The sequence below is a fragment of the Sphaeramia orbicularis genome, chromosome 7 (genome assembly GCF_902148855.1).
Source record: "Sphaeramia orbicularis chromosome 7, fSphaOr1.1, whole genome shotgun sequence".
Taxonomy (NCBI): domain Eukaryota; kingdom Metazoa; phylum Chordata; class Actinopteri; order Kurtiformes; family Apogonidae; genus Sphaeramia; species Sphaeramia orbicularis.
In genome coordinates this window covers 14,736,502-14,880,680 of record NC_043963.1, presented here as the reverse complement: position 1 = coordinate 14,880,680, position 144,179 = coordinate 14,736,502, and the positions used below count along the sequence as shown (strand labels likewise).

General features: G+C 37.4%; 1 long non-coding RNA gene across 1 annotated transcript; it reads left to right on the top strand.

Annotated features, from left to right (window-relative positions):
• Positions 1-32,732: 32,732 nt before the first annotated feature.
• LOC115422232 (uncharacterized) lies at positions 32,733-141,839 on the top strand. The gene is made up of 5 exons (XR_003935811.1): positions 32,733-32,925; positions 34,527-34,583; positions 84,059-84,144; positions 138,198-138,245; positions 141,830-141,839. It is a non-coding gene; the product is annotated as an uncharacterized LOC115422232 (long non-coding RNA).
• The last annotated feature ends 2,340 nt before the right edge of the window (positions 141,840-144,179 follow it).

Below are 144,179 nucleotides of genomic sequence, written 5' to 3'. Positions count from 1 at the left end.
TGTGTTGCTTTCATGGAACTGGTGTGGGAATTGAGAAATAAAGTAAACAGGAGGGCTCAGATTCCATTTCTTATTTAAATGCTCACATTGTCTGAGCCAAAACCATGATTTCCCTCCTCACTCTGCAGCACACAAAGCCCCCCTTCCCAGGTGCCTGCTACAGATGGCGATAAAAGGTATTTGCTTTTTGAAGGTGTTGTCTTGGGTTTTTGTGTAAATCCATTATTTAGGATATCCTTGGTTGGATGTTTATTGTTATGAATTTGGAGAAAACTTCCTGGTTCCTGATGGTGTCAAAAGCATGAAGAAAACACCCCTGGATATTTCAATTGTACAACTGTGCAAATCCAAAAGTTTTAATGAAAAGTGAGACAAGAATACGAGCTGTTTATTTGCAGAGCAGCTCCGGTTCCCATGCTTGCATCACCGAGGCCTCGTCCAAACCTAATCCTGCAGCCGCTGATTTAACCGATTGGACTTTTAAGCAAAGAGTGGGAATATCTGTTGAAATCATTTGCTGTAGGATTTAAAATAAACATACACATGTGTGGGCCTCAATGGCACAGTGCTGAGAAACAGATGTAACAAGGATCAAGTTGTCCTTGTGGCTCAGCTGGCAAAAGCACTCACCATGCATTCAGGATCTGGACCGGGACATTTGTCACATCATCTGTCTTCCATATTTCCTCTCACTCTGCACTGTAATCTGACAATAAAACACAAATGCACCCCAAATGCCTTTAAAAACAGTTTTAAAAGATTTGGATTCATGCTTTTTTTTATTGAGTTAACAGGGGCCCCACACAGAGAGAATGATCAAAGGAGTGAGGTTAGAGGGACTTATGTTTAATCCAAACCAAAATCTTAGTTTTAATGGTCATTCATCACATCAGAAGCAAAAAATGAGTCTTATTTTTTTGGGTCGCACCACACAAGGGTGCTTTATCCTCACATGAAACACATTTAAACTAAGATTTACATGAAATAAAATGTTGCAACTGACCCGAAACCAACAGTTATTCCAGCATTATCCTCCAATTTCTGCAGAAGTCACAGTTTTTATTTGTAAAAGGCTAAATATTCTGTCGCAACATTATATACAGTCGCAGAAAAAATGATCAGACCATCAAAAGTCATCAAAAACAACGGTTATGCAATCAAGTACTAACTCCTGTGTGTATCATGGGACTAAAACAGACAGAAAAGAAAACATGGAATGCCTAAAAGCACTGTTTTTGTCAGTACAATGCCATAGATATTGACGTAAGAACTGAAGGGATTTGGTTATTATCAAGAAAACCATGGAAAATGGATGGATATCAGCTCTGAAATTAAACTCTTATGAGCTATTTTTGTTGTTATCATTAGATTTGTCCAAATGAATGTACCTTTAGTTGTACCAGGCATTAAAATGAACAAGAAATTGAAGAAAACGAGTGATGGTCCACTAATTTTTTTCCATGACTGTATCATTGAGTCTCTTTGGAATAAATGCATGCATCAGTGCAGCTTTACACCTTTGTTTTTCAGAGATAACACCAGCAAGAAGTTGCTCAGGAAACGCAATTAAATTTTGATGAAATAAAACATTGCAATGGATCTCAAATACAGAACTTATAATGATAGCATTATCCTCCAATTTCTGCAGAACTCACAGCTTTTATTTGTCGCAACATTATATGCAACATGTATATATCTTCTTGGAATAAGTGCATGCATCAGTGCAGCTTTACAGCTTTCTTTTTCAGAGGTGACACCAGCAAGAAGTTGCACAGGAAACACAATTTAATTTAGATGAAATAAAACATTGCAACTGACCTAAAACCAACACTTATTTCAGTATTATCCTCCAATTTCTGCAGAACTCACAGCTTTTATTTGTCGAAACATTATATATCATTGAGTCTTTTTGGAATAAGTGCATGCATCAGGGAAGCTTTACATGTTTTTTCAGACATAAGACCAGGAAGAAGTTGCTCAGGAAACACTTAATTTAGCTGAAATTAAACATTGCAACTCACCTAAAACCAACACTTTTTCCAGCATTATCCCCAAATTTCTGCAGAACTCACAGCTTTTATTTGTCGCAACAGTATACTGTATATCATTGAGTCTTTGTGGAATAAGTGCATGCATCAGTGAAGCTTTACATGTTTTCTCAGAGGTAACACCAGGAAGAAGTTGCTCAGGAAACAATTAAATTTTGCTGAAATAAAATATCGCAACAGATTTCAAATACAACACGTATAATAATGGCATTATCCTTCAATTTCTGCAGAACTCACAGCTTTTATTTATCGCAACATGATATATCATTGAGTCTCTTTGGAAAAAGTACATGCGTCACTGCAGCTTCACACCTTCCTTTTTCAGAAGTAACACTAGCAAGAAGTTGCTCAGGAAACACAATTACATTTAGATGAAATAAAACATTGCAATTGACCTAAAACCAACACTTATTTCAGCATTATCCTCCAACTTCTGCAGAAGTCACAGCTTTTATTTGTCGCAACATTATGTCATTGAGTCTCTTTGGAATAAGTGCATGCATCAGTGCAGCTTTACATTTTTCTTTTTCAGAGTTAACACCAGAAAGAAGTTCCTCAGGAAACAATTCAATTTAGCTGAAATAAAACATTGCAACTGACTTCAAAAACAGGACGTATAATAATAGCATTATCCTCCAATTTCTGCAGAACTCACAGCTTTTATTTTTCGCACCATTACGTATCATTGAGTCTCTGTGGAAAAAGTGCATGCATCAGTGCAGCTTCACACCTTTCTTTTTTCAGAAGTAACACCAGAAAGAAGTTGCTCAGGAAACACAATTACATTTAGATGAAATAAAACATTGCAATTGACCTAAAACCAACACTTATTTCAGCATTATCCTCCAATTTCTGCAGAAGTCACAGCTTTTATTTGTAAAAAGCTCAATCATTGAATCTGTGGAATAAGTGCATGCATCAGTGCAGCTTCACACCTTCTTTTTTCAGAAGTAACACCAGAAAGAAGTTGCACAGGAAACACAATTAAGTTTAGATGAAATAAAACATTGCAACTGACTTCAGATACAGCACTTTTAATAGTAGCATTATCCTCTAATTTCTGCAGAACTCACAGCTTTTATTTGTCGCAACATTATCATTGAGTCTCTTTGGAATAAGTGCATGCATCAGTGCAGCGTCACACCTTCTTTTTTCAGAAGTAACACCAGCAAGAAGTTGCACAGGAAACACAATTTAGGTGAAATAAAACATTGTAACGGACCTAAAACCAACATTTATTCCAGCATTATCCTCCAATTTTCGTAACTGTGACTCTCTCCCCACATTCAAATCCAGACTCAAAACTCACCTGTTCAGAATTGCCTACCCCCCATAAGCTCTAATCTCCATTCTACTACTTCATTTCTATATATAGTAATTATTTGTTTAATCTGTTTATTTCTTTGTATTTTATGGATTGTTTGTTTTATCTTGTTGTACAGTGTCCTTGGGTGTCTTGAAAGGCGCTTATAAATAAAATGTATTATTATTATTATTATTATTAATTTCTGCAGAAGTCACATCTTTTATTTGTAAAAAGCTCAATCACTGAGTCTTTTTGGAATAAGTTCATGCATCAGTGCAGCTTTACACCTTTCTTTAACACCAGCAAGAAGTTGCTCAGGAAACAATTAAATTTAGTTGAAATAAAACATGTCAACTGACTTCAGATACACCATTTAAAAAAATAGCATTATCCTCCAATTTCTGCAGAACTCACAGCTTTTATTTGTCGCAACATTATCATTGAGTCTCTCTGGAATAAGAGCATGCATCAGTGCAGCTTCACACCTTCTTTCTTCAGAGATAACACCAGCAAGAAGTTGTTCAGGTGTTTGATGAACCATGCTGGAGCTCTGGTACTGAAACGCACCAGTGGGAGGCGCTTTAGCCGTGTTGTATTCCACAGACCGGTGTGTAGGATGCAGGAGCTTTCTCTTCCAACTGGGAAAAGTTTTGGGACAAATGTTTCGTTTTTACACACTTTGCATGCGTAAAAACTCCTAAATGCGCGCGTTTTTATTTCATTTAACAGTCAATACCTGGCATTTCATAGAGGAAAAACGACAAGGTGAGGTTTTTACAGGAGCGATTTTGAGATTCAAAGCTTAATGTGGCACAGAAGGATAATCGGCAATTTTCCATACATGTGATTTGCAGCCAAAGTCGTTTACTTTGTGACTTATATTCGTCTTGCAAGGATGAAAACGCACGCATGAAATAGACCAAACTTGTATTTATTCTTGGATTTATTGCGTTGTATTTATTTATTTATTTATTTATTTATTTATTTATTTATTTATTTATTCGTGCATGTTTTTGAGGCGATGTTTGATGTTAAATGTATGCAAACAGAGCTGCAGTGACATGCAAAAGTTTGTTTCCTGCGTTTGACCAAATGCGCACAGACATGATTTAAGAACCAAACGCCCAAATATTGTTTATCCAATTAATAAAGTCTCCGCAGCTGGTGACGGATGGGCTGAGGGTCAAAGTGCTGTTTCTCAAATTTCTGTTCATTTGCACAAAGACAGTCAGACGCCTCGACCTGCTGAGAGTCAATATCGTTAATAATAAAGCACAGAACAACGCCTTGAAGTTGGATGGATGTCCGGATAAACTTGCAAATCTGATGAAAGAGAGAAAAAAAAAGAGGAAACATGCAGAAATCTAAATGGCTGCAAAGAAAATAAGTATATTAGCACCAAAAGGAGCCTCTCTCTGGACTGTTGTCATTTAACTGTTAAGCTTTATCACTGGGGACTTGCTGCAAATAGCAGGGAGGAGAGAAAATAGCTTAATGCAAACGATCTGCACTCTTCTTGTTGGGTATTAAACACTTTATAGAAAATTAAACCTTTCAGAGGTAGCAGTAAAGGACCCTGGTGCATCTGTCTTTCCCCTGCTATAATAAGACACTGGTATCCCAACAATGCTGGGATAATGCATTTAAATACAAGTCCTATTATTTTTTATTGTTATTTTGCATTTTCTCATTCCCTGCTTCGCATCTTTGGCTACCAGATGTGTCTCCACATTGAAGAATTATTTCTCCTCCCCAGAGTCAAATAAATGCAATCAATATGAGTATTGCTCTCAGGCCCTGAAATATTACATTAATGTTCCATGTGGTGACATTTTAGCTGGAATTTTCAAATACATCATGAAGGCTCAAATTAATATTTATCAGCAAGAGGCTTTTATGCTTTGCAAAACAGTATTAGCGTGAACTCCAATAATCTTGTCCTCTAAGCAGGGAAATGTGTCTGTATATAGGTTTGAGCAGACAGGTTTAGGATTTGATAAGCTTAGCAGATGTCTCATTTCTGTCTCATTTTTGTTATACACGCAAAAATAAAAACAGGAATTATGCTCGTCTTTCTGCATGTTTAACAGCAACACTTTTAAAGGCTAATGAATAAATATTTACATCTCACGTATATATTGCTTTTCTTTTTAGTCCCTGGAGAGAATTGCCTCTTTTGATTTAAAGAAGGATGGAGGCGGTGGTGGTGATGGTGGTGGGGGTCTGCATTGATGTTATTATTTATTCAGGTATGTTAAACAATTTGTCCTTCCTATCTTTGCTGATCAGAGCAGAAAAGCGTAAGAAATTCAGAAAAGATCGATTTCTCAATATGTACTTGAACTCACCAGATAAAGGCACAGAGCCACCAAACAGGGCAGTGTGTTAATGCACACACATGCCTAATATTATGATGCGTCTTTTTTGTACTTACACATGCACAAACCCCTGGCAAAGCTTTAGGAGACTCATCCTGTCAATGTAGAAAATTGTTATGCATCTGCGTCCATAGGGAACAGCATTCTATCATTTATAGATCTGTTTTAAATTATTCTTGTCATTGAGCCCCAAATTTATGCTATCATTGATCCAGCAAGGAAAATATGAAACGAATTGGGGTTGCTATTTGGTGACCTGCAGGTCAAGGAGATTTTAACATTGGTATTATTGAGCGTGGCATCTGTCGTTTTTCACCTGGGCGGCTGCCCTCTTCACTTTCACCGCTCCTCAGCGCCAAAATGAAAACAAACAGCTTTTTTCTTTGGTGTGAAAGCTGGAAATGTGAGCCACGCAGGGTGACGGTAGCGTCTGCAAAACTTCAAATGCGCTCATTTATTTATAAACTCATTCATTAGTGAGCTTTAAGGACTATTAATACGTTTTAATGGATTGCATCTGCAGACTGAATTAATATGTTAAAGCCCTCATTGACTTAACATTTACACGTTCATGGAGTCACACATTTTGTTTTTGGCAGGTTGTTTGTTTTCTTAACACATAATGTTCACATGTTATAAATCACTGTGGGAATGTACATGACTTATTAAGCGCAAATGAGCTGATTTTTTTTTAGTTTTCGGTTTTATTGTAAATGTTTAATTAATGGAAAAGCCATCAGACATGTAGTTGAATGCATTCAGACCTGCCTGTGTGTGTTTAGCACCGCGCAGTATATCCACTGTACACCAGCTATTCATTATTTATACAACAGATTGTCACTGAAGTTTCCAAAGAGGAGTTTACATGACACAGTCCATGTGAACAGCGGATCCCGTTCTATCCTCCTATTTTCATTGTGATAGCCAGACTGTGGCAGAGCATCACCGCTCTGCCTCGAGCTCTGAGCAGAATGAGCCAGGTGTTGTGGTAACAGACTTCCCCTGTGGCCCACTGATGAAGAACATCTGGAGTGCCTCTGTTCCGCTACTTCTTTCCTGTCCCCAATATGACCAGGCGATGTAGCTAACAGTGCGATGCATGTCGACACATGGCTCCAAGGTCCCTAGATAGGGTATGAGATGCTCCAATATTCCTACCTGACAGGGCTGCCCCATTGACACTGTGTGCACTCTTTCCATATGTGTGGCTGGTGCTGGAGTACAAGGGTGCTGAGCCCAGTCAGCGAGTTTACAACTTTACAGGAAGCTCTAAAGGCCTGAGGGTTCAGAAACAGCACGGATCAGCTGTAAATCTTATCGCATTTTTCATCAGCCTTCACATTGAATTTCTTTTAAATAAAGATAAAAAGCAAGAAAAAGAAACAAAAATAGACAAATTGTCACTATAAAACATCAACAATCCAAAAGACTATAGACTTTTAATGTATACTCTTACCATACATCTTGTTTTGAAGTGATGGTAACATTAGAATAACTCAATGAAATATGTCATTCAATTTAAAACTACCCCAGTGTTTGTCAACCGTTTAGGTAAAATACAACTCTATAAGTCTGGTGTCTACACTACTCATATTTTGCACTTGTAATTAAATTGCAACAAAGTCTGTAGCTTCCCTTGCCGTACTTTTAAACAATACCTGTTTTGACAAGCACATTTACAACATGATTAATGGCTGGGAATAAAAGTCTGAAGTTCACAAAGTAGTGCAGTAGTAGAACTTGGCTTTTATTGTGCCTCGGTGTAGACAGAGCACAGGATTCTTAAATCATCAGGTAGGTTTGTGCCTTTTAAGATGTTGATGCAAATTCAGCTGTACACCTGGACTATATAAAGGAAATTTCCCACATATATAAACCCTAAAACCTTTTGACTTAGATCAAAAACAAGGCTCAAGGGTCAGAGAAATAATCATTCTGAAGTACAGATTGCCTGAGCTATTTATTCCCACTGAGAATCTAATACAAACATGACCACAGGGTATATATTTATAAAAGTGAGAGCTATTAATCCCTGACTTTTAGATATGCACATATATGTAAAAGTCATATTGCGTTCTTATTTACATGTTCAATTCATCCACGGCTGCTTTTGTCCTTCTCCCCTCTGACAGCAGAGGACATAAAGAGTTAAACGCTGGAACCTTGCCCTGCTGGCCAATTGAATGGCATGCACAGTGATCCAAAACACCCTCTGCAGAAATAAAACAATATATAGAAATGCGCAATACTGGGATTTAATTTTCTCACCACCATCCATTTATATAATACATGAAATGAACCTCAAATTAATTTGCACCAAGGCTCTAAAGTAACAATGTAATCTCAGTGTTATAGCACAGTTGCAAATGGATTTCTGTCTCTTGTAATTTTATAAGAAGCACTCTAGGGGTCACCTTAAAAGATGTCGCTATTTTTTAAAAGCCAAAACTACCCCGTGGCTTGTCAGCAAAGAATTCTCTCCAATGCAATCTGTTTTGTGTCATCGATTTGTCTGGTATTGCGCCTTGTCACATGGTTCGCCTGTTAGGTTTGCTGGTATTGGCAGAGATGACTAATATTATACCCACATGTCTATAATAAAGTGCGGAGTATCTGCTTACTTGTGCGCAATCTGGTCTTTACAACTTCCTGACCAGTGCAGAATGACTTGAACCCTGCTAAATGTTAAAGGAACAACATTATATTACACGGCACAGCGAGAGCACTAGAGAGAGGGGATCAGCAGAATATGATGATCCCTCTATTAGAGCCCCCCTGCTGCAGAACCTGAAACAGATTTCTGCCAATTAGACCAGATTGTCATAACCCTGCGTCGTGTTAATATTTTCCTTATATGCATTATTAGACAAACATTTCAATAGACAAACGAGGATGGAAAATATGCAAAATGTTAAATAACACACAGTATGTACGTGTTGATGAAAGATAAAATATTATAATGGCTCTAAAGTCCTAAAAGTCATGTATCTTTCAACTTTCCGTCACCTGTCAAACAGCACCTGTCACACTATCAGTCACTCCACGGCTCTCCCCCACAGCCATAATGTATTCCCTTTTACACATAAAAAAACCACTAAGCATTTCCAGCACTTTTCATACGTCACATGAGCCCACCCAGATATCTCCTGGGCCATAACTCAGGACCTAAATTTAGGCAATATATTAAGACGCCTCCCTTTGGATCCGATCATGACTTTTGCCTTTTTTTGGGAGCAAAGCGTAACGTTCAACACGGGCACGTTTTTTGGAAGCCGTCCTTGTGTCGTGTTTGGTTTTTACATTTTTACAAAGACTCGGTGAAGGTCACTCAAGAATACACAATGTGACGTGATTTAAAGTGTGTTTTCATGACGGTAACACACCCACGCTAAAAAAAACTACATAACATTTACATTAGACGATTCAAATTTATTGATGTATTTTAAGTTTTGCAATTATAGACGTTAATAATGTCATAATACTGGTGCTATAAATGACACTGGTAGATTGGCTTCTGCCAGGAGATGACTTTGTGGGATTGTTCAGCTCTTGTCCTTCGACCTGAACGTCCTGCGAATGCCCCGATCAGATGGCTTGTTAATTTCCCTGTTTCGTCGTTATAAAGATTTTCCAGTTGCCGCTGTGTTCATAAACAGGCATTTCAACCTCTTCACCCCACTTCATTCTTTGTATGTCAGCGTTTTCTCTGAAGGAGGAATTTAGAGCTCAGAAAGTTTATAAATAAGCCTTCTATCAAGTTCCACAACAGGTGTGACCCCTGTGTCCTAAAACTGAACACTTTCAGTCGCCACTATTCTGTGAGGAGGGGAGGACGGACTTCTAAATGTTTTATCATTACCTTACCTTGGTATGTGATGTGTTATTTTTAAAACAAATATGCTGGCCTTCTTTTCAACATCCCTAAAGTATGACAAAGTGTTTAACAGGACAAGTTTGACTACACAATAGCAGCTGTAGTGAGGACAGACATGTCAAGTTCTCTCCCTGCCAGGGGAGTTTGAGGTATTCAATGAGGCTTTCAAGGATAAACGCCATATCAGGTGATATACTGTACCCAACAGCACTCAGCATGACAAGCTAAAAAGAACGCGGCTCGTCCCTATGGTGTTTCAACCAATGCAGTAGGAGGGGGATTGTGCCGCTCGTCAGACAAGCTGTGAAGGACCCACTTCTTTTCAACACCTAGTCTCAGAGTTAAGGAAGCACCTTTTTTCTTTTGAAACAGCTCCAGCCATGGTTTAGGGAGCCAAAAGGCCAAAAGAAAAATTATAATAAAATAAAGTAGAATTTAAAGGCCTTTTGGGAAATTTAAAGGTAAAATATAACAATTGCAGTGAAATAGTCCAGGGCATGTTTGCATGAAGCAGCCGGGGATGCACTGTACTTTGCCAAAAATGGTCATTTTGCAAAATGATAAAACAATTATTGCTGCTGAACAATTTGTAACCTGGGAATAAATAGAACTGTAGTTGTAAGTGGAGCACAGGTGTGCCTCTGTGCATCTGATAATGACACCTGGAGTAACAGGAAAATGTTCCCTCTATAGGACAAAATGTGTGGATATTTGCATCTATTATTAGATGAAGCTGAACTGCTCCATGCCATACCACTGCCTGCTTTGGTTTTCCACAGAATATGAGTAGAATTTGTGAAGGAAGATTATGAGATGAAATGAAACTTTGTAATCCAGAAGGATTAATCAATGGTGATAAAAAACGGTAAAAAAGTGTGAGACAAACAGAGTGACAGTCTCGGAGTTGAGTGCTTCAACACAGTCTGAACCAAAATGCTTCTTCACAAGTAACGTGTAAAATTCAGTAGTTATGAAGAAATCGACCTGAAACTCCAGACACAGAGCTCACCTGTTCATTCTCACCCTGTTTCTGAGACTAAATTGTTGAGTGTGAGGTGTTTTTGCTTATGCTGGTGGTTGCCTGCTGACGGAGGGTTTTATTTACCCCGACATCACTGGTAAGAACAGTCGAGAAATTAGAGACGGGATGGGTAATGGTGGGTAAAATGTGCTCCTCCATGTTACTCCCATGTCCTTAAATGTCCCTCCCTGTCCCCTGTCAACTGAGACCAGTCTTAGAATTAGTAGCAGGTGAGCCAAGAATGAAAGCTGGCTGGATTACTTTACATTATTTCAATCAATAATTCAAATGTCCCCATCGCTTTCATGATGACTTGACAAGACATGCCAAATAATGGTCCCTCCCCAACACGCACATGCACACACGCTCACCTAAACGCTCATAAAAACTCAGCTGAGCATGAAAAACTGAGGCTCGCTACAATGGTAAAACACTCATTTCAAGTCTATTGATTGCTGAAAGGAAAAAGATGTTGACCCGTTGGAGGGTTGATACTAGCGTTAGCTGTATGTAATGTCTCCATCACCATAGTCACTGATAAGCAGCTGAAGCAGCTCTGTGAAGAGGAGGAATGGAGTGAGTATAGCCAAACAAGAGGAAAAGGGAACCCTTTGTCCCAGACTGCGACTGTAAAGAGTGTCAAAAGCTAATAAATATTTTAGAATTAGGTGTGTGTCGGGGGCAGGCGCACTCTATCAGGCGTCTGCTCTGTTTACTCTCCCAGGGAAACAGGTGCAGCCACATGAAGGAGAATTTCATTTCAAAAATAGCATTTAGCATTTTACTCCTCCTGGAGGCCTTCTCTGAGAGAAATTCTCATGTAATCATACACCATGGTTACTGAAAACTTCTGAAGTTGATCCACAGAGACATATGGTGTCTTAGGGAGGGGAGGAGCTGCAGGGGCTAGGGGGACGTAAATAGGATTTAACTGTTTGGTTTGTGATTATTTGCAAAGGGCAAATTCCTGTTACGACTGTATGAAATTACCTGTTTTGCTGGTTCATAATCCAAGTGTTGAAAGTAATAGTTTGTGGGGGAAAAAAATTGTGCCTGCATTTAAAGCTATAATACGCTACGCTTCCTTATTAAAACATGCAAGATTTGTTAATAATTTAGTTGACTTGTGTACTTGTGGTATATCAAATATTTCCTTTAGTCTCATATATTCAATATTTTACTCCGTGTTTGTGGTTTTTTTAGTTTGTTAATTTACAGTATCTCACAAGGGAAAATATTTAACTGAATTTTTAATCTTTATTGAAAAATTACCAACTACACAGTCCCTTTAGGCACCAGAGTTATACATATATATATATATATAAAATTTCATTCAATTATGTTTCTTGTCATGAAATTCCGACTTAGATGTGTAAAGGGTGAATATCAAAAACAGTTAGACCTATTCTGACTTGTGCCCTTAGATTATATGAAATGTTTCCAAAAATGCTAGAATCTGTCATAACCAGGAGAATATAGGTTAATATAAGTTATGTTTTCCACCTGTTCCCCATTACCTAGTGAGTGTATATATTGTCCTTGTCTCCTTTTGTCCTGTGCCAGTTTGTCTTGTTTCGTGCTAGAAGAACCAGCATCTCATCACTTTGTCTTGTAGTGATGGGCAAAGTGAAGCTTTCTGAAGCAATGAACCTTTTCATCACAACTGTATTGACAAAGGTTCACAACTCAAAGCTGGTTTCAATCATGTGACCCATGACATCCGAAGCTTAATTTGACACATACACTATGTGACTGGTTCAAACACTGATTCAATGGTAGCGGTTCAAGCTTGACTGCTGATAAATCTGTATGGGTGATTTGGTGAGAACATGAAAAAAACAAACAAATAAGTAAATGACTAAATCAATGCATTATTAGACCACATCACTAAAATCAAGGAAGTATATGTATAGTATATGTATAGTATCAACCCTGCAGTCAATGTTCTGCGCTGTTTAAACAACCAGGCATTCCTCATAATTGGGCATGGGACACAAAGTCAGGGTTGATGACCCTGTAGCTGGCCACCTCTGATGAGGGGGTCTAGTGTTGAAAGGCCGAAACACCCTATGACTCAAAGGTACACCACTGATGATGTGTCCTGAAATTTACATTATTTCCATGTCTGAGCTCCTATCCCTCTCAACAAACATCATGTGCGTACCATTTATTAGCACAATGAACAGTTTAACGTCGTGTCCCATGTTTCATGATTCTGAGTATCTGGACTTGTCCACTGACCACTGTGAAAGGACAGCTAACCACATAGGAAAGTCTGTGTGACAGCTTGGAGAGACAGCTGGCTGGAGGTAATAGACCCCGCTAAGGCTGTCATGGGCTAGCCACCTATGGCGGCAGTCTCCGATGCTGCTTCAATTTGTTGGAGACACCTGCCTAGTGCTACAGAAAGTCGACAAAGGAACCTACCCCTAAAGCCTGCGAGAACATGGGTGCAAGATGGCTCGACGGCTGTCAATATGGCTACTGGATACGAACAGGCATGAACGGCTAGTTATCCCACATGACACCCCACCTATTCAACCTCCTGAATTCAACCTGGAGACTGGCCCTCCAAAATGGAAGGAAGTAGAGGATATGATACACCACGCAAGATCAGCATCGGTCCCCGGGTCGAATGGAGTACCGTATAAGCTCTACAAGAATGCACCAGATATGCTACCTTTGGAGGCTCATGAGGATAGTGTGGCAGAAGGAAATAATACTTAAGGCATGGCGACGGGCTAGAGGGGTGCTAATTCCCATGGAGAAGAATGTGACAGACATCAGTCAAATTTGGCCAATTTGCCTTCTCAGTGTTGAGGGGAAAATCTTTTTCAGCGTAATAGCACAAAGGCCGTCTACCTACTTGGAGAAGAACAAGTACGTCAATACATCCATACAGAAGGCTGGGATTCCTGGGTTCTCTGGTTGCTTGGAGCACACCAGTATGATCTGGCACCAGATCCAAGCAGTGAAGACAGACAAAAGAGACCTCCATGTCATCTTCCTTGACCTGGGCAATGCTTTTGGCACAGTTCCCCATGACCTCCTCTGGGAATCCTTCAACTTCTTCCAAGTTCTATCAGCCATCACTACTCTGGTAAAAGCCTACTTTGAAGACCTGCAACTGCGCTTCACAACAGCCGGCTTCACAACATCATGGCAGCGCTTGGAAGTAGACATATTAGCAGGCTGTACAATCTCACCCCTGGCCTTCACAATGGCCATGGAGTTCATCATCATGGCCTCAAGATGGGTGGTTGGGGGTGACTGAACTAAGAACGGGATCCATCTTCCACCTATCTGAGCATACATGGATGACATGACCACTCTGACCACTACTGCAGCATGCACCAGGTGGCTACTTGGAAAGCTGCAGGAGAATGTCAGGTGGGCTGGATGAAAATAAAGCTGAACAAGTCACGAGGTATCTTAATAGTCAAGGGAGAGCTTAAAAACGTGAGATCCTGCATTGGTGATGACCCAATACCAATGGTGTCTGAGCAATGTGTCAAAAGTCCGGGCAGATGGTACAACGCAAGCCGCAGGGACAAAGATCAAGTGCAGCAACTAAGGCAGGACATCACCAACAGTCTGGAAAACATCAACAAGTCCCTACTGCCAGGGAAGCTCAAGCTCTGGTGCCTGCAGTTTGGACTTCCCCCCCGCGTTATGTGGCCACTCACTATCTATGAGGTCCCAATAACAACTGTGGAGAAGATTGAGCCATCACTTCATACATGAAGAAATGGCTAGGAGTCCCACGCTAGTAGTCTGACCAACATCAGCCTCTATGGCAGGGGTATTCACCTCCAGTCCTCGAAGGCCGGTATCCTGCATGTTTTAGATATTTTCTTCTTCCAGCACACCTGGAGGTCGTTTCATCATTATCATGCATCATTAATTCAGGCTGATCATTAATTGAACCAGGTGTGCTAGAAGAGGGAAATATCTGAAACACGCAGGATGGAGGCCGTCGAGGACCAGATTTGAATACCCCTGCTCTATGGCAAAAGGGTCCTTGAATTACCGATCATGAGCCTCATCAAACAGTACAAGTGCTCCAAAGTAAGACTCCAGTTGACTTTGAAGGACTTCAGAGACTAGACCATCAGCAATGTTGCACCACCCCTGTTAGCTGGATGGAAATGGACACCATCCAACGCAGTGCAGCATGCTACATTAGTCCTGAGACACAACGACATCGTGGGACATGTCCAGCTGGGAAGAGGAGGCTTTGGCCTTGCAGCTAGTAAACAAACTTAGTGCAAGGCCTCAATTTCAGAGAAGAGGAAATGGTCCTAATGGTCCTACGGTGCTCCTACCCCCACCCCCCGGTTGCGAGGGGGTGCTACCTATGCTATGTATATAAGATCCCTTAGACCCACTCCAACCCTCTCCCAAGGAAGACAAGGAGGAAAATGATAAGTTAAGGGCGGCGTTACCTACGGAGCACTATAACTTTCCCCTCCACCCGGTCACAATTTTTGTTTTTTTGTTTTTTTTTTTTGGGGTGGGGGGGCAGGAGGCTCACAATAACGTAAAGGGGCATTTGTTCAAAAACGGTTGAGAATCACTGAGTTAAACATTAAAATACTAACAATTTACATACACGCATGTTCACATCCATTTCACATCCGTTTACTTCATTGCGTTTTAGTGATGTGGATTAATCATGCATTGATTTAGTCATTTACTTATTTGTTTGTTTTGTTCATGTTCTTATCAAATCACCCATACAGATTTATCGACAGTGAAGCATGAACCCCTACCATTGAATCAGCATTCGAACCATTCTTGTGGTGTAGGTGTCAAATGAAGCTTCGGACATCATGGGTCATGTGATCAGCAAAAAACGAATCAAGCTCTGATACAAGTTCCACTGAAAATTGGTTGTTTTTTTTGACCCATGCTTTGAAGCTTTGGTGTCACAGGTAACGTCACTGTTGTCTAGTCAGGTCTTGTAAATCTCTTGGTCCATGTGCTTGTTTGAATGTTCTTTTGTTACTTTTGCCAAGTGGTTTGCAGTTTTTACCTCCGCCAAGGAGGTTATGTTTTTGCCAGGGTTTGTTTGTTTGTTTGTCTGTTTGTTTGTTTGTTTGTTTGTCTGTCCGTTAGTGTGCAACATAACTCAAAAAGTTATGGACAGATTTGGATGAAATTTTCAGGGTTTGTTGGAAATGGGATAAGGAAGAAATGATTACATTTTGGTGGTGATCGGGGGTGGGGGGGCCCACGGGGGGGGGGGGGCCACTGATCAGCCTTGGCGGAGGTCGGCGCTCTCCAAGTGCTTCTAGTTTCCTCATTGAGTGAGTTTGAGTTTTTGGAACATATTCCTGTTTCCCAGTTTTTTCCTCCTCTGTGAGCAATTTTGTGTTATCTTGTGATTTCATATATTTTGACCTGTTGCCTTGATTGAGTGATTTTGTGTTTTTGTAGTTTTCTGTTTTTTGACCTTTTTGCTGCAATTGAGTAATTTTGAGGTTTTTTTTTTTTAGATCTTCTGTTTTTTGACCTCTTGCCTCAACTGAGTGACAAATACTTTTGTATTTGAAAATAAAGACTGTTAAAGGGGTCATATTTTGCTCAACCCACTTTTATTAGTCCTTGTTACATTTATTTGTGTATTTGGGGACCCCAACAGTTCATAAAGTTTGAATTTGAACCCTCCAGGTGCTGCAAAGCTCTAGAGTAGATTTCTACTACCTGTTTCAATTCCTTCTTAATTTGTTACGTTTTATCACTAGTATGTCACGACATTTGCACATGTAAGGTCAAGACTTCCGACGAATATTTCACAGAGTATGACATAATTGTTTATCAGCAGCAGCAGTTGTAGTAAAAACTGAAAATATGTCCAAACTTCGAGCCAATTACCTAAAATGTTCAGTTGTTGGTTGTATTATGGAACTCAAGTGGATGAATGGGACAGAAAGCACGGTCAACAACCTGGAGGGGGTGGGGTCATTTGCATTTAAAGGGCCAGCGCTCAAAACAACCTTTTTTGTGTCAATACTTAAAAATAGTGTTGAAGATGGACCTGTGGAGTTGAATTAATTAAGAATTCAGACCCAAGCATAGCATTTACAGTTTATGTAGACCACAGGGAAATGTTTTAAAATGCATAATTCCATTTTAAAAAGCAAAATATCACTTCTTTAATTTTTAAGATATTGTCTGGCAGTCGTGCATTTGGGTTTCATTCCTCGTTCAGTCGTGACATAAATCCAGAGAAATGCATAATTCAATCTGTACATTTCATATTGCAGCCACTTCATTAGAAAAAGACAACACAACATGAATATATGCCCCTGAGTATAATGTGAATAAAACTGAAATACATTACATTTTACATCATCTGTATGGTTTCTACATGATCGTCGTCTTCTATTATAGTTTAGATTGAGAGACACCTATCAGCAGAAATTACATATTGTGCATTTAAGTCATCGCTCATTTTCCATCTGTTACACAGCCAGAAATATTGATATCAAATCAAATATGTGCCGTCGTCTTTATCCTGTGGCTTTGTAAAGGCAGCCTGTTTATTTTATCGTTAAACGACCGCGCTGTCTCCTGTCCTGAACATCCAGGTCGAGCACACTCTCCCCCCATGAGCCTTTGCATCTTATTTTTTAGTTTTTCCATTCCCGTCATCAAATGCTGCCTGGAACATAATGAGAGATGTGGCAATTAATTTTCTTTTAATCAAGGTCGAAATGAAGTAAATTGGTGCAGCTTGGCGAGCCCTCATTTTCTATTTTTGCAGTGATGCAAAACAAATACGATAAAATTATGGTCCTCCTCACCTTCTGTAATTAGAAAGCATGAATGATCAGAGGGAGATGATATGTACAATACAGTACCTCCGACTATGCCTCTCCCCCAGAGATCAGATTTCAGCTCTTTTGAAACAGATGACCATGTTTTCCTCCCCTAGCCTCCCCTATTTGTCTGTTCTTTTTTCTCTCTGCTGGAGTTACAGACAGAGGGAGCAGCTCAACATGACATTGACTGCAATGTTGTTGTAATGCCTCTCAAATCTTATTAAAGACCACAGCTGTGAAAGACCTTGCTGACTCTACACATTTCCATTAACTACGTTGTTTCAGTATCCCTCCAAGCTGATTAGGAATTTATTAAAATTAGATTTTACCTGGGCATCTTATCATCGCCATATGGTGCAGTGACCAGCTCTGATGAAGATGCCATTTGTTTTCAGTTTTTTTTTTTTTTTTAACATACAGCTTTTCAATTCACTATGAACACAATGCCTCAGTGTTATCGTCTCTGTGTTTATACGTCAATTTTGGGCTAAATTTCAGATTATGCGTTTGGGTGTGAAAAATCCCCCTCCTCACGTATAGTTTGTGCTGAGAAAAGTTTAGATTAGTGTGATACAGTGGTCGCAGAGAACCCACACCTTAATTTCCTGTTGGAAGTGATTGAGGAAGTAGCCACCTACCTCGTATTGTCCACTGACTAAACGTGTAAATAATCCAGATGGGGAAAACATATTGCCATGTGATAAAGACATAAATATAACCAGATTTCATAGTGACTTTCGAAGAACTATTGTCTGTTATGTCTTGGTTTAGTAAAGACATAATGCTGCATTATTCTCATTAAAGAAAATACTCTATGTAATAATATAACCAGTACATAAGCAGGTACAGTCACTGAGAAACATACGTGATTAAATTAGATTTCTGATCTAAATGTGGATGATTATAAAGGGTTATATCTGAGTATACTCTCCTCAGGAATAGTTTAAACCCAAATGAAGGTGGTTGGTTATGTATATATAATAATATTACTGTTTAATTCAGAACAGGCTCTTTACATCACAACATCAGGCCATATTTTTATGTTTCCCATATGACAATTTAATCTACAACGCACTTGTCCAGCACCACCATACCCTCCAGATTCATAAAGCCTAAGTTTATTTCTCTTTTATTTTATTTCATCTTAGTTACTTATATTTTCACTTGACCACATCTATGTAAATCCTGTCAATATAATTGTGTTTGTCATACTTCACCAATAAATTGCGAGAAAATAAATAAAATAAAATACAATACAGTAAAATACAATAAAATATATATATATATATAAAGAAAGAAAGAAAGAAAGAAAGAAAGAAAGAAAGAAAGAAAGAAAAGGGCTCTAATATTACTGCACTGGTCACAAATTACAATAAATCTATCAATAAGTAATCAAAATGCAAACAAAGGTATATTACTTTTTACATTTTTAACAGAGTAACTAATAGTAGTATGAACTAGTCTATGATATATCACATTTCAAAACTTTCCACCACTATTGTTAAGTGGCATTTTCTTTGGACTAGTACCTGGCAATACATGTATGTTTTATTATAGCACCATATGATGTAAAAAGTAAGTGTAAAATATACATAGTGGTGGAAAAATGCAATGTTTATTTCTGAGGAGTAGAGGAGTGTGTAAAGCAGCAAAAAAATGAAAAGTCAAACAGTTATTTCCCATTAGAATTGAATTTTTCATATAGTGCCACCAGACCATAACAACATTTGCAATGTTTTACGCAGAAAATTATTTAATATTGTACATATATAATATTATTCTTACTAACGGATAGGACTGTATAACACAAAGATGAATACATTTTTCAGTTTTTCTGTTTCCATTTGCAGGATACAAATTGTTCACTTTCTATTGCTGTTTCATGCTGATTTCTTAATGTTGTATCATTTTGTATGTGTCACTATATGTACATGATATTAACTTATACATTCTATATACATTCTAACTCCTTACAACAGAATGAGCCACACACCTATAAAAATACCTGAAAAAAATGTATCTATATACTGTGAAACTGTGAAATAGACAAATTTTTTGGGTCATATTACCCAGGGTTACTGTGGGGTCATGAGAAATTCATGCTTATCCCTGAAGTTTGACAGAAAGACTGATTCAGTGGCACAGGCATTTCAGCTCTTGCCCTCTGCTGCTCATGTGTTGTGTACATCTGTCACACCAAATGTGCCTCTGTGCGGCCTCTAACACTAGGTGTACACAACGTTGAAATGCACTGGAAAAATATATACAAAGGCTTGATCGAGCGTTAGCTCTAAGTCAGCACAGTGAGGTGGGTATGGCGACAGCTGTCCAATCCCCCCCCTCCTCCCCTCACCGTCTACCATCACTTTTCAAAAATGCTGCCTGTTTACCATACATAGGCAGCTGCCACCACCGTTAACTTCCATAAGACAGCCACCTGCTAAAGGACATTTGTACATGTCTTTATTTAATTAAGGTGAATGCCAGCTCATTGGCCCCCTCATGCAATGCGACTGAAAATAAGTCGACCTTCATCAGACTCCTGCCAGTGGACTGCTCGGAGGTCACATATTTCTCTAACAGATCAAAATGTCAGTTTTGTTGTCAAAATGGGGCATATTCACAAGGTTTTTATGACAACTTCAACTTTGTAAACTACTTTTAGATGCTGTACATTTATTCGTTTAAATATCTCTTTATTTTTATTTTATAATATACGTTTTTCAATCCTTGCTGAACTGCCAGTGCAAGTAAATTTCATTTTGTGTGACCTCACTTGTGTAATAAAGTCTAAGTCTAAACAGAAGCATGCAGTCCAGATATGCTTTAAAATCCACATTGAACTTGTGTTTGTCGTGTCTGAGAAATAAAAGAGTACACACCCATCATCAACTTTTCAGGTCTGCAAATATACAGTATCACTTGTGTGAAACTTGAGCTTGTTTTGATGAACATAAAACAGGTATCAGGGCTGGAACAGTTGACAAGCACGTTGACTTCTTAGGTATTTTTCTGTCTCTATTTCTACAAGTTGGTATTAGATTATTTTCAGATCATTGTATTTCTGAATGCACTGTTCCAATCTTGTGAAAATCTGCCAAAACATTAGCTTTCAAAAGGCAACAAGGTGAGTGTCATAGGATATGCCATTATATAACTATGTGCCAGCGAGAGCATCACATGACAATACATGTTGGACTACTCAGAATTCTCTTGTGGGATTTATTTACTGTATATATAGTCTTAGATTTCATGTTTTTTTGCAGGACATGTGGGCGACTTTAAAGCAGGCCTAGATGTGTTTATGTGTAATCCATGTGAGATGAGACGTTTTGGGGAAATTTCTCATGCGTGTCCAGTATTGAGGTCCATTCAGGACATGAGAGCAGCTGGAAAAAATACCTTTCATCGACACTAAAGATGAACATTTCAGATTTAATGCCTTGACACTGACATATAAAATGAAGACATTGTAGCTTTAGGAGCAAACGTATACTGTTGCTATTTTTTGACCAACAGCTGTTTGAAGCAATGACTGCATGCAGCATCTTAAAAGCCCTGTCCTCATCTTGGGGTTGTGTGTTTTTTTTTAAACTCCAATATTCACAACGCAAAACCAGCAACGCCTCTAGACTGTGTCGTCGGTTACATCATGTTCCATAGGGTATTTCTAGGACTTTATTAGGAAAGAGATGGGGAATGACATAAATATACTCCACTGTACGCTGCTTTTATGCTCTGTCAGGATGAAAAAACTGTAGTTTATTTAAACTGCGTGTCTTTTTTCACCTTGGACTGCGGTGTGATTAGTTTTTAATGTTTTATAATTAGTAGTACCAATGGCAAAGGAGTCAGCAGGGCAGAGGTGGGGTGGGTATGCCCTTGAGAGCAGGCTTTATGAATCAACGGCTGGCGATAAATGGACTGGATCATTACTGAATCAAGTGATCTGCAGAATAATCTATTGATTTTCTGGTCTTTCTTACTTCTTTATTATTCTGTATCACAGTATTGCAACATCAGGAGGAACCCACTGATGGATGGGATGCTCGGTCCTCTGCAGTGACCGTGGGGCGTTTGATTAAGAATGTATATATAACACATTCCAGGGTGGTTGGCATAAAATATATGCAAAAATGTCTGGATTTATGACGCAAAATGTACTTTTGTCAACCACTCACTGACATTCTTTGCCACTGAACAGTATATATTCACGCTTTTATATCAACATGTTATGTTTAGTTGATGGAAAAACTGGTGGGAGACGTTTCATTTAGAATGCACACAATGTAATAACATACAGCCACCGATAAGAGGATGGGTCTGAATTTTGAGCAAGCCTTACAATATTTATTATAGAGATTTTTAAGCCAAATGTATTCAAATGTAATAGTGGCAGGTGTTAAAGGTTGTCTATTTTGAGAGGAAAGTAAGAGTTATCTGAAAAACCTTTAAACCCCTTTAAAAAAGCATGAGATAAAATGTAAAATTGTGTTTTATACCATTTCATTCCTGGTGTATGAGAAAAGAGAGGAAAATTAAGATAAGATCAGATAAGATCAGATAAGATCAGATAAGATCAGATAAGATAAGATAAGATAAGATAAGGCTATAATAAAAAAAAGACAGGATAAAATAAGATGCATAAGAACAGGACAAAAGGTAAGACTGGACAAGACAAAATAAGATAAGACTAGACTAGACTAGAAAAGACTAGATAAATTAAAATTAGATAATCCTGGACTGGATAAGAATAGATAAGACTAGATAAGACTGGATAAGACAAGATAAAATACTAGATAAGATAATATAAAGTAAGACGACATAACACTAGATAAGATAAGATAAGATAAGATAAGATAAGATAACATAACATAACATAACATAACATAACATAACATAACATAACATAACATAACATAACATAACATAAGATTGTGCTATAATAAAAAAGAGAGGATTAAAATAAGATGCATAAGAAAAGGTAAGACTGGACAAGACAAAATAAACAAGACAAGACTTGACTAGAAAAGACTAAATAAGTTAAAATTAGATAATGCTAGACTGAATAAGAATACATAAGACTGGATAAGACCAGAAAAGACTAGATAATATAATATAAAATAAGACTACATAACACTAGATAAGATAAGAAAAGATAAGACAGGATAAGGCTATAATAAAAAAGACAGGATAAGATAAGATGCATAAGAAAAGGTAAGACTGGAAAAGACAAAATAAGATAAGGCAAGACTAGAGTAATGTACAAGTAATATATACTACATAATAAGTTAAAATTAGATAATGCTAGACTGGATAAGAATACGTAAGACTAGATAAGACTGGATAAGATCGGAAAACACTAGATAAGATAAGATAAGATAAGATAAGATAAGATAAGATAAGATAAGATAAGATAAGATAAGATAAGATTGCAATTTGTTTTTTGTTTTTGGTAAGTAATTCAGAAAACATTCTTAATCACAATAACAACCTGGCAAAAAGAAAAGCCTCTAAACACTGGTACATTGCAGAACAAGAATCAAACTAAGATAAATGCACCAAGGAGTTTTTTTAAAAAAAGTGAAAGTATTCTATCTGCACTCTTCTCTTTTACTTTATTTTAATTGATTGTTATTTAAGTTTTATTGATTATATTTTAATTGTAATTGTGTGTTTTAACTTGTCTCTTTTCCATCTTTTTAAAGTACTGTAAATTACCCTGTGTATGAATTGTGCTATATAAATAAATCTTCCTTGCCTTGCCTTAAAAAAACAACATGAAACTATATCTTAATTATATTTTGCCAAATTGATCAACAAATATCCAGACATAGACATAAGAGTCCCAGTTCTTAGATTTTAACCCAAGAAAGGTAGAGATTAAATCATTATCTACCTTGTTAGTTGACTTTGCTATCGATCCCTGCAATTCTTTATTATGTACAACAGGACACATCACAAAACTGCTAATTGGCAATAATCTGTTTGTCAATAGTTCACAAGACTGCAGAATTTAGATAAGGAAGGTTCAAGTTTAAAATACATTATCACAGCCCCACAATTCCTTTGGGCTTTACTCCTGCAATACCTTCAAGGAGTCTCATGCCTAGAATATTTTACAGTAAATTATTGATGTATGGTAGGTGAGAGGAAAGGTGAGAGAAGGAAAACAAAGGGAGGAAGTGATATTAAGGTTCTACCAATAGGACGGTAAACTTTAAATGTGGAGACTGGTTGATTGGCACTGAAAGTTAAAGCTCGCAAAAGTTTGATCCTTGTAAGGTGACTTTGTTCAGTGATAAAATTGCATGACAGTATAAAAACTGCAGCTAGAACAATAAACCTTGATCTTACATTATACCAAAGACAATATGAATATGTGCGGTTAAGCTTTTTTTAAAGGCTGGATGTGTGATATTTAGTGACATCTGTGGGTGAATTTGCAGATGACAGCTGAGTGAATACCATCCCATCTATGGTGGCCTTAAAAAGCGCATGAGTTTCCCATTAAAGTCAGTGAGTTTTGTTTTGTTTTGTTTTGTTTTTTTTTTAATTCTGTGAATATTAATCATAATGGACATTCTAACATAGGTAATGGTAATGCACAATAATACTGCTGTAAAAAAAAAAAAGAAGAAAAAAGAAAAAAAAGAAGAGGGACTGTGCAGTGCAGTGCAACACGATGGTTAGCATATCTGTAAATATAAGTTGCTTATGCTATGGAAACAAAATACATTGAGTTTTATTTTGATATTATTATACACTAATGAAAACACAATTATAAGTGTTACATTTTAATGATGTGATTAGATTTTTCTAAATTCCTCTAAATATGATACATTAGACCCTTGGCTGCGCTGTGGAATAGTACTTAGCACTTATGCCACATGGGTAGAACATTTGGGGTCCAATTCTCAGTTGGACCGAATCCTCCAGTTTCCCCTAAAGTTAAAAACAGGTACATAGGTTAATTCTCCCGTTGGTGTCACTGAACACCGTTCTGGTGAAGATCTGGTCCCTGAACACCTTCAATGGCAGCTCACTGCTCTTAATGTGTCCTATGTGCTAATGCTAATTGCTAATGCTAATATTAGGTATTGTGTGTGTATTAGGATAGGTAAACTGAGACAGTTAAGTGAGTTAACCTTTAAGAAGTATGTCCAGACTCTGGCTTCAAATGGCTCCTGTAACTGTAGGATTTTTACACAAGTAGCTGGGATAGGCTCCAAGCGACCCCCATAACCCTAGTGAGGATAAAGCGGGTTCGGAAAATGAATGAATGAATGAATGAAGATTGCCAGTGATCCAGAATAGGTGTGGTTACATTTTGGGAAAAGTAGGTCAAAGTTAAAAAATTTTTATGAATTTTTACAATCTTATTTTTCCTCCCGTTTACGTATAGGGGGCGACATTTCAAATATCTATAAAAACACCAATTTTGTTTCCATTTACTTAAAAAATGGCACATATGTAGAGGCAATTGATAGGCTGACATCAGCACATACATAGACATGATGACATCAGCTGGATCGATACCAAAATAAGCTACAATATGTGCAAGGGGCGGAGTTTGTTTTGCCTGGCACCACTTGTTTAAGGTGTTGTGCAGTACACTTTTATTCTTTATATACAGTATGTGCTTTTAACAATAGCTTTGCAAAGCACAAACAAATTTCCAATGAAAGTTGTTGAACTATATTAAAACAAGTGAGAGGGTAAAGCAGCTTGGTTCAAAAATTTAGGTCAAGCTAGTTCAAGCTAAAAAAAAAAAAAAAAGCTCAAATGTACATTGATATATATTGATAACAAAATGCACCTAATGCAAAAATAAGCCAGATGCCAGCAAGCTAAAAAAAAAAAAAAAAGCTCAAATGTACATTGATATATATTGATAACAAAATGCACCTAATGCAAAAATAAGCCAGATGCCAGCAAAAAAAAAAAAAAAAAGCCATAACACTGAGTTTATTGGAAAATATTTAAGTCTTGTGTCAAGATGGGAAAATATGTCTGGGGCTGAAGAAAGGGAAGAGTAACAGAAAAGTAAGTTCCACCCCTTGTGTTGTAACCATATATGATTTTATTCAAGAAAAAGTGTATATGGAAGTCAATAACAAGAGATAGGTACTATTGTCATCACCCTTAAATTTTATGATAATTTACATATATAAAGTTAATTTAAAATATACATTTACAAATTAAGGCTTGGGTCATTTGTTTCCAGTGGGAATCATTTCAATGTAACACAAAGCAAGTGATTAGCCAGTTGGAGATTCTTCATTCATATAAAACCAAGTTATCATCAGAAAACAGCAAAGGTAAGACTAAATACATGGTCATAGCTTCTAATTAAACCTTTATTTTTGCTCTTCTTTGCCTTGTTCAGTAAGTCTTAGTGGTAGAGACATGATTCTTGTACTGTTGGATCTGTTTAGTGTTAGCGTAGCGCTGTTGTGTTAGCTTAGCGCTGCAAAGTTTGCCTCATTGGTCTGTTTTATTAAATTATTCATGACATATGCTGGTCTCAGACTGTTAGCTGGTTGTAGATATTTGCCCATTTAAGTACTTCTTGTCTGGAGTGTATTCTATTGTCTGACAGTTGGTTTTTAGAGCTTTTAGTTGATGTTCAGAGAAGTTTTCAGCATCTCTAAGCAGACTGTGGACAAAGTTAGGAGGAGGACAGTTGTAGAGTGACTTTAGCGTGTCTAGTGTTTCTAAATATTTTCACAGTCTGATACTTCAAAAGTTTTTTTACAAACTTTTTGGACTTGCAGTATTACCTTTTAAATTGACAAACATCGTATTATATATAATTGATTGAAATGAGACTGGGTGTTGACTATTCTATATATTTTTTCTATAGTAAACTCCAATTGGGAACAGCACATGAGGAAGGACTTTGGCTTTATAGAGAACTGAGAAAATATATAAATGGTGGTCAATGAAAAGAGAAAATGATTTTTTGATCCTGGTTAAACCACCATTTACACATATGATCATTGATTATTTAAAGGCGTGATATTTAGCTTTTTTAAAGGGAATTATGCATTTTAGAAAATGTTGTAATGTAAATGGTATATATGGGTGATATTCTAGAACTCACTTCTTTATTATAATTAAGTGATGTGACCAAAATTTTATATCCTGATATGGATCACTTCATATTTAGATAATACATATCATGATGTAGCACCTTACAGTAACTTAAAGGAGTGATATTTAGCTTTTTTTAAATGCAATTATGCATTTTAAAACATTTCCCTGTGGTCTACATAGACTGTAAATGCTGTGCTTGGGTCTGAATTCTTCATTAATTCAACTCCACAGGTCCATCTTCAATCCTATTTCTGACTAATGATGCCAGAAAGGTTGTTTTGAGCGCTGGTGCTTTAAATGCACATGAGCCACTTTACACCCCACCCCCTCCAGGTTGTTGACTGTGCTTTCTGTCCCGTTCAGCCATTTGTGTTCGTTAATACAACCAACAACTGAACATTTTAGGTAATCGGCTCGAAGTTTGGACATATTTTCAGTTTTTACTACAACCGCTGCTGCTGACAAACAAGTATAGCGTACTCTGAGAAATGTTCGTCGGAAGTCTTGACCTTATATGTGCAAATGTCGTGATGTAACTAGTTATAAAACGTAACAAATTAAGCAGGAATTAAAACAGGTTCTAGAAATCCACTCGATTTTTGCCAGAATTAATATAAAGATAGCTTTGCAGCACCTGGAGCATTCAAATTCAAACTTTTTGAACTATTAGGGTCCAAATACCCAAATAAATGAACCAAAGACCAATAAAAGTGGGTTTAGGTAAATATGACCCCTTAAAAATAGACAGTCACAGTTTGGGATAAAGATAGTAAGAAAGATGTAGTTTAGTGTGCAGAACAGCTCGGTGGACTGCATCTCTCAGTAAGTCAGGACAGGACAGTCTATTTATTTATTTATTTATTATGTTTTATTATGTTTTTATCTAAGTATTTTGTCTTTTTATTATGTTTTATTGCATTTATTTTAATGTACAGCACTTTGAAAATGTTTGTGTTTGTTTAAATTTGTGCTTTATAAATAAAAATGGATTGGATTGGATCTCTCCACCAAAATGGCTGTTATGTTACCTTGGTACAATTTTAGTTCACCAAGAGTGAGGTGGAAAAGCATTAGAAGAAGTGAAAATCACACTATGTCTGGTCATTTTAAAATTGCAGAAACAATGACTGTGAACAGATCATTGAGAAAGTTACAGCAATGCGTGAAACTTCAACAGTTTTACACCAAAACTTTATTGACTCAAACTGTCCTTTAAATTGACAATAACTTTATGGGAAAATAATGACATAATTCGAACAGTATAAAAAAAATCATACATATACATATTTTTCTGAAAGGAAATACCATGAACATGAAAACTGTTGAACTATCAGGCTGTGAAAATACGTAAATAAAGAGGTGCAACTGTTGCATCACTGCAAAATTTATATGTCTATTACCTGTTCAGAGTCAGTACAAATGTCTCTGCAGCTTCAACAGGCCAGACATGTGATTTTCACCTAGTTTTTTACTTTTTCACTTCCCTCTCGAATAATGAGGTGAAATATACTGAAGTAACGGCCATTTGGTGTTGGTGTCATGTATCTCGTGTGATGAGAGTTGCAGTTCATTGAACCATTTCACACAAAACTAGAAGTTACTTTACCACAAACTGCCATTTTCTTCACTTTTTACAGTTACATTATAACCTGGCAAACATCATATGTGTAAACAAATCAAATAGGATCAAAAATGTATCTATCTTTTTTTTTCTAAATTTCCCATGGGGTACAGTGGAGGGGGCGTGGCCTAGTCTCTATTACAGTTGAAATCAATGTCATTGTTTTTCTTGAGAGGCCATTGTGCTTGAATATCTGTTTCACTGTTCATGTGTGTATTTTGTGCGTGTTGATTTTATTTGGCCAGGTCTCCTTTGCAAAAGAGATTTGGGATGTGAATGGCACTTTCTGGTTAAATAAAGGTAACTAATAATAATAACTAGAAGCACTCGGAGAGCGCAGACCTCCGCCAAGGCTGATCAGTGGCCCCCCCCCGTGGGCCCCCCCACGCCAAGGAGGTTATGTTTTTGCCAGGGTTTGTTTGTCTGTCTGTCTGTCTGTCTGTTTGTCTGTCCGTTAGTGTGCAACATAACTCAAAAAGTTATGGACAGATTTTGATGAAATTTTCTGGTCTGCGCCCCCCCCCCCCCCCCCCCCCCCCCCCGTAGGCCCCCCCACCCCTGATCACCACCAAAATTTAATCATTTCTTCCTTATCCCATTTCCAACAAACCCTGAAAATTTCATCAAAATCTGTCCATAACTTTTTGAGTCATGTTGCACACTAACGGACAGACAGACAAACTAGAAGCACTCAGAGAGCGCAGACCTCCGCCAAGGCTGATCAGTGGCCCCCCCCGTGGGCCCCCCCACGCCAAGGAGGTTATGTTTTTGCCAGGGTTTGTTTGTCTGTCTGTCTGTTTGTCTGTCCGTTAGTGTGCAACATAACTCAAAAAGTTATGGACAGATTTTGATGAAATTTTCTGGTCTGCGCCCTCCCCGTGGGCCTCCCCACCCCCGATCACCACCAAAATTTAATCATTTCTTCCTTATCCCATTTCCAACAAACCCTGAAAATTTCATCAAAATCTGTCTATAACTTTTTGAGTTATGTTGCACACTAACGGACAGACAAACAGACAGACAAACAAACAAACCCTGGCAAAAACATAACCTCCTTGGCGGAGGTAATAATAATCTGGTATCTAGGACAAGTCATAACAGAAGACGGTCAGTCTGAACAAGAAATTAAGCGGAGGGTCGGACTGAAAAAATCCCTATAAACAATAAATCCTTAGAATACAATAAAAAATACACCTGCTGCAGTGCTTCATATGGCCAAGTTTGATATATCCTTCTGAAACCTGGACTCTTACTTCCAGCTTTGAGGAAAAAGATAAATGTTTTCAAGATGTGGTTCCACAGAAGAATAGGTAGAAAAGCATGAAATGAGAAAAAGATAAACATGTCAGGACTGAAAGAGGTGGGAGCTGATTCACTGTTCATTTAAAAACATACAAAAATAAAAACTGACGTACTATGAACATATTGGGTAGCACAACCCACTATAGAAAACCATCCTGGAAGGAAAGATTGAAGGAAAAAGAGGTTGTGGGAGGAAAAAAAAATCTGAATTGGAAACATTGAGGAGCTGTCACAGATGAAGGTCAACCGATGTAGCAAGATGGCAATGGATCGACAGAAATGGAAGAACATGGCATCCAACCTCTGGAAGGAGATGGATACTACTACTACTACTACTACTACTACTACTATGACTAAAAAACAAAACAGTAATAATAATAATAATAATAATGATAATTTTATACTCACATAGTTTTTTATATGCATATTTATTCTATTTTGTATATATTATGCTTTATGTAAAATCTGGGATGACAAAGTCTGTCTAAGGCTTCGTTCAGACTGCAGGCAAATGTGGCCCAAATCTGAATTTTTTTTTTTACCTTCGCACTTTACACTCAATTCTTTTTTACACTCGCATTTAATGTGTACTATGAATGAGCACACAAAAAAATCGGATTTCACCAAAAAATTTGGAATTGTGCATTAAGACCTGCTGTCTGAAAGTAGTCTAAGGCTACATTCAGACTGCAGGCAAAGGTGGCTCTAATCCGATTTTCTTGCCCTTATGTGACCTGTATCCGATCTGTTAAAGACAGTTTGAACAGCGCAAATCTGATTTTTTCAAATCCGATTTCATATGTGGTCCTAGATCCAATACGTATCTGTTATTTTGCAATGTGACTTTAGTCTTAATGGCCAGGTCACATTTATCCAACCTTTACATCATTGAAATGCGACAAACGTCACAATTCTGCGTCCCAGGAGGAGGAGCTGTGGGAAAATCATATTTACTTTCGCAAACACAGTGCGTGCCTGCATGGTCACGTAATTATGTCAGTACCTCTTTTATGCATGTGGGTCACTTCAGGGTCGCATTCAGTTCATACTCAAATCTGATAGAAGTTGCATTTAATGTGTAATATGAACAAGCACAAAAAAAAAAAAAAAATCGGATTTTACCAAAAAATCTGAATTGTGCATTAAGACCTGCTGTCTGAATGTAATCTAAGGCTACGTTCAGACTGCAGGAAAATGTGGCCCAGATCCAATTTTTTTGCCCAATTGTGACCTGTATCTGATCTATTAAAGACAGTTTGAGCGGCATAAAACCAATTTTTTCAAATCCAACCCAGGCCACTTTCATAGGTGGTCCTAAATCCGATATGTAGCTGATATTTTGCAATGCCACTTCAGTCTGAACGGCCAGGTTGCATTTTTCCGACCTTTACGTAATAGAAATGTGACAAACATCACAATTCTGCGTCGAGACACTCCAAGATGAGATGCCTCCATATTTACTTCTGTAAACAGAGTGCGTGCCTGCATTGTTATATTATTACATCAGGACCTCTTTTGCACATGTGGGTCACTTCAGGGTCACATTCAGTTCATACTCAAAACTGATAGAAGTCGCATGTAATGTGGAATATTAACGAGCACAAAAAAAAATCAAATTTCACAAAAAAATCCAAATTGTGCATTAAGACCTGCTGTCTGAATGTAGCTGAAGTCTAATAATAACAACAATGAGAAGATAAAAATATTGACCAATTTCTATTTTTTATATATTTATATATATTTATTTATTCTTTATATTCTTTTATGGCTCTAAATATGTTGATTATCAGTTTAAGAAGTTAACAACAACAACAAAATGACAAAAAACTAGAACCAATTAACCCTTTCATGCATAGTGGTCACTCCAGTGGACAGTTATTCTCCAGCTGTTTTCTTGTATATTCATGGGTTTTGTTGTTTTAGTTCCATATCAACCAACACAGTGGACACTTATGCATCATCTCATACACTGTAATTCATGCCATTACTGTAACTTTGCTGTTCTTGATCAACCGGATCTGCAGTAACGTGTTAATTCAATTGGTAATTGTTATTAGACTGTAATTAACAATTTTCTTTATCAAAAAGTTTTTTTTGCATCTTATTTGCATGAAGTTAGTAATAACTAGTATTAGAGTATGTTAAAATGTGAGAAAACATCAGATTAGCTGCATGAAAAATGTTTTTATTTCATAGTTTTCACACAGTATATCACTTTCTGATAATGAGTTTTAAATATATGTTTTTTTTTGCTTCAAATATTAAATGCATGGTGTCCAGCTGAGTGGACATTTTTGTAACTCCATGGAAAATAGGTTCATTAAAAAAATTTCAATCGCATTGTTTTTTTCATGCCTAACCCTTTCATGCACGAATTACGAGAACCTTAATCAAAATTTTTTCCTGAGTGTTTTTATTCCTCTTTAGGCATGAAAAAAGACAATGTGATTGAAAATTTTCTTCTGAAAAAAAAAACAACAAAAAAACAAAAACAAAAAACATACAAAAAATAATCATTTAAAAAAAAAAAAAAAAAAAAATTCTTATGAACCTATTTTTCATGAAGTTGCAAAAATGTCCACTCAGCTGGACACCACACGTTTAATTTTGGGTGCACAGAAATGTGTATTTACTGATAAATTATGTGAAAACTATGGAGAGGGCTTGTGATTCTGGGGGTTTATGCTCAGGAGAGATCTACATAATGTTACCAATTCATGTCAGAAAAGATATGTAGTGTCTTAAAACTTTCATAAAGATATGTGAAAAAAACAAAACAAAACAAACACTGAAAAGAACAACAAAACCCATGAATATACAAGAGAACAGCTGTAGAAGAGCTGTCCACTGGAGGGACCACTGTGCATGAAAGGGCTAAACGGGAATAAAAATTCTCAGGAAAAACAAACTCAACTAAGGTTCTCATAATTCATGCATGAAAGGGTTAATGTGAACGTTAACTGTAGTTGACTGCTTTGCACTACTGTCAGTTTTCAGTCAACAGGCCACTAGCTGATATCTAAAACACATTTTCTCATCTTAAACTGCATTCAGGAAATGTAAGAAAAGGGTGTTTTTCCGTCACAGCCCTTGCTTAGTCATTTAGAGTGAGAAGTTGTGGTGTGCAAATGAATTAGTACGAATTCTTAGAAAACTGTTTATTATCAAAGCATTAAACTTTTTTAGCGGAAATCCAGTCCAGGTTTTCCGAGCACCACCTGCTAACCGATAAATTCAATTAAGGACTCCTCTTCCCACTTGGAGCCGGTCTCCAGGGCAGATCTTCCGGGCGACTCGCCTTGTAAGAAATTAGAAAATGCTACAATAAAAGCTTAAAAACTGAAAAAAATGGGGCAACTTTTAGAATGACAGCCGTCATTTTGCGTCCGGCGTAAACGCGCACACGCCCCTTTGGATGGAAGTGACCGAAAGACGGCGAAGTAGCTCAGGTAAGACTTTTTTTTTCCCCCCCTCTTCTGTTTTCCTCTCAACTACTGTTCACGCACATTTCCATTTCCAAACATTTAAGTCAGTGCGGAAAGCAGCGGCAAAGCGCGCGTCTCTGCAGCGGTGCCGCGGAAAAAGACGTGTTTAACGCAGTTTTACGCACGGAACCGGTGGCACGGACAGGCGCGGCGTGGATGTGGGGGGGACTTGTCGGTAAACACGGGGTGAAAACCGGCCACGATGGAGCGGCAGTAGCTCCGACAGCAGCCGCAACAGCAGCCGCAGCAGCAGCAGCAGGAGGAGCAGGTCTGGAGCGACCCCATACATCCAGCCCCTGGCACCAAAACCCACTGTCCCTGTGAAAACACCGGACAGGAGCCCACGCTTTAGTAAAGTTTCACACTAATCCACTCGCTGGTCAGTTTCAGATCCGTTAAAAAAGCAGTTGTCATGTGCAAACGACCAAAACCGCTTGTCCCTTTCTGTAAAAGTTGACACAGAAAGACGCAACTTTCCCCCTCTCTGTTCGCACTTTTTGCGAACTTACTTCCCAGATTTAACACCAAAACAACCCGCCAGAAGGGATGGGGTGTGTAGAAAAATGAGTTTTAATGTTTGTTTTGCAGAACTGAGTTGTATTTTTCTACAACTGACCGCTGACAATCACACACAAATACAAAAGCCACGCACACTTTTATTCTGACTTCACTTCTTCAAGCACAGAAAGTCCCGATTTTGGTCGAGAAAAACTAACTGAAACTCCCCCTGGTTGTCCCTAAACAGGTAGTAGCTTTCATATAGTATCATTTACAGTAAATAGGGGAACTACTATAAATGCATTCAATATTTAAAGCCTGAAATACGGAAGTTATGCTGTCAAAGATCTGTGAATTACTGAAGAAAAAAACAAACAAAAAACAAACATGCATTGTTATACTATGTTTACAAGCACTGTGGTGTCTCATTGAATTCGAGTCACAATTACAATCTGTTAAATGAATAAGTTTCTTCATATTTTAATGTATTTGTAGGCATTACAAGTGTCATTCAACAGTTCAACAGGACTATTTGCTCATATGACTGTTCTGGTGTCATCTTTTGCCAGGTTATACATGTAAATGTCAAAGGTAAATGTATATATATTTTTTTGCATTTCCTGCTCTCTGTTGCTGTAAGGCAGGTTTTCTGACTTCCACTCACAGCAGAACAAACAGTCTGTGTAAAAAAAAAAAAAGAACCGCATGTAGTGTGCGTGTTTGGTTAGTTTTGATCTGAACAAAACACCACCATGATGTGAGATTTATAAAGGGTCATTATTTGTAGTCTTGTGCATTTATGAGTGTCTGTGGTGTATGCTTGCCACTGTGTTTGTTGTTATTCACAGGGATGAAGACGGAGACAGGAATAGATCACTGGCACTTTAAACCCGGAGTTCTCATATTCTCGCCGGATCTTTCTCCTTTGCTAATTATTGTGTTGTTTTCAGAGCAAATATGTCATATCCATGGCGACCAGGCAGGTTTATTGTCTCTCCCGTGCAATAGCTCACAAAAGTAATTAATTATCCTTTTTTTCTCTCTCCCTCCTGTCTTTGGTTAAACAGATCATTCATGGAAAGCCATCTTCTTTATTAAAAATGCCACTGCTAGTACAACACAAGGTAAACATCAAAGTTTATTTTTTAATTTTGCAGTTTTGATGCCCCTTTTTGCGCTTTGATTTTTTTTTTATGTCTTACAAACTGTTGTAGATAAAATAATTATATAATGTTGAAAGATTCATTACACACACAATGTGTGCTTTTGAGGTATTTTCCATAATACCCTCATAATGCAGCAGCTGTGCAACCTTACTGTTGCAGATGTATTCATGCATGCAAAACAAGCACACACTTGACACTTAAACAGGCAAGCTTAAAAACACATGCTTAGACATGAAATCATCCTGCATTTGGTCTGATTTGAATAACAAGCATCAGTCAGAACAAGGTAAGTCTACTTCAATGCAGTCTATTATTTTATGAGGCTATGAAAAATAATAATCAACAGCAGGTGACACTACAGGGTACATTGATTAACCACAGAGCAATACATTGCTATTGCACATGAACTTTTATGCAGTCTGCCCAAAGAGAGCTGTAAAGTGATCAGTAGAGGCCGTTTCCACTCCTTCATCCTGTGTGCTCCCTCAGTGTAACTCTGGAATGTAACGGCATGTGTCTACTGTCCGGAGGTCCATCTCTAGCTGGACACTGGCCAGTCTTCGCTGTCACACTGCTGGTACAGTTTCTCATCTCTCTTCTGCATTGATGAGACACTGCAATATCCATCTGTCAAACATACTGCGGTTCTTTTCTACCTCTCTTACCCTCTGTGTGCCTTCAGCCGATGAGCTGAGGAGGAAAAGGCACTAATTGTTGTGTTGTTTTAATTTCGTTGGGATTTGTTTGTATTGTTAAGTGCTTATGGATGCCGTCCTGTAGGCCTCTTAGTTGGTCTGTGTCTCTGAAATGGCTCTTAAAATGTTGTTTGTAGTGCTACGTTCCAGGTTCACTTGACAAGTACAGAATCTCATTGGTTAATCAGTGTGCAATGCCTCCAACGTTCTTATTTCCTGCAGCCCTATCAGTCATTGAAATGCCTCATGTCTCATAAGTACCCATCTGCATTTGTCAAGGGGTGTGTAGAATTAAACCCATGTGTATTCCTTTTCTGTTTGACCTTGGCTGTGGACCTCAGGTCTTTGATGTCAAATAAGCATCAGTAATCCCAGGCGGCATTTGACAGGCTTCAGGAGCCATTACTTTTGTTTCCCGGCGCATAAGCTTTATCAATTGCCCCTAGTGTAATGATTTTGTATACAAATTCACACTACCGCAACCATAGTGTTTTTCCTTGTAAGAATATACTGCCTTCAACACGTACGGTTATACCAGCACAAATAGCACACATGTTTTTTTAATCATCATTATTGTTTTTATTTTAGTGCTGAGGAAATGTCCTTTTTGCATGCTTGATCAGCCAGTAGAGAAATCCAATATAATGGAGGTTCAAGGTGAATTGCATCCCGTGCATTTCCCCCCTTCGACTGAAGGAATATTCCAGAGCAAAATAAACAAATCACACAGACAACAGTAATATAGGGTTGATTTTGAAGGCATGAAATAAGTATCGATTAAATCCTGCAGTTCATAGATGAAAATGGCCTTTTTGGTAATTTGTCCTGGGTCCTTTCAATACGGTGGTGAAAGAGAGAGAGCAACAGAGTGGAAGAGAGAGGAAGAGAGAGCAGAAAGGCAAGGCAGAAGAGAGAGGGAGAAAGGGAGAGAGAGGAGTATAAGACATGCGAACAGTGAGAGAGAGAAAGACAGAGAGAAGAGCTTTCATAGAGTTGAGAAAGGGACATGCTGCCCCTTTCCGAGCTCATTATCATTCTTAATAAGTCTTAAGGAAAGTAGGAGCATTGAGTGTAAATGCACGGTAATCCTTACACTGGCCAAGGTTAGTAGGGACGTCAGCACATGCGCACCGTTCCCAGCTGGCCACTTTGGGACAGGGAGGGGACCAGAGGAGCACAGTTAAGGATAGATGTTCAAGGAGAAAGTGAGGACGTTTAGACACTGTGTAAAGGTTAGGCCCTTTCCCCCAGCCTGTAGCTTTTTGGTGGCTGCACCACCTGGCACTCGGCAAGTAAACAGTTCTGTATCAGATTAAAAACAGCAGGCCCGGGTGTCATAATTCAGAGGAAGAACTAAGAAATGGCATATTGACATGTGAGCTGTAAATTACAAAGCTTGATTGAAAATCAAAAAATCTCAGCCACTTTTTTTTTAACTTTATTAACATGTACCCCTAATGGATTCTGTACTTGTAGTCACTGTTGGCTCCCGCTCATGCTAACTCACTGTTCTTTGGGTGTGGTCCAAAAACAAGCATTAAGATGAATTGGATGAACTGGTGACCAATTAACTCATTTAACAAATTGCCAGCCACTTGTAGAGGTTGTTCAGCCATGCTGTTTTAATGGAAATCCAATGCAGTGTGTGTTTTATATTATGTTCTAAGCTCACGATTCGGTGTTGTGTTACTCCGTGCAGTTTTAGGAATATTACGGCATTCCTCCTCATTAATCAAATCAGAGGTGATGCATAACAAATTAATCACAGTCCAGAAAAAAATTCACATTACCTCATTTTTACCATTATGTAACTCATCACGTTTCTGGTTTTGTTTCATGTTTTACTCCGTTCCCTCAAAGCCCTTCAAATGCAGTGTAACAATGTTTGATTAGTATTATAGTATGTGACTGATGGCTGCTCAAAACCTTGGAAATTAGACTATTTTTGTCATGTAAAGATATAGTTTTTCTGCTCTGTGGGACTTTGAAGGTTGTTATGGCCAAAAAATTAAACCTGAATTATGATGATTTACGATTTTTACCCTTGCCGCAGGATATTGTCATCAGATCATCATCGGTCTGTCTGTCTATTGTATGTGCAAAAACTATGGCGTGGATTGAAGGCCGAGGTTTTTCAGGTGCGGGCACATTATGCTATTAAATTATCTCTGGTTGTAAGAATTGAAGACACAAGATGATTGAAGGATAATGATTCTTTAGAAAAACTATACACCACATAGGACTAGACCAGCATATTCATATGAAGCAGAGAGGTTGTATTTAGCATTTTTTTTTAGCAAGAAAAGTCTCCAATTTTGCAAATTATGCATTTTTCATAATTTTCAGAAAGCAAACCCTGTTCAATTGAATTAATTTGATATATTGCCCAGCCCTACTTTGTATATAGGGTGGAAGGATGCATTCTATTGCCCAGACTAAGCATTGGTAATAAACCTGCAAATAATAAATTGTAGCCTGCCTATCCATTTTGCTTAACTTTTTATAATGACAAATGTTTTATAATTGATTAGATTTGTGTAGCACTTTTCTGTTTACTCGAACTCAAAGCACGTACATTGGATCAGATATCCAACCATAAAGTTAAAAATGAAAATTTGGTATGGCAGTGACTTTATTTAATATGCTGTTGTAACGTGAAGAAACATTTTAGCTCAAAATATTACCTATTGCATCATTTTATTCACCACCTGGAATGAAAAACTGATTTTATTGTGTTAAACTTGTAATTTCCTCACATTTTCAGATAATATCTGGTGTCATCCTTTTTTTTCTTTTTGCTTTTTGTTGCCTATTTTTGCGAGAGAAAGTAGAATTAGTGCTTAATTCTACAAGAAGGGGAAAACAGTAAAATACGTAAATGAAATTGGAGCTGATGGTGTAGAGTGAGGGTGCCCTTTTGTCTTGCTCACTGTAATGCTATCTCTGTACTTTTCTGTCATATTAAGATGATTTACCCAGAGACAGGTGTTCTCAGACTTTTGTTCATGAACCTGTGACATTTTGTTCTGTTTTGTACTGTTTTGTAGGGACTTACAGGCTTTTGTTGCACCATGTTGGCCTGTTTGGGTTGCAGTTTTATCAGTTTTCCTCCGTTCTAATGCATATGGAGCTTTACTGATGGTTAACTTGGCAGACAACGTTCCCATTTTACTCCAAAGGAAGATGCTTCTAGGAACATCTCATTGTCACCCTTTTATCTGCCTGCATTTTGGTTGCAGCTCAGTTGACAAGCAGCTCCATTGCTGGCACCCTCCAACCCGACCAATCCTCCAACCCCCTCCAGGGAGCCTTAGGAGGCAAAGAGCCATCACCATGGTGATGTGAACACAGATCACACACACCCCGGTCCATTGTGACTGGCGTGCGTTGAGGTGAGAGGGAACAAAATGTCACAGCAACAGGTTTTTTTGTGTTTTGTTTTTGACTCAATTCTCATTGGGAATGTGCTCAGATCCATGCGCTCAGCAACTCCCGGAGAGACTGTGGGAGCTGGCGAAGCAAGTCGATTTGAGAGATGAATGAAGAGACATGATAATAGGTTGTAAATCCCCACAAACCAGGTTTTGTACAGTTTTTTTTTTTTTTTTTTTTTTTTTTATGTGACCATATTTGGCATCGACACAAAGACACAAAAGGATGAGTGAACTGTTAAGTGGAAGTGTGATTTGATTAAATCTGTTGACAGAGTGCACAGATAAACAAGAACAGCACAGTTTTGACACTTCAAATCACAAAAATTTAATTTAATCAGTCTCACAGAGTTGAAGAGGGACCGATTTAGTACACTTACACCTAAAACGCTTCATAGCCTTTTTCCGATACCGCAGATCGACTTGCTTTTTCCGAGCTGACTCATGATGATGTGATTTCTCTGTTGCAGTCTCACAGCGGGAGTCCGTTAGATAAGATGACAAGAACGGAAACCCCCCTTCAATTGAACCATGTTGTCACAGCTGACGTTAGGCTCAAAAACCTGTTGTCATATTGCGATAATAATAAATATCAACCAGGTCTGTTTTTTGGCTTTAATTTGTGGAAACCTTTAAAAAAAAAAAAGAGTTTGATTAGTTGATCTGATGAAAGAAAAAATGAATCACTGCTTATAAACATCAGCACCTCCTTTGTGGACTGTCACATCTTAACCTCATGTGGTGACATAATGTAAAAATTCTATCAGAAAAGAAACCCAGGACAAGAAAATGGCCAGATGAATTATTAAAAAGTAAACTTATAATGTGTAATATATATTTATATATTTTTTAAAACTATCTATATTAATTGGTTGTATCCGTCAGTCTAGAAGAATTTTAATCTATGTAACGGCTCATTTCATTTGGTCTCTCGTCAATTCTAAAATGTATTTAACATTACTTGTGGCTTTTTGATGAGAGTATATTGACATGGCATAGACATTCATCGCAAGATGCAACATGAATAAAGCTTAAATACACTGCCTTGTCTGTAAACGGGATTTCTGTCTGAGTCACATCAGACAGACATCTGTTGGCAGTGGTGTTGGAAACAACAACTCCCATGAGCCCACGCTACTTGACGACGTCATGTACTACATCTTGTTTTATTGTTTTGACTGTGAGACAGCTAACGGCAGGAATTACATATTGTGTGTGTTTTAAAAGATATACATTGTTGGTCAATACAGACCAAATGTTGTGATTTTAATCATCGTAATGTGGGAGTTAATAGGTTGTCTGGTTGGCTACGTTTTGTTGTTGTGTTTTGTGTTTCATGGTGACAGTAATAGCAGACATTAGGAGACCCTTAACTCCACTGTTCTTCTGCCTTACTGACCTTTGATTTAATGCCCTTCAGACTCCTCGTTTTTATTCCGCCTTTTGACCTGGCTTGAATCAGGCATTGCGCTATTGGTTGGAGGCCTCTTGAAGAGACGGTGGCGTATAGATCATATGGCATCATGGAGATGGACCAGGTTTTGCCCCCAACCCTGAATAAGATGTGGGCTGTGTTTAGTGACAGGTTCAGGGTCCCATAGGTGGGGAGGAGGGGTCATTTAGTGCTAGAGGGCACATGGTTGGCTTCAAACACACAACCTTAACGTCTGGCATAATGTCTGGGCATCCTGCCCTTTGCTCTGAATAGAAGACAACTCCATGGCTCTTATGTACCAGTGTGACTGTTCCCACTGTCCATATACATACAGTATTTGGTTTAGTTTCAATGATGTCTTGCATAAACTCCACACTCCCAAGAACCACAAGTCTCATTAATATTTGTTGATATGTATAGCAGTCAGGTGTTTTCATGCCAAGTCTTTAAGAGTAAAAGTGCTGTCTGCCATCTCCATTCCCTGAACAGATGCAAAGGTGCAGGTCCTGAGAGATCCTTTTATGTTTGGAGACCTCTCCTTGCTCCTTTTTACTGCGACCTCCGCCACAACACAGCTCCGTCTCAATCAGCTCTCCGCTGTAATCCCACTTCACAATTCCTCTTGGCTAGGGGAGTAAATAAATTTTTTAGCGTTTATTAGAATACAGCTTGCCAGAAGGGACTCCTCTCTCCTCTCCTATAGCTGCTCCAGTAATTAGCAAATTGATTAGGAGAACTTTAACACACCACCTTGGCTCTTATCTCCCCATTCTAGGACAATATTGTTGTGCCATGGGACAGCGTAAATATTTTAAGGGAAACCCTCAGTGAATCTCATTAAATGGCTATGGGGCAGAGCAGCTGTCTCCTGCTGAAGGTCCCAGCCAATTTTCTAAACTATGATTAAAGAAAAGTTTTGGATTATTTAAACATGCTGTGTCCTGTGGGTTTTTTGCTCAGTGCCACTGAAGACCTCAGATCCCCCCCCACCCCTCCGTGCCAGGACCGCTCCTCTCCCTTTGGATCTATTAGTTTGAAATCGTTTGGGTGATGACTCTTTGAAAGTGTTGGTCATTCTGGGATGCTATGCTCAAAATGCAACAAAGACCTCCCTTTTATGCGCGAATGCTAATTAAAATTTGTACCCCCCATCCCCAAGCTGCAGTGGGAAAGACTTGGTAGCAATTTGGCAGATAATCAAATTGCATTTTAAATGGAGCCGTTTAAAGATGACTGGGGTCTGCTCACAGGAAGACAGTGGCACAAATTAAGCTCCAGAAGCTGCGATGTGCACAAAGAAACAATACAAACAAAATGCACATCATGATGAGGGTATGCATTTATGTAAATGGACAACATGCAATGATTGATTCATGTTTTCCTTTAATTAGTTAAAAGGAAGACAGGTACATAGTTGTTTTCTTTCTCCGTGGATGCGTGCAGAAATACTGTTTTTATTCTAATTATGATTTCCTTCTTGTTAAGTGGCATTTTTTTCTCCTAATGTGTCCTTACAATCTGACCAATTGAGGCAAAAAGCAAATAAGACATGATTTGTTAACGGTCGCTGTACCTTGGAAACATTCAGTACTTAATTTTAGATTTTCAGCATGACAGAAAAGGCAAACTGGGTGGAAAATGTTGTCAACAGCTATGTTTGTCTACAAAAATCTGTGCTTAGAAGCTGTCCCCCCACATTTGGTATACATCATTAAGTTCTTCGTGGCCAATCAAATTGTCTATTCACACGGCATTCCAGTACATATTAGTGACAACTCGTTAGCAGAAAACAGAAAACTGACAGAAAAAATTTAGAAAACAGGCCTGAATTGTTTATCTGTCAGAAAGTGTAATTCTCATCAAACGGTGGAATTGGATTAAAGTTTCAGCTCCCAAAGCCTCTTATCCTCTGTCTGAAAAAGTTAAAGCGCCACATGATCTCTTTAGTTTTCAGCACCCCGTCTTACTCAGGCTACTTTTCTTGTAAAGTATAGCATTCATCACAAGACCAATACAGCCATCAGAACCGCTTCATATCCATAAAACCCCATTATGGACAGCACAACAAGTGATGCTTGACTTGTAAGTTTAAAGGCTTCTTAATTGGCTGTGATTTGCTGGCTGTACAGCGCTGACTGTGGAAGTGGCATAATGATCCTGCTTGGATGATACATGACTTTTCTGGGAACTTATTGCACCTTAATGCTTGGATGTGTCTGTTGGAGTTCTCTGTGAAACTATTGCCTTCATCTCGGCATCATAACGGGCTGACACAACAATGTTTGTGACCTGTGAACTGCAGGTTGTGTTTGAGTAGTTGTAATGTTGACCTTGTCCACTTTCCCTGCACCTACCCGCATCCAGAAAAGTCCCTCGAGACCTTTTACAGTGCAAAGTAGCCTCCCTGTTTTCACTTTGAATTTGTGATTGAAGGCAACTAGATACACTGAAAGAAATATAGGAGCCCAGAATGATGCAGTAAATAAATCATCACATTTTTGCCGTTTTTCTACAGGTTTTATCGGCTCAATTTGCCCTGATGTGGCATATTTTTTGCATTATCATCATACAAGAGGCAAGGTGCTCTTTATTCTTTTTTTCACCTTTGCTGAGGCTCCAGGTGAGCTAAAGTGATCCTAGATGTGAAGCATAATCATGCAGATCATATATTGGCTAATACTAGTGCTGCCACTAAGGACTCATTTTCTAATGGTTAATCTTTCGACTAATTTTTCGATTATTCGACTAATCTAAATGACCCCCCCCCCCCCAATGATGACCTCAGATAAATGCAAAAAAAATTATTATGAGGCATTCCAAAATTAATGAATTTTTAATAAAATCTTGGGGCCAAAAATAGGACCAAAAAATTGGGACTGGAAAACCTACCTAGGTGTTAGTGCATTTGATCTGGAACACATCGCCTGAAATGGTCTTATATAGCACTATAAATAAAGACACTGTGTTAAATTTGACGATCCTAGTGGTTTTTCTAATCCAGACATGTGGGCTTTTTATGAATCTCAGTCTCATTCCAGGTTTCGTGTGTAACCCATCGTGTCCACTCATGCTACATGCAGAACCTGGCCATTTAAACACATATAAATCATGAGTGATTTTGCAGCAGCGGTCATTTTTGTGAAACACTCTGCCTTGCATAATTAGTTCGATTCCCAAAATGTACCTGTGAGAGAATAAAGAGATATTTGAAAAAATAGCGTGTAATTTTCGCGTCCTTTTTACCATGTTACATGTGGATTTTGTAGAAAAATAATAGAAAAATGGAAATATTTCTTTTTAAAATAGACCCAAAGTGCTTCCAAACTTGCTTCATAACATTAGTCTGCACCTGGTTTCAGTTTTTAGCCCCCATGTCCTGTTTTTAGGGACCAGTTTCATAGAAGCACCGATCTGCTCCAGGTCTCAGTCAAACCAAAAATAAAATCCATTGTTCAGTGATGTTATGATGTAATGTGGGATCATGGTTGTTGTCAGAATATTATTATACAGTTTGTACAAAAGTTTTGGCACCCACTTACACATACAATGAAATGTTGTCATGACAAATGTCAAGACTGATTTTTTTTTTTCCTGAGTGAGAATTATTAAACAAAACAAAACAAAAAAACCCAATTCAGTCAGCTACGTAATTAATTTCTTTTCAGTGTTAGAATGTGACAGATATTTCAGAAATCTAGAACATTAGCACAATTATACTGATTAAAAAATGCATTTTAGCTGACAATGCAAAAATGTTAATGCTGTGACACAGTAAAAGTGTTTTTTGTAATATTTATTACAACATATTATTATATATAATATTTGTCAGTATTGGTTTTTTTTGCCCAACCCCATACCTGACATACCTGGATTCAATGTATCCCAATAGTGTAGTCCATGTATCATAATGGATGTATCATAATTTTGACTGTCAAAACAGAAAATGGCTAAATATTTTGTAATTGTACTTAATTTCACTCCTGTACATTTGGATGTTGGAATAATTTCTTTTTATCATTATAAATGTTAATGTTTGTCATGTGTTGACCAAAAATATGGCTCTAAACTCGATCTGACATCTATTTTGGTAATTACTGATTCATACTGCTTTTCGACATTTTAATCATATAACTCTGACTGAAATCACCTTTACAGACAAAGTAATGTTTTCAACTTCTGATGGCATTATATGACATTTATGTTAGACTTTAATTCAAATAAAGCGGTTAATGAAAGTAAAGGAGATGCAGAGGTGACCAAATTGTAGGGCTGTTACACTGAAATAATTCTGGTTTTCTCATATGTACCCTGCAATGAACTGGTGACATGTCCAGGGTGAACCCCAATCAGGTTCAGAAAACGAATGAATGAATGTACATTTATATAGTATTGTTTGTTTGTTTATTTGCTTATTTATTTATTTCGAATATTGCATTAAAATTAAACAACAAAAGAATTGTATAAATAGAAAGTCAAACATTTTAAAAGGAGTGGGATGAAGTTTAATTTATAATCTCCCACCCCTTACCCCATCCTTCACCTATCCTAATTTCCCATGTCAGATTCCCTAGGTAGTAGTATAGATTCAGTACATACCACAGAAGTTGTCAATTTTAGATATTTTAACGCAGAAATGTTGAATATAATTGCTTTAAAGTAATTTTTAAAAAGTACAAGGTATATGAAGTCATCATAATATGATTAAATTAAATAAAACCTAAGAGAATAGTCATTTCTGTGCATGCATTGATTGGAACAGACCTGTTTCTTTTCCTTTTAGTAAAAGCAGCTGAAGTAGAAGACATCCTAATTGGAGCAACACAACTGCAATTTTATGATGCTGATTGACAAATATTGTTGCAAAGTTAATGGCACAAGAGGGATTTGATTGATCAAGTGGATGACTGATCATAAAACTACAGTCAATATTTGGCTGTAGCTTTATTTCCTCTCTGAACAACAGTGTGCCAGGATGTCTGAGATGTATGGTTACACACACACACACACACACACACACACACACACACACACACTGCCGGCAAAATACATATTTACATTTATGTCTGTTCCGAGCACGCTGCTGCTGTCTCTGTTTGCCATATAGTAAAGAACGTCCCCTGATGCTAAAATGAGCAGGCTTACACTATTTATTCAGTTGGAGCAAAGGGTATTGGTTAAAGCTGACCAATTTTAGAGTAGTTGGGATGAAAATCTCTCACTAATTACTGTACTGTGTAGATCCTTTGGTCCAAGTCCCTCTGCTGCAAATGATGGTATTAAAAAGCCTCTTTTATTTATAGAAATAAAATTTTAGCTTCAGAGACAATAGGCTAGTTCTGTTTTACGGTACAGCAGACTTTATCTTTTTAATAAAAATTCCTGACTTGGTGAAAGTTTAATTAATAAGGGACTTAAAGCTAGAGGAATGAACAAGGGAGTTGGGTCTTTAAGGGGGTACTTATTTTTCCATCTGGGCTATCCTCCAAAAAAACTGTCAATTAGTGTGTTAAGCTGAAGAGACAAAAAACGTCATTAGTTCTTGCAAAAAGAATAATGGGTTTTAAAGGTTTTGCTTTAGAGCCGGGCTAAAAGCATAAGAGCGGGTCTAATGTATTTTCACTTATTTCCTGCAATATCAAAGTTTGGAGGGAGGCTGTATTGTTCTAAGGTTTGAGGTGTGTGACAGTGGGTCGTTCTTCTATACAACTGTGCACACGGTCTGAAAAAAGAGCAGTAAAATTAGTTTTTCTTCTTGTGGTGTAATGATTTATGCAGTGCAGATGTTACTTTGTGCTACTGCTCATACCTGAATGTGCTTTTGATGTGTCGAATTAGATTGATTGTGGAGAAAATTGAACCTTGTCAACCTCTGTGGAGCTAATGTTCTTACTGTTAGTGGAGTATTACGAGAGAAATTTGCTTTTTTGGTTGGATTTTTCACCTTGAAAAACAAAAATGCACACTTGTACAGTTGCTATAAAGAGTCTAAGGAGTAAAACTAAATAGAAAAGTATATACAAGACACAAAATGAAATGGTTTCCAATAAAAGTGTATCAAGATGATTGTGTATTTATGTTGCCTTGCTTAGTTACAGGTGAAGTTTTGGTATAGTAATAATTTTGGCACATTTTAACCTTGGTTTTTTGAATGTCTTGTTGACCTTGCTTATTATCTTCCTCTGATTTTAGTATAAAAACACTTTATTTTGGCATTCATCACATTGCTAGTTGTCGGAGTAAAGAAACACACTTTAATATGTTTACTTACTTGGGTTGAAAATTTTGCAATTCTTTTCCTCCCTTTTTTCCTTTGTAATGCCAATAGCTTGTATATAGGTGATATTATAGAATTCACTTCTTTATTATAATTAAATAATGCAACCAAAATTTCATATCCCAATATAGATCACTTCATATTTAGATAGTATATATCATAATGTAGCACATTACAGTAACTTAAAGGAGTGATATTTTGCTTCTTTTAAATGGACTTATGCATTTTAAATCATTTCCTTGTGGTCTGCATAAACTGTAAATGCTCTGCTTGGGTCTGAATTCTTCATTAATTCAACTCCACAGGTCCATCTTCAACCCTATTTCTGAGTAATGACACCAGAAAGGTTGTTTTGAGCGCTGGCCCTTTAAATCCAAATGAGCCACTTCACGCCCCACCCCTTCCAGGTTGTTGACTGTGCTTTCTGTCCCGTTCAGCCACTTGTGTTCGTTAATACAACCAACAACTGAACATTTTAGGTAATTGGCTCGAAGTTTGGACATATTTTCAGTTTTTACTACAACCACTGCTGCTGATAAACAATTATGTTGTACTTGGAGAAAAGTTTGTCGGAAATTTTGACCTAGTATGTGCAAATGTCGGGACGTAATTAGTTATAAAATGTAACAAATTAAGTAGGAATTAAAACAGGTTGTAGAAATCCACTCATTTTTGCTGGAATATATATAAAGATAGCTTTGCACCTGGAGGGTTCAAATTCACACTTTATGAACTATTAGGGTCCAAATACACAAATAAATGTACCAAAGACTAATAAAAGTGGGTTTAGCAAAAATATGACCCCTTTAAATGAATGCACAATACATAAATACCTTATGTATATTGTCAAGATAAAATGACCACATTATTTGTGAACAACATGAAAGATATTTTTAAAATTTTTGTCCATTTTCACAGACTCCAACTTTTGTGGCTAATCTGTACTGTTTGACATCATTCTTGTGTGTCTTCTGGGGCATAATTTGTACAGATTTGTGGTCCATGTTAGACCCTTTAGAGCTAAACCACATCCTAAAGCGTTCTTTTTGACACCAGATACCACATTGTGTGTCAAAATTACTTTTCTCCATGTTTATTTGTGCTGATTTCATATGCATTTCTTGCTGTTTTTGTGCCTTTTTGATGAACTCGCAGCATTGAAGCAAAAAATATTGCCATAAAGGCTATGATTTGCAACATAGTGAAATAAAAGATTAGTTCTCAGAAGCAATAGGTCTTTTGTCTCTTTCCATGTAAGATATACTGTCAGATTACACAACATTAATAGAAATTTCTCCCACACTTCTTAAAGGACTGGGAAAATAATACTTTTGGTCAGTGTAATTGCTTCTAAGTTTTGCACTGAAATTGCTGTTGAACTCTTACTTTATGTTGGTCTGTTATTATTTATAACTAGATATTGTATTTTATTTATTCGTCGTGTATGAATGTTGTTGGATAGTGTTTTGATTTGTTGCAACTATGTCTGTGCTGCTTCCTTTGGCCTGGCCAGTCTTTTAATGTCAGTGAGGATTCATGTAGTTAAATAAGAGATATAACACATAATATAATGTATTGATCTGATACACAGGATAATGTTTTACTCTTGTAGGTAAAAAGCTTAAATAATACGTCTAATTATTTTATCATGATTAAGAAGTGAAAGGTTGTGTCATAAATGTAACTTGTAAAGTCATTGTGGGTTTGTTTTGTGCAAATGTAAGGCGTCTAGAAATGAAATGTTTGCTGTAGAAATTTAATAAAGAAATGTATTAAATTTAATGACAGTGGAAACCCAGTGTTCTCAATAACAAATAATATATAAAATGAAAATTGGATGTTTAAAATCAATCTAGAAGCAATTAATTTTTGATTAATATGTCCAAAAATGGGATATGAAGAGGTCATGTGTAAATATTTACGGAAAAGCACATGTGGTATAATCCATTTCTCTACCTCATATTGTACTGTTCTAACATAAACCCATATTAACCTCAACAGTTTGATACAAAACTTGTCTGGGGCAAAGATACATCAGTTTGGGATACTTTTGGGAGGATTGGGACTAATATGTCTGCTATCTTGATGAAGATCCTCAGTAAATGAGAGTGTAAATGACAGCCTTTGTGCAGTTTTTTTTTTCTTTTGTGCAGACGGTGTGACAGCGGTGCTTGGATGAGGCTTACATAACTGGTCATAGTGCAAGAGGTTTCAGGCGCGGAGCCCAAAAATCACATTGACTTCTGCCACACACAACAGGAGATGGCTTTTGCAACACAGTGTGAGTGCTAGTAAATGATTGGTTACAGGAGATCCTCCAATAAATTAATTGTTTCCACTTCATGGTTAAGTATGTGCTACTCTTCCAAATCGAGTGCTGGTACTTGGTTATTACACTTTAATAGCTCGCTTGCCAAACTAACGATATATTACTCTATGTGCTGGCTCAGATCAGAGAAGATGAATTGGCTATTAATTAGAGTTGCACTGAGAGGGCACAGGGGAGAGACTACTCATAGCCTTGCAATCAGTGTCAACTGGGGCCTTTTTCTGACTGGGACGGCCGGGGCAAGCCCAGGTCACCGACTCGTACCATAAAACCTCGGAATCTGGTGAAAGGAAGCAGCGTCAAACATGGCCACCATTTTCTTGAGTCAAACAAAGGACACAAGAGTTTAACATTGAGCAGCTGCAACTTCATCTGATGATTGTAATCAGGAGCACAGGCAGAATGGCAGAGATGTGTGGGAGGTTGTTTGGCTCCATGAGGTTCCTTAACAAAAGCCTCACGTCCGAAGGACTTTGAATTAGAAAGTTATGGAGGAAATATTTGACGGGCAGAGATGATTTGTGGGGAATATTATTGTTTGGCTCACTTTTCTTGTGCAGCCTCTGAATTAGCCCTTTTATCACAATTAATTAAGCTTGCCTATAGGAGATGTTCCATCTTGAGCTCATCCACGCAGGATAAATAAGTCAAAGCAGCAGGATATATGTCCTTTTATTGGCTGACTTGATCTCGGAAGCATCTGTAGTGGGGGGAAGCTGTCTCTGTGGTGCGACTTTGTCGAAGAGTCTTAACCATCACTCACTTTGAATGCTTCTTTTATGACTCGTTTTGTTAAAAACCTCTTTTTTTAATGCAGGTATCAGGAGTTATGGCCTGTCTATGCAAATTAGGAAATTTTGACAGTTTGTTATTCATGTCATTGCCTTTTTAAACACTTAAAGGCAATAAATCTCATCATGACAGGCTGCTTCGAAATTGCCACTAAATATTATTAAATATTTTAACAAGTTCCTTGTAAATATGCCTTAAATGTTTGAACGATGGGCAGGAAGAAAAATGGCTTTGCATCAACTTATTAGAGGCTATAAAAGTGGCAGTGATTTATCATGGATGTGGAGCAGCTCAGGGCATCTCTTTTTTGTTTTGCTTATTCTGTTAGCTTGCTTTGTCTTGATGTGCACATTTAAGAGAGAAGCATCACGTTAAAAGCCTCCGGTTTCACAAGTCATGAAAATATGAGCAGCAGATATTGTTGTACCTGTGGTCCTTGAAAGACAGAGCGATATATGGCAGCAGCATTTTAAAGTTTTAAAGCTTCTCGTACCATTTACAGTTTTCAGAGTTAAATTTTGTGATATCATTGACTGATATGACTTTAGTGTGTTTATCAAGAGATACATGTGATAAAAGTGTTTGAGATAAATTGTGTGTGGGAAATGAGAGAAATTTCTGTCTTGTGGCAAATTGTGCTTATGTTATCTTTGACCTTGACATACTATGTACCTTTATCCAGTGATGCCATCCGCACAAAGCACAGCTATCAGTCTGGAAGAATATGTTAGTATAACTCTAAACTGGGGTTTGTGTCATTATCTTAAAGTCATGGATGTTTGCATGCACATAATATTCCAGTATTTGCTCTCATTCTGCAAAATATAAAACTGATAATAAGCTATTTACATTACTTAGGATATGAATATTCTTTTAATTTTCCTATTTGCATTCCACAATATATAAAAAATATCACCTTCCTAAAATATTTTTTTCAGATTTTCAGGAAACACAAAAAACTTATCCAGAAACTAAATATTTGATGATTTAAGCAAAAAAGGTCATTTTTGTCTATTTCAGGAAAGTGATGATGTGTTTTCTCAAAGAGTTCTACTAATGCCAGATGGTCCCCTCCCTCTTTTGTTCCTTCAGGTCAGGTTCATATTTTCTCATATCCAAAACCTTGTTGATATCATCTCTCATATTGTTCAAAAGTAGGAGTGTTTTTTTTTACAAGCCAGAAATGTGGATTTTTCTTCTGAGCATCCATTTCTACCAAAGAGGATCTTTATCTTTACTGCAGCTGAGTGTAAACACCTGCTGTAAAATGCACAGATTAGATTCATGCTGTATACATGTCCAAAGAATCTTCATGAAACCAGAATAATTTTTGTAAATCCCATGTCTTAGAGAGAAAACGCCCCATTCTAGAAAAAATAATATTCAGCTGAGTATTCATTTTGCATGATACCCGTAAATTTCAGAATGTTATCATATTCAGAATAACAGTGGAATAATGTAAACGTGCTCTGTATCCTGCTTATATTACTGTAGTGGAGACGCTTTGATATAAATGGTACAAAACTGTGCCTGATAACAGTCTGTCGTCTAAATATAAACATGTAATAATTGAAAATTGTGAAGGAAAAAAAAAAGCAAATCTAGAGATAGGAACTGTCTCATCTTGTTAATTACAAAGCAGAGTTCCAAACAGATGCTGATCTATCTAAAATAGGTTGATGTGACACAGTCTGGTGGTTTTGGTGCACCTTCTGACTGGTTGAGCCTGTGGATAGTCCATCACACCGGGGTCATTTAGAGTTCTAAAGGATTTATGTTTCACAGATTCTTTTATCAGCCACATTTGAGGTTTTACAGTCAGAAGTCAACTTTTTTCTGACCTAGCCTACCATTTTGTGACTTTAAGTGGTTTCTTAATTTATGGCACTTCAGTTATGATTAAGTTCAGCTTAAAGTTGAGTGAGAGAGAGAGACTGAAAATCCTTGGCAAAAATTCACAGGATGAAAAAAAAAGTGTGAAAAATGCTTATTATGCATAGGTAGTTGTTTTATTAGGCTGTCTCAGATGAAAGAGCTCCTAAAAAGCCTTGTATATATTTAATAATATATGCACATGCTCTGTTTCCTGTTGTTATCAATGTGAGTTTTTTGCTCTGTGTTTGTGGTCATTATCATATCTGAATCTGCTGACTCCTGTTCCTTGTAGATATTAAAGCATAAAAAGAAGTCAATCATGGGTCATGTTGTCCAGAAACCACTCACTGCTTTGGTTAGAAGCCACTAAAGTATTCTTACGAATCGCAGTGCTGTCTGTGCACATCACTCCTACTGGTTAGTGTGACGTGACGGCTGCCATGTCAGCAACATGGCACATCTCTGTTCTCCCTCTCCGGAGCCCTCTGCGAGTTTTCCCTGGGGTTGGCAGAATATGAGTGCCCCCTTGTCTGACTGGCTATAACCTTGCCACCAGCTTGAGTGTGCGTGTATGAGTTTTTTTTTTTTTTTTTTTCCAACTCAAAAGACTTGAACAATGATGACTCAAGCCACGCACAGTACACCTCAGGGAAAACACAGTGGAAATAAAAATAACAAGTGGATTTTTGACTGCAGTCAGATGTGAGATGAGGCACCCTGGCACTGGGCTAAAAGCCTGAGCAGAATCTGCCCCCCCACCACCACCCCCGGTTCATTAGATTAGGCTGTCTCGTGTTCAGGAAGTGCTGAAAGGCACTGCAGATCATATCTGCAGAAAATACTGTCCTTACATCCACAGACAGTTGCCAGTCCCAGTCTTTGAAATTCCAAAGTAGTTCTCAATCCAGTTAGGGCCCAATATTGTGGCTGGCTCTCTGTACACCCCCCCCCCCCACCCCCCACCCCCTGTCTTATTAGAGGGGTTAACTATGAGGATGCCTGTGTTGGTATTTCTGCGGTTGCTCATCTGCCTACCGCACATGAATTTCTTTAAATTATTTATTTTCCTGACACCACCATATGGTGCTGTAACTTGTTTGTCTTGGAGCATGCTGGAGAAATGCAAGATCTAAACTGGATTACTTCTCATGTGTATACATGGGAGACTCTCTTCAAACAATGCCTGTTTTTTGTTATTTCTATTGCTGGGTGGGCTTTGTTGATGCAATTCTGCGCAACCCTCTACAAGAGTGCTTCTCTCATCTACTTGTGAGCAACGAGATGATAAACATAATTGGGCCAAAATGTGGAGATGTTTCAAAGAGATGCATTCAGACTGCTGCCTTCGGTCTGCAGCGACTGGGGCAACTGAGCAAGAAGCATGAACGGCCACGGAAAAATGGGGTCCTGATCTTCTTTGAAATGCCACAATTAATTGCTATGCGTTGTCCCCAATGCATGGATGATTAAATGTGCTCCTAAACTGCCCTGATTTGTGGGGGCACCTTGCCGATTTTATTTGCCACTGTTAACATTTTCATTCCTGCATTATGCATGGTGCTGTGGGGCAAGGAAGAGCTGCAAACAAATGGCCTGAGGGATCGGCGTAAACACAACGTGCCATAAGGGGGAGAAGACTAACAGTTCAGAACCGCCTCCTTCAGCCGGTCTTCACTGACAAACTAGACAGCCCTGCTGCCGCTCAGATGAGCCGCACCGCGTAGTTATCAATGGCAGTTGGAGAAACTTTGACTGTAAATGAGTAGATTTTTATTGAGAATGTAAGGACAGGGTTGGGGTTTGATCAAATGAAATATGCTCAGCCGTATCTTTATTAATCAACAATGAATGCATGTCTGATAGAATATTTCTGTTGGACTAATTGAATATGATTCCCTTTCTTTCAGCGTGTACAGGCTGAGGTCACTTTCACTAGTTAATTCTGACAGCCAAAGCAGTGTGGTGCTGGTTCCTTTGTGTTTAGGGATTTTAATTCCTCATTGCAATAATCAGTGACTGATGGAAGCCCTAGTGTTGCATGAAGGCAAGCCAAATGACATGCGCTCCCTTTTGAACATGAAACGCTCTGAGTGGAAATATGAATTTTCACATTAGAGGCATATTAACTCACTGATTAGGATTTACTTGATCTGGGATCTTGGCTGTTGGAAGTGCATCGCTCCACACATGGCCTGCCGGAGTCGTCAGCTGTCATGGCACCGGCCCAGAGCCTTACACTTGGCAGGTCTCCACCCTCTCACCTCTGGCTGACAATGCAAACACAGGCAAACGATGTGTAGCCACTGGACAGCTTTGTATACACTCATGTAATTCTATATGGAATTAGCCTCTTTTTATGATTATGATTCTCCTGTTTCGAAGGGGGGTTTTCTTCATCTTAAATCAAAAACCAGGCGGACTTTCAAGTTGTTGCCAGTGCTGTATGTGCAGTATTTATTTATTTTTTTTAACCCAGTCCTTTGTCATCAAACAATCTGCATAGCATTAACAGTAACTAATGCACAATGCACTGGAAAGAGGGCAGATATTGTGTTTTATGGCCTGACCTTTGAGACATTATTATTTTTATGATGAATAACTGTTTACTCTGAAAGCGGGCATTAAACAAGTTTCCTTAAGGCTTGCAGTCATTGCCCTTGATACAAATGGCAAAACAAAAACATCTCACCCCGTTCACAACCAAAGTGAAGTGTGCTGTCAGCGGAGGCTATGGGAAGTTGGTTTTAGTGGACTGGAGTAGTGTTAAATAGGTGGCAACCAGTTCATTAGGATGCTTTTCAGAGCATGAAAAATGACCTTTTCCCTTGTAATTGTAGTCTGAGTTCATAGATAGTTGACTGGAACCAGAGCATACTATACGTTGACAAGGATCACTGGAAACAATTAGCATTGCATCTCAGCAGTCGGTCGACATGCAGTTCTCAGTCACCACTTTTTCACACCTTCTTGCTTAAATGCCATTGTGATTAGATTACATGTGACAGATAAGTTAGAAAAATAAGAAGTATTCATTATCCGTTTGATCAGATGCATTGAGCTGAAACTAATGCATTTTTTTCAACAGTATGTCAGGAATAGTGTGATAATGTGCACATCTTTTTTTTTTCCTTTTCTGCATGACTTTTACATTTATTTATCAGGCTTAAATGAGTTGCAGAGAGGGGAATAGGAAGGACTAGTCTTTGGGTAAGAGATTTACAGAAATATAAGCTAGTAAACATAATGAAAAGACGATGAAAACTAGAGTTTGTCAGACTCAGACTCAGCTTTATTGTCATTTAAAAAATGGGATATAATGAGAACGAAACACAGGTCAGCAGATACTGGTGTATGCAGCATGTATCGCAGTGGTTCCCAACCTTTTTTGGCTCGTGACCCCATTTTAACATCACAAATTCCTGGCGACCTCAGACATTCAAAACGGAGACTTTTTTTTTTTTGCTAAAATTAATTTGTTTTTGATCATGTAATATTTGCTGTGTTGCAAATAAATGTTAATTTTAGGTAACATTTAGGCTATATAATGTGTATTATTATGGATGGAGGCAGAAAAGCTAGGTGTAGATTACTGCACAAGTGAGCATTTTATTTTCCTTGGTCAGGATGTACAGTCAGTCCAGCTTGGATTTACAAGGCTGACAATTAATACTGAACAAACAAGAACTCAAACTATGAATTATGAAAGAGCTGCAGCATCTGAAACTGACCACAATGAACATTTGAGAGATAAACAGTACCACAGTGCTTCAGTTTCAGCTTCAGTTTGTCATGTCTGTTATGTGTTGGGATTGCCTCTCTCAACTCGCCATATATTTTTCTAGGCTAGCCTATCGCCACATCGCCATTGGTGATGCATTTTCCTGGTTGGCGAAGTTGTTTTCAACCCGTGTAGATACAGTGGCGAAGGTATTTTACCACTTATGGCAGTGTGACATTCACAGCTAAGTGCAGCAGGTACGCTGTGGAGGAGTAATGTCAGCAGTGTGGAGATTTTTCAAAATAAATGACGGTGATAAAAGTAATGCTGACTGCAAGTAACATTAAAGACACAGACAGATACGGACGCAGCGTTCTGTCCGTCCTCTGCGTTCCGTACATTCCATCTGTTTTCCAGGTGCTGGTGGATGCGTACCCAGACAGAGAATACCACCGGGGGTACGGAGCAGTGCAGACCGCCGCCAGCGGAAGTGAAAACGTAACTTATCGCTCATTTCTCTTTTCTCTACCTGCTGAAGCTTCGCATTTAAACCTTACCAGTGAAAACGCTGCAATATTAGTATCACATTAGTGTTGCCTCTGTTGTCTCTAGGTTTGTTATTACTGACTTTCTTCGTCTCAAAAAACTTTACTCCTCTTCGTGGTATTTGTCCAGCATGGTTAATTCAGAGCGGTGCCCCCTGGTGGATTAACTGAGAAACGGTCATTCCACTGGTAAATTTATTTTATATTGAATCTCATAAACATCAGTGGTCAGAATAATTGTATTTATAAGTCTATTATTTATTGTTTTGTTATGTATTAGATTAGAAATAAAACTAGTTTAGATGAAAATGCTGACTTAAGTTAATTTTTTTTATGATTTTTTTGTGTGAAACTGAAGCCAGATTGAACATATTTTTAAGCTCAAAATGCACCAGAATGCAGGAAAAAGACTTAATTTTTCCCAAAATTTCCCATGGGAGCTATGCTTGTCGCCGCGGTCCGCTACACGCCTCGCTGCAGGGACCCAAACTGGCTGTGGCTTTTTGTGGCTACACTCATTTCTACTAATGTAGCCACAGTGGCTGTATCTTTCATTTTCCTAGCGCAAGCACAGTTTTTTATTAGTTATTTTTTTGTTTTATCAATTACTAGAAATTTCAGGCGACCCCATTTGAATTCCAAGCAACCCCATGTGGGGTCCTGACCCCAAGGTTGAAGAACACTGGTGTATAGGATTAAAATAATAATTATATTAAAAAAAAAAAGATAGAAAAGAGCTAAAGTAGAATAGAATAGAAACTACTGGAAAATCCTTTAAAATAGAATGCATAGAATAGAACTGTAGTTAAGATGGCAGTAAATTTCTTGTTTCTTAGCCTGCTAAGGGTCTATTACACCTAAATAAGTATTTTGATCCTGATCAGTGGAATAAGGAACATTTAATTTAATTCATTTCAGTTAATTTTCTGATTTTTAACTATAAATTGCACACTTTACATTTAATACGGTTTGTAAATGAGATGTAGCCTTCAACATATATCCTCAACCAGATTGTCTTGTCATGACATTAACGTGAACCTCAGTGCACAGTATATTTAAGATGCTTGAGGAAAGATTCAAAAATGTCTGTGTCAATATTTATGTACATCTGTATTGCTGTTTTTAGCTTGGATAACAGTTGGGGGGGAAAACCTAGCAGATAAAGAACTGTTCGACTTCTTCTTTTGAATATTTATTGCTGTCATCATCAGAAATTTTACTCAGACTCTGTGGTGTTTAGAGAAAGCAAATGTGGTTGAAGCAAGCAAATATTTAAGGTATCTGCAAATGTGATGCACATCTGTCGAACAGCCCAAGGGTGAAAACCAGCACATAACAAGGCAACAAATGCTGATCCGGGAGTTCTCTGCGGCAAAATAAAATATGGCTCAAGTTTTCATTAAGGTGCTATTGATTAGCTTTTCCTGGCAATGAATTATGGGCCACATTAAATAAAAGGGAAAATATTTTTATGACTTTGCTTAGGCCATGCCAGATTCCCCCTTTGCTTCTTGTATGCTAGCCCTGACAGGCATTTTGTTTTCTGTGAAATTCTTGTGGCTTTTGTGAGAGCAAGGATTAAGATGGGGGCAAAAAAAAAAAAAAGTTTATTTAACTTTGATCCGGATTTTTGGATGCAAGAAAAATGATTAGGAACACAGGTGGTAGGAAGAGTTAGAAAATGATTTCAAGTCAAATTTCAGCATCTTAAACTTTCACAGAGATATTTTTAGATTGCACGTTTTCTTATTATATTGTTTGGAAGTTATAACATTTTTCGGTTTATTCTATGCATTTTGAATTGAGTTTTTAAACTGCATCTATTTAGGTGCAATATTTCACATCCTCATGAGAGTAATAAGTGAAGTAAGAAATAAATAATAAGTAAGAAATAAGTTTTGAGAAATTTCTAGAGGCTTATTCCTTGCTTTATTCTTTACTTGTATCCGTTCTACTCACACAGTTTCTTGTTCTTAGTTGGTTTTAGGATAGATTTGTAGGCGTATTAGGTCAGTATGTACAGTATTTCATTAAAATAATATCTTTTCTAATGAAACCACATACATGAGCAACAAGAAAGTGACATTTTTAAGGATAAAACCCGACAATTTATCTATTTTCCATGCATTTCCATGTTCTATTACCTTAATGACTGAGAATATTTAATGTATTTTGACTAGGTGTGTATTTTGCTGATACATAGGTTTTCGTATTAAAATCTAACTCTGGCGTAGGGATTTTGGTCAAACTCTGCCGACCAGAACAGCTTTAATGACCTGGCACTGATTCTCCAACTTTGTGAACTCTACTGGAAAAGAATGAAAACCATTTAAAAAAAAAAAAAAAAAAAAAAGATATTCTTTATATATGAATTGATAGTGGATTTTTAAAGTAAGTAAATTTGTTTATAGAGCACTTTTCACAGAGTCACAAAGCGCTTTATCAAATCAAATCAAATCAAATTTACAGGAACCCAACAGAATCCTGGGTGATACAGTGATTATTTCTAGCAACAAAAAAGCAGATTACCACTAGTGTGAAAATAAAAAATAATAAAAAACTGGGATGGTTAGAAATGTGCTATTTTTGACTGTATTAGAAACTCCATCAGTGTTGAGCTGTACAAGATGTGTAAATCAGAGTAATAAATAGGCTACCTAAAATGAAGAAATCACTCTCACTTACATCACTATATTTAATTCCCCTTCAATCCAAATTTATTTATAAATCACATTAATCTGCAATGAGTGTTGTGCATAGAATTAATTCTATACATGGAAATAAATCAAACGGTCACATCTTGAACTGAATGTAAAAATCTTGCTGACTCTTGAAGTAGCCTATTATTTTTTCTTAAAGTCAATATTTCCACTTGAGAAGTTTAATATTATCCCTTTCCCACTGTGAGAGCCAAATTCGATTAATACAGATAGTTTGTAAAACATCCCTTTGGCACTGAATAGTGTTGTAGTACTCGAGTCCGAGACCGGTCTTGAGACCATTTTCTGCTTTCTTGGTCTTGTCTTGGACTCGTAATTTTTTTTAATGTTCATGTTAACAAAAAATCCAATTATCCATTATTACAAATACATTTAAATAATAAAAAAAAAACCCCAACAACATATGGAACTATAGTAAAAAGTCCATGAAGAGGTTAGGTAGATAAGACTGTGCCAGACTGCTCCTATAAACTATTCCCAGCCTAGCTTAGTCTGTAGGTCGAACTGTTGATTATTAACAGGGGTGATATTAAATCATGGTTATGAAAAACAGAGTTGTTTTTATGGTCTTGGTCTCGACTCGTTCTTGCTTCCTCAAAGATTTGGTCTTGACTTGGTCTTGACATAGGTGGTCTGGTCTTTATCACTAGCGCTGAATATTAGCCTAATCTCTTATTTTTGATGTAGGTGGTGTAGAATGCTTAATTACTCAATTTTACATTTTTATTTCTATATATTGTAATTATTCTCTTATCTATTTGTTTGCTTCTTTGTATTTATGCATTGTTTGTTTTATCCTGTTGTACAGTGTCCTTGGATGTCTTGAAAGGCGCTTATAAATAAAGTGTATTATTTTTTATTAATTATTTAATTAATGCTTTTCCATTAATTTGTTACCTTTATATATCTTAACAGCCTTTACCTCATGTTGAGCTTACTTTGTGACATTTCTCATGTACACCATCCCACTAATATATTGCATTTGGTGGCCAAATAATAAAGAAAAACAAGAATTACATTGCGAAGTCCTGTCACTTTGATTAAATGCTCTCATGAAGGGAAGGTAGTAGTTAGATGGCAAGTAATGTCACCATATTGACATGTGACCAAAAGAAAAACACTCATAAACCTGAAAACAAAACCCTACATAGTTGACTTTTCTGTTCCAGTCAACAGGTTTTCCATTGACACCCATATGAACAGCTGTATTTATATTTCTGGGTACACAATCATAACATTAGTTTTGACGTTTCACTGGAATGTTTTGACTGTTAGTGTAGAACATTTTTATTACAATAATTACATCTCAACCTGCCTGTCCTGTTTTGTGTTCTTTGACACATTTTGTCTCCGCACAGATAAACTAGGACAAGTTCCAGAGGAAGTGTTTTAGACTAAAACGTCTTTCTTTTCTTTCTGTCATATTTTCTGTTTTTGCTGGAGTTCATAAAAGCAGAAGAAAAATATCCACTCACTGATGTTTTCCACCTTAGTATGGAAGTGCATTTAGTGATGACAAAAGAAATTACTGAATGAACTATAGTGCTCATAAACTATTAAACACATCTTAGCTAAGCTTTACAGACTACGGCCTTTAATTCTATGTTGCACATTTTTACATGCATGTCTGTGAATGAGCATCTAATGCATGGTGCACACTTGGTATTGGAAGACACTGAAGGTGCACAAAAGATGTCTGTGGTATTCAACGGTGCAAAACACATCGGATTACTCAATGTATACTCCTACTGTGGTATTCTTCCATTTGTGGACAGATATGAGTCAAAAATACCACACCTCAACAGAAAAATGTAGTGTTCATTTAGTGAAATGCTCAAACTTGTTGCTCAAGGAAATGTCCGAAAAAAAAAAACAAAACATGAAATATATGTGTACTGAACACATTTCTTTGCTGCATACAGGCAAATAGTCTTTAGGGCCAGGTTGAATGAGTTCTTTGGAGGACTTTCTATTTTCCACTAGTTATATATTCCATTAAGTATGTTTTATTGCATTATTGTGTCAGGTTGTGCCAACATGGTTTATTTTATGTGAAGAAAAGGTGAAAACGTACAATCGTAGTGTTTCCCAGAGTTCTAATTTAACTATGGTCACAAATTTGGGTGTGATGGTACTGTAGGCCTCCTTATGTTTGAATTGACTTAAAATTTATTGAAAAGATTAGATGAGCAACCCTAGTTTGGGGCGACACGGTGGTGCAGTGGTTAGCACTCGTGCCTCACAGCAAGAAGGTCCTGGGTTTGATTCCAACACCAGTCGAGGGGGGGTGGGACCTTTCTGTGTGGAGTTTGCATGTTCTCCCCGTGTCTGCGTGGGTTCTCTCCGGGTACTCCGGCTTCCTCCCACCATCCAAAAACATGCACTAATAGGTTAATTGGTTAATCTAAATTGCCCATAGGTGTGAATGTGAGAGTGATTGTTTGTCTCTATATGTCAGCCCTGCGATGAACTGGCGACTTATCCAGGGTGTACCCCGCCTTCGCCCCTATGTAGCTGGGATAGGCTCCAAGCGACCCCCGTGACCCTAGTGAGGATAAAGCGGGTTCAGAAAATGAATGAATGAATGAACCCTAGTTTGTTATTTGTATAAAATTTGCCAAAAAATGTTAATGTTGTAAATTTATTACATATCGCTATCGAGGTCTTCATAATTATGCACAGAGTGACCATTATTATATTATGGTAATTAACTTTTACTTTTGTCTATGTGTTTTAAAGTACTGCTTCATCTCATGGATGTATATTCTGTCAATATTGAATTTTTGTTCTGCTAGGTGTTTTGCCCTAAAAAATTGATGTTTGGTCTGAGAGTTGACAGGAATCTGATTGGAATTAATGTAAGTATAGACCAGTTTCTGTCATTGTAATAAAGTCAGTCATGCACAAAGCACCTTGGTTTCAATAGATTATACGGTATATTGATTATCTGATGTTAGATTTGTCTGGAAATTAGGTTTACTTTTGTGAAAGACTAACATTAATACTACTGGATTTTTCATTTTCGTTTCATTGTAAAACTAAACATTGATGCTATCCAACGATGATTTTTTAAAGGAGGGATATTTTGGATTTAAAAAAAAAAAAAAAAAGAAGGAATTATGCATTTTAAAACATTTCCCTGTGGTCTACAAAAACTGTAAATTCTATGTTTGGGTCTGAATTCTTCATTAATTCAACTCCACAGGTCCATCTTCAACCCTATTTTTGAGTAATGACACCAGAAAGGTCATTTTGAGTGCTGGCCCTTTGAAAGCAAATGAGCCACTTCACGCCCCACCTCCTTCAGGTTGTTGACTGTGCTTTCTGTCCTGTTCAGCCACTTGTGTTCGTTAATACAACCAACGACTGAACATTTTTGGTAATCGGCTCGAAGTTTGGACATATTTTCAGTTTTGACTACAACCGCTGCTGCTGACAAACAATTATGGTGAAATGTTCGTCGGAAATCTTGACCTTATATGTGGAAAAGTCGTGATGTAACTAGTTCTAGACATAACAAATTAAGCAGGAATTAAAATGGGTTGTGGAAATCCACTTAATTTTTGCCAAAGTGAACATAAATATAGCTTTGCAGCACCTGGAGGGTTCAAATTCAAACTTTATGAACTATTAGGGTCCAAATACACAAATAAATGAACCAAAGACTAATAAAAGTGGGTTTAGCAAAAATATGACCACTTTAACATATAAAGGGTAGACAATATTAACATCTGCGCTCAGGTTCTCTCATTGAGTTGGGTTGTTTTCTCTATTGCAGCTGTGGTTGTCATGGTTTCAGAGGCTGCTCGTTCAGGGTCTGGTTCTGTTGTGTATTTTGTGCATAGGTGTACTCAAATATGTGTCTATATTAAAAAATGTAGTTTGTTTGGTTTCACTTTCATCACTGTGCATTGTCATCAGCATGTTTCAAGTTTGTCCTAAAATTAATTTACATCATTGGCAACATGGTTAAGTACATTCTGTTCACCTCAATGTTTCTTTGGCATTTTAAGACTGAGGTGGAGCAAAATAAGCTATGGACCATAGTCTAATATCATTAATGGGAAACGCTGAATTTACAGTCACAGAAGAAATTATTAGACCATCAAAAGCCATCAAAAACAATGGTTATTCAATCAAGTACTAACTCCTGTGTGTATCATGTGACTAAAACAGTCAGAAAAGAAAACATGGAATGCCCAAAAGCACTGTTTTTGTCACTACAATGCCATTGATATTGATGTAAGAACTGTAGTGATTTTGGTTATTATCAAGAAAACCATTTGAAATGTTTAGATATCAGCTCTGAAATTAAACCCTTATAAACTATTTTTGTTGTTATCATTGTATTTGTCCTTTAGTTGTATCAGGCATTAAAATGAACAAGAAATGGAAGAAAACAAGGGGTGGTCTAATAATTTTTTTGTAGGTAGTTTCTTAAACCCTGTACCGGGAGGATCCACAGTTACATCTGTGTTGCCATGGTAATGCTATGCAACATCTGTAGCAATATACATATTCTATACATTCACGTAAACAGAAGAACAATTTTCAGAAAACTGAACACAATTGAGATAACAAATATGTAAATGGGAGAATATCTACAACAGCTAACAGTCCGAGACTAGCGTATGTCATGAGTAATTTCGTCAAACAACAGACCAATGAGACAAACGTTGCAGTGCTAAGCTAACACTAAGCAGATCCATCCAAGTATTCTTTCTCTACCACTTTCTCTATCACTAAAACTTGAACAAGTCAAAGAAGAGCAAACATAGAAGTCGCATTATGAAGCAATGATTTTGAATTTTGTCTTACTTTCACTTTTTTCTGGTCATAACTTGATTTTATATGAAAGAATCTTGTGCTTTCAGCTAATCTATTGTTTTGTGTTACATTGAAATGGTTGTGAATGGACACAAATGGCCCAGTGTTTAACAGGTTAAACCTCAATAAATGTTTCTATTCCTTTTCCATAAACACATCAAATTACATATAGTGAATACTGACATAAAACACTTCTAGGCTCAACAGAATAAGAGCTGTTGTGCTCCGCTATAACACATCCTTAATGCATTAGTGTTACGAGGTAAAGGACGTCCCTGTAAGAGCTCACTGACTTGAATGATATGTTTTTAAACACATTGCTTTTTATTGTTTTAGGTAATTTACCAGTTAAAGAGCCTTGAATTCTGTCTTTGGTAGCTCATTAAGTGGCCACATAATTGCAATCAAGAAATGACAAGTCTGGTTTAAAACTGTAGCGCATATTAAATGGAAATTGTTTTCGTTGTGACAGTGCTTTATATAAAGAGCACTGTGACTGCTAGCTGCTCTTCAGCGTTCAGACTGCAAGCACTTAGTGTGCCAGGTGTTTTGCCCTAGATTTTTCCACAAGACAAATGGAAAAGTGCCATATCCTTTAAACATCCCATTAATATGTCTTGTAAGACTCGCCAGAACTGAGAACCAAAAGCCCAATTTTATTACAGTTTCTTGTCTTTGTCAGGCATAGCTTCCAGTTTACGTTTTCAGGTAATTATAGCGTTGTGCACACTAGAGTGGCACAAATTAGCACTTTGGGGGAAGAATCAGTTGGCTGTATGCCCATCATTGCCTGTATGGCCAGGACATGATAAACACACAAGCACAAATTCCTGTAAAAGGCCCCCAAAGTGTGCGTCAACATGTTAATGGAAGATGTGTCTTGACTCTGCACGACTTTGACTGAGGACTGAATCAAAACTTCACTTTGCTGTCAGGACAGTCTTGTTAAGAAAATTAAAACAGTTCAAAGCTTTTGCACTTGTTTGATTTGACATAGTAAAACTGGTTAAGATAGTGCTTTAATGATAAATGAATGCTGAAATGTAAAAACATGATGGCAAGTGTTGTAAACTTAACCAAAAAAAAAAAAATATCACAAGCTTAGATCACAGAGAATTTTAAAAAGTATTCTTTTTTTTTTTTTGATCAAGGTCTTTTTTCTTTTCAATTTTCAAATGTACAACAAGAAACATATAACTTGAACATGAAACTGTTGTATCCAGTTCCTATCCAACCCCAAGTACTGGACCTTCGTTAAATTTATATACAGCCAGGCATAAAATACTTATGTACAAAAATATACAAACCCCCTTCAAACACATGTACAGACACATATATATATTTATATATGTACACATATACACACACATGCGTATTTGTAAGTTCACATACACTTAAATAAGTGGAAAGAAGATTACAAATAAATGAATTAAAAAATAAAATAAAAAGGTACACAGATATGTTGGTAGCTACCATACCTTCTACAAAGCTGATAAATGGCTGCCAAGTGGCATAGGATTTTCAAAGGGTATTCTGACCTAAATCTTTTGGGTCATGTAGCGTTTTTATGGCTATACTGTATTGTGTTGATATGAATGGAAAAATACATGATTACAGTAAACCACAAAGTAAGAGGACACCTTCTAAAAGGACGAATCTGGGTTGAATCTTTAGACTTTGCCTTATGTTTGTGCTTAGTATGTGAGGAGTTGTGTGAAATGTTTGATGTGGTCTGATGAGTTTCCTTATGACAAAGACAGGCTATAGATATACGCACTAACATCTGAAACTCGTGGTAAGAACAGCAGGATAGAGAGCAGCGATTCCTCCTTATTACATATGGAATTTCCTCCCAGCTGATTGAAGTATCAGCATATTGCTGCCATATTCCCACCCGTGGGAGCTCAGAGTTTTAATAATATGCAGAATGAAGGGGCAGATGAAAGGTCACAATGAAGTCAGTTACATTTGTTGCATCTATGAGCTGCGGTCATGTTTTTGAGAACAAGAAAAGGAGTTATATGCACTTTTCTGTTAAAATTGCAGAGAAGTGAAGTCATGTCAGTCCGCATTAATGTACATTGTTAATCTGTTGTGTATGTATGTACACAGTGATCAATACTTGCCAAGAAATACTATATGTACTGCCTTTACAGTATGATCATGTGGAGGAAAAATAACAATAAGTAATCCCATGTCATTTAGCTGTTCTATGCAAAGTTAATGTAATCCTCTAATGTTTAGTGTAACACATCAATCATGCAAAAATCTATTGTTGCATTAGCCTTGAAAGAACAATAATAATAAAAATGCTATAATGGTTTTAGCTTCCTTTCCATAAATCATGCTCGCAGGCTTGGGAGGGGGCATCTTAACTTGCCATTTCAGCTCATCTGAGCTGTTGAGGGGATGCTGAATACTGATATGATACTGAACAATAAGCCGAGGTGCAGTTTGGTCACTTTCAGCCTGAAGTGGTGTGAAATACTGCGTGACACATTCGGTCGCTGCAACTAGCCGAAGTTGACCCAACACTTTCTACAATGACATAAAGCAGTTTTCTGTTCGATAGCCACTCAACTAGGAACTGTAAATCAACAGTAAATGCATAAAAACAGAGCCGGGGGGAGGATTTATTGTAACACCACAAATCCTTTTAAACAAATATTAAAATAAGACCCAAATCAGCTGGAACATCATTAAACCGGTCACTGCAGTTTTGAGCCGGGCCCCGGTAGCTGGCAGGCTGTCTGGATTTACATCGGCGTTAACATTTGATTTATAGCAGCTCTGTCAAAACTGGTTATGTTCGAAGTGTAAGTGTTGATGCATGAAGAAATGCAAATACAAATCAACATATGACCGGGGAACATTGTACTTAATAATGGCTGAACATAAGAATGTGTAAGAACTGAGCAAATTCCCCATTCTGTGTATTATCCAACAATCCCACGGCGTAACGTATACATATAGAGAGATTTGTTGAAGAGCCCTGCTTTCAGATTTGATAAGTGGAAGTGCATTTCTACCGTGTGGTTTCAACCTGGGACCTTTACAAGTGCTTGTCGGAGGAGCGCTCAGAGTACTGCCTGAAGAGGCTTTTCGATTTCACAGAGAATACACTCTTCCCAGGAAGTGGGTGGAGAAGATAATACTCCAAAATAGAAGGGGAGGAAAAAAAGAAAACTACAGAATTAATAAACCTTTTTAGTTGGCATAATCATTCATTTTGAACTTAAACTGAACGGAGCAACAAAACAAATCATTTTTGGTGAAAGAATACATGTATTTTAATGCCCTCAAGCAAAACTAATTAAAGACGACACCTCATTTACATAAATAAGCATTATAATTTGCATGCATGCACTGGGGAATAGAGTCAGAAAAGAAAGCAATATTTTGCAGTCTGCTAATTTCATTTTATTCAGGATTTAAGCTTAATAAAGATTCATTTTGGAGGGGAAAGGAAAATAATCAAAGGGGAAATTTGAACTATCTCCAAAGATGCAGCAGCTTCTATTCAAAGAGCTTTTTCCGAGTCACCAGATGACTCCTAATCTGGAGTGGCACTTCCTGGCCCGGCTCCAACACCAACTCCTTGAAAGGTAAAAAAAAAATTTAGAGTCCAATTTATTAGTATGCAGTTCTGGCATCGGGTAGAGAATTAATGGCGGTGACTGATAATGACTGTAATCGTGGCATAAATGGGGTGTTGAAATAGCAAACAACGGGCACAAGGCATGTAATGGGGATTTTATTAATTACCCGATGTCCCTAGCATGAGCAGTCTTCAGGATTTACTGTGGCCATGCCAGCCGGTCGAGGAGGGGTCGGCCAGTCTAATGTGACAATGAAAGGGTCAGTACAGCGGCTGCAGTGTGGGCAAGAGGAAGTCAGGAACCTGGCACGCTGCTGCACTTACTTTAAACATACAGATAGGGATTTACTAGTGCTAAAAACATGAGAAGGTTCATTGTATTTGTCTCGGTTTTTCTATTTGTTAGTCGTTTGTGAATGGTTACAGCAAAACCAGGCTTTCTGGTAATTTTGCACAAGTTTATTCCCAGAGAAACACACAAAATACCTTTAGTTTCAGACTATTTTAACTAACTCATAGTACATGCAGTCGCCTACTTTGCTCCCCTTATGTCTTCGCTGGATGTGAGAAAAAGAAATCAACATATGGTAGTACTGTCGTAGGAAAGACCATTCACACATCAGCTCATCAACAAGAGAGGATTGATTAAAAGTCCCTTTTATTACTCACTGCATCCTTAATGGACGCTAGACTTTCAAAATGGAAGAAACAATTAGAGTTTTACTGCTTTGTGGGCACTACTGATTTATATAAATCACTGCACGGGTGTAAATTTTCCAATAAAAGACCGAACCACTCCTAGCATACATAATCAACATGTCCGCACTGGGTACACACACTATACTTGCACAATCTCTTTAAATTGGTAGGTCTCAACAGTCACACCAGTTCAAGCTTAACCTAATCAACAGATTGAGTGATGGAAATCCTAAACTACGCTTTACAGCATCTAATCATAAATAGTGTTCAGACCTGACAGATATTTCCCACCCGGTGAAAGAAAACAAGCTTGTGACCCCTTAAATGTCTTTGTTGCACGAAGACGTCGTTAATTTAGAGCAGGTTGATGCACTATATGGACAAAAGTATTGGGACACGTTGAATTCAGGTGTTTCTTTTCTAACAGGGGCCTTGGACACAAAACAATCATGACAAATGGCATTTTATATTGTGTTAAATATTATTGCATAGGTTACTTTTGTTTACATGTATCTTTGCTGCCAAAATGCCTCAAAAATGGTTTTTATTTAATTTCTTTGAGCATTTTTTATCCATAACTATGATTTTAAATGTTCTACCTCTAAATTTCTAAAAAAATTTTTGGACTCTGACTGTAATTATTAATTTTCTACCACAACTAACCATCTACATAGGAAGAAATAGCTCCCATTAAACTTTAAGGAAACATTGATAGTGAAAGGACATCTTACAGCTGTAGCCATGAAGTGTCCCAATATTTTGGACCATGTAGTTTTTAAACATCAATATTTCCTTAAAGTTCAATTGGTCAATTTCTTGAGAGGTGAAGAAAGTAGATGAGCTTTTTTGGAAACAAAGATAATTTAAACAAAAACTAACCAATGCAATGATATTTATCACAATATAAAACTATATTATGTCATCTGTCATTATTGTTTTGTTTCCCAGACCCCTGTTACAAAACAAAAACACCTGAATTCAACATGTCCCAATACTTTTGTCCATACAGTACATGTGAGTCGTGTGATGATTGGATGGATACTAGATGACCTGGAAGGTGCGGCCTTTGTGATACTTTCAGTTGACTTTGTGTAGCAACGTAAAACAGGTGGAGCCCCACCATATGAGTGCAAATATAAAGCTGCCCCGCCCTGTAATATAGTCGGTAACCTGAGTTTAAAATGGTATTTTAAAAATTGGCTGCGAACCTAGATGCAGTCAAAGTAATACTCCACCCAAAATCTGTCTTTTCACAACAGCCTGTCAGCTGATGTTGTTATGCAAAGTTTGTAGTTTTTCCGTCCCGCTGAGGAAACCAGCTTTGGTGTTCTTACGTTTATGTCAGTTACATGATTACAAAGGTGTCAGATTTGTGTGCAAGGAAAATCCACCCACGGATTACTCATTAAAAAAATATACATGTATGCCGTTGCAAAAACTGGAATATCAAGAAAGCAAATGAGTCTTGTTTCTGGGAAATGTGTTGCATTATCTTTTTTGTTTCTTGTTTTGAAAGAGGAAACAAATGTCTTTTTTTTTTGTTTATCAAAAGTAGGGCTGCAACTAACGATAATTTTAATAACTGATTAATCTGTAGATTATTTTAATAACTAATCGATTCATCGGATAAACACACAAGACTCAATTCTCAAAGATCAGTATTTTACCCAAAGCAATATAGGCTGTGGGTAAAGTTAGCGAGCATTAGCCTGCTACCTAGACTTGTTATGGCTAGAGACTAGAAAGCTGTAGTCTTCAACCAGCTCCAGTTCTAGGCTATCAAACTAGTGTTGTATGTATTAGTTTCAGTTAACGATAGTTAATGTTAGTCTGGTGGCCTGATAAACAGAGGTGGATGAAAATGTTATAATTACGTCAATAGTACCTAATAAATACTAGCTAGCAGGTAAAGTAATAATGACACGTAGACTATCTGAAGATAGGTTTACATTATGTTCCCAGTGGCCACAATAGCCCCATGGGATTTTGGCCATTTTTTTCTCCATATTTAAGTTTTGTTACATAAATGGCGCACTATGTTTCGGCCAAACGGGGCTGCCGGACATCCGAAGCCTCAGCCATGCTGCTCTATGTTTTCCTCTGTTACACAACACACTGCGTGGGCATGCCGCAATACTAATGTGCTCAAGACCCAACGAATCAACTGCCATATTCGTTGCCAACTGTTTTAAGAATTGATCTGGATCGGTTTAATCGATTAATTATCGCAGCACTATTCAAAAGGTTAAGTTATCACATTATCCAATCCAACTTTATTTATAAAGCACTTTAAAACAACCACAGTGGACCAAAGTGCTGTACAGAAGTATAAAAGCACAATACAAATTAATCAAAGCATTAAAAACATTAAAATCAAATCAAATAAAACAAACATTATCTGAAAATGTATCTAGCTTTGATGAGGTTGTACATGACTGGATTTTACTAGTAACAAGCCAAAACAACAGTTTATCTCTCCACCCAGATAAATAAGCACAACTTGCTTAAATCTTCTATACTTTTAAGGGCTGTCATGGACTTTCAGTGAAATAGTATGTAGCATGTTTATTTTAAACTCTCAACAGCAAATCACCAATAAATCAACCCTATGTATCCACAGACTCTATCATTCACTGAATAAAGTATGAAGCTCATTGTTTACTCACATCTGTATGGCATCATCAAGTTTTCCTCTTCAAACTAAAACTATTAGATGCTTATTTTGAGTCGATCAAAATAACACTGCGTATTATTAGCTTTGTGTGCTGCATCAGCTGATAGTTTACATTATAGCGCTGTTTTTAGACAGAAAACCACCACAGTAAAACAACAAATTATCTCTGTTTTCTGTACAGTTTTTGTCGTCAATAGCTGCGCTAAAGATCTGTTTGGAATTGAACAAACAAGGTCAATCAAACTCACTCGTGTAGAAGAAACGCTGCCATTTCATCTTCAAACTCCATTCTTTTCATGTATATCTGTGTCCAGTGGTGAAAACAACTTCAGTGTTTGTAGCTTTTATCACTTCGACACTTTCTTTGACTTTAAAAGTTGTTTCTAATTGGTTCTCATCCCATCTGGTCACTTTCTGATGCTTTGGTCAAAGGCGCTTTGGTGTTAGTTTTTATCATCATGTTAGACCAGCAGAGTGACTCACTACTCCCTCTAGTGGTCACATAAATCCTGTGGCCCGTTGGTATAAATAATTCCAGTTTAGATCTCTATAATCCAACACACTGGCATCTCTGGTAGAACTTCAGAGCTCTTTATAATAAATACTAATCTAATCCAACTTTATTTGTAAAATACTTTTAAAACAACCACAGTGGACCAAAGTGCTGCACAGAAGAATAAATAACAACCAAAATAAAAGAATAAAATACAGGAATAGATTCAAAGACATAAAACAACTGTACAAAAGAAACAAACAAAAAGAAACCTAATGATAAATCAAGGTTTTTAAATTTTTTTAATTTATCACTGCTTTTATTTAATTTTGTACAGCACTTTTGTATTATTATTATTATTATTATTATTATTATTATTATTATTATTATTATTATTATTATTATTATTATTTTGGTCATCCTAACAGTTTGGGGACTTGTTACTGACATCAGATTCATATTTTATTTATTTATTTTTACATTTTTGTCCCAATTTCTTTTGAATTGGGGTTGTATTATAACAATTACATACATTTACAGCAGATTCTACCTCTACATCCTAACTCCTACCATTTTTTTGCATGATGGGAGTATGAGCCATCTGACTTCAGCTGAATCTATAAGAAACAAATAGGCGTATTCCCTGCATGTCCAGAAATTAAACCAAACATACATCTTACATCTTTACTAATACCTAATACTACTAACATTCAGGTAATCAATGTGAAAAGAACTAAAAAGATCTGTTAGATACTTTAGTCAGACAGTTCATATAGTGGTGGATGTGAGTCAGATTTCTCTGTTATTGTATTGGAAATTAAGAGTCAGAAATGAGGTAGAAGTTACTGTAAATATGATGTCAAGTCATGAAGTTTAGGTTTTAATATCTTCAATATTTAGTGTGAGCGTCAGAGTAAATGATGACTTAAATGTTGGTGCAGTCTGATGGGAATTGAAATAGTATGCATGAAGTTGTCCTGATTTGTATTAAATGCACTGAGATGATGGAAGTAAATGGGTTAACAGATTAGTTTGCAGGTAAAATACAGTCACGGAAAAAATTATTAGGCCATCAAAAGTCATCAAAAACGATGGTAATGCAATGAAGTACTAACTCCTGTGTGTATCATGTGACTAAAACAGACAGAAAAGAAAACATGGAATGCGTAAAAGCTCAGTGTATCTTTTGGTAATTGGATTTTCTTTTTAGAAACAAAAACAAAACTAGTGGTTAATTGATTTTTGTTTTAAAATAGAAGAGTTAAAATTGAAATTCAAGGCATTTTTCTTTTGCAGTGTCAAAACAGATAAACCAAATAAAAAGAACAAACAGATTGATTTGTTTTGTCTTGCTAATAACAAAAAAGAAAGTTACATCCTGACAGAAATGGAAAAACAGACCAAAAACACCAGTTTTTCCATTTTCTGAGACTAGATGTTGTCATTTTCAAGGAAAGAGCGCTAATGCCTAGGTCACAAAGATTCTTGCGAATGATGGGTTTGTTCGAAATCTGGACATCGTATACATGCTCCCACCACGAATGTCTACAAACTCCAGATTTTGTCAAACTGGAAGATTTGTACAAACCCATCATTCTTTCCTTGAAAATGACAACATCTGGTCTCAGAACATGGAAAAAAAAACAGGTTGTTCTGGTCCGTTTTTCCATTTCTGTCAGGTAGTAACTTTCTTTTTTGTTATTAGAAAGAGAAAACGAAAATCAATTGGTTTTTTAAAATTTGGTTGATGTGTTTTGACACTGAAAAAGAAAAAATGACTTGAATTTCAATTTTTAATTCTTCTATTTTAAAACGAAAACCAATTCACCACTAGTTTTTCTTTTGTTTCGGAAAAGAAAATCCAATTACCAAAACATACACTGACCCTAAAAGCACTGTTTTTGTCAGTACAATGCCATAGCTATTGATGTAAGAACTGAAGTGATTTTGGTTATTATCAAGAAAACATGGAAAATGGCTAGATATCAGCTCTTAAATGAAACTCTTATGAGCTATTTTTGTTGTTATCATTATATTTGTCCAAACAAATGTATTTTTAGTTGTACCAGGCATTAAAATGAACAAGAAATTGAAGAAAACAAGGGGTGGTCTAATAATTTTTTCAGTGTCTGTATACTGCTGGGTTTCATTTTAGAGAGTAAAACCAACAGTAGACATTAAAATCTTAAAAAAAAGGCCTGAATGAATGTTTAAAACCTGGTGTAGTCTGCTGTGAAGTGGTCGATTGTTTAGTGAAAAGTAAAAAAAAAAAAAAAAGAACTAAAAAAGGCAGGCAGCTACTCATTGAATTTGCTTTTATAGGAAGTATAATGATGAACCTGGATGCCTTTTCGCTCAAGTCACATTGCGTGACAAAGGTGTGTGTATATTGTACAGTATATTTATCTCATACTTATGCCCAAGGGCAACTGTTGGTAACACAACCTGAGACAATCTCACCATTCAGGTTCAGATTTTCTCTCTTTTTTTTTTTTTGTCATGCTCTTGCTTTATGGAATGAGCAGTTTGAGTGTTCAGAACCGGAGGTCGCTTTTTCATCTATTTCTTCCACTTTTTTCCACAATAATTCAACTTTTCCTCTGTATACTTATTGAAATAACTTGAAATGATAAATTCTACACTTGACACAAATATAAAAGATGCTGTCAAAGGCTTCAGACATTTGTAGAACACTCCTTTTAATTTTCTAATATGTGCTTTTTAAGAATTTAAGCAACAAATGTCGGTTTCCAGCCCTGATCTTGCCAATACCTTTTGTTAGAGTCGGTTTACGTTAATGAAACAGCATTCATCCCTTAGTAGACATGAATAAAACATCATTAGTTCTAAAGGCCTTACAGGGGAGGCTTCTCAGTCGCTGAATAGTTAACACATTTTAACTTGTGCGATCGCTGTTTTATCACCAAAATCAAAATATGCATTTTTTCAGATCCTTCCCTCATTCACATGTCATGACAAGGCCGCGCTCTTCAATGTGTATAGTTCTGCTGTGTACGTTAGATACACTAAATATTTATTGGAGTGTGTTTATGCCGTTTGTGCTGTGGTCTTTTCTTCTCTTTATTAATTAGTTCCACATGTTATTAGTTCATGTCGATATTAGCTTTCAAGCCATAATATAAAGTCGTATGTTAAAACCTTGGCCTGTGTCTTTAAGAAGCTTCATCTTTGCTCGCAGTTTTCCCCCAAAATCCTGATAAATATATCCTGTCAAGTGCTTTGTAGCATTGCCAGTGGCGTTCCTATCCATTTGCGCTTTCCTGTCCGACAAGGAGTCATAATGGAAAATACCAGTTTGATGCAAATACCAGAAAGTACATACTCCATTTACTTGTGAAATACCTTTCTTGGTGCTTTTTTTTGTCAGTGTTTTACCTCAAGTACCTGTTTCTTTGGGTGTGTACATTTTTTTCTCCAAGTTGTGAGATCATGTGTGAAAAATGTGTTGAAAAACAGTCATGCTGAAACATATCAAAACCTGTTTTTATGTAATCATCTGTGTGTTTTTTTTTCTTTCAAAATCGCAGGCCCATCTTAAAACATGAAATGAATGTTCCTCCCGGTTTTGTTTTTTCTTCCTCTCCATTGCCCTGCTCTGAGGTGAGACGCACAGACTTTGAAACTAAAGTTGGCAACATTCCTTGGCAGTGACACACACTGAGGTATCACCTTATTGCTCACTTTTTTGAACACATGAAAACACAGAGCTGAACCAGATGTTCAGGTTCTGATCTGAAAGCAGATTACATGTATGATAAAAGCATGAGCTGGTATTACTTCAGTCAGGAACCTTTATCAGACATAAAGATGCGTTCGCTTTGATTATCTATTTTGTTCTGTTAATTTTAACTCGTGTTTCTTTGAATATTATCTTTATAACGTCTATAATTGGCTCTTTTGTTTATTGGACATCTCAAAACCCTTCAGTAAAGCTTTATCACTTCTCGCGGCAGAGGTTTTTCTCCTGGAATAACCTCTTCAGCTGTAGTTTAACAAAAAAGATAATGTAGTTTAGGGCTGCACGATTAATCGTTAAAAGATGGCAGTCTTGATTCACATATGTATGTACACGATCTCATTTCTAAATATGGACGATTCTTAAGCATTTTATTTCACGGGCTGCATTACAAACAAATGCCTACAAATGCAGAACCGCTGCCTCTTCCCTCAACCAATGGTAAAGCATCTTTACAACACATGACCCTGCTGCTGTCGGCTGCAGTTTGAGTGAGGAAATAGTGATTTACATCGGAGGAATGTCTGTGGTAAAGAGAGTGAAATGGATGAAAACCCCAGTGGTAGTGGTCAGAATCACCCACCTGAACTCATGCCCAATAAAGGCTCACATTCAGTGGTGTCAATCTCATGTCGGTCTTCTTTTCTGTCGTCCAGATCAAAGTGTCTTTTTCACTTCTCTGACTTCTGCGCTTTTCTTCTTCTTTTCTTTTCTTTCCCGCTGAGGATAACTCAGCCTTTAACCTAGAATCAAAAGTTTCACTCTCCAAAAATTTTAAATTAAAAAAAATTCCATTGTACCGGCTGGGAAGTTTCTTGGTGCTACAAACTTTCACAGATCAGCTGACCAGCTGTTGCTTACCAACTAGGTCCATAAGTGACTGGACTACTTGCGGCGTGATATGAAAGACGCAAATCAGAGGTAAAAGAAACCATTTTCATTGACAGCGGTGCAATAAACATTTTGTGAAAAAAATCATGCCAGAGAATCGTGATCTCAATTCTAAGCAAAAAAACGGTGATTCATATTTTTGCCAGAATTGTGCAGCCCTAACGTAGATGATAAACTCACTACAGTTTTGCCTTAGTCACCAGGAAAAAATGTTTGCATTGTACATTTCTGCAAACTGACTTTTTCAGGTTTCTGAACCAGAATATGTTTGATATTCAGTGTTGACAAATTCATTGAACAACCACCTAATTTGAGGTTTATGCCCTCAATGCACTAAATGAACAGTATGGGTAATTCCCAAAATCATTTTTTATGTTTCTGTAATGATTAATACCAGAGGTGGGAAGTAACGAAGTATAAGTAGTTCGTTACTGTACTTAAGTAGATTTTTTTAGGTATCTGTACTTGAATATTTATTTTTCTGGCAACTTTTTACTTTTACTCCCTACATTTTTGCATAAATATCTGTACTTTATAATCCTTACATTCTCAGAATAGGCTCGTTACTTTTTCAAACTAAATGGATGTGACAGCACGTAAAATACGTTACTTCAGAGGGAAAATCAGTGTGGAGGAAAGAAGGAGCACAGGCGGTGACCAGGGTCAGTACCAGAAACCTGCGTGGGGTCCACTTTTTCCAAACTTTTCTGCCTGTACCCGCAAAGCTGAGTACCACAACCCGACCCATGATTAAAAGCATTGTCTATAAAGTAACTCACCTTTAAGGGCTTTTTTTTTTTTTTGGCTAAAATGCACGCCATCAATAAATCTCTAGTATGTGCTGCTCAGTGACGTCTTTGGCCAAATATAAACGGAGGTGAAGCTCACTTCAAAATAAAATAAACCGGCTGTGGCTCAACCACGGATTGTCATTAAATGTCCTGCAAATTATTTTCATCATTTTCAACCTTCATTATTTTGCCTGGTTAAATAAGTATTGTTTCATTCATGGCAAAAAATGCAGTTTTACTTTTGTACTTTATTACAATTGAGAGGTTGTGCTTTTTTACTTAAGTAAAGGAGTTGTATCAGTACTTCTACTTTTGCAAGAGCATTTTTTCACAAGTAGCTGTACTTGTACTTAAGTACAGAATGTGCGTACTTTTGCCTCCTCTGATGAATACACCAGGATGTAGAAGTTTTTTTAATGCTAAAATTGAATTGTTGTTGTTCATGAATTTTCAAACCTACTACTTTACACAAAACAGAAAAAAAAGTAAATCATATTAATATTTCTTGATGAAAATGTCAAATTATTGTTATTTACTTGCATTCCTGATCAGAAAAATTAATTTTGATATTATGCATGATTAATTTCTCAGAGAAGCCCAGTGAGCCGGCTCAAATTTGGTAATAAAAAGGTGAATTCAGTGGGAAATTCCTTATTCCTTTTGAAAACAGTAAAATGTCAAAAACTCACTGAAAATGACATCGTGTTAAAGCACTTCTTAATGCTGGATGGTCTATGAGATTAAATTTATTAGGCACTGTATATGTCCTTTATTTAACCAGGTGAAATCCTCATTGAAATTAAAAATCCAAAATATTATGATCAAAAACTGTACCAATTTAACAATGAATTTAATTGACTAATTAAACTATTTTTGCCACTGGATAATCAGTTTTTTTGTCATTTATTAAGAGAAACAGTAAATTTTCTCTGACCCCAGCTTGTTTAATTTTAATTATCTAGTTTCTTTCCTCCTCTCTGAGAGTGAAAAGTAATTAAAAAAAAAAAACTATTTTGAAAACATCATCTTGTGTTTTACAAATCACTTTTTGCTATTTTTTGACATTCTATAATTAAAAAAATTGATTGATAAAATAACCAACACATTAATTGATAATGAAAATAATTAGCAAATAGGTCTGTCAATATAACATATTGTCGACCCATTTTTTTTTTTTTAGCTGTAAATGGAATAATTTGTCTCGGTTGTAATGAAACACTTCAATTCTGTTGATAGAAATGGACAAATATTAGTAAATCTGTATTTTGCAAGTGAAAAAGTCTCACAATTCTATCATTTTCCGTTATTGAGCCTTATGTTATGATGTAGAATCATACTTTTAGTATTGTCGTAGTACAACTTTGCATTAAAAAAAAAAAAATCAATGTTACTGCCTCTATTTAAACATTTTCAGTCAGATTCTGCCCAACTTCAGTCATTTTCCGTCAAGCTGAAGCCATTGCACTCCTTTAGGAAACATTGGAACCACAGTTTGCCTCTTATAACTGCTGCTTGGTATTGGTTAATTTGTCTAAATCCAATATAATGTATTAAAACACCACAGTGACATGATAACACAACCTGTAGAATAGAATTTTTGTCTAGAAACTCAGATTGGTTCAACAGGCTTCAGTTCCTCATGGGAAAAAGTGGTGAAATTCTTCTAAATGTAGCACATGTAAATAGATATAGATATTTAGGCCTTTCTCAGGTGTTAAAACCAGCCTCATATGGTTCTGCATAAGTGTATTCATTTCACTGTGATCTCTATCTCCGTCTTTTTCCGACTCTGTAGTAGTTTTCAGAATGCTGCAGTGGGTGAAATTAGACTCAGAACTGAAGTGGAGTTAAACTTTAATCGGCCCATTTGCCAGAGCTGTTGCACTAAGCACTGAGATGGAGACTAAATCCAGGACTTTGGCATCAGAGTCTAGAGTTTACACCCCTGTTCCTTTAAGGTTTTTACATTTGGGTTAAAAGACCCACTTGGGTTAACGTTAGTAAAAGATTCTTTTTTTTTGGTTTAACCATTAATAACACAGTATGTATCGTGCTTTTCTATCACATCTTGTTCGCTCGACAAGATTGCCATTCCAATATTTATTTTAATATAAAGTAGCTCCTTGTTTTGGATAATCCCTTATGGTTCAACTAAAGTAAAAATGTGGGTCATTTAGCAACACTAATCTGTCAAATTGTCTGTTTTGACCCGCTAGTGCACAGGTGTCAAACATGCGGCCCATGGGCCAAAATCAGCTCGCCAAAGGGTCCAATCCGGTTTGTGGGATGAATTTGTGAAATCCAAAAATTACACTGAAGGTATTAGCAATCAAGGATGTTAAAATCATTTTCGGTCAATTCAATCTAAAGTGGGTCAGACCAGTAGAATACTATCATAATAACCTATAAATAATGAAAAAAGCAAATTTTTCTCTTTGTTTTAGTGTTAAAAAAATAAATAAATAAAAGTGAAATTACACAAAAATGTTAACATTTACAGACAAGTATGTGGAATTGCACCAATATTCTGCCTGTTACTGAATGTTTTGTGTATTTGAAGATCCACTGTGATTTGTAAGTTGTGATAAAAATGATAAGCTAAGGCATAATATTGTTAAAATTACGCTTATTTTTCAGGTTCATATTTTTGTTCATGCTATGTTCAAGTACAGTTCGTAGATGTAAACATTTTCTTTACGAAATTTTATTTATTTTTCACTCAAAAACATAGAGAAAACGTTGGAGTTGATTATTATTTATAAGGTCTTATCCTATTATTTATATTATTTTACTGGCCCGGCCCACTTTATATCATATTAGGCTGTATGTGGCCCCTGAACTAAAATGAGTTTGACACCCCTGCGCTAGTGGGTGCATATTTCTCCGCACAGAATGATTTTTAGTAGCAAATGCGATGGAATTTCTTGCACTGTACAGCCCTGGATTTATACAAAGAATGTGTAAGGCGATTGTATTGTGATGTACAGACAGTGTTTTGAAGTAGCTCTGGTAGCTCTGAGACAAACATTCCTTTTGAGTAAAACCCATTCCATCATTAATTCTAATAATTTCACATTTTGACCCAAGACTGTATTTTGTAAGCCACAGCCAACTGGCATTTTTGACTTAATATTTCTTCCTTAGTGACTCAGATTTGATAATGCTTTGCTACTTTTAGTCTGGAGGCATTTGCACTCATAGACCAGTGTTATTAAGGGTTGTTTTGTGTGAATTGCCAACAGCATGGAAAAAAACGGAATCTGATTAGAGGAACACTTTAAAGTTCCACGCTTGTCGGAAGTAGCATTCCCGTGGGTGTTGGAGAGGAGATCCCTCTGTGGTACAAAGGTGTCTCAGACAGGCGTATTGCCTCACCTGGTCTTGTGTTTACCTCAGATGGTAGGATTAGGAAGCAGCCATGTGGAAGATATGACTCTAATCCGGAGTGCCTTTACTTGGCAGTCAGACACGGTCCTCTGCAACACTTCCGCTCCTCTAAAGGTAGAGCTACGCCCTTAAGGAATGTGAGAAATATCAGCAGCCTTCTGAGACTATGATATAGCAATATTTTGACAGCCACATGGGATTCATTCTGCCGTCTGGATGAGGGTCGCAGGTGGGCTGTCAGAGTGGGATGCTCAGTTTCATAGTGTGTTTTCAAGCCGTCGTCGGCCGGTTAATGGTTTCAGATGCACTGATAGATCGGTTACTATACTCGCCAAAGGGTGGGAATAACTTCATTTGTGCTTCTCCTCCACCAAACTCTCTCAAAGTGTAAAACCTATAAATATTAAAATTTTAAGTCTCTCTAAACCTGGATCAGAAGTTGCTCCGCGTTTCAGTCAAAGTTAATATTATTTTGTCCAAGGTTTACTTGACCACTCTGTCCATTTGTTGTTAGCATGAATATAAAAATTACTGCAGCAATTTTCATGGAATTTGGTGTAAGGTTATATGACAAAGGACAAGGGGGAACTGAATAAAATTCCATTAGATTTAGAGATTTGCAAAAAAAAAAAAAAAAAGCTGCAATCTTTTTTTTTTTTTGCTGTAAGATATGGCACTTTGTTCATTTTTTCAACTACAGCTGTTTATCATAGAATAGAATAGAATAGAATAGAATAGAATAGAATAGAATAGCCTTTATTGTCATTGTGTGTGCAATGAAATTAGGAGTGCTACTCCAGGCAGTGCAGCAATATTTACAAACGCCAGTGCTACAGAAATAAGAATAGAGCCAATATAAAATTACAAAAACTAAAAATAATATCAGAAAATATGATAAAACATTTACAATTTAACAAAGTAACATAAAATTAAAGCTTAGTAGAATAAAAAATAAACTGGATAAAATATGAATAGGTACAATTTACAGTATTAACAGTATGTATATCTATATAAAATAGTATGTATACCTATGAACTAGGTCCATACATAAATAGTGCATTTATTTTTGATAATATTGAGTAAGTATTGCATTGTGATTGCAGGACAGAAGATTTTTGCATGGTTATACTTGTTGCATATTCTTCTACTAGCTGTTCTGTTTAACACAAAAATTCACACTTAAGCCATTGAATCCGTTTTTCACTTCCATACATGATATCTACTCCTCTATCTCATCTCTACTGTCCGACATTTGCAATTCCACTTTGTTGTAAATATGTTTATGGTCTGTACAGTTGTTTTTTTTTTTAAATTACATTTATTATTTTTTATTTTATATTGTTTGTTTTTTGTACTATCTATATGCATGTACACCTTTTCTTGCACTTTATACTGTTTCTGCCTAGATTGTTGAATTTCCCTGTTGTAGGATCAATAAAGTCGATTCTAATGTAATCCAATCTAATGTAATCTATTTAAAAATGTGGAGGAGTTTGTGCTCTTTCAGAAAACATGACTATTAAAGCACAGAGACTTACAGCATTATAACTATGAGCCTCAAGTTGTCTGGAGCTCCGTCCAACTGCCCCATTGAAATCAATACTCAACCAGAGCTGACATTTGTGTTTAAATACAGAAAACTAACATTTAGACATTCCTACCTTTCCCACTATTTCTATTCGATTCACTTAAAATTCAGCTTTTGGTGAGTTAAGGTGATTTTTTTTTTTTTTTTTTTTTGGACCAATGGGACGAAAAATGCTGAACACAGGGGTCACAATTTATAGTTTGAACCCGATTCTAACCTTGTTGGGCCTGATGTTTGGTGAAGTTTTTAGAGGTCGACCAACATGGGTTTTTCTAAGGCCGATGCAGATTTCTAAAAAAGATTTGCTCCGGTGATTTTTGAAGCTGATATTTAAGGCCAATTTTTTTTTATTTCTTTATTTTTTTTTAAAGTATATTGACCGTTAAATACAATTGAAACACTCTGATAATTAAAATTTTTATGCAGCAATATAAATGAAATTATTGATACATGTACACATAGTGCTCTTTTTACATTTATTTAACTTCAAGTGCTGCCCACACTGGTGTCTGATCAAATATCTTATAGCATTTTTACTACTGATCAAATATCGGCTGTCAAAAAAAAAAAAAAAAGATTAAGGCCGATATTGAAAAAAATCAATATATCATGCTACCTCTAGTAGTTTATTTAGTGTGAAGGCTTTACAGATCACATTTTGACTCTTCCAAACTGCTGTTTCAGCAGTTTTCATACTTGTTTGATTGGAATGAAACATTTCCAAGCAGGACCAAAGCGCCTAATGCCGTTGTTACACATTAAAGAACTAACAGGAATAATATTAACTAGAATACGCCATCAGACACACAGGCCATTAAAGTATATGGTATAAAAGTCTTTGGTTCTCTTCTGATGACCATGTTTCTCTGACGATTTCCTCTTCCAGACTGGTTTTTGTTTGCATCTATGTCCCCATGAGATCATCTCTTAATAATATCCTGCAACATGTGATGTGACATCATTTTTAATGTTGTGATGTGTGCATGTTTAAGATTAGGTGAACATAATCTATTAACATTCTCCTAACATTCAAACTGAATTTTTAGGTAATTATGCCGGACTGAAAACTGAGCCATAATGAGATGGAGTTTTTTGATTTATAATATGAAGAAATCCTATTAATTTTTGTCTATCGGTGTTGTCTGGATCACTGGATCCACTCTGTTGGAATAAGGGTGGATATTTGTGCAGAGGCAGAAGTGTCATTTTCCTTCCTGACACTATTTGTGAATAATCGTTTTGCTTTGTGAAAGAACAACTACCTTAGAGCTTTAATGAAACAATGAAAATGCCAAGTTTAGACAAATACAGTCATATTTGCTATTTATGCCGTTTTCTTTAGTAGGGATTTAGTCATTTTTAATACCACAATGCACTTTTTTGTGCATATGCTCAACTAATGCAGATTTCCTCCTGTCAGTATTTTGTAAATGCAGCATCTTGTGCACAAACCCAGATAATTATTAGCATTATTCCAGAACAATAGCAGTGTACTATCAAAGGGTGGCGATAGATCTAGCTATATGAAACTACTAATAAATAATAGTGCCTAGTGAAGCTTTAACCAGCAAGAAATATTTGCCTTGAATCTGTAAATTTATGGTGTGATTGTTGCACTCCAGCCAGTGTGTCCAGTCCAATTAAACAAAGTTCAGCACATTCATAGAGTTGCATAATGCAGCTGCTCATCTACAGAAAACTTGTGTTATAGCTGAAGCCGATTGGGCCACATAAAGTAAGACTGTGGTCAGATCTAAAGTAATGTGCATGTCGTTTACATTTCCATGGCGTTCTATCATCCTACAGAGGACTGTGCTGTGAAAATTAACCTACTTTTTAAGCTTGTGGGCTGCAGGCCGCCGGACTCACCCTTTTATCACAATCACATCACAAACACTAGAATGCAAAACTCTTATTTATCCATTGTTCTGATAATTAAGCCCTTCTCATTAGTGACATAATTGGAAGTGTAATTAGCAATAGTAATAATTATTGTATTTAATACATTTTCTCTTTAGTTATCAGGCTCATTCAAACTGGTAATTAGCAGTCATGAGAATTTCTTACTTTTGTCCTAATTTATTTTGGTCACCAATTATTTGTGTTGTGTTTTTCGTCAACAAATCATTACCGCATTCAGCATTCAGATTTTTCAGTCAAAACGCAAACATTAGGCTCACTGCTTTGTATAGAAGATAAGTACTAACACGACTATCGTTAGCCTATATGTATTTATAATACTGAAGCACTGGTTAATTTGCATAGTTTGAGCTGTACATTACTTTGTAAAATGAGAGAGAAAGAAATTGGTTTCCTGACATATGTGGTTTTAAGTTTGACCTATACAAGCCCCTTAATGTTTCCACCAAAAAGTGAACTTCTCTCTTGTTCTCACATGAAATAAAGCTTTTCTTGTTAAAGACTTACTCCATAAACCAGCAACAGACACGCATTTAGTTAAGTGTTAGGTGTATTTAACAACTTGGAAAATAAAAAGGTATTTTATTGGGAGGCATTTTAAAATCCTCTGTTGTAGAGATAATTGGTTTAGTCTGTTAACACTGACATCTGTGCTTTAAACAAAAACAAATCTCGGTATTTTATTTCCATAATAGTACAGACAGATTTCAGAAAACAAATTAATTTCTCCCTATAACTGTAATACTCAGTTTTATGTCAGGCTTAAATTAAAATATGTGCTTCATCTGTTTACGGTTGTAGAGATTCTGTCTGGATTTGAGATTTGTGGGGCTGCTTTTTTGAAGATTTGTGCATTTTTACATCTAAACGGTTACTGGTTACTTTAGCGGTAGCATCTTTTGGTATGATCTGGTCAAATGCTTGGAGCTTTAAATGTGTTATTTCAAAGAAACTACATGTGATGGTAAAACAGGTGTTTCATGCTTATCTACAGAAATCATATGGCAGTAGAGTAAGCATCAGCCAGAGGCGATAACTCCTGGGTGGATTCAGCTTCAGCGCAGATTCTTCAGCAGGAAGGTGAGTATTTAACATGTATGTCTGACTGTGAACGGTTTACTAATATTTAATGTACATTTACGTGCGTGCATCAGCAGAGACACAGAACACAATTTTATGCCTAAGCTGAGATTGAATTGGCTTCACAGAGAGATCAAACACGGGGATTTTTATTTTAGCCGAATGAAAAAGCACAGTTGTCATTGTTTTTCTTAATATTGGTGGTAAACAAATTATCAGGATCACTGACTTTATTTGCGCAATGTGCAGATTGTAATGCGCCGTATTGGTGTCTCTGCTCCGTGTTTTAAGAAAGGGGAGAAAAAAAAAAGTTACACCTCTGATTCGTGGAACAACTTAATTGTCTCAAACATGCACGCAAGCAGCACGCACGAGTCATGATACCCCAAGGCCTAGATTAATTAAGCTATGAAAACCCATGAGCAGAGAGCATTCAGCAGGTGCCTGTTTGCCTTGGTATGGGACTTGTTTTTGGCAGTGGTGCAGTGGCTCATTATAAATCTGTAATTAAGTTACAATTTTATTTGCTTTTTTTAACATACTGTCATAGGGGATCAACATAGCTTAAACTCTGATTCTGTTAAGTGCACTCTTGGCTATATTACTATTGTACCGTCTATTCTTCCTCAGGAATCATACTTTGATAAATATGTGAATGAGGGGCCAAGAGTGATACTGTGTGCGTCTCCTGCTGCTTGTTATCCCATCCCTTCCACAGGTGCGATTCTTTCTTGCTGTTGAGGCATATCTTGTAATGCTCAAAAACGTCTCGATTTTAAAGCCAAAACAAGGTGATTCAACCCCCGACTTCCTCCCACCCACTGTATTGCGGCACAAAAACAAACAGTGTCCTCCTGCTGGCTGAAGGGATAGTCCTGAGAACCCCCACAGCTCGTCTCATCCCGCACTGGGGTGTTTTGGCAGCGCTAAGTGAATGCAATGAAGCGGCTCTCTCAGGGCAACGTCTGTTATTTTGAATCACCTGCCAGCAAAGAGGGAGGGTGAGATGCACAGCAGGGGCCCGAAGGAGGGATGAGCAGGGCTGTGGGAGAGAATACCCCCGCCTGCCGGGTGGTCAAACTGAATGAGAGTCACCACTGCGGCGGTAGCGTTTGCCAGGAGCCTGCTCAAGCTAACAATGTGGCCTGTGGAGGGGCAGGCTGGTGCAGGAAATTGAGGTTAACAACATTGTTACATATTAAAGAAGCCTCGTGTGTGTGTGTGTGTGCAGGCTGAATGTGGAGTGGTAAATTCTTAAATTTTCAAGGATGTTATGGAGGAATGAATTTTTAAACCGCTTTTTTAATGTGCTTCTTCGTGATTGAAACTCAAGAAAAAAAACAAAAGCATGGTGCGGTTGTGATGGTGACAATGATTTTGTGATTTAGGTTTTGATTCGGTCTCACATTTAACCCTTTCATGCATGAATTATAAGAACCTTAGTCAATATATTTTTTCTTGAGTGATTTTTTTTCCCTCTTTTAGGCATGAAAAAAACTATGCAATTCAATTTTTTTTTCACTAAGTTACAAAAATGTCCACTCAGCTGGACACCATGCGTTTAATTTTGAAGCAACGAAACATGTATTTAAAACCCATCATCAGAAAGTGATATATTGTGTGAAAACTATGAAATAAATATATTTTAATGCTGCTAATGCTGTTTTCTCACATGTTAACATACTCTAATACTAGGTTTTACTCCATTCATGGAGATAATATGCAAAACAAAAAACCTTTTTGTGCAAGAAAATTACAGTCTTAAAACAATTAGCAATTGATTTACACTAAAACATGTTACTGCAGATCAGGTTTATCAAGAACAGCAAAGTTACAGTAATGATATGAATTGAAGTGTATGGGGTGGTGCATAAGTGTCCACTGTGTTGGCTGATATGGAACTAAAACAAAAAAACTCATGAATATACAAGAGCACAGGTGTAGAATAGCTGTCCACTGTAGTGACCACTATGCATGAAAGGGTTAAAGACAGACCAGCAGAGATGCAAAAATGAACACAGGAGGAAGCATGTGGGATGGTTGGATGTGAATGATTTTTTTTTTATATAAATGGAGTCATAGATATGCATATTATACTGCTCTTTGTATGTTTTAGTTTTTGTTAATGTCTGCTTTTTTAATGATAACATCAGCCTGCCCAGGGACTACAGGTGGAAATTAGCACCGGAGCTACAACCTAGAATGCTACACCTCTCCTGTTTAAGGTTAATATATATTGTGCATTGTCCCTGTCTACATGAATAAATAAAAAACAAAAAATGTGTTGGTGAGATTAAAAAATGTCATACAAGCATTAACATAGGTAAAGTCATATATTCCACAAAACTAAACAAACACGCCAACATAGGGTAGCCGCACAAATATGTAAAAAATAAAAATCACCTCCATTATGGACTTCATGGGGAGAGGGTTTTCCCCCCTGTCACAATCGTAGTCCTTTATTTTATTTTATTTTTTAAGAAGGGGAACAGCCTTTACACAATGCAGTCATCTTCAGACACGTTGCTTTTTGTGGTTTTTCAGCTCATTCATTCAGTCATTCATTCATTTTCTGAACTGCTTAATCCTCGAGGGGGTCGCGGTACACCCTGGACGTGGACCCAGTTCATTGCAGGGCTATTTTCAGCTGCATTTCATTTCATTATTCATACTAGAGCTGGACAATATATTGAATTAATTTGATCAATGAAATGAAAATGGTGAAAAATGTAAAATTAAAGATTATTTTTCTGCAGTTGATACAGTTGCTTTTCAATGTCAGATGAAAGTTGTCAGGACAGAACTTCAAGGTCCACCACTGTTCCTGGAACAAGAGACAACCACTCATTTATGGTCCAATGATTTCACATGGACTGACCTTTAACCTTTTTTAGTCATTTAATACTAACTTTAAGTTGGCATTTAATTATAAAATTTATGCATTTCTGCTGATCCAAAATATTCTCTGATAATATAGGCCCATGTAAATATAAAGTTTCATAACTAACAAACCTTTTTTTTTGGGGTTCACTCAATATCAGGGTACTCTTGCAGAATTTACCCATGCTAAGGATCTAAAATGATGTGAAATTGTATGCACATTATTGAAATGCATAGTATTTTCTTGTGGTTTGAACCCCCAACGATGTGACAAAATGCACAAATTTCATGAAAATGTTAAATCTAGTCACCATTCCTTTTTAAACACTAAAGAGTACACCTTGTATTGTGATAAAAGTCAATATTACTATAGACAGAAATATTTCAGTTTTTTTTTTTTTTTTTTTTTGTCATATCAGCCAGCTCTAGTAGTGATAGTGGACATGTATGTGGATGAACGTGTACGTGTGCTTAACAGATACTCACCTTTACCATCGCTGGAACATTTAAAGGGTATTTGGTTTCGTAAAGGTGAGAAATCTGAATTCAGCAAGTCTTCCTTCAACTCTTTACAAGTGAAGTGACTTGTCAGCACTATTATGAGTACTTTCACAGGTGCCTATTGTACATTACAGTCCATGCCTTTGCACTGGATTTCACAGCTCCAGCCTTACTAGAGAATCTCACCGCTTTCCTTTACTCTTTCCCCCACTGCGCTTTGCCCAGGGGAGAGACGCCTTCTACGTGTTGTAATAAGGGTAGCTGATATAATGAAGGTCATTGTAATCAGAGCTAATGTGCCAAGGAGTCAAGACACTGTAGCTTTATTTGCCAGCAAGGCCCGGCATTTGGTACCCATGGGGATCGGGCTGATAGTGTTATCTTTGCTAACCTGACTCTAATACAGGCCTTGCTCCGCTGTTTGTGTCAGAGTCGGCGCTGAACTTTTCCCAGTGATCCCTTCCATATGTGGATGGGCATGGATTGGGCTCCTCTCCGCTCCATCCCGGTTAAATCCCATCCCAAGGTGTTTGGCTTCTCTCTGCTCAAATACTGTACTGAGATAGATGAACTCTCTCTCCGACTGACTCTCTCCGTCTGACTGGCTGGGCTGCCGTAGACCTCAATTGACTGTACTTGACATAGAAACATTACGTTGGCGTCTGCCGAGGACCGGCTTGTAAGAGATGACCTCTAAATCTAATCCCGTCCCTCAGGATATGCAAATGTCCTCCGCTCAAATTTGATTTGTTTTTGTCAGTTCAGGGCATCACAGTTTATTTACAATAGTTGTCCAACATATTTTATAAAATTCCTTACATTTTAAGACCCTTATCAGCCTTGCTCTCCAGACTTTTGTCCTTGCAGTTGCTTTGCTTAAACTTTAGCATTGATTTTTTTTTTTTTTTTTACCTAATTTTCTCTGTAAGGAAATTTGAATTTTCATCGTCAGTTTTGCAACAGGGAAAAGTATAAATGTGTCCATTAGCAGCTTTGCTACTGCAGGATATATTTGGATCTTCTTTGGATCCTCACATGATCTTGCGAATGTTGCAGTAGCATTCTAATTCACCTTAATACCTGTAGCATTGGAATTTTTTTGTTCTCGCTCAGAATTATTAATGCTTCTATTATGAAATATCATTAGTTTTACTGGTAGTAGGTGTTTAGATTTTAACTTTTTAACCTGCCTCATTCCAAGTAAAAGAAGAAAAGATTCAAATATAATGAAGTGCTCTTATATGATTATATGTACCGTGACCATGATACGGAGTTGCATACGCAAATGTAGACCTAACGATATTGTTCATTGTTATTGTCCATAATAATCTTGCATCAGACGACTCATGACCCATATGTGACTGGATATTTATGAGAAACCCAAGTCCATAAAATCAGAGACAAAACCCATCCCTGGTGGGGATCCTCTGCAGAACCTGAAGGTTGATTACCATTTCTCCTATTTTTCATATTTCCATTTTAACATGCCGCTTTCTGTAAGAAACATCAAAGCGCCTCTTTTTTCTATTCATCTGAGCACCTCCTGCAAAAAGGAAACCCATATCTAACCCCATGCTAGTCCCCTGGTCCCATCATTCAAACTTCCAAGCCTCTCTTTGTGGCTTCCTAGAGGACCACGGTGAAATGATCTCTTTTGTTTCGCATCATTAGTTCCATCTGTTGTGCGAGCAAGCCTGTCTGTTCCGGAGCATGGCAACGTGATGGTCGCCAGGGGCGATTGGAGACGCTACCGTCCCTGTGGCTTGTGGCTCGACCTCCGCCACCACCATTGCCTCGTCCATGATCCCCATGACACACTCACACATTTGCTTGACTGTTTTTCCTTATTTATTCATACATCCAGGAAAAACAGAGGCACACGTAATTCATATGCATGAAACGCAGTTAATATACTTGTATTTTTTAAGGAGCAGAATTTAGCGCTGTGATGTTCTTTTTAAGATTATACCGCATCACTTCCGCTGGTGTTGTGGAGTTTATAATGAGTATATAACAGTTTGATGGGTGCAATATATATAAATGACCCGACCTGTCAATTTCATTTTGTATGTGTACATTCTGTTCAAAACAGGCTTTAATAGGTCAGATCTGTGTGCTTATTTTCCTGCAGTCAGGAGTAAATGATGCACCAAACAGATGTAGCATTTTCTCTCAACAAGGAAATATTTTATTCATGATTTACATGAATGATAAATCTTCAGAAAGTCTTAGCGCTGATGGGCATACACAATTTAACATCTGTCTTCCTCAGAATAATTAATCGTATACGAGAACACTTGGGACACAGTGTTGAATTTTCCCTCTCTCTTTACTTGATCGAACTACATCTTTAAAACCCAAGCATTCTCTATAGAAGACTGGAATAGTAAACACATCAGCCATACGCTCCACTAAAGAATAATTAAGGAAAGATTTAAGAAAATCTTGTTCTCATAATGACTGCGTGTTAGCCCTGTCGCTGTGAAACCAGGCAAGGCTGGCCATACTTAAAGACAGGAAAATGTGGCCTTAGTTTCTAATTATAATTTTTAATTCCCAAATGAATATTTCCGTAATGTCTCCCGAGTGAATTGCTTTGGCCTTATCACCACAGTGTGAATGTACAGCACAAGGGCATCTGTGTGCATGTCAATGTGGAGATCACCAGATCATTTTCATTGAAGATGGAGCCATCAAAGGTCATAACCATCCAAATGACCTAACCTTGCAATGTAACACCTGGGTGTAAAAGTGGACTCATCCTATCTACAGGGATGGGTGTAATGTACCTCTAATGTATAAAGTGCGGAAATAAAATAAGAGTTATAGGTTGGTGGAAGAGGTTCAGTGTGAGCTAGAGAATACTGTAACTCTATAGGGTGAAATAGCTGTGTTGGTATCACCCGAGGTGACAGGCTATTGCCAAAGTGCTGTATTTGTTGGAACCATTATGAAATAAAGTCTGCGAAAAAAGGCCAATATTCAGTTTGAATTGATTCTTGGAAAACTCCAGAAGTGAATATGCTTTCATTTTGATAGTATTACTATGGACAAAGTGTGTTGTGTCAGTTTCACCTCACCATTACTTTGCTCCATTAAGGCAAAACCGACTGATTTTATTTTTGCTCAGTCTATTTTCTGTGATAAAATGAAAATCTGAGAGCTTTATTAAGTCTGAGTGACACCTAAAGCTGAGAGCCAACAGGAAAATAAGTCTTGTGGGATCTAGTTTCAGTTCATTTTTGCTCAATTCCCATCTCCTGATCAAATACTGCACTTTCCAGTAGAGGCCTAATGGGAGTGTCAAGTTCACAGAGGGCCTCTCTCTTCCTCTGACTCCATTACCTGATAACTGCACTGGTTTTGGCACATATTTGCACACTGCAGCTAAGCTGGGCTTGTGCTATGCGCATTTGTGGTAGGTTGTAATTGAAGCCACATTAAGACTATTTTATTAATTTCTACAAATCTTCCCTGCGTGTGTTTCCAAGTTTTCGTGGGCACTTACCCATCTCATTTTCTTTGCTGTGCTTTGACTGTTTGAGCTGCTCTTTTTAGTAAAGCTTTTGACTGCTGTTCCTCTTTAAGCCAAACAAACATGACCACTGATGTCTTGGGTTCAGGGCCTTTCAAACAACCTTTCAATAAAACAAGCTCAGCTGTGAGACATACAGGATCTCTCATGCTGGGCCGCCCCGCTGAAAATACCCTCCCTCCTGTTTCAAAGGCATCAGCTTTTGGTTCCCCCAGGAGAGCCAGTATTATCCTGTGGGGTTTATTTAAACTTGTTGGGAAGGTCTTGCCTTTTTTCATGCAGTAGGTTATGTGACATTTAAGAGAACCTCGCCACATATGAAACTGAATTTATTTGGCTTATTGATCCAAATATCAAGACTATAGTTGCCAATATCCTGTGACAGGTGGAGGCAGGTTTTTAATTTGGTCTGCGTGGTGCCGGACGGACCACACCTTAAGTCCAGTCTGCTTGTGGCATATGTTGAAAAGCCTCGAACACCTGCGATGTTTTCCAGACTTTGCGACTGACAGTAACGTGAAAAGTGTGAGAAAGAGCAAGAGAGACAGGAATGGAGAAAGACAAATGAGTCGAGATGACAAGAGCATCCTTTACAGCCCGACACCGAGCTCTCTGACTTGTTTTTATTGACCTTTTCTCATTTCTTTTTCCGTCTCTTTCTACTATAGAAGATATGCCACTTAAGTAAATGTCATCTGATCATCTCCGCTTTCAAGCATTCTGACATGTGGTATTTTGATAGAATTTATTCATTCTCGTGCTTAGCGTGTCCGGTCTATCTACCGTATAGTGTAATGCACCACAAGCATATATGCTTTTGCAAGTGCATCCTTTTTTTAATCACTGGCGCTATCACCTTAACTGCCTCTTAAATCGTCAAACGGGTCAGTCTCGGTGTGTTACTTTTTTGCACCATCTTGGGAGGACAGCTATGCTTTGGCTGAGACATTATTGGACCATTAAACCTCAGCCCCTCCCACTCTCAGGCACTTTCACTTCTGTATAAATGCATCGGAATTACTTCCAGAGAGGGGGTGGTGCAAAAAGACCACAGGAAAGGCTACTTATTCTCTTAATGATGTCTTGTCCTTTTAAAAGTCGTCATCTTCATTCACAAATGGATGAGTAAGGCAGAGGAGCACCCAAGGGACTGAGGTCATCCCAACCTTCTTGTCCCAGCACAGGAAGTTACTTTGGATGAAATGAGGCAGGGCAGTATATGTTAAAAGTTGAATTTGTTGACAGGAGGTGGGGGGATTGCACTGACACATACCACATAGTAATTATTATGGGGGAGGATTAGTGGGCAGGTATTTATGATTAGTTTGCAGCCCGCTAATAGCTGTGGCAGGAGAAACACTCCAAACACAATATTTATGCTTTTGTTACATATAAAAGCTAAATCCTCGAGTGACAGGAGCCAGAGTTGTTCTTTATGGCTGGTTTATTTGTTTTCATATATTAAATCTTGGCACTGTAAGAAATATTGTTGAATTTATGCAGGCATTATGAAAGAAGTCAGGAATTTTTTTTAATGAGATAATTCATCCATTGGTAATCTAGGGCATTAAAAACTTAGCGGTTAGAGATCCATAAAGTGCTTTGTAAGTAAATGCTGTCTAATATGATTTTTTTGTTTATTATTACAGCTTAGCTATAATTTTAAGGTCATTTATTAAATGGTATTGTTACCCTCAATGACGCCTAAGGCAAGAAATAAGTGTATTCCCATCCCGAGATATAAAACTAAATGAACATATCACCCTTTCTAACTCGTACAGTTAATCGGTTTCTGTTTTGCTTTTTTTTTTCCAAATTAATTAGGATCAAACTTTGACAGAAAGTCCAAAACTGAAAATATCTGCATTGATAAACACATTTATTGGGGGAAAAAATAAATTATTCCTCGCTGCTATCTTTTATTACAGTTAACTAATATTAATTTGACTCTTCTCAGTCCTAAGAAGATTAATATAAAATATCCAAATTAAACACATTTCCATCACAGCACCATGCCCTTTAAGAATCATATCAGCATTGGGAGTAAATATGGAGTAGTACTGGCACATTTGTAGAAAATACCAGCGCAGATTGACGGTAATAAACACTAATAAAATGCTAAAGCACCTTTGGGCTGCGTACAAGCACACATCAAGCAGAAGAGGTGTAGTCAGTGATATACATGACATGAGTCTCTGAGGACTCAGATTTGTATAATATCCTTCAGACAAGGTCATAGCAGTGCCTACATCTTTGAAGATAGAGGAAAGAGAACATGTTCCCCCTTCATTGTGCCTGTGGAATAGAACAAACGTGAGATCACAGTGTCGAGGGGCTTCCACTCTTCAAAGTTGATATGAATCAGACATGAAACGATTTAGATAAAGTGATAGTTATCTTGATTCCTGGTGCCGTCCGTTGAATAGACGGCGCGGCGTGCAGGGAAGCTGTATAGCTGTGTTTTAGTGTGAAATCCTGGGGAAACGTATCCATCTGGTGTATGAATAATTTAGATGGCTCAAGTTGGTTCCTGTTGCTGTTGTGTTTGCGCTCAGCTTTCTCTCTCAGCTCAGCCCCCCTCCGCCGCCCTCCCTCCCTGACATCACTCCTGAGGCTTGTTTGTGATGCTTAAAGGGAAGTTGGGCCACATGAGGAATCACTGGGAGGAGAGACTCACTTTCTCCCTCTGCTGTGCTTTCTGTCTTCTTTCGTCTGTCTTTCTCAGGTCTTCACACTTCAGATAAATGATTAACACACACAGACATACATGACCCTTCATACACACCTCGGCATACTGCATGTGGAGACAAAGTCGTCGTTTTATACTCAGGTTTTTTTTAATGTAAACCTTAAGGGGCAACAACCACAGCTTGAAACTGAGGCCACTGTGGAAGTGTCGTCAAGTGTAATACCACTAATACCACTGTAGATGTCGACTCTAATGAACTTCCATTTGAAAGATGGCAACTTTTTTTTTTTCTAGAGAAAGCCTACTGAGCCAAGATTTTTTTTTGCAGAAGTGACGTCTTTTATTACATGGTTTCAGGACTTCGAGGGTTATGATTGATAGCCACCTGAGTTAGATTATCATTAATTAATACATTTTTTTTTGTGGTTGATCAGTTGCTTCAAAGCACTTGATGAATATTTTAGGTAGGGATGCACCAATGCCGCTTTTTTCCAGACACAAGTACTACATTTGATTACTTGCTGATACTGGGTACCGATACCGTTGTTTATTTTGAAAAATCTCCACACTGCTGACATTACGCCTCTGCCATCTACCTGCTGCACTTAACTGTGAATGTCACGCTGTCGTAAAGTGGTATCGGTGTGTTTGTATCGGAGCACTTTTACAGGTATGAGTAGAAGTACACACGCTCAGTATCGGACCGATACCTGATACTGGTATCTGCATCGGTGCATCCCTAGTTTTAGGATTTTTACTGTTACTTAATTTATTCATTCATTCATTCATTTTCTGAACCCGCTTTATCCTCACTAGGGTGACGGGGGTCGCTTGGAGCCTATCCCAGCTACATAGGGGCGAAGGCAGGGTACAACCACCAGTCGACAGGGGGTGGGACCTTTCTGTGTGGAGTTTGCAGGGCGACATGGTGGTGCAGTGGTTAGCACTCGTGCCTCACAGCAAGAAGGTCCTGGGTTCGATTCCAACACCAGTCGACGGGGGGTGGGACCTTTCTGTGTGGAGTTTGCATGTTCTCCCCGTGTCTGCGTGGGTTCTCTCCGGGTACTCCGGCTTCCTCCCACCATCCAAAGACATGCACTAATAGGTTAATTGGTTAATCTAAATTGCCCATAGGTGTGAATGTGAGAGTGATTGTTTGTCTCTATATGTCAGCCCTGCGATGAACTGGCGACTTCTCCAGGGTGTACCCCACCTTCGCCCCTATGTAGCTGGGATGTTACTTAATTTAGTGTAATTAAATTCCTTTTAGCGTGACTTTCCTATGTTAGCTTAGGTTAGCATAATTTAGCTGCAGTAACTGAGGTTAGCGTGTTTTTTAGCTCATTATATAGTCAGTGAGTTAAATTCTATAAATTCCCTACAAAGGTAGGTGAAGATACAATTCTTAAACAAATGGGGAAAACAAACAAATAAAAAAGTTTGATACCGGCTAGCTTTAATGTGTGAGCTAACTATCATTCACACTGCATCTGTCAAACCACATCTTTATGGACCTTCCTAATGGAGGGGTGCGGTGCAGAGAGAACTTGACCCACTAAAGAAAAAAGTTTTCGTAAATGAGCTTGAAGGTTCCACCGATGTTTACTGTTTAAACCCGGAAGTGAGTTTTACAGTACCGTGGTGTCAAACTTTAACGAATCAACAGAATTCTGTCATTTTCGTCACAAAAGGAGAAGTGAACATGATAACACGTTATGAATGTTTATTTCATTAATTTCTTTCATATCTTATATTCAGATATTAAATGTAATTTTTCCAACATGCAGATCAGGAGACTATTTATTGTTTTTAATGAAATATTTTTTTATACTTGCCTCTCACTCATTAATGTACTTTCATGCATCAGCAACACATTTTCAATCTTTCCCTCAGGAGACAGGAAGTGTACCATTTCATACCACTGACACAGCTTGCTTTTTATTTCTTATTGTTATTTAGTGCGTTTGTGTTTGCTAGCTTGCCAATTAGTATGTAACACATTATTTGACTTCAACTGCATGTGTAAACGTTTAACAAATAGCTGGAATTACTTGGTGGCTAATTTTTCTGTAATAGCGGTGTGTCTGGTGTTTTCAGTAAGATAGCTACAGTATTAGCTTAGCAAGTTTCATCCATCAACATGGACTTCCCGGCTCCGCCCCCTTGTCCATATATGTCATGCCCGACTCCCAAAAAAACAGCAATGGCAACAATGCAAACTTGAATTGTGCTCAAACCAGTGGATGACGTCAACGTGGCACCATCCACTTCTGTTATCCTGTCCAGAGTAGAGTCTATACACCTTGTATAAGCTTAAAAGGGTTTCATATCAATAATTAAATCTGAATGTTAGTGTGCATATTGTGTTAATAATACTGGGTGTGTCTGATAATCGACTTTTACATGCCACTTATAAATGCATTATGCAGCATTAAAATAGAATTGCACCAGTTGGGGAAAGTTCTTCTAATATTGAACATAAGTGAAATCATTTAAAGTGCTGAATTGCCGGACTGACCTCTCTTAGTTTGTATCCATACCGACGTACATTCTCACATCTGAAATGTCACCATTCTAATTGAACACATTTATACGTAAGGTAGCACTGGTACATGAAATATATGTAACTGGGAAATAATGAGGATTCTGTATGATTTTCTCCGACATTACATATACAAAGAATTACTCTATTAATTGAGAAAATAATTGACAGTTCTACACTAATGAAAATGATTTCTAGTAGCGGGCCTAGTTCTCGTAATAGTCCATGCATGGTAAAGTGTTTGCAGATACATGGCTAACGTGCAAACATGCAAATGCACTAACATGCCAGGCCAGTTATACTCGGCTGCATTAATTTATTTATTGTTAAAATGCAAACATGCTCAAGCTGAGTTGTGTCCTCTGGTGTAATCCAGTCCCTCTCTTTAAGGGAACAAGTCAGGATGAAGGGGGGGTGGCATTGAGGAATAGGAGAAGGGAAAGACAGAGAGAGGGAGAGAGAGAGAGAGAGAGAGGAGGAGAAAGAAGAGGAGGAGGAGGAGGAGGGGGATATGACAGGCCCTTGGAATCTCAACCTCTCTCTCCTGGCGCCCGCACTAATCAACCCCTGTAATTTATGCAGAAAATATGATTTATATTTAATTTCACTACACTTGCATTGTTAATTTGAGATGTAATTAACGCGTCGCCACGGCAACTAATTTCTCAATGCCGTAAATTATCACCGCCTTTTCATCAAAATTCAGTTACTTTGGCTCCTGTGTGCAGTGTTGTGATGCAATTAGGTTACCAGGGCAACCCCAAAGTGTTAATTTTCTTTTGTTATATAGCAGCGAGGCAGAAGTTTTTATACCGCAAGTCATACTCACTTTTTGGGTGAACAAAGAAGTAGTTTTTTTTTTCTTTTTTTTTTTTTTTTGTGGTTGGGTATGAAAATGTTGGTGGGGGGGGGGGGGGGGGGGGGGGTGTTACAGGGTGTTAAACGGAGCCTGTGGAACATGCTGCTTAGGAACACAAGTATACAGAGCGGCGTGCTGCTCCCTCAAACACTTGTTATATTGCTGTGAAGTGAATTGATTGATTGCTGAGAATTCTGTGCTATTGGAAGTAGAGGTGTTTCAAAGTTGTCCTTTGGGAAAGGGCATATTTGTCAAAGGGAATCTATATAAATGAGAAATGTGGTCATTGGTGGAATTTAAGAGAGCTCAGTCTTTCTTTCGCAGACAGCCCCCCCCCCCCCCCTCCTCTTCTTTCTTACTTTCTGCCTCATACAAACATGCTCACACCACAGCACATTTTCAGTACTCACTCCTTTTATTCCCCCAACAGTGACTGTGAAATGACTCAATATTTTAATCAACTGTATCTAATTTGCACTCCAGCAGAAGATAGGGCCACATGTGTGCTGTTGTTGCCCTGGCTGGCATTGAGTATGCCCACCGGACGCCGCTGAGACGCCCTGGATTGCCACGCTTGCCGGTCTCTATGGCCCACTCGGCGCGTCCGTCTCCAATCCATCCTCCCTTAGCCAGTCTTCAGTGGAAATATCAGGTCATTGGCTGCTAAGCTCTGGTTAACTGCAAAGGTAATTAAATTTGTAAGCAGGCTTTTTGAATCTTTTTAGCCTCTTCGGTAATACCGTTAGGGATTACTGCATTTTTGAAGCACGACTCTGTTTTGACACCACGGTAAAAAGAGGCCAAATCCCAATGACCAGACAAGGTTCAGAACAGCCAACAACCCCCCCCCCCCCCCCCAACTGACTGACTGAGCGGCGGACCTGGAGCCATGACGTCTACTTTACTGCACCAATACATGGGAAGCAATGTCAGGAAAATTGTTGGTTATTATAAAGAGAAGCCCTTCCAGCCAGATGGAATTATGCGCCCTCATTAATGTTTTAGTGCGTGTGCTCTTATGTGTGTGTGTTTTTCTGAACTTGTTTAGCCTAATGTGTGGTTGCCGCGCACTTTCAGTTCACTTGAATCTGTTTGATTTTCAGTTTTCGCTGGCGTGGCACTGATTATTTTTCATATCACAATATTACCCCTGCTGACTTTAAACAATAGTCTGACATTATATGCACAGACAGAGTCGTATAAGAGGACTCTTTGTAGAGGGTGACCATGGGGAGAAGGAACATGTTTCTCACCGAAGTACTGACTCAGGAGATCTTTCCTGTGTCATTTTTATGTATTTATTTTTATGTATTCTTAGTGTGATATTGGCTCCTGTGTAGAGTACATGCAAGCTGTGTGATTGTAACTGAAGCTGCAGGTCTTTGATCGCTCCCTCTCTGATCTTTTAACTATAGATTAACTCTACCTCATACTTTAAAACAAGCTTGAACTTGCCTTTTGTATCATACTTGTGTTACAGTAAACATCTGGCATTATGTAGAAATTCATTCAACGTGTAAGGGATTGCATTATTTGAAAAAAAACAAACAAACAAAAAAAACGCTTTAGAAATCAATTGTCTTTACCATTTAAAAAAAAAACAAAAAAACAATAGCACAGTTAATCATCCGTTGACGCCAAAAGTCTGAATAACCACTATCCTGTCTGGTACGTCTGACAAGTTTTGCTCATTTTCCTGGTAGAAGCAAAGTACAAGTGTGAAGAAAGGTCATCAAGGAAGTTTTTATGTAACTGCCTCTGTAAAAACACTAAGTTGATTAGACTTGTTTATTTATTCAGGTCCAAAAGAGTATTTGCTTTTGTCGCATTTATTCCCATTTTGCCAGCACAAGGGGCCCTGGAAGACGAGTTACCAAGGAACACAAAATTTTAATTAGTGTATTTTAATCATTCAGGCTTTTCAAGCTAATCCACAGACCCCTGAGAATTCCCAAGATGCAGCTCTGTGCTGCTTTACCATTTATTGTTGAGTCTATTATAATTACTGTTAGCAGGTGGGGGCAGGGAGACGTTTATTATGTTTTTCCATCTTTATTATAATTACTAGAAAAAATGAAAGGATGCTGTTCCATTAAGTTTAGAGATGATGCCATTTTCCCCCTGTTTTTCCCCTCAATCTCCTTCCTGCCTTTGTTCTATAATGCTATTGTACTGGCTTTCATTCCAGGGCTTTTATACATTGCACAGCTTTATGAGAAAAAACAACAAAAAGAAACAGATCTCTTATTAAGAACAGAAGGGGGGAAAGATGGTCTTAAAGAACTTAATTTCTGAGACAGTTTTCTCTTTTCTTTTTTTTTTTTCTTTTTTTTTCTCAAATCCAAACACTTCTCTGAGAGTGAAGTTGACGCATTCTCTGAAACACAAATGTTTAATAGAGTTGGACTGGGATCAGAACACAAATGCAGAAAGTAGAATATGTTTGCCTCTCTTTTGCACCCGTCAGTAATGAAAGATAAGAGGACTGCAGTAAATCTTTAAGCCCCTTGCTTTTGGTGCTCTGCAGGGATTTTAGCATCTTCCAGAAATATTTTGTTTGTCTGTTTGTTTAAATACTATTTTGCCACTCCCTCTTCCCCCTTCAGTCCCAAATGTGTGGTATTCTAAAACAGACAGCTGGAGTGTTGAACCAGATTGATGGGTGTTTCCTCTGGTATATTTCTTTGGGTATCTTTTTTTTGGATGTTTCTCTAAAATTTATGTGTATGGGAAACTGAGTTTTAGTGCACTGTACTTGCTTTAATTGAAGAGGAGCTGGATGAAAACTGAATGCGTCTTTGTGTTTGACAGAGAGAACGTTGTCAGCGGCTTCTTGGGATGCAGTACGAGTTGACTAGTTGATCACAGCTAGTACGGTTACGGTCGAGTCAACTACATCACATAAAACTTAACGCTCGCAATCACTTCAATGTCTGTCAAGGGCACCATTTTGACAGTGCATCTCATCAATTTTGTAACCGTCGCTCGGCTACAAGCAGCACGCTAAGTTATTTTACACTCGAATCTTGTAAATACTCCCAGATTTCAAACAACTGAAGGGGAAAAATCCACATGAAAACATGATTTGCATTTAGCTGTTAACGTGCAAAACCGTGAACGGAATGGAGAATAATAACATTTTCAACCTGTTTGACTTGGATCGCTGCAGTTCACATTATTACTCATCGCATATTACGACAGCGACCGCAGTATTTCAGTTATTCAGTTATTTTTTTGAATTAACTGTAACTGCTGAGCTAACTGAAGTTATGACAGGAGCCTATTAAAATGAAAAACAGATTCTCTCTTGAGATAAACACAGAGACTTTCTTTGTAAAAGACAGTGTTTGCATATGAGGTCCTTACTGGTGTTTTATGGTTCAGTTGTTTTTTTTTTTTTTTTCTTGATCTAATGATTTAAATAGAATGATTCACACCTGTTGCACCTGTTGATATTGAGCCTTTCTCTGGAAACTGACTCCTTGAGGCAAAACAAACCACAGTTATTTGAAGAATATATGATTTACATGACATGTTATTGATCACATCACATTATGCTATAACGCAATGAGGTATAAAAGAGGCATTCTGCTTCAGATGAGACTGTACTTAATCCTTAAAGATCTAGATCTATTTATACATCGAACCTTTCCCAAATGATTTATCACCATTTATTATAATTTTCACAAAAAAAAAACTGGGATTTTGCTATACTCTGAGCTTTTAGGGACATGAACATGGTCAGTAAGTTAAATAAAGTTCAAGGTTATTATATCAAAACAGAAAAAACTGAAGTACATGTGACTTTTTCAGCAAAATATATCATTAACTGAGCATCAAAACAAGCCCTGTAACCACTAGTCACTTTTCCATTGACCCTCAAATTACGTGAATATAACTTACGCATAAAAATTTTCCTAATGGAAAAATGACAATTTCGCCAAAACTCTTGTTTTTCGATTAAAAGTTTTTGTGCTGGCTAGTTATGGTTTTTGGGGCGTAGCATAATTGCTATATCACGCAAAACTGCAGTGGAAAGATCGTTTTCTGCAACTAGAGACACGTGAATAAAAAAAAGAACGGATGTTGACGGACGTTACAACAAGTGAAGGAGAATGGCACGGTATGTGTGGACACACCAGGAAACTAAATAATTTTTTTAATTTAGCATGGGATAGAGGGGTAAAATATAATAAAAATGAATATATCTGTAAATCAACACAATATTTACATTCGTCGTCATGTTTATGGAATGACTTCTTGTGTCATCTCACGATAATAAATAAACAAATCATCGCATTTGGGATTTAATGGAAAAACCGATGTTACGCACTTCTGGTTTTTTTTTTGGCATTCAGTAAATCTCGCTCAAGTTTTGTGCAGATGTCCAATGGAAAAGCCACTACTGTAATCTATTGAGCTACATGAGTTTTGGTTTCTTTTTTTTCCGCTTACGTTTTTATTGAAATTTTACAAACACATAATCAGCAAAAAAAAAAATAAAAAAAAAATTAAGAAACCTTGCTTGGGTACACTACGTGACTTTACATTCAGATTTATTCAGTCCTTCCACCGTTCCGAGTTCTGTAATCAGTCCATTTATTCCATTTTTTGTCCATTTGTTCTTCTTGTTGTCACAGTTTGTTATTTTTTCCATTGTATATATTCCTTTAATAATTATGATCCTTTGGTCCTTTGTTGGTGGTTCTGTCCTTCCCCAGTTCCTTGTAATAGCTTTTTTGCAAGCCACTAGAAGTACCTTAAGCAAGTATATGTTGCTTCCTACTACATTTCCATCAGACAAGTTACACAAATCCAGTACATCACAGCATATTGGAATCTTGAGCTACCTGAGTTTTACTGGTGAATCAGTGTTGCAGAAGATGACTGTTTCAACGTTCAATACAAAGCCTCTGAACATCCAAAGGGGTCACATCTGATGATCATGAAAAGCTGAGAAACTGCATTTTACCCAAAGTAGTTCAATGTATTAACAGGATTAGTGGTTGAAAAGTTATTAAACATTTTAGATCAGTGGATGCTTTTAGTTGCTGGTGGTGGTTTATGTCTTTTAGGGTTAATAGTAATACTAGTACATGTGTTTCAAGGGGTGAACACTGTTGTAGAGAAACACACAAGAGTTATTGGCTTTTCTTGTTCTATTTAGTAACTGAAAAATAGAAAGAAAGTTATAATTTACTGGTCACCAAAATGTTATTGTAGGATATTAAAAATAGCATGATAGTAATCTGATGCTCTTATATTTTGGCATCTTTAAGTGGACTATGCACACAGTAGTGTTTCTCCTGACATGTTGACAAAAAAACCAGTAGAACTTGTTTACTGAATGGTGCTATTAGTGTTTTTCTACATGTAGCCTCCAAGCAACTGTTTTTTTTTGTTTATCATGGAGCACATGAAAAGAAATTAGTGCTTTTTCCGTTGGTTAGCTGTTAGACAGGATTACATGTACAGGTAGACAGCTAGCCATCTTCTCCACTGCATTTTCTCACACTTGGATATTCACAGTATTCGGTTATGGCTGATTTTTACATAAGTATCTGTGTGAAATTTTGCAGAAATGTGGGTGAATACAGACCTTTGACCAGTATTTATTTTTAAGATATTCTTCCGCATTTTTTTGCACTTAATTTGACAAGGCCTTTGACCAGTAAAACTTTGCAAAATTGGTAAAATGTTCACTTATGGAAGGTTAATATTTGAAATTTTCATGAGTTAAAGATGCCCAAAGCTAGCGCTATGTAAATCTGTTTTCTCCTGCTTGCGCGGGTTCATATTGAGGCCGAATGTGACTGTTTTGACCCTCGTGCTCCTCAAACCGGCCTCATGGTCTTGATCTCAATCCATTTCTGGCATTTTTGAAGCCTCGCTATGTATTTTACACCAAATCATTGCTCTATTTTTGGATGTTTTCTAGGGCAGAAAGAGGAGGAGAGTAAGCGGTCATCTCAAGTGGATGTTTTTCGTGTTTTCATGAAAAATTCCACATCTTCGTATGAGCTGACTTTCAGCAAAAAATAGATGTATTTCAGGACAGGTCCTTGGGAAAAATAATTAATAGACCTTTGAAGTGTGAGAGGCCATCCTTATGCAATTATAGAGTGTTTGTGAAGTGTCAGGATTTTGGAATTATAAAATAAGTATAGATTGGCAGCAGCAATTATGGTCAGTGAAGGGGAGATTCTGTCACATCTTTGCTGATCAAACCTATTAAGTGATCAGTCTTAAAGGACATGCATGTGTGTTTTATACTGTAAATATAATTCACATTTCCTTTTTTTTTTGGCCAGGGTTGAGACATAGTTCAGTGGCTGGCATATTGTGTGCATCAACACCACATGCTTAATATATTACCTACATTTCTTTCTCTCTGTAAATGTTTAACTTATTGTAACCTGCATGACTGCTGTGTTTTTACCCCATTTACTTTGACCGCGTGGACAATAACACACTTATGTATTACATTTAATGTAATCTGATTATATTATATTGACCCACAAGTAATTATTACAGCATTATGATTTCAAATTACTATAATCGCTCATATTTTTATGCATTTTCATTCAATTAAAACATTCTGCAATCTGTGTTTCACAGTAGCAGTGGGATCTGTACCAAGCACTTTTTATCTATAAAAAGTGCAATAACAAGTGAGCTGCACTGATAAAGGCTGCACAAACAAAACCAAATCTAATCTTGGTGAAAGAAAGCGAAAAGTACCAATGTACAGTAAAAGTGTTGAGGGGAAAATTCAAATTTAGAAAGTGACATTGTGCTCAGTTAAGTAAAAGCAAGGATGAAATTAAAGATGAAGTCGACGAGGACTGAGGATGATTAAAATATAAAGCTTGTTGTTCGCATAGCATGAGAAAGGCAAATAAAAAACATGTAAAACGTAATTAGAAAATGCTTATATGAAATCACCAAGTTCACAAAGCTACCAAGAAATTCTTGCCTGTAGGTGACATGAATATTGAATGTCCTGTACACAAGGAAATTACAGCCACAGTGAGATGAAAAAATAGGTCTTATTATGTCTGAACTTTTTATTATGAGTGGAATTTGTGTTTATTTTATCCAGAATTGCACATATCCTCCTGAGACCCAGCAATGCATTTTTGTCCTCTTGAGGGGACAAGACTTTCACAGCTTTATTGAAAAAAAAAAACCCCAAAACAAAACGCTGTCAACTGCAAAGGGCATTCCATAAAAATTGTAAAAATCTGAAAAAATGGCAATTATTTAACGTAAAAATGCCCAAACTTGTATTTTCCTGCATCTCAGTAGGATATAGGCTGTTTTTAGTAAGAGGAGAAATGCTTGATGAATAGTTAAGGGTCCCGCTGTAAAAACTTTAGATCTAACATATGCATCAGAGGTCACAGTAAAGTTGCACACTTGTCCAGGTTGAAGAAGACATTACTAAGAATAAACATCATTGCGGAGAGTAATGCTGTGTCTGTGGTACAGTAACTGTTTTGGACCTCTTGGTAGTATGGCCTTGATAAGCGTCGTGGAATTATAATTAGTGCATCTGTTCTTCACACACAGACAGGCAGGTGATGTTTAGGTTTTCGTATAATAGTGGGGCAAGTGATTCCATTAGCATCTATGATGGCTCTCCTGGGGTTATTGAGGACAGAAAACCTGTACACTGCCGCTGCCGTGGCTTTTTTCCCCTCCTTTTTGAAACGATCATGATCTCTGCTTTCCCCCATGATGCAACACAGAGGCTCTTCTCTCATTCTGATTCAACCGTCCATGTGCTCGGTTTTGAGTGAGACGAGCTAACCAGGCCTGATAAAAGTGGCATTAAACCATCAGACTTCTCCCCTCGCACAGCACCCACGTCCACATCGTACAAATTACTGCTCAATTTGGCTGCAATCATGCTCTTAACATGGAGCTGGTTTGGAGAGGAGCTTTTCTAATTATGGGCAATCTGTAAAAGATTGTTGTTGTGATTACGGCACAGACATATGCCCTAGTGCAGAGTACATACAAACTAGACACCAGCAGGCTAAAAGCCCAAAACAGACACTAGTTTTCGCCTTCACTCAGAGAGTAAATATATATATATTGTTATGTATATATATATATATATTTTTTTTCACTGCAGTCTACTGTTTGCATCAAGACTTACCATCTGTGCAATATTACTATTATTACTCATCTTATCTGCACTTCTGATCTTGCTAATGTTAACATTCTTATTTTAGCTCTAGAGTCTGCACACATACATAGTCATATTTCTTTTAATGTTTAGATTTGTTTACTATTTTATTTTTTTCCACTTAAGTTTTTATTGAAATTTTTTACACATACAGGGTGGGGAAGCAAAATTTACAATATTTTGAGGCAGGGATTGAAAGACAGTGTATGACCAATTAGTTTATTGAAAGTCATGAGAATTTATTTGCCACAAGAAAATTGACATAATAGAAAATGTTTTTATTCTATGTGTCCTCCTTCTTTCTCAATAACTGCCTTCACACGCTTCCTGAAACTTACGCAAGTGTTCCTCAAATATTCGGGTGACAACTTCTCCCATTCTTCTTTAATAGTATCTTCCAGACTTTCTCGTAATAGTTTTGCTCATAGTCATTCTCTTCTTTACATTATAAACAGTCTTTATGGACACTCCAACTATTTTTGAAATCTCCTTTGGTGTGACGAGTGCATTCAGCAAATCACACACTCTTTGACGTTTGCTTTCCTGATTACTCATATGGGCAAAAGTTTCTGAAAAGGTATGGATAATAGTGTTAGGTATGATTATGACATCAATATATGTTTGGTTTCAAAACAATTGACGTAGTGCCTGCTGAGAAAAAAACAACTAAATGTTCATTGTAAATTTTGCTTCCCCACCCTGTATTTCAATACATTTGCATATTCCAGTCTTTCCACCATTCTGAGCTCTGTAAACAGTCCATTTGTGCCACTTTTTATCCATTTGGGCTCCCTGTAGTCACAGTCTGAGTCATCCTTTCTATTGTACATATTCCATCATTAATTGCGATCCACTGGTCCTGTGTTGGTGGCTCTGTCCTTCCCTAGTTCCTTGTAATAGCTTTTTTGTAAGCCAATAAAAGTATTTTAGCCAAGTATATGCTACATTTCCATCAGATAAGTTACAAAAATACAGTACATTACAGCACATTGGAATCCCATACCCCGTTTACTGTTTTTTATGTAGTTTTAATGAGTTGATTAGTTATTCTTGTCCATAACTTTTCATTGCATGTGTGTTTTCCTGCATACGACAAACAAATCTGAAACATTTCTTAACATATCCTCCCAAAAAAGCCACCGCCTATTGTTTTTAGAGTGCGTAATAATTGCGCATTGATATATTTCATCACATAAATCACATCAAGCAAGCACAGAGATGAGATCAAGAAATCATAATTATAATTACAAAATAACAAGGGTGTGCGGTCTGATAGTGATAATTATATAAATAAGTAAGTAATATATTTACATAGCACTTTTCTGAAGCAAGGTTACAAAGTGCAAGCAACACAATGCAATAAAAACAATTTGCAAGGAAAAAATTGCATAAATTAGAGTGTAAAAATAGCAATAAAATATAAATCAGGAAGGATTACAATGACAATGAGAGCAAAAATAACAATAACAACAATAACAATGGAAGTTGTTTTTCGTATAATTATGTACACGAAGGGCAAAAATGAAAACAACACTAGTTTTTGTTGCTCCGTGGGGCTATATGTGTTTTAATATGTGTACAGTACAATGGATTATTCTGTATCTACTTCAGCTCTCGGTGACCTGATCAAGAGGGGTTGAGTAAGCCACCACTACGGCTTTCAAAAAAAGACTTTGGCTCCATCTCGCCTTAGAAAAACTCCTCATCCACCCAAACCGCCACACGTGCCCTTTTCCTGTCTCCGTTTATTACACAGCCATGATCCTCTTACGAAGGCTTCCTCTCCAGTGGAATACCATATGTTTCTAGTTAAGCCCAATTTCTTTTTCTCATCATTCAAGGCGAGCATTTGCCAAGCCAAAAGCATTGAGAAAGCCCCACTTCTGCCATTCTTTTTTATTTTTTATTTTTTTTCCCCCCTTTGACACGTCTCAAAATATTTCAAATCGCTGAGGTTTTAAATTAATTTACAGCCACAACAAAAGATCTCAGCATTCTAATAGCATTGTAAGTAATATAAGTTAATTCAGTAACCTTTGAAATAGAGTTCAGGCAGCCAGTAAATTGTGGTTGCTGTTGACGAACACAGAGGTCACACAGAGGGTTCCAGCTTATTCATCAAAGGGTTAGTGGGATATCATTTAGAAATTATTATTTTTTTTATCCAAAGGAACTCAAAATGTGTTTCTGATGCACTGTGGAAGGCTGAGGGAAATTGATAACTCGTTCTTGTTTTAACTTCTCGCAGCGTTTCTAAACATCCACGTTATCTCAGCAAACCTTTTTTTTTTTTTTGGAAAGGTCTTTTTAGAAGCTTCACACAGGTAATTTCAGTGCACGGTAGGAGTTGGAAATTGAACTCTGAATCAAAGCAGCTGCTCTGAAATACTACACATTCAGAAATGGTGTCGATAATTTACTTTATTTCTATAGGGAAAACTTAACCCGATGCACCGTTGAGCATTAAAAACAGGATCTTGTCATTAGTAGCTGAGAACTACATTTTTAACTCCCACAGCAGCAGAAGTCACTTCATTTCCTACACCAGGATTTTCCTTTTTTTTTTTTTTTTCACTCATTGCTACTTCACAACAAACAATAAAAAAATAAGCGTTTTTTTTTTTTTTTTTTTTTTTTGGTCATAATGCACTCAATGATATAAGACGGTGCCTGTGGTGTCACCTCCTTTTTAGTGTGAATTTTCTTCCCACATTAAATGTAAGCTGTTATAGGGCCCAGAGGAGCTCAGTAGTCTATTTTCCAATGATGTTGTCAGCCATGTGGCTTACACCCCTGAGAGGTGAAGGTAATCAGCCTTTTCATCTCCAGAGGAGGGGCAATGTCGAGGTCCTGGCTGACTCCATATTTTCCTCAGCTATCCTCGCAGTATTTGAGCAAAGCTTCACTGCTATACGCGCTGAATCTTTAATACACGTCTTTCTCGGAGATAATGTGTCACAATATCTTATGCAAATGTTTTATCGTATGGAAAAGACACATTGGACCATCATCTTCAATTGTCTTCAATTCTCCAAAGATTAATTACTTAACAAAAGCTGGAATACAAAAGCCTGGAGATGCTTCTTTGAAGTTCCTTGGCAGATGTTTGGTTTCTTTTTGGACTGTGAACATTAACTAAATGCAGGCATAAAACTAATTCCTCCCAGTTTGCATTGTTGGGTCACTGGGACAATGAAGTGTTTCTTTTATTCACCTTCACAGCCTTTTTATCTGTTGTCACTCTGACATCATTCGCAAAATTTATATGTAAGAAACTCCAAATCCCCTCTGTAATCGGCTCCAGATGAACCGAAGTATTTAGCTCTAATTTGTGGATCGCTGTGTTTATGTTTTTTCAGCTGAAGTAAATGAATAGGAATCGGCACACACCGGCGTAAGATCAAAACCCGAATTTATGAAAAGGATCAGAATCCTAAATTCCCTCATTAAAGAGCAAATTTCCTAGGAGGCTTTGAAATCTTCTTCCGAGGGCACATCCACATCCACGTTTGCATTTCTTTTGTGTAGGTGTTGAAACAATTGCTCTCTTCTGTGCACCTCCCTAAAATAGCAGACGTACAAGGCTTGTAAGAAAATTAGTCAATTTAATTTCCTTGAGTAATGAAAATGTCATGCACCATTTAATAAAACTGCAAGAAAAAAGTCTGCGTTTCACACGTTGGAGATAGCTCAGGCCCTGTGGATTTGAAAGTTTGACAGTTGCTCCTTTTGATGTTTTCTCTGAGTTTTGTTTCTTTTTTTTTCTTGATGTGATTTCAAATTAATCTCAACAGCTTGGATGTAAATATGAAAATGAGACTTGTTTGGTCTCTCCCCCCCCAACCCCCCTCTACAACCCAGAGCACTGCTGGCTGAGGTAACCGATATCTCTTTCCCCTTTAAACTGCAAATTATTTTACGTTTATGAGTTTGTCTCATCTTCAAGGTCAAAAATGTAATTTTTGCTCTTTCAAAGGGTTATAACCTTAAAAGAGAACCTCCATCCTTGCTGATTAATGAGAGACTCCTGCATTTGATGTTTCAACGGTGACATTTTAAACTTTAAATATTTTATATGCATACCTATGAAAAAAATGAAGATATGCATTCATGTGGAATAAACGGTATTGCAGAGAAGAAAGGCTGGGCAGGGTATCATTTTAATAGAACAGTTAGAGTGCAATGGTTTTTCTTGGTGATTTTTATTTGAGGTTTTTATGTGTGCGCAAGCTGATTTAAAGGCACACTAAATCATTGGGGATGGGGAGTAGTGGATTATGCATTTAATCAAGGAGTAGGCCTTGGGAGAGTGGCTGGCCGAGTCACCAGGGCATCAATGAGGGGTTGACTCAAACATGGGGCCTATTCTCTTTGTTCCTCACCATAATGGGCCATTTTCACATCATTTGTAAGAAAAATGATAGAGCGTGTGCTTCTGTTCCAGCTGTGTTCCCACTGATCACTTCAATTGTGCACCTACTGTATGTGTTAAATGTATAATACCTCTATGATGAGGCAACACCGCGCACAGTAATTACATGAGCAAGTTCTTATACTATTGTTTTTGTATATTATCATTAGTAAAAATGTTACACACTTATAAGTCAAACACTTTGAGACTTATTCACAGTAGCTCTTCGCTTGCAGCAGTCGCATAGTGAAAAGAAATAGTAGTCGCATGCGTCGTTGTTTATTCTTTAAAGAAATGTGAAGACATGCACGGTCATGTACCTGTATGTGTTTGCTTTCTTTTCAGTGTTCCATATCATCATACATTTAACACATTTTAAAGGTGTTGGCAGCTTCTGTTGTTGGCTCTTTGTTAGTAGACTGACAGGAGTGGAATTTTTAAAGGGGGAAATTTGTCAAACTCAATCAAATAACTAAGAAAAGTAATGAATCTTGTGGCTGTAATAGAGTTGATAGTTGTAGTATTAGTTTTAAACACGGATCCTAAGATTACTCTCTTGCTGCCAGGTTTTCATTTCTGAGGAAACCGCTGTGGTTTTATTTAATAATCTGACCAAAAAGGCCTCTCTGGCTTTTCATAATCATACTCTTTTTTTACTGCTAAAATGTAATTAAGAAATTGGAAACAATCCAAAGAGTATTCTATCAAAGCCTTAATATTTTAGTGTGTAATTGTAATTTTATATATTTTAGCCTATCTTTGTGTGCTCTTCTGAAAGCTCTGCACATTGTGTTGCAGACTTTCCACAAATCTGCAGGGTCTGTGTTGGTTGTGTCATCTGCCTTATCACGGCTCCCACAGTGTTCCCCATGAAATCGAAATACTCAATGGTTCCGTCTCCAGACATGGCATGCTCGTGACGTCATATCAAATGTTTTCGTGTTGCAGTGATACTGTATGTTTACTGCAGCCATAATGTGCATGTAGAGTATGCGTTTTTTTTTTTTTTTTTGGTTTACCTGCGTTAAAAGTTGGATTTTAGGCGCTGTGTGCCTCATCTGTCAGCTTCAGGAAAGTACGCATCACTGTCACCGAGATGTTCCCATTACCACTGGTTCTTTGAAAATTAATATGTGTGCTTAATGCTTGATGACTTGCTTTCCTACCGGCCAACAAAGCTTTATGTTTAATTTAGAAGTCACAGTGTTCTTTGTGTGTCAGAGCTGTGCAACTGTCTTATGTCTTAATCAGGATGGCAGCACACAAATCATGGATGAATGCAGAAAGCAGATAGAAATGAGGCTTATGCTTTCGGGGCCGTCAAAAAGGGTATATCCCCGAAATCCCCCCAATTCTCTGCTATATATAAATCTATCCATGATAATTGTTAGACAATTGATATGAACTCAATTTGAGCTACATCGACCTGACAGTGGCAGAATAATGGTCACAGAACCCATTTTTCCCCACAAAACTCCATCTAGTGAATGAAAATGACACCATATGAACTCTGGATGGTAGCGAGAAAATGGACATTTGTTAGACGATCAATATGAACCAAATTTTATCTCAATCGGCTTATTATTGGTTGATTTATGTCCAAAAAAACAGATTTTCAACTAAAGCACTCCCATTTGGATGACTTATCATACTCATAGAAAAGTTGAAATCGATAGGGGTGTAAGAAAATATCGGTTCTGCAATGTATCACGATACTTCATTTCACAATACTGTATCGATATTAAAAAGTACTGTATTAATATTTTTCGGTATTTATTCAAATGCAGATATTGTAAAGGTTCATTTTTGTTTTTTGTGTTTCTTTTTTGTTTATATTTTATTTATTATTATTTAACTCTCTTTTATTAGATAATGTTAGTCACTTTGTTGGGATTGCACAAAAATAATGTTATGATGTTAGTTATGAACTAATAGAATATGAACATTTGAGCAGGATCTTAAACTGTAATGTCTGTAAAACAGTTTAAGTTTTAGCACAGGAAAATTTGGTGATACAGCATTAGATCCTGTTCTGATCAAATAAAAATGTGTTTAGTATTTGTCCATATTTCTGGTGTAATTCAATTCTTCAAGGAAATAATCATTTAAAAAAAAGAAACAAACAAAAAATTGCCTTTTTAACAGTATCATGATACACTACAAACAATAATTTAAGGATATTTAATTTTTTTTGGTCTTTTTTTTGGTCATTTTTGACATTTTGTAAATAAAACTATGTCTGGTCATTAAAAAATGTGTTTCAATTCACACACAAAAAGTAAAAAGGGCTGTGCAAGAATCCCAACTGAAAAAAATAGCCCAAAAATTTAAAATATCCTTAACTTTTTGTTTGTTGTGTATTTCATGATATATCGTATTGCGATCCTAGTATTGTGATTTGTATTGTATCACCAGATTCTTGCCAATACAGACCCCTTGAAATCGATAGGGTTCTTCTACTAGGGGTCCCCTATGTTGGTTATCAAGGGAGAAGAAATCCAACCAAATCTGTCCTAGTTATCATGTTCACATGAAGGATATCTGGTGGCGGCGTTTGAGATGAAAGCATTATATCCCCAAAATCGAGTTTCGGGGATATAATTAATACAACACAAGTATTTAAGGTATATAAGGTACCTAAACCTGACAAATATCTTGGCATTTTCAGTTATCTTGCATGTGAAAACTACTTTTTTATTACATCCCTGAGATCGAGTTTCAGGGATATAAAGGTTTTACCCCAAACACCACCACCGCCGGATATCCTTCGTATGAACATGATAACTAGGACAGATTTGGTTGGATTTCTTTTCCTTGATAACCAACATAGGGGACCCCTACTGGAAGAACCGTATAGATTTCAGCTTCTCTATGAGTGTTATAAGTCATCTAAATAGGGCTGCTTTAGTTGAAAATCAGTTTTTTTATTTTGGACATAAATCAAGCAATAATAGGCTGATTGAGATAAAATTTGGTTCATATTGATCGTCTTACAAATGTCCATTTTCTGGCTACCATCCAGAGTTCATATGGTGTCATTTAAATTCACTAGATGGAGTTTTGTGGGGAAAAATGGGTTCTGTTACCATTATTCTGCCACTATCAGGTTGATGTAGCTCAAATTGAGTTCATATCAATTATCTAACAATTATTGTGGATAGATTTATATATAGCAGAGGATTCGGGGGATTTCGTGGATATACCCTTGCTGTCAGCCCCCGACAACGTAAGCCTCATTCTTATTGCCTTCTACATTTGGTAACTCATTTCTACAGTTGCTTTAAGAAATTACCTCGGCCAATTATGCATCTTAATTTCTCTTTAACCTCTAAACAATATCTCTACTGTTCACAACTGTGCAATTAGATAGGTGAAATATTTACCCAAAGTAGGATTTAAACAGGGACATGTTTTCTATAAGGGCATGGTTTGTTTTCTCCTCCTATTTGCTCCTGTGGGGGATTAATACTGTCAATCACATTGACTGGCACCTCTCAAATCACACCCTTGCAGCAAAGTGGCTGATTTTGTCAGGGAGAGAATGGCGTTATCGGTAGAACCTTGTTTGGAGACTCACAAAACCGCTAAACCCGCAATTCATGGGAGATCTGTTTACAATCTGCACCGGCCATTGACTGCTAAACAGCCCGCGCAGATCCATCCTGGGCCACTCCGAGGAGGAGAGGAGCAGAGCAATTACATCCTCAAACAGCAATCTGAGGCTAGGTCGGCATGCAAACAGACATCAAGTACACACACAAACACTGACAGATTCAGACACAAGCAATACGTTTGCTCAAGACTTTGTGAAGTCTTGTTAAGCTTTGGGTATGAATATGTTTTGCCTATGTAATGTTGCATGTGTGCAGCACAGTACAGTCATTTTGCTGAGAAATTCTAATCCTGATACTTTGACGCTACTCTGAATCTGCAACATGACAGAACCTGTGATACATCTTTATATTAAGCTCAGATGTTTGGGATTAACATGGATCAAAGAACAGAAAAGAAGATTTTGATTGGAACAAAACGCAGTGAATAAGCTTTGTAATGTGATATTACAACACACTGAAAGCTGCTTTATTTAATTGACTAGATTTGAGTCAGATGGCGCCTGTCCTATCGCCGCTGAACCTGCACAGGACATTTGACCGACATGTGTTCCAAAGTGCACTGGACACATCAGACGCATTTGCTCATATTCATAATTATCTCTATTACAAACCATCATATTTGAGATTTAGATGTTTTTTAATCACAAATTGACAAAATTATATTGTTGCACATTTACAAACTACATTTATCTCCATACAGTATAGCGTCTTTTCACATTGAAACTAAGTAATATAAATGTATTCCACAGGGTGACTATGTGGACATCTTTAATAACATGCTCATTCGAGACGTGAAATATCTCCTCATATGTTCACTGCAATGTTTATGAATGCATGTTCTTTGCATGAGAGCACACAAACATGTGCCTATCCATTGTGTCAAGAATTAATTATTAATTGATGCTCAGATCTGTTTACTAAACAGAACTGTTGAAATGAACGTTGGATGGAGCAGGGTGCAGCAAATTCGCACAGGATAACCTGAATGGTTACTCTCCAGAATTTTGGTATAAATTACTATTGTGATCCATCGCAGTAAAAACATCAATTACCAACCCCGGTGTTGTATTCAGAGAGAACTGCTCTGCTTTTGGTTATGATCGTGTTGAAACAGTTTCAATTAATTATGTCTAAAGCAGACTGAAAAACTGAAATTGTATAGTTGTTATAGTTATATAGTGATAATGTATCTGAATCCAATTAAATTTTGCATAGTTAAAAACCTGAACAGTTTTTGCGAATGCTGTTTAGAAGTGAACATTCAGGGGGTTTATCTCACTGCACAAAGCAAGGTTAAAAGCTATAAAGATATCATAAGAAGATTAAAAGCATTAGAGGAGATGTCAGTGGATCATTTTATTTTGCCCCGCCTACTGGTAGTCAGCATCTATTTTTTTTTTTTTTTTTTTTTTAGTTGTTGTTAAAGGACATATGGCCTTTTAATCCAAAGAGGCTGATTGTTGTTTTTACAGCCCCGGAAGTGTTTCTCGATTGGGATGTACTAAATCATCACTCTGCTCAATGATGATATATAAAATGGCCAAAGGTTGTCCAACAGGGAATACTCCGAGTGTGTGTTGTCTTTTGCAGACAAAGCAGCTTCTCAAGTCGGGGCAGTGTGTTTGAGTGTTTGTTCCATTAAACTTAAGTACATACTTACCTTAAACAAAGCGTCACTGACTTTCTGTCCGTTGTTTTCATATCAACATTTCCGCGTGTTTTTTTTTCCTGCCATGTTGTGTGTGCATATTGTGCTGCATCAGTTATTGCTATTTTGAAATGGCGACATGTAAGTGAGTTTAGTGCCTTCTGACATGTCACAATAGGTGTCAGTCACACTTTATGGTTGTTGAATTGTAATGTTATTCTGGATAGTGCCTTGAGCATTAAAGCCTGAGGATGATGCAAACATCTAAGTATATTGCTTCATCCATTAAAGGATTTTAATAGTTGAGTTGCATTATTGATTTTATTTTTACAGTGATAAATACATCACTGATTGAAGGTTTTTCACGTCAAAGATGAATTGCATTAGTCTGGCTTTTTCAACAGTTGTTATACAGATAATATGTATGAACGCTATAAAATCTGTATATGTGACACTTAATGTGGGCATTACAACTGCACCACGACAGCCTTTCCACGGAAGTGTTTTAAAAAGCACCAATGAGCAATCAGCAAAAGGAATTACACTGTATATAATCTGAATATTTACACATTTTTACATGTTATGCACAGTAGTTAAAGTAAAGTGTGTGCACCTAAAATATATATGATGGAAAATGTAAACATAATATGTTCAGAAATGTGTTTCACAAAGGTCTGGTTGACCTTTAGAGGGACTTTTATTCAGATAATTGTTCTGTTATCCACCTTTTGGATAAACTGCACAGTCTGACACCGGGTAGGTATAAGCTCTCATCACGCCAAACAAGACGTAACGCAATGTTCAGCAGGAAAATAAACTAATAAACAACTCCAAATAAATACATCTAAGCATGTGCATGCATGCAATTTTATCTGAATTTTGGTATTTAGAAGATTCAGAGTGAATGATGATATGTGACAATCAGTCACAGCAATTAGTGTTACTGTTAAGAAGGCTTTTTGTTTTCTCTCACCCATACAGAATGTCACAAATAAATCCTCACTTGCATTTGCATATTAATTGGATCTGAGACGTCAAGCATCTTTCATTAAGCAAAATGATCTGCATATTTGGAGACATAAAATAGTTTATTTCAATGTGGGAAAAGAAAGTCATTGAAAATTGACCGCATATGGGATGTAAACTTTGGCTGATCCATTAACCCTTTACCCTCTGGCAGTAGATTGAACACAAAGCAACAACAGGCTGATTAACAATGGGATGATGTTTCTCTCACTCAAACAATGCTCAGCCAAATGCAGGGAAATAAAGGAGCAGTTACAACACATCTGTAGCATTTGTTTTCACTGTATTTTAAGAATTGTGGCATTTTCAAGTTAATACAGTGTTGCAATTTTATTTTTTTCTTAAATACACAGTGTGTGATTTTTGCTGCTAGACATCTGTCAGTCAGTGCAGTAACAAAATATGCAGTTTGAGGATATAAAGTGTGAATAAAGATGTGTTGCAGGGAATCATGGGAATTGCTATCATTATCAGTGAAAATCTGTCTAACAGGACTGGAGCAGAAATCATGTAGACAATTATGTTTTATTCACTTTATGAGGGGTAATTTACTGTATATATTCACACTGTCATTACATTCAAAGGAAGTTAATCAAATAGCTTAACATCAGGAGCGATATGTTAAAAAAAAGCAGACTGAATGAAACATTTGATAAAATTACAGATGTCTGAATTTCAACATAATTGCAAATACTCAATACAATGTTAGTGCAAAAGTCAATAAAATCCCAGATAAATGGAAGAGGATGGATGTGAATAACATATTTAACACAGGTCTTATCAGGGGCAGTGGTGGAATCCAACTACTTTTACTCAAACATAGTCATTCAGTACAAATTTGAGGTACTTGAACTACACTTGAGTATTTCCTTTACGTATTACATTTGATACTTCCTACTTTGCTGTATGTCAGACGCTAATAATGTAGTTGTTATTCCACTACATTTGTCTGACAGTTTCAGGTACTTTTCACTTTTCATCACCTTCATGTCCAGGGAAAAGCACTTGAATGAATAGAAATAGCTCAACATTAGCAGTGATATATAAGTAACTTCCTTTATATATATATTCACATGATGTCATTACATTAGAATGAAGTGAATGAAACTGCCTGATATTAGTTGTGATATACAAATATTTAGATATGAAAAAGTGAAACATGCCATTACATTTGGTAAAATTACAGATTTGAGTTTGATCATGATCATTGCGCACTTTTTTATGTTTATTTTTTTAAAATTAGCATATTGCTAATATATTGCCAGGTACGTATTAACATGCTTGTTTTTATTCTGCATATATATTTACACTTTTTTTTTTCTTTTAAACTGTTTTGCACTATGCACCACAAGAGAGTTGTCTCTTTTAATTTTGTTGTACATATGTATAATGACAATAAAGCTATTCTATTCTATTCTATTCTATTCTATTCTATTCTATTCTATTCTATTCTATTCTATTCTATTCTATTCTACTCTACTTTTCTATTCTATTCTATTCTATTCTATTCTATTCTATTCTATTCTGTACAAATTACTGTTCTTTTCCTACTTTTTATTTTACCTGAATGGAGCAACTGTAACATACTATATCCCCCCGGGAATAATAAAGTATTCTGATTGTGATTGATGATGAAACTCCAGATACAATATGAGTGCATAAGTCAATCAAATATTTAACACAGGTCTTGTTGCTTTGGGGTATTTTAATGCGGAAATGTTACCTTTTAGAAAGTAAAAACAGAAAGCTTTGTATAGTCTATGCAAAGCACTTAATAGAATAAAACAGACCACCTGTATATGCAACAATTACCAATTTTTAATTGACGAAATTCTGTTATTCCATAAATCATACTCCTATTTGAATCAGCAGTTTTGTTTATCTTCTTTTCGGATTAGGCCCTGAGGGAACCCAACCCCATGATTATCGAAATCCCCTGTGTCATCTGCACTTGTCTTTCAAAGTTAGTCTCAATAGCTCCAACTCTGCTCTGCTAATTACTACTACAGCACGACTTCCCTTGAAAGCGTCATTTGAACATAATGTCCTATTGTTTTAAGATTGTGTACTTCCAGTGATAAAAAAAAAAAAAAATTCTTTCTCTTATTGCGCTGTGTTCTTCAAAAGTAAACAAAATCCCAGGACGGTGTGAAATGCCAAACAAAGTGGACAAGATGGGGGTGGGTGGGGGGATAGTAGACGTTGTTTGTCTGAAATCTTTGTGTGTCAGACACCGCCGTGCTTTGTTTGCTGTGTTCGCCGGCCATTCTAAAGGGAAAAGTGACATTGGTTGGTTCGATACGATTAAGGCGCAGAGGCTGGTAATGGAAAGGCTGTGTATCGCGGGGTCTACATAGTTAGGGGCTAGACTTGTGAATAATTTGATTAGGTTGCAGGGGAATATATCTGGAGGATTATGTAAATGGCGGTGCCCCCATGCAGAATTCTTTTGAACTCTTCAGAACTCACATCTGCCGGGGTCGACAGCTAGACAGGACGGCTGCCTTCTCGTAGCCTGATTCCTCTGTGTTGGAGGAAGGTGCTTAAAGGTCATTTTCAGTACAAACAGACTTGTCCTGAAAGACCTCTCTATTCTAAAGAACTTCAATTTATTTTTTGTTGATGCCCATGCAATTATCATTTTCTTTGAGTCAACAATAGCTGAGCTTAGGACAATTATTGTTGTATACTAATTAGCCCGACTGTGTGCGTGTGTGTCACCAGTAACCTCCTGCAAGTGCTGTATATGTACACACTGGAATAGCTTTGACCTGTTTACAATATATTTAATGCAATATCAGCCTCTCCCTCTGTGCCTTCTGATTATGAGATTTTTCCCCAAGCCTTATTTGGTGTATTTCTGGGTGGGGATATGTTTGTGTTGAGCACTATGGCAACCAAAGTCAAGGTGACCAAGAGCATGTTGCACACATTAGATTACCAGAATAGAGGCAGGAGACAATGCAGTCAGCACAAAATACCATTTATCTGCAGCCTGATTGTAGGGATTTCAGAGACCATCCCTGGGCTGGCTGTGGATTTATTGCCTTGGTGAGTCTGACCACTGCGCTCGCTGAATACCTCTCATAGCTGTTATGTGGCAAATGGACACAGTGGCTTCTGTAGATACTGTATTCCTGGTCACAAAGTCACCTGACTGGTTTATGACTTTATATGGACACCACTTGTTATACTGATAAAAGCTGTATTGTTGTTCCATACTGGGAGAATGTTGTCGCGTAATCCAGTTTGCATTTTAGTTGGATTTTAGGAGGCACAGCGCAAATTTCCTTAACAAAATGCTATCTTTATTTGATTTTGTTGAAAGGCTGATACAGAGAAACAATGCTATCAGTGGAGCTGTACCATAATCTATATTGAAATGTTTGCATTCCACTCACATTAACTCTAGTGAACTGAACTGAGGTCAGTGGTGGAATTGGTAAATGTTAGTAAAAAGTGAAAGTACTTTTACTCATACACTCCGATAAAGCGTAAATTTGATGTATTGGGTATTTCCATTTTTACACAAGTTGATTATACAGCACACTAAGCTGCAGAGGCAAATATACTTTTTATTCCACTACATTGGTTTGACTGCTTTAGTAAGTTTCCAGATTACACTTCACACCCCCTTTTGTCCTGTGAGAAACACTTGTCTAAATATGTAGTTTTTTTGGCACTTTTTCCACTGCCAATGTCCGCTTGACTTGTTTCAACCTGTCACGGTTCTGTTTGTATTGGCCAGCAGCAGGCAGCATTTACACTGCAGGGATAGGACCTACTCAGTGATACGGTTTTAACTATTATGACGTAGGCTGTGGTGCAAATGCAGAGAAAAGCGACGTAACAATGGAGAATCCCTTAACTTAAAACTCTTGAGTTATAATTTCTGAAATGAAATGTCATATTAAAATGCTTTAGAATTTTGTTGTTTACACTTAAAGGGCTCATATTTTTCTAAACCCACTTTTATTAGTCTTTGGTTCATTTATTTGTGTATTTGGACTCTAATAGTTCATAAAGTTTGAATTTTTACCTTCCAGGTGCTGCAAAACTATCGATATATTCATTTTAGCAAAAATCGTGTGACCTGTTATAATTCCTGCTTAATTTGTTATGTGTGTAAGTAGTTGCATCACAACATTTGCACATATAAGGTCAAGACTTCTGAGGACCATTTCTCCGAGTACGACATAATTGTTTTGTCAGCAGCAGCGGTTGTAGTTCATACTGAAAATATGTCCAAACTTCGAGCCGATTACCTAAAATGTTCAGTTGTTGGTTGAACAGGACAGAGTAGCACAGTTAACAATCTAGAGGGGGCGGGGCCTGAAGTGGCTCATGTGCATTTAAAGGGCCAGCGCTCAAAATTACCTTTCTGGTGTCATTACTCAGAAATAGGGTTGAAGGTGGACCTGTGGAGTCGAATTAATGAAGGATTCAGACCCAAGCGTAGCATTTACAGTTTATGTAGACCACAGGGAAATGTTTTAAAATGTGTAATTCCATTAAAAAAAAAAAGTAAAATATCACTCCTTCAAAACTGATCAAGTTTAGCGTTAGTTGAAAATTTGCTCCAATGTTTTCAGAGATTTCCTCCTAGATTGGCTCTGTATCTGATGATGTGATGACACATTATATATTAATGCAGTGCTGGCCACAACATCATTATAGTATAGACATAGATATAGGCATAGATATAGATAGACTTTATTTCGAACATAGGTAGGCAAAAGAAATTCCAGGATTAAAACGACACTCCAATACATGGAAATAAATTAACCAAAAAAGAAAATAATGCAAAACTATTTCATTGTGGCTCTTAAACAATACTGAATTTCCAAATAGGAGTAGGAAGAAGCCAAGCTTATTAGAGGTTAACCGGTATGGGTTTTTATCTAAGGCCGATGCTGATTTTTTAAAAATTTGATCAGCCGATGGTCAATATCTACAGCTATTTAAGGCCAATTCATTTTTTATTTTTTTGGAACACATTGACCCTAAAATACAATTAAAACACTCAATTAAAGATTTTTATGCAGCAATATAAATGAAATTATTAATACGTGTACACATAGTACTTTTTTTTTTTTTTTTTTAACATTTATTGAACTTCAAGTGCTGCCCACACAGGTGCGTAATTAAATATCTTATAACATTTTTACTACTAATCAAATATCGACTATCAAAAAAAATTTAGGCTGATGGGAGATATTGAAAAAAAATCAATATATCGGTTTACCTCTATATCTTATATTGTCCTACCCCAATTTTGCATAATTTGGCTAATCAGCTAATGTGTACAGTCCATAACAAAGAATAGATCAGTTATTAAAGTACAAAAAAGAGAACAAATGATTCCATACCATCAATAACATCCATAACATCAATAATACCATCATAATAATCAATAACTGTTGTACTCCTGTTCATTATTAATATATCTCTGGAAAAAGTTTTTTTGCATGTTTTTTAATTTTGTGATGTTTTCACTCTGATATTTAGTATTACCTTGCTTGCTTGGAACCTCAGTGAAGCTGGTACTTGAATAGTATCTGATGGTCCTTTGGCGTTCTCGTGCAATGGAAACGGCTAAAAAGTCGACCAAGATTTGAGGCAAATCCATCTGATACAAACAGTGGAAAAACGGCATTTGAGGATTTGTGATAATCCGATGGATAAAGGACAAAATTCTCCTGCTTAAGTTAAATAATATCTTGGGTTCACTGGAAAATGTGCAAAGGTGAAACCAGATCTGCTTTTCTGAGCTCAGGAAAACATGATACATAGTTCTCACAGGTTAGTAACCTTATAAACATGTGATTATCTTAAAGAATACAAATGCATTGCTTTAGATTTGCACAAATGAGCTCCTTAAACATGTAGAGCAGTAAAATGTAACATACACAAGAATGCAGCAGTAAAATAAAACCAAAAACCTCATATATAATAATAAAACCCTGACAGGAGCTATTTTATTGCACAGCGGCTGGTGTTTGCGACATTTTACAGATGACACAGAACTTTTAACGCGAGTATTTTCAAAGTGTGTATAAGTACGTTTACTTAACAACTATGATCTGAATACTTCCACTGTCACCAACTATGGGTGTTCGTCGTATTTGATCAATCTCCAAAAAAGCTAAAATGCTCTAATATTAGCAGCTGGTTGAAAATCTGGCAGGCTCATAGGAGCACATGTTAAGTAACTCTGGCAACTTATGCTTCCTTGTGCACTGCGGCTGCAAGTGTATGTTCGGGCCTTCAGAGATGAAGTGTTTGGGACTGCTCTGCAGAAACTGAGGCGGTAGTGCCAACACAGTAAAAACTTAATCACTTTGGCAGGCCATGTAGTTGTGGGATTCAGTCTCACTCAACAAAACATGAAAAAGAAAACAAGCAGATTTTTACAGTGCTTAAGCTCTTAGTTTATTGAAACTTCCTTCCACATGTGAACCCCCATACTGTGATGGATATGTGAAATATGGGGAATGTCTGACTTGGTGCTTATGTGTTCTCTCAGTGCTCTCCGTTAGTTTTCCGTTACTGTTCTGAAGTCCTGAAATATTGACTGAAAATAAGGCTGACAAAACCTCCCACTTCCCCTCTTTGAGGTGTTTTTTTTTTTTTTTTTCCCCTGGAATGTATGCAGGGCAGTAAGCGGTTACTTCACCAACAGGAAGGATGATACAAGGACATACTGTAATTATGTTCAATGATACAGATTCAGCCCAGTTTTTACTTGTAAAACTTGAGCAATCAGTTTTGGAATCTAAAAGAATCCTCTTTTGTGGTTGTCATGTGCTATTGAAAGAGCCTGCTTTGCCCCGGCTTGTGACCACTTGTTGAAGGGGTTGGGAGTGATTTAGGGAGGGCAGCTGGATGACAGAGATTTTATTTATCTATTCTGAGAGCCCTTTATTTTTGCAAGCAGTTCTCAGCTTGCAGTTGGTGCTTTCATGACTTTGTGGCAGATTTTATGAATTGTGTGAAAAGAGTATGACTAAATGGAGGAACAGCTGAGAGGGTGAATCAGGAAAAAAGTGGGAAAAGTTAAAAAAAAAACAAAACAAAGAGCTATAGATGTCAACTAGAGGACAAACCGGAATCTGTCTAATTTCCCTCAGATCTGTCAAAAGAAAAAAAAAGAAAGAAGGGAAGGAAAGGGAAGATCCAGGGCGTTAGGAATGTAAAATGTTCTTGAGATATTTAAAGTTTTGTGGTGTAAATGAAATATTATTGAAGAAGTTGACGTTTTGTGTCAGTCGCCGCAACTTCTAACATACTTTAGTATATTCATCTGTGTTTCTCACGGCTTTATGAAGCCTCTCCAGGCATCTGAATATGTGATTGTTCTGTTCCGCTACGTGTGTGAGGATAGATATGGAGGCATTATTACCCAGGAGAGGTCAGGGGTCAAGCATTAAGCAAGCTGCCTGCTTGGATCCCTGCATCAGAGATTTCACTGTGCTGGCCCAGGAAATACTCCTGTGTCTTGTCTAAATAATCAAGCAGTCCTTCAGCGTACAAATATGAAAACTGATAAATAAACACAAGAGACTGAGATTAAGAGGAAGTATCACTGCAAGGAGCCCACAGTGGCAAAGTGAAGATTTTTTTTTTCCCTCTTAATTATAGATCAGCAGAGCGGTGTTTACAGGGTCTTGTTCAGGAACAGGAATACCCTGTTGGTCTCATTCTGTTACCTTTAGTCTCATTTTCTTAGTTTCATAACAATGTTATTTGACCTTCTACATAGGAACAGTTTGTTTTAACCTCATTCCTCTCAAAATGCAGGAAAACAATGGAACAGGCTGTGGTAGGAAGTCACATCTCACCATATCAAAAACAGATTAGAAACTGAAGAAAAGGCCAGAATACATGTATGTATGAAAACATAAGCAGTGATAAAGAAAAACAACAGAATAGAACAGAACTTGGAGTTGACCTAGAAATAGATTCCACTTCCACTTCTGATGTATTCCATGTTTTTATATGTTGTAAAGCTTTTTCATGTATGTTTCCCATAATTCCTGCGTGGTTAGTTAAGTGTGTGTATAGCACTTTTTAACCATGCGCTTTAAAAAATGCTATATAAATAAAGTTTTACTCACTTATGTGCGAATATGCAATTAGTGCTTTAAAACATAGCAGGTTACAGATACTAGTTACCCTGTCAAAAATGTTATGAATAATATGAAAAAAATGATAAATAAAGTCATAAAAAAATGCTATGAATAAGTTTTGTGACATATTTGATTTAAATAAATGTTAAGCTGAAAATTGAACCCAGGTAGACTCAATACTGAAAATGACTGATATCAGTCTTTAGTAAACATTCTTATCTTGAAGCAAAATGTTATAATCACCAACATATTACAATTGCATTAATTTTTTAACCCTACTACTTGTTTCTACTTAATCCCAGTACAATAGGTGAGCTTCTAATGAGTGTTGAAACTAATTCAACTGCAAATGTTTTAATAGGAGTAGTTGTAGTTATAGTATTTGACAGTTGTTGAGCTTTTCCTGTTATCTGATCACACTGCCGGCTGCCTCCTGTAAGTATCTCTATAGAGGGACAAACTCAGAGTGAGCATTATCACACAAACTCAAAATAACCCCAGAATTCAGGCAGTGCCTTATTAGGGCATGAATCCACAATGAGAAGGAAGTGAACAAAAAATTTATTGACAGGCCAGTGTTCCTTTGAGTCAAGGCACAGGACAACATAACCTAAGATAGAGTTGCTGGCCCTGGGCTTAACTCTGTGAAACAATTAAACCAGGTTTTGTGTGTTGTTTCGTGTTGTGGTTTAGTTGTATTGGTTTAAGTAAAATTGTGTGGGATTTTGAACGTGCGAGGCACACATACACACAGACAGACATCTTGCGTCATTGCCCCAGGCTTATGAAAGTGCATCACCTGTCAGAATAATTGAATAACTTCCCATGTAATTGGTAGTGAAGCACAGTATTGAAGTTTTTCCTCCACACGTCTTTCTGTCACATATTATGTTATTATGGTTTAAAATTGCAGCCTGCTCATATGTTGGTCTGGGCACAGAACTGTCATTACATTAAAGTATTAGTTGGAAACAAGAAGAGTTAGTTCAACAAGTATATTTAAATTGTAAATGAAATCCACACAAAGTGTCTATTAATGGATTGACTTTGTAAAAGCACAGGCCTGCAGCGTGCCTCACTTGTTTTTTTTTTTTGTTTTTTTTTTTGGTGCTATTTTTGACCCGATTCTGTCCTTGAAAAGGACAAGAAAACTGACAGTCTGCGAGTGCATGTGTGCATGTGTTTGTGAGGCAGTCAGATAGGGTGGGGTGTATGGCGTCACAAGTGCTCCAGTTTAGGAAAAGTGACACTTTGCCTTGAAAGACTCTTCGGGGCAGTTAGATAAGGAATTTAGTGGCTTTATCACAAATGCCACTATTTAATTTAAAAGGGTGAGGCACTTAGGTTCTGGCACCGGCCTTTCAGTCTAGTGATAAATTTGCAAGAAAGTGGAAAAGATTGGAGCCTGAGGGCAGATTAGCAGGATACAAATATAGAAGTGACATTATAGTGGGTATTAGTCAGGTGCTCCTCTAAACAAGTGGCTGGGTCCTGATAGTCCTGAGAATGGGGCCTTAGTGTCGGCTGTGTGGCCAGGTTCATGCACTTAGTCTGCAAAGACTGATTCAAGTACTTGGACAGGTTTAGTCTCATTTAACAGAAACATATTGAATCTGTAGCATGAGAGGAACAACTCTTCAGTATATTATCATCAAATAATAGTTTACCATTAGAATCTAATTACTTAAATGCACTATTTATATATTAACAAAAGTACTTGTTAAACCTACACACAACAACACATCATACAGTATCTACAGAATTAAAGCAGCATACATGCAAAAAACAACTGTAGACCTGAAGTCAAATAAGTGTTACATTTAGCGCCTGAAAATCCCACACCTAATCATTCAATAGTTTTCAGATTCAAATTCAGATTCAGACTACTTTATTATGCTTATTATATACTTATTATTATTTTAAAGGGGTCATATTTTGCTAAACCCACTTTTATTAGTCTTTGCTTCATTTGTTTGTGTATTTGGACTCTAATAGTTTATAAAATTTGAATTTGAACCTTCCAGGTGCTACAAATCTATCTTTATATTCATTCCGGCAAAAATCGAGTGGATTTCTACAACCCGTTTCAGTTCCTTTTTAATTTCTTACGTTTTACAACTAGTTACGTCACAACATTTGCACATATAAGGTCAAGACTTCCACTGAACATTTCTCAGAGTACGCCATAATTGTTTATCAGCAGCAGCGGTTGTAGTTAAAACTGAAAATATGTCCAAACTTTGAGCTGATTACCTAAAATGTTCAGTTGTTGGTTGAACGGGACAGAGCAGCACAGTTAACAACCTGGAGGGGGCGGGGCGTGAAGTGGCTCATGTGCATTTAAAGGGCCAGCGCTCAAAACCACCTTTCTGGTGTCATTACTCAGAAATAGGGTTGAAGATGGGCCTGTGGAGTTGAATTAATGGAGAATTTAGACCCAAGCATAGCATTTACTGCTTATGTAGACCACAGGGAAATGTTTTAAAATGCATAATTCCATTAAAAAAAATCCAAATATCACCCCTTTAAGTGCGAAATAACTTTGTTAGCATTAGGAAAAGATCACAGTGTGTGCACCAAAATAAAAATGTTGCATGACAACCATTATAGAAACAATGTAGCACTGATTATCTTTGGTTTGTCTCCTGTTTGTTGTCATTGCACTGTCATTTTTTTACATGCACTTATTTATATGATATATTTCTGTAAAAACAAACATGGGAAAATGACAGTGTCAGATCCCAAATGTAAATATTACTCGTTTCAGCAGCTGATCTATATTGTTTTTCTGCTGAGGTTGTTTCGGTTATTTAAGACATAGACAGGTAGTCAGCCTATATTTTAGGTATATATGTGTCCGTCACTTAGTAATGTATCAGTATCCCAAGTGACTACACACAACACTGTATATTTGTATATTTGATTCTCAAAGTGAAGCTACACTTTTTTTGCTCAGTTGTGGTGTTTTTTGTCACTTTCAGTTTCGATATATTCTGACAACAGGTCATGTGGTCTAATGAATTATTCCTCTTTCGTTGATGAAAAAAAGTCATAGCATACATTCCTGTTTAGGTTAACATAAACATACGTACCTTAATATGTTTTATCTTGTTGATGAAGGAGCGGAGTAAACCCTCTCCTCCCGCACACTTTTCTTTCTTTCTTTTATTTGTTCTATATTTGACTAAAATCTTGGATTAGTATCTTCTTTCAAATTTGACATGCGGATATTGAATTATACCCGTAAGGGAAGTTTTGTATAATTTGCTTTTCTAAATAAACAAACAATGGAGAAAAAAATAAAAAAGTTGTAGCCTGTTTAAATGGAAAATATCACCAGAATGCGCTGTTTCTTCTTCTCTATTTTATTATATCCAAGTGTAATGTAGCCTACAGCACCACCTGCAGCACAGGTTATTAACTCCAGACCAATTTATGAAGCGCATTTTAGTTTTTGTGACGTTTTTGCTTCAAAACTCACATTTTATAGGGATCACAGCTAACACCACTAACTGACTACTATTTTTAAGCAAAAACATAATAATGATACCTCCTAACAACCAAAATCCAATAACAAATTAATCGCACAGTATTACGTAACCCTTACCACTCTAAATGAACTATTTTTGACTGTATTAGAAACAAGATACGTGTTGAATTGAATATTTAAGTCCGAGTAATAAGTCCCTACATAAATAAATCAATCAGTAAATAAATCTTTCCTAACTGAGTCCTAAATGTAAACTTACCAGTGGCTAACATTAGCTCCCTGGTTAAAAAGCACTTAAACACTTGATACAAGCTAACTTTATCTCCACGGTGCATTACCGCCCAATGCCGCTCATATTTCTACTTGGATTTTAAGCAGTTTACACCTAATTTTAGGCGGGTAGTTGTGAGGCATTCTGGGAAAATACTGGCCCCAGTAAAGGGCGGTGGCTTGGAGGATGTCAACTCGCGTTACTCAAAAAAATACAGTTGATACTGCATCTAAAAGTTAGAGGATTGATGGAAATTTTTCCCGTATCTACAGTACACAATACTACTTTCCCCATGTCTCTTGTCTTTATCTCATTTTATGTCCGTGCACTAAAATACCCCTGAACTTGATATCCCCCCTACTCTACAATACATTTCTATCTTGTTACTGAATCTTTCTCTTTCCCATTTGTCTCCCCCTCTTGTCTCTTCCTCTCTCCCCTCCTTTTTTTCGTCTTTTTTTTTTTTTTTTTTTTTTTGCAACAGTTGGTGTGTGTTCATCTTGGCAGCGCTCCATAGCCTGTTTGATGTGGTTTCCAGAAGTCCTGAACTGCAGTCCCTGGCCACTCTTTCTGTCATCGGTAGACCTGCTGTCTCTTTAGCCTCCATTGACTCCTTTTAACCTCCTCCTACCTTCCTCACATTGTAGCAGCTGCTTTCTTTCTCGCTGCACATTTCTGCATGGAAATGATCTGATTCCCATTATTTGGTAGTAAACTGGATTTTGCTGTGGGCTGCATACACAAGCGCACTGTAACCCAACGTACTCTGCACTGCAAAAGATGTTCCCCGCTCTGTTCCAGACCCTGAAGAAAAATGAAAGAAGCCTACTATTTCATCTGTTGTAAATAGAAATTAGGAAAACCTAAATTTATGGTTCACTTCTAAATCAAGAGCCACCCAGAACTTATTTTTTCTTCTCAATAATATGCAAAACTACATCAAAGCTAATCATCTCTGTTGAACCCTTCTCTACCAGTGACCTCTACACTCTGTAATTTGAGTGATAGAAGACGGGGGGGAGGCAGAGCCAGAAAGATAGAAGCTTCAAACAGAGCCTCGTAGAGGACAGTCAGTGACCCTATATGGGCGCCTTTCCTGCATATACCAGCACGTTTAAAGGGAAACTGATAGGCAGGTGAAATATCTGCCACTTACAGAAAAGAGGCAGGGACTAGGGAGGGCAGACAGGACAGAATGGATATGGATTGGGTCACAAGGCTGACGAGGCCTTCCTAAGGAAATGAATATTCCTTGCAAAGTACTCCTGGTGACACTAAGGTCTAAGGACAAAACACAAGTGCAAAGGAAATCCATTCCTCACTTTTATTTGGCACACAAAAGGAATGGATCATAGTTTTTCCCTTCACAGAACACCTTTCATGCTGTATTAGGCTGTTTATAGTGACATTACACTGAACTTTGCTGTGTTGTTCTGACACCATTTATTGTTTTTTGATTCATAATACCAAGTGACAAAAGCAGGAAAGAAAACTCTACAATCCTTATAATCTTCAGTGTCAAGATTAATCAATCGACTTTTTTTCATGCGTTGAAGAGTACGTATATGTATCCCCTTTCACCCCAGGAGCACAGATACATATTATTGTCGGGTGGACTTCCACTTTGTATCAGATGAAGGCAATGCGGTAGAGGCAGAGCTAAACATGCCCAGGGGGCTGGAGTGAAACCGGTGTCTCATTTTCAGGGGCAAACAAACACATACAGGGAGCAGACATGGCTGTCACATCGCTCTTAGCTCCCATGTCACCCCCGAGGGCAGTGGGCAGGGGCAACCTCCGCGCCGCCGTGATGCCACTAAAATCTACATGTACTCACACACTGACAGAAATACATGACCAGACATGCAGAGACAGATTTCACAAACACAGACACAAATGTACAAGCATATGCTAAGTCTTTTTTGTGGCTGCAGGACAGTCTTTTTCAAATGGAGCAAAGAAAAAAAAAGAAGAAAAAAAAAAGATCTGTTGTTATACCTTAAGGTCCCTTTCCAGATCACCCCTTTGACCTTCCGAGACAAAAAGCAGCAGATTTAGTCCACAATCCTGACTCCATTTTTAACTTTCCCAGATTGATCAGTGATTGTGCTGGCGCCGAGCAGCTGTATAGCTTTACATCAGCGAGGAGGAGGTTTAGCGGTTTTCAATAGTATTTCAGGATATCCTTGCTGCTGCTGCTGCAGTTTTTGGCAGACTAACAGCTGCCACCAGCATTAGTGTACAAGCAGACACTTCTTAATGTTCCCCAGCCCTGGCCTCATGTGTCACATGGACTCCATCCAGCCTAACCCAGTTGCCATTTACATTGGTTGGTTAAAAGCAGTGTGAGACCAGCAATTTACAGTATGCCTGGGGACTGTCCTTTCATTTTGGTTTAAGGTTAGTAGCAGAAATCTGACCAGCGGGGTCGTTTCAGTGCCCACAGAAGGCAAACAGTGTACAGACACCTTTCTAATTATATGCAATTTATTATCACAGATGAAAAGTGATTTATTACTTTTTTAACAATCTCTGGACCAAGGGAAATTAGTTACATAGTCCTGTTGTTTATAATTTGACAACACTGCCTTGAATTCACTGAGATGTAAAATTAATTCTTGCACTTGTTTTCAATGGGACTTTCATGTTTGCCTTGCTCACAGTTAAAAATCTGAGAAAAATACAAATGATTGGGCTTGGCTCAGTAACTTCATTGTGCAGGGAAAAGAAAGCCAAACTGGACGGGGTTCAGTGGTTTTAGGCCTTTTGAGGGTTTGTGTGTCAGGATTTATGTATTTAATTACACACTCATTCTACTAATGTAAGTGGGGAAAAAAGGAAAACGGATAAAAAACCCCATCAAGCCTATAAGCTCGTAGTTTCCCTCTTACTAGAATTTGGCCAGCGCTGCTGTTTAGCTCCCCTTGAACTGAGCTAATACTTGTCTATTCCGATTAGGATTAGTATGTGTAGCATGGACTCAGGGACCCAAGACGCGTAATCTAATAAATCAAGATAAAAAACTCTGAGATTGGTTTACAGAGAGCTCGGATTTACTATTGGCCATCTCAGAGAAACAGGGATTAACACAGCATTTGGTGCTTTAGCTGCACACCCCCATTTCTGTGCACAGGGTGGGAGAGGGAGGCAGTAAGGAGGGGTGGGGGAGGGGGAGGAGGGGGGGTGTAGGGGAGAGGGGCTGGCTGGGGCTTTATATTGCCTAACAGACAGCAAGTTAAACTCGCAGTGACAAGGTCAGGTTAGTTCTTGTACAAAAGGCTTTGTTCCATAGGCAGATTAAAGGTCTCTTTGACAGTTTTTACACTTTTGGATCATGTTGAACATGTTAGGAGTTAATCCTGTCTGTGAGGGGAAGAAGCCCTGTTGCCTCACGAGTGAGAGATAGGTGCAGAGAATGGTGAGCTTGTATGTGCAGAATGAGGAGCTGCACACTGAATAATAAAAAGATTCGCACATAATTAACATAGTTTACATTTCTTTTTTTGTGTCCACATTAGAGATTAGGAAGTACTTTATTTCCTTTTTAGTTTTCACCGTAATTTTCTGGATGTGTTAACCCAAAGAGAACCCGAGCGAATGCATTCTTTAAAGCTTAAAAAAAGGACGAAATAGCCTTAAACTGTATTATCATAATATTGAGATCATTTAGCCTTCATAATAAAGAGCCACTTCTGTCTCACATGGACAGATAATATTCATGATAACACCCCTGTGTAACATGAAGACAACCCCCCCTCTTTTTGCAGCTGAGGCTAATTTTTTTTCTCCCCCAGCTGAATCTCCAAATCAGAAAAGAAGCTGATAATTTAAGGACAGTTTGCATAATGTCTCTTTTTCACCGATAATAAAGCTGCTCTAAGCTGTTTACTGTGATGATGTGATAAAGGCTTTTTCACATTCACAAACCCTGATTTCAAAACCAGTTTATGTGTTAAAACTAAGACTAGTGGTAGAGTTGTAATATTTTTTTTTATTATCTGACTTGTTATCAGTTGGGGCATAGGGCAAAGCGTTTGTTCTATTGCCAGATAAAACGTCCAGGCTTGGCTTCTGTTGAAGAATCATGCATCAGTGACAGTTATCTATCTAGTGCAGCTCCTTTTCTGCTTAGCATTTTTCTGAGAAACAGGACAAAAATATCTCCACCTGATATTTGAGCTCTTTCTATTTTCTCTCTGATGCTGGGGTTTCACATAAAGTTTTACATATCAAAAGTGGAATGTTCTTTCATCTGCTTGCTTGTCTTGTTAAGCAATATCAAACACAGGAAATTCTTTCTACGTCCATGTATAAAGGTTGAAAAATCCTAGCAACACATCCCAGCTTGTGCAAAAGAGGCCTTTTCTTTCTTTCCTTTCTCAGGGAACTGTTAGTAATATCACTGGGCAATTAGCAAGGAAACGAGAGAGAAATGGAGAAGCCAATTACTTCTGCGAGTTAGCTAAAGGCCATTTTAAACTGTGTGCCCATGACATAATAATGTTTATGGTAAATATTATAGTTGGAGACAGTGAGTGCATGGCGTGAGAGGCAAGGAAAAAAAAGGCATCAATCTCAGATCGAGAATAATTTATTAAGATCTGAGATGCGGCAATTACGTGGAAAGGACCAAAAAGAAAAAAAAAAGAAGAAGCCAACTCTCCAGGAACCGCATACATGATTGCAATCTTGATTAAATCCCCCTGGATCTAATGAGTTGATTTTCTGCTGTTAATATTGCATTGGCTGATGATGGATTCGTTAAGATAATGGAACGAAGCTAAAATATAAATGACTCCCTGTCAAGGAGCAGATTTTCGTCATTTTCCGTCTGACACCTCCGCCGTGGGGATTTGGTGAGGCCTTTTTGTGTTTAGAACCATCAGGATCTGGAATACTAATTGCTCATGTGTGGACGCTTCTAATGCCTCTCTCCTCCTCTCTGCACCCCCACCCATCCTCCTCCTCCTCTTAGTAAATATCTCCTCCACATCTCTACACAGAAACAAAGAGACAGAAGCAGCTTCCTCTTTTTTTTTTTTCTTTTTTTTTTCATCTTTCTGAGTGTCTCATACTTTATAATACTAAGTTGTATTACATGATACAACAAATCATTACCCAGTTGAAGATATTTAACGATCAAATGATGAGGCCGGATATTTAAAGCTACTGTATAGAACACAAAAAATAGCAACAAAAAGAAAACATGTAAGCAATAGGCTTCTCTTATCGACCTGTGCTTTTGAGATAAATTAATAATGTGGTCTCCCTTTGGAGCCGTGCAGAGCAGCTGAGCCAGTCTCTCTGTGTTTTAAATGGTCTGTCACTTAGGTCAACTGGAGGAGTAAAACGTCCAATGCATAGAATATTGATCCCATATCACACATGAACCACAACACTACATGTATAATTTTTCTCTCAAGTGTGGCAGGAACCTAATGCAAAAAGCATTTGTAATAATCCCGAGGTACAATAAAGTGTGAGTATACACAGATAATATGCTATCGTTTGTAGCGGTTCATAAATCAGACTCGAAGCCAGGATATTCACACAATATGGACTGGTGAAGGGATGGAGGGTTTTAAGAGGTAGCTGAGGGATAATTTGTTTAAGATGTAAATGAGTACAGTTATACTGTGTGTAGTTCCATGTAACCCACTTACCAAAACTCTGACTTTTTCTATCACTGTCGTAATCGCTATTGTTGTCAAGTTTCATGCCTGGCCTGACCTTTTCTTTGTGCCGATGATGATATTGTTCTTTTTTCAGTGTGATATTCCCGGGAAACGCGTCTGATTGGGCCATCCCCAAGGGCTCTTTCTTCTCTGTGTCACTTTTTTTGTCCTTTAACATGGTTTTACTAAAAAGTCTTTTTTAATCAATCAAGGAGCAGGCAGAAAATAGGCTTTGTCATGCCTAGGCCTGGGGTCGTGTGATGCCTGCTCTGCCTGGTGACAGGTCTTCAAAAGGGATAAAAAAGAATATTTTGGGGGGAAAACGGGGGTTTCCATGGCACCGGCACTTGTTGCACATGGGCCACTATTCTTTGGTTCTGCATGAGATTGAGGTTTCAAAGGGCCGGACAACAAAAATTAGGAGAGGAGGGGACCGCGGGACTGTGGAGGTAGCTGCCCTCGAGCCTCTGACTCTGTCCTCTCCTAGGGGAAAAGGAGAATAGGAGTCCAAAAGTGACAGCACAAAAAGGCGCCATCAAGGTGCTGTCACATATGCATAAGTAAACGGCCTGGTTCTCACTTGGCTGTGTTTGTTAAAAACTTAGTGAGACAGAAACACAGCGGAGGACGCACAGTGCAGACCTATTCAGTGAGAAGTATATTCCTGTTGTGGCTTCCACTTCGTGTAATTAGAGGTTGTTTCGTTTACAATGAGGTCACGTAAACTTGTAAGTTACCAAATTTATGTGTGGGAAATGAAACCAGGAAACTTAGACAATAGATTTGCAGTCATTACAGCAGCGAGGGTTATTATTTTAAACTGTTCCGTTGAGTTGAGTGCCTGTTTGTGTGTTCCTGTTATTTCATTTCATAATAATTGAGACTAACGTGGGGTTTATCAGCTTAACTGGTTCAACTTTTACTTGGTATGAGCTGCTCTACGCCGTGCTGGTTTGCGTCACAAAAACTTCTGTAAAAAGGTAGTGATTACCAGATTTCATCCGCCTCGAATTCCTTGAACAGTGACGCATTCTTCTGTCTTTGTGAAATTGCATCATGAGGTCAAGGTTTTTGCGAGTCAGGAGTCCTTTAAGCAATTTGCAATAATTTCCATAGCATCATCACGACCACCTTCAATAACAAACAAGGTTACACACATGTATCGCTCTTTATACTCTTACAATCAGAACTCAACATGGTTCGGTGTCAGATGGCTGCAGCATTTTACACGTGAATAAAAATGGACTGTAAGAAATGGATCAATATTTAACATTTAAACATAAAAAGTAATGCATTTTCTGCGCCTTTTGCCACATTTTAAATATATATAGACGTAGCTGCATGTTAGAAGTCCTGTGTGTGTATATATTTATTTATTAATATATATATTTATTTTTGGAGGTTCTCCACAATGTGCTGCTAGTCTGTTTAAAAGGTTAAGGCAGTCGGGATATGTTCCTTGATGGGATTTTATCATGCTAGGCATGCTCTGTTTCCTGATGAATATATTAAAATTATTACTGTGCAAACAGAGTTTCTAATTACTGACCTGCTTGCCATTGTACTGTGCGTTCTGCATGCCCCCCCTTTTCTCCATGCCTTGTTTATTTATCTGCACCAGTGAATACAGAATAGTCTATGCAATGTCATTTCCATCCACATGAAAATGATTTTGAAAATGCCAATCTTGCCTATTATACAGTGTAATTACTTGTCTGCTTTTTGATTTTATCAAATCTTCAGCCAGTGGGAAGATACTTGAAGAGGCTAAACATCTTAGCAGAGCTTGTCAGCTGATGATTTGAAGAAGAAGAAAAAAAAATCCCCACTTTGCAAAAAGAATAATGTTATTTGCTGTAATATACAAAATCAGTGTATTTTATTTTGGAGATTAATCACTGTGTGCAATTCTTCTCTTCAGATTCCTCCATTCTGTCACATGAAACTCCATCCTGATACATCATACACAAGAATATAAAGTAATTTAAGACTGAGCTGAAATTTTAGGGACCGTTAATTATACGCATCCTGATAAAATTTCATCATCAGCTCTAATAACATTGCATCTTTAAGATTTTCAGATGCGTTCTCAGGGCTCACATTCCACTTTTTGTAGAAAGTATGTAAAAAATGGGCATATGGATCCATCTTGATGCATACTTATGTTATGAATAAGTCTCAGCTTGTTACCTTTGTTTCAGCTCAGCAGGTTTTTCAACTTTTAAGGCCAAAAGTGTTATTTTTTGACTCCATTTTGATCAGCACCGCCTCACTTCTGACACGTCATGCAAGTTTTGCTTTGAAAGAGGCGCCAACATACAGTACAGTATGTGAAGTGGGGGAGTGTCACCCATTTTACTGGAGCATTTGCACTACATCATGGAAAAGGGCAACCCTGTTGTTTACTTGTCTGCCTGCAATGTTGCACAGGGGGTTGATCAGGGGAGTTGATAGGAGCTGCAATTTAAAAAGAGGACACTGCAGCTCTGAACAAAAACAATTAAAGGAAAATGAAAGACGGCCCCCAAGGGTTAAAAATAGAAAATTATCAACATGCATGCTGGAATTCACTACCCCCACCCCCCCACACACCACCCTCAGCACCAGCAAACCCCCCCACCTCCCTCAAACTTACTGGGCCTGCATTGTTATGTATGATCAGATCTGCCAGTTCTTCCTCTAAGCTCCTTGTCACATTTTGACTTAATGAAGTGCAACTTAGAAGGGAATTGGGTTCATCATGCTAGTCGCACGATGCTCCCTTGTTGTAGCAAACAGGAGTGGCATGGGACCGAAGCGCTACAGCGCGAGTCGTTATCATTCCGGTCAGTCTGTTTAACACAAAATTAAACAAAGAACTAATTAGTGCCTCATGAATTAATAACTGCACTGTTGCCGAGAAGAAGTTAGGTTGCTGAGGGGAGATATAAAATAAGTAGGAAGATCAGGTTAGAATTATTATTACTTTTTCGGGGATGCTTGGGCTCTCAAGGTTAGGAAACTTTTGAGAGGATTTAAGAGTGACTCAACTGGTTCTGCCAAAGTCAGTTTCTGTCCTGATGTTACACTTCGTGGGTTAATGAATGTCACACAAGACAGAGCACTTTTACTTTTCTGTGAATCAGAGACAGATATATAGTCCTAATCCTGAACTTAATATTTTTAGCCATATGTATAATTTTAATACAGAGTGTTTAAGGACTCTCTGCTGCATTTTTCACATTAACTCCTTTTACTCTTTAGTCATTTTCTCCATGCCAATAGGTAAACTGTGCCATGTAGTTGTTGCTGTTGAGCTCCATTAGGACATGTATGCTTCCTTGTTTATATTTACGTTGGTGTTTGTACTTTTATTTTTAAAGTATATGAAAACTTCTTCCACCACTGCAAATACACAGGGTGAAAATAGTCCACTGGGTGTAAAAATTCTGCATTCAGAGTAAAAGTAGATAAATTTTATCAGCCAAATCTACTTTAAAAAGTAAATTAAATGGTCTCTGTCAGTATTTTACAAGTGTATACATGTTTATTTTTTTTAAAAATTAATTTTATTGATGTATGCATTTACTCCAAGTAGTGCATATGACTGAAGAGCAAAACGTCCTGTCTGAAAAATGCGTCTTTTGAGAAAACAAACAAACACTAAAAAAACCTGTTGTTTTCTTGCTCAGTGCTCTGTCTTTGGACTCTGCAAGAAAAGATGAAGATTTTTTTTTAGTTTTTTCAAAAAACTGCATTTTTCAGATTGGAGGTTTTACTCTTAAACCATTTATATATTCTATAGATGATCATATTACTGAAGTAACCACATACCTTTTAAAAGTAAACTTTTCATGAGCTCAGAGGAACAGGTTTTCAGCTTTGAGACATTGCCTTTTTCCTACTTGTCCAAAAGGGTTTAGAGAGAATGAATTTAACCTAAGGAGAAGACTTCTTCAAACCAAAAGAGCAACATTTAATCCATGAAGTTTATCACAAATATCAAAATCACCTCAGGAAAAATACTGTTTTCACTGAATGAACAAATGTGAAAATTAAGTGCAGACAAATATATTGGAGTAAAATGTGCAATATTTGGCTTTGAGATGTAGTGTAGAAGTAGAAATACCTCAAACTTGTACTTGCAGTTTATAGTATTGAACACTTTTACCGCTGTTCCAATCAGGCTTTACCTCAGCTGAGTGGAAACCTGCAAATACTTACATCAGTCTGATTTTACAGCTACTTCCTTTACTTGCCAACTTTAAACATATGCATGGAACTGTATTCTACAATAACTCCAATGGTTTCCACAAACTGCCCCCCCACCCCCACCCACCCACCCCCTTTGGCCCCTCCCTCTTTCCCCCCGAGCTGTGTTATGAGGCCTGGGTATCCGTGCACTTATCTACAGTATATCAAGAGGACAGGAGTGAACAAAAGTACACATTTTCCTTTTGCATCATCTGAAGGGTTGCTAAATTATGTCAGCTGCCGTAGATGAGTTGGGTAAATGTATGGATTTGTGGAGAACATGTATGTGCATGCATATATGTGGGAATAATCAGTGTCTGGGGTTTTTAATGTTTTCCCTTTGCTGTGCTCCCCAGATGAAGTGAGCCCCTGTATGGAGTGACTCCCCAGGAAGAGAAAACGAGGTAGGACAAATCCCCAACATGACTGATTACTGTCCCCACCATCTCCCCTGTTCATATCTACAACAATATCAGGCATCTTCATTAATCCCCATGGATCAATGTGTCTGGGGGTTGTAAAAATTGACAAATGACTTATTAGAATCCCACCGTTTTATTTTCCAACTGATTAACTCACAGCAATGTCGTACACTATACAGGCACACTGATGTATCTGTTTTCCAAAGAGGGCCTCTCTCTCTCTCTCTCTCTCTCTCTCTCTCTCTCTCTCTCCCTCCCTCTATCTCTGTCTCTCTCTTCTACTTGCCATGAAGAATCTATATAGTGTAAAGTGCAACCCTAACATGGTGTATTAAAAAACCTGCCAGACTGCAAGGACTCAAAACTATGTGCTCTTGACATATAGAAGTGTAATTTAGTTTCCTGACATAAACAGCTGTTTGGCAGTGCTTTAGCTGACTCGCAGGGCTTAAAATACAAGAATACATGAGCAAACACTGTCAAATAATCAGCTAGAATATGAAACGGTGCAAGTGGTGATGTTTTTTTTTTTTTTTAGTTCAAATTTTCAGTCTCCTAAGACATTATACAGGACATCAATAGTACAAAGTACACTGTTCTTTTTTATTTTTGTAAAGAAAAAAAGGTATCAATAAGGCCCACTGAAAGAAGGAAAAAGAAAGCGGGGGAAAAAAGTAGAATAAATAAAGTAAATAAGTTAAAAAATGGATAATAATAATGATATTGACAAGTTTCTACACATAGCCAATCACACTTTTAGGAAATGAGACAAAGAAAATTATGCATAAATAGAAATATATGTCTACACACAAAGTAGTATTTATAGTCATAGTACAAAGAGAAAAAAAAGTAAAATAAATAAAGTCAATAACTAAGTAAAAAAAATGGATAGTAGTAATGATATTAACAAGTTTGTACACATAGCCAATCACACTTTTAGGACATAAGACAAAGAAAATTATGCATAAATAGATATATATGTCTACACACAAAGTAGTATTTATAGTCATAGTACAAAGAGAAAAAAAAGTAAAATAAAGTAAATAACTAAGTAAAAAATGGATAATAGTAATAATATTAACAAGTTTGTACACATAACCAATCACACTTTTAGGACATAAGACAAAGAAAATTATGCATAAATAGATATATATGTCTACACACAAAGTAGTGTTTATAGTCATAGTACAAAAAACAAAAAAACAAAAAAAACAAGGAGCCTAACAGTACACATGTACATTCAGTATTTGAATGTTCAAATATAAAGGTTACTATGCACATAAGAGTAGCACAACAAGCGGTGATGTTTTAACACCTTTTTTTTTAATATAACGTACAAATTCACCTGCCTTTTTCTTCTTATTAGGTTGCACCGTCCTGTTAATTATAACCCTTTTACATCTGCTTTATGTCTAGTTGTTGTTGTTGCAACATCCCACATTGTAATCTTGACAAAATAATATAATTTTTCCACTATATGGCATTTATTACTGTGGCAGACATTAGACACAGACATGTAAGTACAGATGACATCCACCAAATTAACAAGAGTATAAAACCTTTTGTTGCTGATAAAAAATATGCCTCTGTACAATTTGACTCTCCAGAGGACACTAATGACTTGTGACTTGAAGAAACTGGGTTGCTTTTTTTTTTTTTTCTCTCCCTGAGATGAAACCTTCTGTGCTAATGATGTTAGCCGGTATGAGCACAATGCTGATGTGGGAGTCTGTCATGAGGATGCATACAACAGCCCTTGCCCCTGGCCTCCTAGTCAAGAGGGATCTAAACATTCAGAAGTGACAACGTGGGCTGTCTCATGTCAAACCGGAGACCCTTGCTATCACTGGGGGGTGGCATGGCTGTGAATTGAGGCGGAGGGCTACACCACACTCCTTTGTTTCTGGCAGTGTCACTCACACACCAGAAAGAAGACACACTCCTTGCATCAATCAGAGCCTCGCATAAGTGGTCAGTGCACCCCTACAACACGACGATGACACCCTACACAGATTCCCACATGTTTCCAATAACGAACAGCAACAGGAGGATGAGATCAGATTCTGTGCGGCCACATACCCTCATAATCAGAGTCAGAATCAGAAATAGGTTTAGTCGTAACATAAGACACAACATAAGATTCCCAATACACTATGTACTTTCTGTCTCGATGTTGCTGTATCTGCTGTTGAAATCTTGTCTGGACGCATAGTTGTGAATTTGCGGAAAAAAAATACACCTTTTATCAGTTCATCACAAGTAAACGAGTGAAGTTAAGTATGGTAGGAATGAACCGTGCGGCAGACCTTATATCCTGACCTACTGCAAGTCTTCCCTTTTCTGTCCATGTAAGACCAACAGAAGTGTAGGTAAGCTGACTCTAGATGTACATTAACACCAAATGGTTGTGGCGCGGTGCTGTCATGACGTTCCTCCTCCTCTTCTGGCTCCCAAAGACTCGGGTTGGAGAGCACTCCCAGAGCTGAGTCCCTCTCTTTGACGGTGGGAAGAAAATTAAACTGCCAAATTTGTTTTCATTGGTTCCAGCGACAATCTCGTGGGAATTCGGGGCTTTTAATCGAGCTCACTGAGCAGAAATTTGTAGGGCTGCTAACCAACAACTATGGTGTCTCCTATTTAGTTGTCTCTGGTGTCAGTGTAAGATTATATTTGATTGTTAAGTTGTGATTTGCTTAAAATCAGCATATAATGTGTGTTCTGCGAGAGCGGGTTCAGTAGAGGTTCCAACCTTCACTGAAATAGTAATATGTGTTTGATAATATAAACTCAGACTCACTTTGTTTTATGTTTTGTTGGTTTTTCAGGGTGTCTGTGTAGGAGGGCAATAACTAAATAATAAACACGAGTTCATTCAGTCATGGATGAAGGTAAATAAGCTCACAGATTGCCGTAGGAGAGATAATTTGTCTCACTGAGAAAAAAAAGGACAACAACTCATGAAACTCAATTTCGTTTTATTGTATCACTCAGTGCAGTATAATAACAAAAACGAGAAGCTGCCTTCATTTTCCACAGATTTCTCTTCTCTCCACTTTTCATCCTTTTAAATTTTTACTGTGTGCCTAAACAAGCAAACGCTACATGGAAACGGCAGCCCTGTGTAAATATTTATGATGTAACATCTCCATGTGAATAGACTTTCCTCTGAATCCATCCATCATTACGGGCATATCGTGAAAGCCCACCTCCCGGTGGTGGCTTAGGGCCTTAGGAAGCTCAGACAGGAGCGGCGTGTCCCCCTCTCATTCAAAGTATTTGTTTTTCTTTTGACTGGGGGCAGCCCAGCTGTGAGGGCATTTCATGTGTCAACCCCTCCGTTTTCATTCAGGGTTGACTTCAAAGCGCATTTTGGTCCATTGTTTCTGTGACGTGGCTGTTGGACCCGAAAATGCCCAAACAGAAAAATGTGATGTAGGTCAAATTACAGCAGTTGTGCCTCGGAAAAAAATAGAATTCTTATGGTCAAAACATAAAGCCCTGGTTACCGCCTAACCCCTGCTTTTGTGCCCGTTGTCCACATACCTCTTTATGTGTTCATAGTTGAGCTGAATGGAGGTAAGAATATGCCGAATAAAAGGGTTGTAGTTCAGGATTCTTGGCAGAAAATCAATATTTTAACTTTAATTCTTTCTGTGCTGCTTTGTCCCTAAATCATAACAGTCCTCGGGAACAAAATGTCAAAAAGCTTACCGCTGTAGATGTGTTATAAATTATATTAGACAGGAAACTCCTTTATTTTTAGGTTATTTGCTTCGGCAAGTGTGAATGAGACTTAAGGACAGATACAGAGTATTAGTGCTGTTGGGGCTTGTGCATGCACAGTTCTTTGACTTGTGCAATTGTTTGACATGTGAAGCATGTCTTCATTTGGTACAAACAAAGTGGGATGAAGGATCTGTTGTATTTTTTCAAACTCGGCACTTTGAGAATGCAAAGGTGCAGCAGATTTATGAGGTTGAGTGTTTGCAAAAGTAGGTAAGTCCACTGCCTTACCTAAGTGGATTACAAGGTTTTAGGCTTTTCTCCTTGCACAACTTATTGGCAGAAAACAGGCGTTGCAGACGTTAGCGAAATATTGCCACCCAGACTCTCGTAACATTATCATTAGCCACGGAGGATTGCTGAAATGTGATTAATACATCATCATTTTGACAGACTGAGCCTGAAAAGGTAATATGGATTATTACAATGGTTGTTGAACTCAATACCGCCATCCAAGTTTATCCATTTATCTGCAATGATGAGAGTCCTTTGTGTTGTGTAGCATTGTAACATCTATCTAAATAACAAAAGATATCTCTCCCATACACAGTTGTCATGCTGTTAATATTCAGCCCATGCTACAATGCACATGGGAAAGGAGTTCTGAGACAAAACTTGACTCAGACCGAGGGAAAAGTCCATAGAACATTATGAGCATTATAAATCGATGTTCAAGCCTCCAGCACTGGACACTTTTTCCTCAGCTTTGGTATCTGATTACCTTCAAACAAAAATATTGCCTCTGTATTGTTCACTTACAACTGGTTGAGTGCTGAGTGATGTAATTCACTCTCTAAGAGCTATTTTTTCTTTCTTTGTTTATACACCTTGTGTGTGTTTCATTTAGTCGGCCTTGGATGATACACGTTGAATAAATGCCATTTTTCTGTCGTTTCAAGTGCCTCTTTTCTCTCTGTGGATCCATTCAAGCTTTCAATACCTTTTCTCCCCCTCTCTTCTCCTGTCTCTTTTTTCCACGAGCAGGAGGGTTTTACTTTACTCCTTTGTCATCCTAATTGATTGCATTAACCTTTTGAGTATTGAATTTCCTGTGCATCACGCCGAGCACAATGTGGAATATTATCATAATCCTTCCAAGTAATGGACACAGGGCAATCAACAATGCTTTAGGAAAAGTACATCTTTGAAAGATGGAGCATCATATTATTTTCAGTCCAAAGACTGGATAGGGTAAGACTGGTGAGCTTTGAGAAACTTTGTCAATAAGTGTTCTTTTTTTTTTCTCCTTATTGTTTTAAATCTATATATGAAACCTGGAGAGGTGACTGCCCACTGCTGTGTTGTGTGAAAGGTTCAGTGATCCCCCTTTCTACATGAAAACAATAGTCATTCAATTCTTTGTGTTCATGTTTTAAGTCTTATTTTGCATATCATAAATTATCTAGCAGCTCCAGCAGCTTGTAGTAAATACTTTAACTGTTTGGAGTTTTATGTAGATTTCTCATGACTGTAAAATGTCTAACAATAGACACTTTCTACAGTTTAGGGGACTTTCTGAAAGGAACTACCCAGCAGGGAGCCTTAAAGCTGCGTATGACTTTCATCACCACTTTTTCATCATATCTGTAAAACCTGAGTCATAGCTTTAGTATCATGAATCCGTAAGTCTTTCCGTTATTACGCACCTGAATCTTTTCTCTCACGGTGAACAATTTCGAACTGTACTCCACCGTAAACAGTCCATTTGTTTACAGAGCCGGTAGGTCACTCGGGTATTTTCAAAAATTTGTCGTAACTTTGAGCTCCACGCAGCTGCAATAGCAAGAGACAGTGAAGCCGTTTCCGTGTTTGTTGCCGCTCCATGGATTTGCCGTTTATGGTGGCGTACACTTCCAAATTGTTCACCGTGAGGGAAGAGATTCAGGTGCGTAATCACAGAAAGACTTATGGATTCATGATACTTAGGCTATGACTCAGGTTTTACAGATTTGATTAAAAATTGGTAACAAAAACCTCGTGCAGCTTTAACAATGGTACGACAGTGAAAAAACAACATATACATGAATGCAACAGTAAAATGAATTCAAAAACAGTAGATCTAATGGTAAAATATTGACAGAGATCATATATTGCAAGTTTTCATACGATAACTTAAGCCGATTAGACCTAATG